This window comes from Phodopus roborovskii, unplaced genomic scaffold (assembly GCF_943737965.1).
Source record: "Phodopus roborovskii unplaced genomic scaffold, PHOROB, whole genome shotgun sequence".
NCBI classification, from domain to species: Eukaryota; Metazoa; Chordata; class Mammalia; order Rodentia; family Cricetidae; genus Phodopus; species Phodopus roborovskii.
The window spans coordinates 2775744-2919922 of record NW_026126461.1 but is presented as its reverse complement, the minus strand read 5'-3'; the positions used below and the strand labels follow the sequence as shown (position 1 = coordinate 2919922).

At 48.1% G+C, this 144179-nt stretch overlaps 1 protein-coding gene across 2 annotated transcripts; it reads right to left on the bottom strand.

Moving 5' to 3' along the window:
- Positions 1-27453: 27453 nt before the first annotated feature.
- On the bottom strand, positions 27454-103353 carry Sh3bp4 (SH3 domain binding protein 4). Of its 2 annotated transcripts, XM_051190759.1 has the most exons (6): positions 103246-103319; positions 73151-73226; positions 41813-42060; positions 34018-36371; positions 28533-28721; positions 27454-27759 (listed from the first exon to the last, which is right to left on the bottom strand). In XM_051190759.1, the coding sequence occupies exons 3-6, from the start codon at positions 41928-41930 to the stop codon at positions 27535-27537; spliced, it is 2886 nt and encodes a 961-aa protein (XP_051046716.1). In that variant the 5' UTR covers positions 41931-42060; positions 73151-73226; positions 103246-103319; the 3' UTR covers positions 27454-27534. The 2 variants fall into 2 exon arrangements, with proteins under 2 accessions (XP_051046716.1, XP_051046717.1); XM_051190760.1 differs by lacking the exon at positions 73151-73226 and having other exon boundaries at positions 103246-103353.
- Between the last annotated feature and the right edge of the window lie 40826 nt (positions 103354-144179).

Sequence of the window (144179 nt, the reverse complement as noted above, 5' to 3'; positions counted from 1 at the left end):
CTGAGAAAGTAAAAACGTTGACTGGTTAAGGGCTGGTGGAACACATTGTGAGTTCAATAGATCAAAATACAAAGGGAGTGCTGAGTGTCCCGATTGGCTTGTGTGTTGGTGGAGTCTTGGGGAAGTGAATCATTACAGAGGCTTCATGTGTGTGTGTGTGTGTGTGTGTGTGTGTGTGTGTGTGTGTGTGTGTAAGAGAAAGGGAGAGAGACAGGGTCAGGGAGGGGAAGAGAGATCATGTATGTGCACATCTGTGAAGGCCAGATGACAACCTTTGTTACAAGCACTTTCCTGCCAGCCTGGTCCCACAGCTGCATCAGCCCCAAATAACACACTGAGGCTCTGTATTATGAAACTGTTGGCTGGTTACTAGCGTTTCTTATTGGCTAGCTCTGTCTAAATTATTAACCCATAATTACTAATATATGGACTTCTACATGGTCTTATCTTACTGAGTACTCCAGACCCACATGTCCTCTCCTCAAGAGATCACATCTTGACTCTGTCCCACATTTCCCAGAATCCTCCACCTCTCCTAGTCCCACCTATCTTACTTCCTTATTGGCCAACAGTGCTTTATTCATTAACCAATAAGAGAAACATATTTACAGAATGACATCTCCCATCATCTCCTCTTTTCTGTCTAAATAAAAAGAAGAGCTTTAACTTTAACATAGTAAATATATAACAAAACAGTTATTAAATAAGAACTTTAACCATGACTATCTGTCTTCAACTCCATCAAAGACCACAGAAGGATAATATATAAACTCTAGAATTGACAGAGACAGCTCGCTGCCTGGTCAGTCACTTGAAGTTTTTCTGTACTGTACCATCTTCTACCTATAGGCCATAGTGTATCTGGCAGATGCCTCAGCAAAGCAGGAAATTTAAAACTGTCCATCTGTATTGGCAGTTTGTCAGTCACTTTTCTCTGTGTCTTGCAGAATTTCTGGCAGACTCTTCCATGAAGCAGGAACACTTCTGGACTGTCCATCTTGTTTTGCAAGTTCATCTGTCATTTTCCTGTGGGTCCTGCATGTCCAGTTTATACAGCATACAGCCAAACAGCCCAGACAAGAGCAGTTTCTTGACCAAATGGCTAGTCTCACTATGTTGAAAGCAAACTCCATCACGAGTCTCTTCAATGCCCATCTTCCTCTCAGACATAATTGGTGTGCCAGGAGCAGTTATGTATCACTGTCAAGAAAAACCCTAAGCCATTTTAAATGCCATATTCTGTAGGTCTTTGAAAGGTTTGAAGAATATCTATCCACCTCAAATACATCTCTGTATATCATGAAATTAACCTTAAATTTATATCAATAAGTGAAAATCCATTTCAAAACAAAGTATCCATTTCTATCCCATCAGTGCTGTGTGTGGTGTTCGGTGTGGTGTGGTGTGTGGTGTGTGTGGTGTATGGTATGAGGTGTGCTGTATGGTGTGTGGTGTGTGCTGTGTGGTGTGATGTAGTGTGTGTGTGGTGTGTGGTGTGGTGTGTGCTGTGTGGTGTGGTGTGGTGTAGTGTGTGTGTGGTGTGTGCTGTGTGGTGTGGTGTGTGGTGTGGTGTGGTGTGTGCTGTGTGGTGTGGTGTGTGCTGTGTGGTGTGGTGTGGTGTGGTGTGTGTGTGGTGTGGTGTGATGTAGTGTGTGTGTGGTGTGTGTGGTGTATGGTATGAGGTGTGCTGTGTGGTGTGCTGTGTGGTGTGGTGTGATGTAGTGTGTGTGTGTGTGTGTGGTGTGGTGTGTGCTGTGTGGTGTGGTGTAGTGTGTGTGTGGTGTGTGCTGTGTGCTGTGTGCTGTGGTGTGTGCTGTGTGGTGTGGTATGTTCTGTGTGGTGTGGTGTATGCTGTGTGGTGTGCTGTGTGGTGTGGTGTGATGTAGTGTGTGTGTGGTGTGTGCTGTGTGGTACTGATGCATATGTGGGCACATATCTGGCCTCGGGTTGATGTTGAGTCTCCTTCCATCAGTCTCCATCTTATTCTCTGAGACAAGTCTCTGAAATGAGCCCAGAGTTTGGCTCTCCACCCACTGTAGCTAGCTAACTCCTACAGGGATCCCTGACTTACAAGTTCTGGAGTTACAAGTGGCCACCAAGCCCACTGGGCATTTACGTGAGATTCTGGGGATCCAAGCTCCATTCTTTACGCTATGAGACAAGTACCCTATTCACTGAGCCATTTCCCAGGCTCCACTTTCTTTTTCTTCAGTCTCCTACAGGCCTAGAGTTCACCCAGGAGCTGAGTGAGGCCAGTTGGCCAACAAGCCCCTGGGGACTGCCTGTCTCTACCTCTCCAGTCTGGGGATCTCTAGTCTCTGGGTCCTGGGGCCCTAACTTCTTCAGTGGGTTGTCCCTTTGTGGACTTATGACTTGACACAAAACTTTGTTAATGATTCTCTCTCTCTCTCTCTCTCTCTCTCTCTCTCTCTCTCTCTCTCTCTCTCTCTCTGTGTGTGTGTGTGTGTGTGTATGTGTGTGTGTGTGTGTGTGTGATATGTGAGTGCAGGTACCCTCAGAAGCCAGAAGATGGAGTTAGATCACACTTGAACAGAAATTACGGGTGAGCCATCCAATGTGGGTGCTGAGTTACAAATTTGGGTCTTCTCATGGATTGATGGAAATGAGGAGGTGACTTTGGTCGGAGAAACTGTTTCACTGGGATATGCACTAGGGGTATACCTTACCATGACCCCTTCCTGTAACTCCCTGTCTCCAGTCCTCCACAAGCAGTTTCTTTGCTCTACCACGAACCCTAGGCCATGGAGCTCTGCCTCACCATGGTGGGTCTGGAAGCAACAGAGCAAGAGACCATGAATTGAAACCTTAGAGACCATGAATTGAAACCTTAGAGACCATGAATCAAAATGAATCCTTCCACCCTTAAGTTGTTCTCAGATCATAGTGATGGAAAGTACTCTACCCCTGGTATGTTTTCTGTGGCTATAGCAAAGGCCCTGAAGCTACATACTTTAAATAGAAAACAAGTTTATTTGGCTCACTGTTCTTTAAGTTTGAAGAGCACAGTGACAGCATCTGGTTGGCTACAGCAGGGTCATAGCAGATGGCCTCATGACAAATGGTCTTATGGTTGTGGAAATGCGTTTGGAAAAGGGATTCGGGGCAGGTGCCAAACTTGATTACATCAACCCATTTTCTCCAGAACTAATCCAGTCCAACAGACAGACTTAATCCATTCATGAAGCTTGAGAGGCCATGACCTAATTACTTTTCACTGGTCCCCATGTCTTATGTATCACCACTGCAGCCACACACCAGAACAAGCCTGAAGCACCTAGCCTCTTAGGGACATATATCCAAATGATGGCAAAGCCAGTGTCCACTGGGTGTCCAGACTTACCACACATTTTAAACTGGTGACTATACAACAGTGCCTATTGAGGGGGGCTGGCAGAAGCTTCCAGACTTTGGCAATTTCTCTCTGGGATGACGGTCATTATCCCATGAGGACTCCGAAGCTGTGTTTGGTTGACAAACTATTGTGACCAAAGGTTGGCAGCCGAGTTGCCATTTTAATATTTATTTTCCCTAAATGTAATAACACACAAGATCAATTAGCATTATGCAAATCCCACTACTGTAAAAAGATTTTATTTTAAATTTTGTGAGTGTGTTAGTGTGTGTGTGTGTGTGTGTGTATGTAAGTGCACTTGAGTGCTAGTGTCCTTGGAGGTCAGATGCATAGGCTCCCCTGGAGCTGGAGTTATAGGTGATCATGAGACACCTGACCCAGTACTGGAAACCCAACCCAGGTCCTCTGTTAGAATGATACATGCTCTTAACTGCTGATGAGCCATCTTTCCAGACCCAAGTTCCATCATGTTCAAACCCTATAAGAGTTCTTTAATTGAGATGTTAGCGATGCTACCTTCTCTCGAGGAGTGACTGTGTGGAAAGCTGAATGGGCCACAGAAGTAAAACATCCAAGCTAAAGCATCTCCCCAGCTCTGTAAGCGGCCAGCTGCCTGTGTCCCGTGAATTCAGCTTGTTGCCCCCGCACCCCGCTGCTTCCTGAACCTTCCTAGCAAGGGCGTTATTCATCATCTTGTGTTTCCTTGGAAACCATTGATAAGATTTCAAAACACTTCAAAACAGTATAACTGTTCTCTGGAGATGTTTCCATGGTGGCAGAGGAAACACCGTTCTCTTTTTGGCTGCAGGAGGCGTAAGAGTGAAGACTCTCATGCTACAAACCAGACTGAATCTCCAAGACCAGCTCACCTCAGGGCATACAACCCTCAGGCAGGTCCAGCCCTGCAAGGTGGAGTCCAGTTTCTGCCTTCTTGTTGTTTACTGTGCAGGACCAGAGGCTGTGAAATCATTCCCCACCTCCTCCAAGAGAGAAACTCTGGGGAAACATGTGGCCTCGCAGCGTGTAGAACTTGGGTATCTGTCTCTGCCTCCCTCTGCCCCCATCCCAGTCTATCCAAGTTTGTATCTTATAATTATCCAAGATCAAGGAGAGAATGAGCAAAGCTTCGAAGAACTCCAGACCCAAGACCTTGAATCTGGCTCCCCAAATCCCTCTGTCTCAGTTAGGGTAGCTATTGCTGTGATGAAACACCATGACCAAAAAAGCAAGCAAGCTGGGGAGAAAGGGATCTATTTGGTTCACACTTCTGCCTTATAGTCTATTATTGAAGGAAGTCAGGACAGGAACTAACACAGGGCAGGAACCTGGAGGCAGGAGCTGATGCAGAGGCTAGGGAGTGCTGCTTGCTGGTTTGCACCCATGGCTTGCTCAGCCTGCTTTCTTCCAGGACCACCAACCCAGGATGGCACTGCCCACAATGGACTGGGCCTTCCCCATCAATCACTGATCATAAAAACACTCCATAGGCTTCACTACAGCCAACCTTATGGAGACATTTTCTTATTGAGGTTCTTTCCTCTCAGATAACTTTGGCTTGTCTCGAGTTGACACAAAACTAGCCAGCACACCCTCCGAATGAAAAGGTGCACCCTGTGTACACATGGGTGGGTTTGAAAGATGAGCAGCTACAGGGCCAGTGTCAGTTCATGCCTGGACCCCATGTGTCTCTTGTTTGATAAGTTGTCTTGTTTGATAAGTTGTCTCTTTAGATCCAACCCTCTGCCACAGGACCTGAAGTCACCCACAGCCACTCAGCCAGCCATATACAGTAGTGAGAAGGACCTGGAAACCACCAGGCTGTTTCCAGCAAATGACTGTCACAGAAAAGCCAGAGGTGGGGTGGGACCCAACTGTCACTGTCACAGCAGAATTAGGAGCGCTGACAGCTGAGAACAGAGTAAATGGGGACAATTAGGAAAATATGAACAGAAGTGGGTTATTAGAGAGTGTTAAGGAATTCCTGCTAATCGTTTAGCTGTGACAATAGTGTGTGTGTGAACTTAAATCACTTACGGTTAGAAGTGAGTCCTTAGATCATTTTTTAAAGATGAACTGACATCATTTGTTTTAAATGCTTCAAACAAAAATCAGTTTTAGGAAAGCGGATGAGATAGAGCAGAATATGGGGATTGTTGGAGTACTAGGATACTGCAGGGTAGTGGGAACTCTTTACATTCTATACTTTTGAGTACATTTCTATTCTCTTTTCCTACTGAAAGGTAAAAAGTCCTCCTGAGCAAAGTCCAGCTTTTCCTCCTGAGCATTTCCACCAGCCCAGACTTTTTACTTCTGATGTAATCTTTCCCTTAGTTTATTCCTGGTGGGTTTTTTTTTTCCTCCTTTAAGATTGATTTATTGTATACACAGTGTCCTGCCTGCACGTATGCCTACAGGCTAGAAGAGGAAACCAGATCTCATTACAGATGGTTGTGAGCCACCATATGGTTGCTAGGAATTGAATTCAGGACCTCTGGAAGAGCAGCCAGTGCTCTTAACCTGTGAGCCAGCTCTCCAATCCTTATTCCTAGTGTTTTATGGTGTTTGTGGTGCCATACATAGGATCTGTTTTTAACTCTCTAACTGCTTGCCACTGCCCGTAGATGACAGGACTCCCCGCAAATTAACCTGATACAGAGTGGCCTGGCTAAACTCACACATGAGGTCTATTAATTGATTTAATAAATCCCTTGGGATTTGCCACGAGGAGGAGTCTCATCTGAGGATAAGAGCAGCATGCCCAATGCCTACCTGCTTCCTCCCCCTCTCTGATTTTCCTTTTTATAAAGTTTTTAAAATGTATTTATTTATTTTGGTTTTTCGAGACAGGGTTTCTCTGTGGCTTTGGATCCTGTCCTAAACCTTGTAGACCAGGCTGGTCTCAAACTTACAGACATCCTCTTTCCTCTGCCTCCTGAGTGCTGGGATTAAAGGCACCTGGCCAGTTTTTTAATTGTTTAATTTTGTTATTATTATTATTATTATTTGTGCATACATGTGCGTGATGTGTGTGTATATATATGTATATATATATGCTCATACCATGGCATGTGTTTTGTGGTGTGTATGTGTGTGTGTGCTCATGCCATGGCATGTGTATGTGTGCAGTGTGTGTGTTCATGCCGTGGCATGTGTGTGAAGGTCAGAGGACAGCTTTGTGGAGCTGCCTCTCTCCTCTACTATGAGTTCTGGGGATTGAACTCAGTCCATCAAGCTTGTGCGGTAAATACACACACACACACACACACACACACACACACACACACACACACATATCCTTGCCTCATTTCCAGTCCTAGGAGGGCAACTCGGTCTTTTCTTTAAGTTTAACCCTCATCTTCTCAGGGACTTTTCCATTGATTTGAAGAGTTTTCCATTGTTCCCAGTACTGAGCATTCTCCTTGGCAATTGATGTCAGATTTTGTCAGATTCTTTTGTTGTGGCTGTTGGCATTCTCCCTTATTTTGCAAATCAGATCCTTTATTCTGCAGATCTCCAAACAACATGGTGTATTCCTTTTAAAATAGTTGTAACTTTTTTTTATACATATGAGTGTTTTGCCTGCATGTATGCCTATGTACCATGTGCATACCTGGTGCCCAAGGAGGCCAGAAGAGGGCTTCATGTCCCCTGTTAGTGGAGCGAGAGACCCCCCATGTGGGTGCTGGACATGAACTCAGATCCTCTGTAAGAGCAGCAAGTGCTTTTAACCTCTGGGCCACCTCTCCAGCCCCAGCTGAACGTTCTAGACATAACTGCTCCCTGAGTGGTGGTTGTCTTAATTTCACTGCTCAATTTTAAGCCCCCCCCACTTGTTTTGGTCTCACTATGTAGCCCTGACTGGCCTGGAACTCACAGAGATCTGCCCACTTCTACCACCTGATTATGTGGATTAAAAGCATATGCCCACCATATCTAGATGTTTTTAAGTTTTCTTTTTAGATCACCCGTTCTCAGTAATGTCATATGAACATAGACAGAGGCACACTGGTTTGATATAAGTGTAGCTACAGAGGCAAGAATGGCCCAGATGCATTTGTGCGCTTTGATACTCTTTTTATTTTATTGAGATTGAGAGAGTCATTGTATTTCTTGGCTGTGTTGTCCATTTGAGAGCATCTCAGCCAGTATTCCCTTAGAGAGGTCCCTGCCCAGCTCCCACAGAGTGCTTTTGCTGGGGCTGTTGTTTGTACACTGGATTGCTTGGTCCTGTTCTATAGCTCACTAAAACTGTTTCCCCCACAGGCTCTCCATTGAGTCAGTCCTCTCTATCTTCAAACTCATTAGTCTCTTCTTCCTGGCATCTACTCTGACTTGAATCACCAATTTCTGTTTCAAGCATTGTATTTTCTAGCTTGCACAATTCCCTTGGGTCTGTTTTCTGTTCTAATTCTACCCTCCCCTCTCCCACTTTTCAATTCATTTCTCAATATGTTGCTGTCCTCCAAGGAATTCTTTTTTAAAAGATTTATTTACTTTATGTATATATGGGCTTTTTTGTATGCATACATGTGTATGTACCGAGTGACTGCAATGACAGGAAATTTATTTACTTTATGGTGTGTGTGTGTGTTGTGTGAATGTAGTGCCAGAGGAGGCCAGAAGGTGTCTTATCCTCTGCAACTGGACTTACAGACAATTGTGAGCCTGATGTGGGTGTTGAGAAATGAACCCGGTCCTTTAGAAGAACAAGTGCTCTTAACCATTGAGCCATCTCTCCAGCCCCATAGCAGCTGTTTTTAAAATCTATCTTTGCTAAATTCATGCTTGCACCACCATTTAATTCTTCCTAGGTACATGTGATGCTTAGTGTTAAATGCCACCATGACAGACTCAAATAACCTGGGAGACAGGCATCAGGGCATGCCTATGGAACATCTTCTGGATCACATTTATTGAGGTGGGAAGACCTGCCCACTGTGGGTGGCACCACCATTCCCTAGGCTTGGAATCCTCCACTGTATAACGCAAAGAAACCAAGGTGGGCGGTAGCAAGAGTTTATTACTCTCCTCTAATAGTAAACTTAATGTGACCAGCTGCTTCAATTCCTAACACCTTAACCTCTCTCAAATTCCCTTTAGACAGTGAGGTAACATAAGCTCTTTCTCAGGTTGCTTGTGACTGGTCAGTTTCATTCCTGTGACTCTGCATCACCTTATCTCCCCTCCTCAGATTGGGTGCTGGGCATAGTGAATTCAACATTGTTGAGGGTTGAGGGTCTACCTTCTGTTGTCTTCCTTTAGGTAGTGACTCTGCATCTGGCTGGCATGAATTTATTTATCTATTATTTTTGAGATCTAGTTGAGACTGGTCTTAACATTTTTCAGGGCAGATGCAGCACAGCCTTGGCTCCTGGCATGGCTCTTGCCTGGGTCTAAGGTAGCACCTTTTGAACTGTCTACTGAATGCCCTGCTTGCTTGGTGAGGTCTTCTGCCTGGCTGGGCAGATTTTGTGTTCTAGCAACTGTCTAATGGACTGACTGCCACAGTTCTCTCCCCACTTAGATCTGGGCTGTCCTGCGCAGTGACAGTGTGGCCCAAGTACCAGTGGGTCCACACACTTCACTTTGACAAAGCTGGGCCTTAAAGCTGCAGGTAATGATGTCAGACTCCTGCATTCAGTGCCAGGGTACGAGACGGTTTATTTTTAATAATATGATGGCAGTTTTGTTCCTTTGGGCAGCTCTAGGCATTGCTCTTGCTCCTGCTTTAAGGGATGTTAATAGGTAAACAGAGGGCTGAAGTGACAGCTCCATAGTTAAGAACTCTTCCAGGCTCAGGTGCCACAAGGCAGCCCACAACCATCTTTAACTCCAGTTCCAGGGGCTCAGACGCCCTCTTCTGGCCTCTACAGACAATGCACACGTGTGGTGCCTAGACAGGCATGCAGGCAAAACATCCATAGGCATAACAATTTAAATGACGAAAGAAATGAAGAGGCAGCAGAGGCTGGCTGCCTTCTCCAGAAGAAGAAACTCTGTCCAGACAGCACTGGCTGTGGCCAGCTCTTTGCATTAGAACAGTGATTCTCAACCCTCGGTTTGAGACACTGTTGGGAGAGGGGGCAGGCATTGATCCTTTCACTGGGGCCAGGAAATACAGATATTTACATTAAGATTATAACGGCAGCAAAATTACAGTTATGAAATAGCAATGAAAATTATTGAAAGTCTGGGGGGGGGGTCATCACAATATGAGGAACTGTTGTACTAAAGACTTGCAGCGTTAGGAAGGTTGAGAACCGCTGCAGTGTAACCTCAGTATAGACCTCTCAGGGTAGATGGCCCGCCATATGTTCTCTCCATCTTCTCTCACTCCCCTCTCCTTTCTTTCTATTCACCCTGCCCAAGGCCATGAGCAGTGTGCCCACCCCTGCCCCTTCAATGGCCACGAGGAATGTGATGGGTAGCAGAACCAGACAGAGCCCCACCCAGAGTCTCCTGGGGAGACAATTTAAGGTGACAGTCCTTGTGAAAAGACTGTTGTGGAATAATCTTTTTGTACACCATGAAGACATGTCTGATTGGTTTAATAAAAAGCAAAATGGCCATTAGATAGGCAGGAGTTATAGGAGGGACAACCAGACACAGAGGACACCGGGAAGAAGAAAGGCAGGGTTGCCAGGAGACAAGAGGGAGCAAGACATGCTGGAGGACAGGTAAAGCCATGAGAGATGTGGCAATATGTAGATTAACAGGAGTGGGTCCGCCTAAGTCGTGAGAGCTAGTTAGCAACAAGCCTGAGCAATGGCCAAGATTCTTCTGGGTTTTGCCTTCTCAGCTCTCAAATGTGACCCCTGTGCCTTCACCTGGTCCCCAGGGAGGCCCTGCCTTAGATAACAGACATGCCTTTGATTCCTGTGTTATTTGGTAATAGATTAGGGCCACTTCTTACTGAGTGGCTGGAGTGAGTCCAGGCACCATTCAGGACCGTAGGTCAGTGTCCACAGAGGTGCTAGGATTTCTCACACAGCTCATCTAACTTTTGATGCAGCCTCCACCAGATACCTTTTCACAAGTCATTGGTAGAAAGCCTAGCATATTCTAAAGACTCACATTACATGAAATATACCTCCTTTAAGATAGGTTAGAGTTGCTAAAAAAAACAAAGGCGATTTATGTGAAAGAGACCTGGATTCCAGTTCACCCTCAGAGCCTTAATGAAAGGGCTGACAAGCCCCAGAATTACAGCTCTTCAGAAGTGCACAGCTATTCCCTGGGGGTGTGTAGAAGATGTAGATCAAAGGTACTTTGGATGATTTAAAAAATACTATCTTGTGCAGTCATGAAAGGGATGTTGGGCCTGAACTATTAATAATTTTTAATGAAAATTTGAGCCAGGAGTTGTGTGTTTTGAGTTTCTTTTCTCAGAAACAGAGGGAATTTTACGCTTTCGTAGCCTGTATTTTTTTAATGATAGATTCAATGATGTTTTCCCTCATACATTCTAGCCTGGCCTAGATGATCTCTGGCATGCTCAGGACAGCCATTATATCATAATAAGAGGACATGAAGGCTGCAGTTTCCAGCTGTATCTCTTTAAGACCAAATTTTTCCAATTAAGATACCATAGTTACTGTAAAGATCATGGAAAGGAGCTGGGGAGAATGCTTTTAAGTTTATGTTTTAAATAGTTCAGAAGGACCGGGTGGCACATGACTGTAATCCCAGCCCTCGAGAGGCTGAGGCAGAAGGATGGCTGTGAGCTCAAGGATACCTAGGGGCTATAAAAATAGAAAATCAAATTCAGTTGAAATGTCTACTAGTTAATGGGTTCTTGGCCTTTGGAAAACTGTCACATTAGACACATTTCCCGGGAAAATATCCCTTAATTCTTCCTCAGGGAGTGGCCCAACAAAGAGGTGTAAGGAGTAAGGTTTTTTTCTGCCCGCCGCTTGTCTTATCCTCGCCACCGCTCCAGCCCCAATTAACACAGAGACGCTGTATTTGATACAATGCTGTTGGCCAGTTACTTGTTTCTTATCGGCTAGCTCTGTCTTAACTATTAACCCATTTTCTATTAATCTCCACGTGGTCTTATCTGACAGGAGAGAGAGCCCGCCAGCGTTCTGCTTTCTCCGTCTTCCATCTTTCCTCCTTTTTACTACTTCCTCTTTCCTCCTTCTCTCCTAGTCCCACCTATCTTCCTTTCCTATTGGCCAACAGTGCTTTATTCATTAACCAGTATGAGAAACATATTTACAGAATGACATCTCCCATCAAAGAGGTTCACTGGCAGCTTGATGGGTGCAGCAGGACCCTGGGCTGCTGGGTCTGAAGGGCCATGACAGGCCAGCTGCTGTCAAACAGGGGGGGAGGGAGGGTCCTGTATGGGACTTGAGAACATCCTAGGGACAGGAGCAGCCTACCTCAGGGACTTGGAGTGTTTGTTATGGAGGACAGTCCTTCCTGCGTGCCCTGGACACCTGTTTCGATGTTCCCCCTGGCTGTTCCTCCTGCCCTTCCAGCTGCCCTTCTGCTGGTGCGAGCACTTCCTCCTCACTTGAGCACCCAGTCAGGACACAATGCGTTCTTGGAATCTGAGGGTACCCAGCAAAGGACTCCATGAAAGACCTCCCGGCTCTCTAAGCCATAAAGAACAGGAACAGGGTAACAGGGTGAGGCCGGGCTCATTGAGCTGTTTGTTGATAACAAAGTCAGGCTGTGCCCAAAATTGGAAGCTTGGCTGTGCCTGCAAATAAATCGAGAACATTTGGTTATTTTATATATTCTTTTCCCCTGTTTTAGGTTTGTTTGTTTGTTTCAATACAGTTTGGGGCTTGCAAGATGTAAGGTAAAGTCACTTGTCACCAAACCTGACAACCTGGGCTTGATCCCCGGAATCCACACGGCAGCAGGAGAGAACAGACTAGTGGAAATTGTTCTGTGACCTCCACACGTGTGATGTAAGCTCTCTAAATAAATAAACAAGTAAATTTAGAAATTTAAAATACATAGTTATGTATAAAAGTCTTCTTTCTCCCCATATGTGTACTAGGCATGGTGGAGCTTGCCTATAAGATGCAGCACTCAGAGAAGCTGAGGCAGGAGGATTGCTTAAGCCCAGAAGATGGAGACCAGGCTGGGTAACAGAGTGACATGACATCTCAGATATATGGATGAACAAAGAAACAAGTTAATAGATAAGGGAAAAGTAAGAGGAAACACATTTTTGCCTTGGTTAGGAGTCCTTCAGGATGCCCCAGATACATCTCTCATATTTGTGTTATCTGGACAGCAACAGTTAAGTCACATATTTTTCTAAACAGTCCTGAAACTGTGAACTCTGACCTCTGGCCACACTTATTGATTCTCAGGCCTACTTCATCTTCTCGCTCATGATTCCCAAACATGTGAACTCTTTCTCTCCTGGTTGGCCGGGGAAGCCCATTTGTCCTGCTGCCCGCCCTGGGCCTTCCCTTCCATACACGCAGTTTTGGTTACACTCTGAACCTACATACACTCTTGCCTGAGAGATGCCCTGATAGCTGAGATGCCACGGGGCCTTGGCAGAGCCTCTGTGGCAGAGCCCTTGCCTCCTTGGGAAGGACAGATGGGGCTCTAAGCCCAGCCACCTCCACCATGGAAGGTGCCATACCCTGTGGGTGAATGAGCATGTGAGGAGAAACAAGAGGCTGGTCCCTTAACCCAGACCACTCATGCACAGAGACAACCAGTTAGCTGAGAAAAATGAGTCCTTTCATTCACACAGCTGCTCTGGGTACCAATGCCATCCCGGAAGTTGGTAGAGGGTGCTCTCCACTGTCTGGGCACACAGATGTATTGCTGGCAAGTCAGAGGTGCAGGTGGCCTCAGCCATCGTGAACCCTAGATACTTCCAGCTGCTCCTACTTTAGCTTGCAAGCTCCCCTCTAGCTGGCAGTACAACCAGGGAGAACATAGTCTTTCTCCCAACATCTCTTCCTCTTTTCCATGGCCCTCTGCTAGCGGTTAAGTTTTTGTGGCTGGGGAATCTGTTTGAGTCTCTAAAAAAGCTGTGAGTATCCTCAGAAGACAGACCAACTTAACACAAAACGTATGTACCGTGTGGGGTTTCGCAGACCCCTAAAGGCCATGTGTGGGCCCTGGATGGAGGAATAAAGATTCCTGTTCTAGGCATATACACTTGATTTTGATTATCTGTGGATAGCTAGCTGTCCACTTGGTTGATTAACGGCATGTAAATTAGATACCTTGATTTTTAATTTTGCAAATTGGAGTGTTAGTTCTATTTCTTGGGCACTTACAGCCAATTCCAAATTGCTGTCATTTCATAAATCACTACCTGTCATATCTGTAGCAAAACAGCATTGACCCAGAGAAGAAGCTAAAGAGCGCTGCGGAGGTACAATGAAAGCTGGCTCCCCTCAAGATGCTAGTCTTCCACCAGGCCAAGTATCTCAGGGGTCTAGCTAGGGCCCATGTGTGTTCCTTTTAGTGTAAGCACCAGTCCTATAATTGCCGTTGGATTTGCTCCTCTGCTTTATCTTGGAGAACATTTACCCTGCTCCCTTTCCCTGGTCATGGCCAAACTGTTCTGTTTCGCAAATGTGCTACAGTCGACCTGGGTTAACTCTGCCCCACCAAAGGAAATTAAAGCCAGGGGCCTGCAGAGATGGCTGAGCGGTTAAGAGTGCTTGCTGCTCTTGCAGTGCGCTGATGCTTGAGTCTCAGCACCCACAGCTGTCTGTAACTCTGGTTCCAGGGCATCCGATGCCTTCTGACCTCCCTTGGCACCAGGCATGCATGTGGTGCAGACACGCATGCAGGCAAAACACATTAAAATTATATATAACAAAAGTTAAAGCTGCTGGCTCATGCCTTTACTCCCAGCACCCAGAGGCAGGTGAATCTCTGTGAGTCCCAGGCCAACCTGGTCTACAGAGTGAGTGACAGGACAGGCTCCAAAGCTACACAGAGAAACCCTGTCTTGGAAAAACAAAAAAACAAACAACACAATGTTAAAGCCAAAAAAGCCTATGGTAAACCCTTCTTTTGGGGTGAGCCAGATGGTGATTCAGTAAGTAAATGTGATTACTGTATAAGTCTGGAAACCCGGGTTTGATTCTCAGGAGCCCACACAATAGTGATGCATGCATGCACACAGACATATACACCCAAAAATAAATAAAAAACCTAAAAACCTTTCTCTGCTTATTTCTTTGCATAAATCATTCCGAAGATGGATATTGCCATTTGCTGTTTACCTTGCCAGTATCTTTGCACAAAGTACTTTTTTGTTTGGTTTTGTGACTCTGTGTGTGTGTGTGTGTGTGTGTGTGTGTGTGTGTGTGTGTGTGTGTTGAGACTCATATCAGGTGCTCTCCTCTGTCCACCTTCCACATTGAGTCTTTCAGTTGAACCCAGGGCTCGCTGCTTCAGCCAGTCCTGCTAGCCAGCTTGCTCCAGCCATTCCCTGTCTCCCCATCCTTTGAATTTAGCCAACAGGTAGGCAGCCGTGCCCTCCTATGTGTCCTGGAGAGGCAAACTCCAGCCTTCCTGCTTGTGTGGCAAGCATTTTGCTCAGCAGATAATCTCTCCTCCAGGGTCTCCACCACCTGGGCATGGTGGGTGTGGTGGTTTAAAGAAGAATGACCCTTGCAGGCTCATCTATTCGAATACCTAGTTACCAGGGAATAGTACTGTTTGAAAGGATTAGAAGAATTAGGAGGCGTGGCCTTGCTGGAGGAAGCTGACCTGGGGTCAGCTTTGAGGTTTCAAGAGCCTGAGCTGGGGCCAGTGTCTCTCTCTCTCTCTGCCTGCTGCTCAGGATGTGGAACTCTCAGCATCTTCACCAGCGCCATGTCTACCTGTGTGCCACCACTGATGGCAATGGACTAAGCCTCTGAACTGCAAGCAAGCTCCCAATTAAATGCTTCCTCTTATAAGAGCTGCCGTGGCCATGGTGTCTCTTCACAACGGTAGAACAGTGACTGAGACACTGAGAAAGGGACACAGCATGTGTGGGAGACAAGCTGTCCATGTTTGAACTTCGATGCCTTATTTTCTAGCTGTGTGAGCTTGGGAAAATTGCTTTGCCTCTCTGATTCCCTTCTTATTTACGAAACATGGACAATAGTTGTGCCTACCACAGAGGACACTGCTGGGATCCACTAAGCGAATGTCTCTGAAATGCCATGGCCAGGGTTTTTATTAGTTTGGGTGCCTGTGAATAAAACTCAGCGGGATAGGGGAGGATGCAGGAAAAAATGCAGTCATGGCCTGGCAACTGGCCTACTCGGCACACTCACTGCATACCTAAATAAGAAGCCTAGCACACCACGCTCCTGAAGTCCAAACACTGAACTCTGAAGCCATGTGAGTAGCTAGTAACTACTGGTGACCAGTGTGCACTCTCTGTAATAATCCAGGCAGACCCAGCCCTGCCCATTGTGAGCCTGGTACAGTGCCTCTGCACATGGCTAGCTAAGCTCTGTACACAGGTGCGGCGGTCTCTTCAGCTAGGCAGTGGTGGTGCTCCCCTTTAATACCACTTGAGAGGCAGAGGCAGGAGGATCTCTGTGAGTTCCAGGCCAGCCTGGTCTACAAAGTGAGTTCCAGGACAGGCTCCAAAGCTACAGAGAAACCCTGTCTTGAAAAACCCAAAACCCAAACCAAAACAAACCAACCAGAGAGAGAGAGAGAGAGAGAGAGAGAGAGAGAGAGAGAGAGAGAGAGAGAGACTCTGCCCACTTTCTCTGCTTTCTCTCTTTTCTTTGAGGAGGTAGCTTCCTGTCTCTCTCTGTCTCTGTCTATCTCTTTCTCTCTCTTCCTTTTCCTTATCACCTGGCCTTTCCCAATAAACTTTCCACATACGTTACATCTGTAGGTCTCTCTCTGTATCTTTCTCCTGCCGTGGGACCTGACACAGCCATACCTCCACTCTTCATTAGAACACTCTCCACATAATCTTTAATGTGCTTCCTCCACACAGAGCCTGGTGGTGTGAGCACTGTCCCATCCAAGGTGATGCGCTAACCAATCGCGGTTGATAGGCGTCCACCATGTAAGTGGTTGCTCACGTGAAATAAAGAAGATGCTGTCCCTGAAACCATGTCTGAAGTGAGTGGCTCATCTCCTTGCTCTTTACCAAGCCATGGGCATTGCTGTCTTGTCAGGGGACGTCCTTGTCCTTCTGAAGCAAGTGTGTGTTGCCCACAGTAAGGAGCCAGCTTGCCTTGATACATCCTGCAGAGATGCATAGCCTGGTTCTTTCTCAAAACTGCAGGCCTGCTGAGGCTCCCCCCCACCCCCTCCCCGGCCACCGTGGGAATTCCTTTCACAAAGTCCCAACTATAGACTGGTCCACATCCATACCTAGACCTGCACAGCTGCTCACACTGGGAGTCTACTGAGAGGCCGCTGTTCCCGGAAAATAGCCTGTCTGTCAGTCCTGTGTTCACACCCCCCCCCCAGGTGGCCTCTCTCCTCCCCTGGCCTGGCTGGGAGCTCACAGTGTTACTGGGAGTCACCAACAAAGGCGATAAAGGCCCTGTTGCCAAGAATTGGGGCCATCTCTCCCTCGCATGGGGGGGGGGGGAACGGCCCTGAGTCACAGTTAAGTAGTTTGTATCAGAGAAGACTCCCAGAAAACAATGCCCTGGGTTTAATTAAAGCTCAAAAGGCAGGGGCTGTAAGTAGGACATGGGAAGGGGTGGGGGCAGGGGATGGGGGTCTGCAATGGCTGTGGTTGAAGCAGGACTCACCACAGAGTGCATTCCCCATTCCCGCCTAGAAATGCACTCTCTAGCCTGCATTTCCACTTAGCACTGCGTTAAAGCCAAACCTGTCCTGACACCTCAGTGCTCCTAAGAATGTGTGAGAAAGCTTGCTGAGTGCAGATCCCCCCACACCCTCACCTCTATCCCCGAATCCACCATTGCTTTTTCTTATGTACCTCCTTCCTAGTGGGTCTAGTGGGGATGCATGATCGACATTGCTCCATTCAAAAGAAAGATAACGGTCTTGGTTGAAGTCCCTTTGTCTTCTCCAGGTCACCAGGCTGGTGCTCCAATCTGAACCCCTGCCCAAGCTGATTAAACATTTTACCCTTAACCAGAGATCTTTTGCCATCTAAATGTTTGGCCAAACAAGACCAGATGTTGTAAGTGGTTTGTTCATTTTTGAGACAGGAGCTCTGGATGTAGCCCTGGCTTCCCTAGAACTCCTAGCACACTGGCCTTGAACTCACAGGTGTGCCAGCTTCTGCCTTCCAGAGTGCTGGTATTAAGCACTAGTGCTGCCACGTCTGGCCTTTGGTAAGCATTTAAATAAAGCAAAGAGAGGCAGTGTACGCTGAATCCATCTTGAAAACAATCCCATCAATAACTACGGGGAGAGGCTGCCTGTTTGAATTAGCACAGTGAGAGCAAGGCAAAGCTCACCACTAAGGGAGGAGGAGTTGCTGACCTCAAAGCTCGCCAGTAGTATCGCACGCAGAATTCTGGAATACACTACATGTGTGACAAAACTTTGATCAGTGTCAATTTCTGGTTTTGATTTTGGGACCTTATATATCTGAAGTATTCATCCTCCTCTTCCTGCTAAGGGGGCATCTCTGCTCTGTGCATTCTCTAGATTTTCTTGAAACACAGTGGAACCAGAAGAACAGCTGCCTGCACACACACGGCCTGTGGTCTCCCCTGTCCCTAAGGCTTCATGGCCATGGCCACCATCATGCCTCATTTGGCACCAGAGAAAAACAGCTCTGATTAATGTACCGGCTACTTTTATGCCAGCCTAAACACAAGCTAGAGTGGCGTTTGGAAGAAGGAAACTGGCGTGAGAAAATGTTTCTACCAGATGGGCCTGTGGGGAATTTTCTTGATTGATGATTGTTGTGGGAGGGCCCAGTGTCTTAAAAAGCTGGGTGGACAAGCCGTGAGGAGCAATCTAGTACATTGCACCCCTCCATGGCCCATGTGCCAGCTCCCGCCTCTGGGTCCCTGTGCTGCTGGAGTCCCTCTTTTGACTTTGGAAGTCATTCTTCATCAACAGGCACCTCTAAGAGCTAAATAGACATCTGTGCTGGAGACCCTCCCTCTCTCAAGCTTCCATCCTCTGTAAACTATCCATTCTCTTGATTTTCTTGAGAAACAAAGGAACCCGAACAGCAGCTGCCTGCACACACGATGTCTTTAATCTCCATTGTTCCTGCCCTGATTTCCCTCAGTGCTGAACTAATACCTGAATGTGTAAACAGAACACTTTCCTCCCCAACTTGCCCTTGGTCACGGTGTTTCATTACAGCAATAGGAACCCCACCTAAACAAAGAACAAGGGAAGCAGTAACAAAAAGCCTGACTCAGTTCTGCAAAGATGCTAGAGGCACAACACATTTACTCTCGTTTTTTGGTAGCATATGACTTGCATGTACCATAGCGACACCAGCCATCAGACCATCTCTATGTATTTTGTACAAATCTAATATTTGAAAGACGACAGTGTCTCCCACATCCTGGGAATGGTACACAAATCCCCAGGCTTGTGCGAGCTATTTTTAACTAGGTCAACTACTCTGGAGTCTCTGGCACACATTCATCACCTCTTCTGTCTTCATTTTCTCAACTCATCTGCCACATGGAGAATGTGATAATTAGGGTTATATATACGGGTGCTGTGAAAATGCCTCAGAGAAGGACAATCTTAAGTTTTTAATGCATACTTACACTCCTAGGAATTCAGTGGCTGCACACACACACAAAAAAAAAAACTTCACAAAGCACTTGATTCTAAGCACAGGGGTTCGAGTGTAGGCAACAATGTCACACATCGCTATGCCAACTTCTCATTGTGGACTTCACCACAAACTCATCCTGCATCTGTTTTCTTCCAACTATGCTGGTAACCAAACAGGAAAGAGACTAAATTCTCTCTAGCTCTCTTTTTTCTTGTAGACAAGAAGGCAGGCTGCCTTTGCACTAGGAGTGCAGAAAAATATGTGGGTGTGTGAAAACTAAAGCTAGCACTTGCTATCCTAATGAAAGATCCTCAGCTGCACCGAACATATGCAATATTACAGCAGAAAGACCAGGGAACCAAGACCAGCAGACACAGAACTTTCTAGAAACTGTCTAGTTATCTCCCACCCCACAAAAATTACACCTGTTTAACAAAGGATAAAGCACCATCAGGTGCACCCAAAGGACTCTGGCTATGAATACCTAGTCTCACTTTTTTCAGAGCAGTTGCCTGGCATGGCTGTCAATCATCCAATAACTGACCATGTGTGTGTTTAGATGCTCTGGCTGTCCCACTCACAATGTGGGTCACACCAAGTCTCTGTGAAACAGAGGCAGAAGGCTGTGAAAAACAAAGGAAGGGGCTTTAATCTGGAAAGGGCACCAGGGAAGATGCCCTCAGAGGAGACTGACCAGCAGGGTTGAGCCAGAAGGCAACAAAGCAAGGGCTGACTCACATTGGAGCTCCTGAAAGGACATCCTCCCATCCAATGTTAAATAGCCAGGAAATGCCTATAATTGTCCTTGTGAGGAAGGTACTTCTGCAGCAAGCCTGCCAAGCACTGGGGAAAACTGTAAATTGCCAGTCTTGTGTGACACTGTGTCGGAGTCACCTTATTCCTGTTGGGAAGTCAGACACTTCTGCCAATTCACTCACCTGTTCCTACAGTTGCTGGCTTCCAAATCAGAGCTCCACACAGTGGAAGCCGGTCAAGAGTGTGTATTTAGCTGCAAGGGAAGCTGAGAATCTGTTTTGAGGGTTCCAGATATAAGAAGCTTGTTTGTAAGATGCAAAGCACACAACAGGCATGATCCAGACCACAGGGAGCCACGCAAAACCAGCTGTGCCATAACATCCCTCCTGATGTCAACTGATACTCAACCAATGTCAGTCCCCAGATAAAAGGCATGCCATCACCCAAAAGTAACAAAAGGCTGTATCTTGGGATTAGGGCCAATTTGCCAAAATATATTTCCGTGCAAATTACATCGTGATGTCCCAACTCTCTCACTTTACGTATACAGGTGGAAGTCACATCGTGTTTTCAATAACCTTCGGGAGCTTCTCTGCTGGAGACAAGGGAGCAAAAGGAGGCAGGTTAAACAGAGGAACACAGGCTAATTTCCAGAAGGACTATTCTGTTTGAGAATGAGCAGAGGGGACAAGGCTAGGGTGACAGCCCCCCCCCACACACACAGTGTTTATATTGCTGTGAAGAGACACTATGACCATGGCAACTCTTAAAAACTTTTAATTGGGGTAGCTCACTTACAGTTTCAGAGGTTCAGTCCATTATCATCATGACAGGGAGCATGACAGCATGCAAGTAGATGCAGTGCTGGAGCTAAGAATGTACATCTTGCAGGCAACAGGAAGTAGACTATCACACTGAGAGAAGCTTGAGCAAGAGACCTCAAAGCCCGCCCCCACAGTAACACACTTCCTCCAACAAGACCACACCTCCTAATAATGCCACTCCTTTGGGGGCCATTTTCTTTCAAACCAACACACACACACACACACACACACACACACACACACACACACACACACACACGCTGGAAGGACTTGGAGACTTTTCTCCATAACATGATTTGAGTGAAAGCTGGGTGTGGTGGTGCAAATCCTACCACCTAGATGGTAGAGGCAAGAGGGTCAGGTGAGCCCAGGTATTTCTTGACTACAGAGTGAGTTTGAGGCCAGCCTGAGGGTACATGAGAGCTTATCTCAAAAGACAAATGTTTGAAGTAGGCACTTAACTGGATCTAACCATTATGTAGTATAGATATGTATCAAAACTACATGGTATTCTATTCCTTTTTAATTTTTAAAGTTACACTTATCTATTTTGTCATGTGTTCCTTTGTGTATGTTGGGGGCCAGTATCTAGAGCCATCTATAATCACTGGCCCTCACACAGCACTAAGGCTACCCCATTTATTCTTGCCCTGGGTTGTGGTCTCTCTCTTCAAAGCTGGCTTCTTTCTGACCTGACCCTGGATATTAATCTGGTAGGTTACTGGCTCCCTACCAGCTTGTGGGTTCCTTAGGGACAGCACACCCCTTGGGTCTAGAGCAATACCTAGCAAATGGCAGAAGTTACTCAGTGCCCATCACCAAAGTACCTCTCCCTTTTAGACCACTCCCCGCATCTCCCCAGCCCTCTGCCTTATGGCCCCTCCCTGGGCTCTTCCATAGCTCCCACTGTTAGCAGAGGCACCTCCTCGATGGGAGCCCCTTCCCTGCTACTCTGTGCAGAGGCCCTCTCCATAGGCTCCTCCTCTCCTTTCCTGTCCACTCTGCTGACAGTATGCCAAGCCCCTTGAACTTTGCTCCTGTGTAAGGCCTTCCCCAAAAGAACTGACTGTCCCCTGTGGGGATGCCCTTGAATCCTCATGTTGGTGACAGATACTGTTCAACATACATGGGCTTCATCTACCCTTAGCACACAGGATCATATGATACACTCTCTGAAGTCTGTGGTTGCCTTCTGAGATGAAAACCACACTCAACACTACACACACACACACACACACACACACACACACACACACACACACAAGAATGTATAGATATTTTAAAAACAAACCAATTAAAATGGAAAATTAAGAAAAATGACTTCAGATACTTAAAATGTCACCTCATACACCAATTAATTTCTTTAGGTCCCTCTCTCCCATCAGGCAGAATATTAGATTAGAGAATCAGAAAATTAAAGACACTACCCTTCCTAGCCTAAAGCAAAAAATTTACTAATATAAGAACTTTTTAAAATAATGTGGATAGCTGGATAGCTAATGTATGGGAGACTGGTTTCTTTAGAATAGGTACTGCTTTTTTTGTTTTTTTAATGAGGGGTAAATTGTATTTTTATTTTCCTTATCTTCTTCATTTCCATAAAGAGTGTATATAGGCAAAGGACTACTGTTTTAGACATGCCAGAGACTTCTCAGGCATGTTTTTTTGTAGATGTCTAAATGCTCATCAGTATGTTCAGAGTCTGATGGGAAGAGACCTGCGTTATTTTGTGTCTGATTGGATAAAGCCTCCACCAGTGTGTTATCTAGTGTGGATGAGTCCTTCCATTACTGTTTTGAATGTGTGGTTAGGTGAGACTTTCATCAGCGTGTTGAGTGTTGCTGGCGAGACTTCCATCATTGTGTCTGGTTGGGTAAGACTGTCCATTGTGTGAGGCTGGGTGCGGTGCTGAGGCTTCCAGTCTCTGTGGTTAGTGTCTGGTGTAGATGCAGGCTCACACTAGGTGGTGCTATTTAACGGGTAAAGATGAATGCCTAAACTCTTCAATCGTAATCTTGGGTACTTATGTGTAAAGAATGCCTTTCCTTGTTCTTCCAGGCTTTATTTTATGCATTTATATAATTCCGAGGTGTCTCTTGGCTTCATCAAATCATCAATGGTTCCATGGCACAAAGAGCTAATTGAGTTCCTTTCAAGCTAGTTTACAAAATATCAAATTTTGTGATACCTTCGGGTACCAATTGAAATGTTTCCTTTGTGCAACTGTTCTTGGAATGTACTTCGCTGAATTTCACTCCTGCAAGGTTCTTTGGCCTCTTCGGATCTGAACCAGTTTTGACTCATTCATGATTCAAGTTTCCACTTGCTTTTATGCTGGTGGTAAATATACCTCGAAGCCCCTATTACCCACTCCAATAGCCACATCCATCTCACAGTTCTTAATGCATTTCTATTGTGGATAGCAATGACTCCGTCATGCAGGAAACAACTTTGAGTTTAGAGACACACAGGTCTGCTTCCATCAACAGCTCAGTGCGTAACCTGGCTAGGTGGAAGGGAAGGGTTAGACTGCACAGCAAGGAACCCTGGAGCCAGTCCTGGATTCCCAGCTGCTTTCCATGCTGAAGCGGAGCGAGGCAGGAGATGCAATGCCTTGGCTCCATAAGGCAGGTTAGACTGACTCTATCTTAAAAAGTGAAGAGAGCGGAAATGTTAGGTCAGTAGTGGAGTGCTTTGCCTAGCATGGGTAAGGGTCTAGGTTTGAACTCCAGTAACTGCCCCCAAACAAGGTATACTGCTGTGTTCCAACCGGGGAGGACAGAGGTAGTAGGAATTGTACAGGAAGCAGGGTTTCAAGCACTTGGAGGAGAGGGGAGGGCAGAGATCTCACTTCTAGCCACACTGCTTGGCTGGTAAGGCCTGGCGAGAACTGCCCGGGGTTGGGGGTGGGGTTTCTATGACCAAGTTTGAGTCTGGGTGTTGAGAAAAGATTCACAAAAGAAATTACTCAGTGCATATCCCACTGGGGTGACAGGGTGACAGACAGGTGGAGGTCAAGGCAAGAATTACCAGGAGCTCATAGTGGCATACACATTTAATCCCAGCATCCGGGAGACAGAAGCAGGTAGACCTCTGTGGGTTCAAGGCCAGCCTCGTCTACAGAGTGAGTTCCAGGACAGCCAGAGTTGTCACACAGTGAAACACTCCCCCACCTCCACCACCACAAAAAAAAAAATCTACCACAAGTAAAACTCATTTCTCCCCCTTGGCATCAGAGCCTAGATTTTTAAAAGCCTTATTATTTTATTTGTAATTGTGCATGTGTGTGGATGTGACACACACAGAGAGAGACAGAGACAGAGAGAGAGAGAGAGAGAGAGAGAGAGAGAGAGAGAGAGAGAGAGAGAATGAGGGCCTGTAAAGGCCAGAAGTGTTAGCTTCCCTACAGCTGGAGTTACAGGTTGTTGTGAGCTGCTGGGTTGGGTGCTGGGAAGTGAACTCTTGTGCTCTGCTCTTGTGCAAGAACAGTATGCACTTTTAAGCACGGAGCCATCTCTCCAGCAACCCCCCCACACACAAATACACACTGCTTTGTTGTTGTTGTTAGTTATTTTGAGACAGGTTCTTACCAAGTAGACCAAGCTGGCCTTGAGCTCAAGAGTTCCACCTGTCTCTGCCTCCCGAGTGCCGTAATTAAAGTCCTGTGCCATCATGCCTGGTGCCTAGTTTTTTTCTTTTTTTCTTTTTTCTAAACATCTTCTCTGCTTAGTATTTGATCCCAAAGGGCACCGATTCCCAAACTGTGTGTCAACAGCTGAAGTAAAACACCGCTTTTCTCGAAGCAGCTTGGAAGGAGGGAGATGGCAGGCTGGCTTGTGTGGTGTGTAAAAGCTAACCTGAGCTGAAGTCCTGCTACCTGGGAGTTATTTGAATTAAAGTCAGTACAGATGAATCTGTTACATTAGATCATGATGGGACCCAAATCCAGCGATCAGTGTCCTAATAATGAGCAAATGAACTAATTAGGTCACCAGGAACCTTCATTTTAGACTTCTGGTCTCCATAACAGTGAGAGGATGCATTTCTCAAGTAAGGGCTGCTCTGGGGTAAAACCCTTGCCTCTGGGCTGGGGGGAGGGGACTGTTATGTGGCACAGCACTTGCCTGGCATTAAGAAGGCTCTGGTAATTTCCATGCTTATCTCTGGGAGAAAAATCCATTTTCCTATTAGCCACCTGTAACGGGTAAGTTATGAGGCCACATGGAACTATGTCTTTAATTACAAAGTGAGCAGTCAGCAAATCACCCTAAAGTAGGAACAGGTTTATCTGACCTCACGAATTGGGATTGATGTCCGGGACTGATTGGCCCTGCTGCTATGGAGCCTGTTGAAGCAAACTGACATAGTAGGGGATTGCGTTCATCTCATGGCCAGGTCCCCCAGGAACCTAGCCTCCTCCCATCAGGCCCTACCTCTTAAAAGGTCCCACTTCCACCCTCAACAGTGTCCTACTTTAACTGCAGGGCCTGTGGGAAATACTTAAGATGCAACAGAGTTGACAGAATTAACATAGGTGTAGAAGGGGGGGCCGAGCTCATAGGGGGCTCTGGCCCATTTGAGGAGCCCAGGCTGGGCAGACCCCGCCTCCTATCTCATCTATGCTGCGCATGTGTCAATGCTACAGACGCGTTCCCAGGCCTGGCCTGGCCGGCCTTGGTCCAGCTGCTTCCTATTCAGTCTCCTGATGGATTGCACTCTCTCAAGCCCCGTCCCTCCCCATCACCTCCAGCTGGAGTTGGTCCCAGAGCGGACATGTCTTGCTCCATTGCTCATGACAACAGGAAGGGGGACACCCAGAGGAGGCCTCCACTGCTCGGTGCCACCAATAGTCCCAGGAAGATGCCTAGCACACTCAGAAACTGCTGGGTCTTGAACTTGAACGAAGTGCTAAAGGATGGTGGGTACTAGTTCCAGGTGGTAGAGACCAGGAGCAAGGAGAGATACAGACACCTACCTGCTTCGTTTGGGTGCCATGGGTGATACTGACTCCTATTTGGTTGTAATGAAAGATCTATAGCAATTAGCAGCAAGAGAAAAAGTCCCCTACACGGCTGCCATGCTGTCACTCAGGGTGAATGACAGGAACCTATTCATGGACTGATCTTTATGCTGAATTTATTTAAAGTCTGGCTAGGCACAGAAACAAACACACACACACACACACACACACACACACACACACACACACACACACACAAACCAGTTAAAACATTCAAATAAAATTTACTGCAACTTCTGTAGGATTTAACTTGTGTGCTACAAGACTTCTTGCATAGGAAACTATTCAAAGCCCCTGAGGAAAAATATCCGTGGTTTAAGGTTTTCTTTCTTCTTTGGGGAAAAAGGTAGAGATGGTCTCTGGGTAAACGAAGCGGCAGAATGACACACCTGTCTGTGTCGATAAGGGATTCGTGCGATTTGGTTCTTGCAGCATTAACACCTACTGTTTACTTTAAGCCTGTTGGTTTGAAGTGTCTGAATCAGAAGCTACAGAACATTTCAACTCAACTCGGAGTTGTACACTGGTCAGATGGAGGGCAGCCCCCAGGGTCTGGACCTGCCCCTGGAGACAGTCAGCCAGCGTCCTACCCATTGCCAGGATCACTTAACTGCTCATCTTTCTGGTATCTACTTCCTGTTTCCTCGGCAAATGCCACAGCTACTGTGTGACCCACCTCACTGAAGTTGAATACAATCCTCTGCAAGCTCCCAACTTTCCACAGAACATCACTTAGGGAAACTGTTCCCTGTGCTAATATTTAATCTGTTGGATAGCCAGCTGCTCCCCTTGTACTATTATTCCTAAGGAGATATGGATGCGCCAGGAAGGAGAAGATTAAATGTGGGCGATGGAGTGTGGAGTTTGGCAACGGTAGTTGGCACCTCTGCACACCAGCATGTGACACTGCCTGAAAGGTGACCGCGACTGACTCAGGAAGAGTCATGGGCCACCAGGGTCTGGCTGGATGCTGGGCTTTCCCCCCACCTACAGCAGAGGCAGAGCCACCATGAGGGAGTCAGCATCCAATGCCCAGCAGCAGGGACCACCTTGTCCTCAAGGGGGCATTGTTGCTCTGAATGCAAACTGCATATACCAGGGCCCCGAATCCAGCTGATTTCTTATTTGTTGGCAGAATCTCAAGCTGCCACATGGAGGCTTTGCAGTTGACCAAACCACACAGACCAACACGTCCTGCGGATGGCCACTGAGGACAGCAAGGTAGGAGAAGAAAGGAAGGGCACGACTGTGGGCATCCTTAGGGCCCATCTACTGAAAGCCACCAGGCCCGTGGACTTGCCTTCTCACAGGTGACGCGTGGAGAATGTCCGCACCGAGCAAATTCCTTTCCACTCTGAGTGTCAAAACGCAAAGTATGCCTGGGACTGAGAAACACCCGTGGCCTTTAAATATCTATATACACCCGGAACATAATTTAAAAAGGCCTTTGAAGAACATAAACACCTCAACAGCGTTCGCCTTTACTAAAGTGATGTTTTTTTTTAAATAACTTTTACAGTCCATTAAAAAAATTAGATACCACCTTTCTTATGTCCTCTCTAGACTTTTGTTAAAAAAAAAAAAAGTGATTTTCAAATTTAAACATACATTTCAACAAATAGAAAGCAACACAGTTGGCAACAACCAGAAGTAGAAGCCCCCAGGACCTGCCCTGGATGGAGGGGAGGGGCAGAGAGTCAAAGGTCCTCGGTCCCTCCTGGGCATGCGTGGCAGATGGGGCTCTACCTGAGCAGCCACCCACCCACCCACCCACCCACACACTTGGTGAAGGCTCGGCCCCCACTGTGGGCAGATGATGATCAGAGGGTTCCAGCTCTGGTGAGCAGTAGGGCAGGGGCTCCACTCAGATCACGAAGTCATCGTGGTCCGCGGGGCTGAAGGCTGCTGCCCTCAGGATGTCCAATGAGTTCACCAGGATCAGAGTCCCCGTGAGGTGCTTCCATCGCCTCGTGATGGGGTTCTTCATCTTGTCCAGACCTATGTGCAGCTCCTGGATGACATCTCGGTAGCTGTCTCCAATCTGGTGGCTCCAGGTGAGTAAGAAGTCATAGGCAGGTTTCCACATGGCCTGGGGGGGGGGATGGGAGTTACCAAAAATATTTTTAAAAAGGAGAGATAGTAAGGTCAGAGGATAGTGAGCTACATTCAGGCAGGCACTCCTATGACATTCTCTGGGCTTTAAAGTCACAGTGGACAGCTTACAGTGGGGAAACGGTAATGTCCTTGTGTCCCTGAGGCACTGGACAGAGCCTCTCCTTCCCCACAGTGCCCACTTTCCCCTGCGCCGTGTATTAGAAATTGATCATGCAGAGAAAGCACACCCTCAGGGTTGGGCCTTCCTGCTTCCCTGTCTTGTGAGTCTGAATCAGCTTCCAGGAACACACTAGAGTCACCCTCCACAAATGAGCAGTCAGTCTTTGGGCACGACTCCACCATACCCACCTTTGCCTAAGTTAGGCAGACATTCAGCTAAGGCACTGGGACAACCACTCCCATCACCCCCCACTTCCCTGCCCATTCACTTAGCCAGGGAGGGCAGTCTACCCTTGCTGGCTTGTGACAGAGCAGCCCTGATGCCTTCTACACCAAGTTCTCAGGACAAGATCCCGAGGACAGCTTGATGGCTCCCACCTCCCCAGGGCCACACTCACTTCACCTCATCTTGCCCCCCTTGAGTGCTAGGACGCGTATCATCTATTATTGCACCCCAAGAGTCCCAGAAATGAGCGCGGCGCCCCCCTTGAGTGCTAGGACGCGTATCATCTATTATTGCACCCCAAGAGTCCCAGAAATGAGCGCGGCGAAGTAATTGAGTAATCTCAGGGCTGGGATCCTGCTCACCTCACTGTCCACCACGCCGTTCCTGTCTCGGTGGGGAGATTCGTAGGCATCCATCTGTTGCTTGGAGACCTTGGCCAGCTTCTCGGCCAGTTCCCTCCAGCGCTGTGCCACCTCAACGGCTGTGGTCAGGAGCACAAAGTCCTGGATGAGTCTGACCACCAGGCCCTGGCAATCCATTTTCAGCAAAGCCTGGGGAGATGAAGTACAGTGTGAGGACATACTAGGATTGGCTTTTGGGGAAGGTCAACTTGCAGATGATGCACTTTACCTGAAGAGTTCAAGGCCTAGCACCCTAGTACTACCCATACGCAAGAGGAAAGAGGTGGCTCGCACGGTGTATGGGTTGGCACTGTCCCCAAAACTCATTTCCAGGACCCCAGAAAGTGACCTAGCTTGGAAAAGAGGCCTTTGCAGACGTAACATGACAAATAAGACCACAGAGGGAAGACCACCATGGCTGATGTCCTTGCAAGCGCTCCCCCGCTAAGGAAGCAGGACTGGGCTGACTCTCTCTCTCTTCCCAGTCACGGGAAGGCCCGGTCCAAGTTGGCCAAGCAAGCACATCTGATGTGTAGACACCAAGACAGGCTGGCAGACGCTAAGCAGCTGAGTGCAGAGCCCCTCAGCCAGGGATGACAGAGGCAAGGCAGGCCCCAGTTTCCGGAGGCTCTTCCCATGTTGCTGGGCACATGGCACCAGGACTTGAACCAAACATGGTGTCAGAGTGGAAGGGTTTTACCCCATTTCAACTACTTTGGTATTTCACACAGTGGCTGTGTGAAATTTGGATTTTGATAACCAGAAAGAAATTGTTTCTCAGAAAACTAAGTGTATTTATGTTCCTGAAGAAGAAGGCATGATCGTGTATACAGTCACGTGTGTGGGAGTGGATGTGTGACATACTTATGTTCGGGTGTCAGGTTTAAGTTGTGTCTGATGTGTTTGATAAATTGGGGCAGGAAGGGTCCCCTCAGCCCTGTGTTGTCCTGGAAGAAAATGCAAATGAACACAGGGCTTGGCAGCCAGTCACTCAATCATACCACACAAACCCGAGTGTGTGTACACTTGGCTGCCTGGCTCTGGAGGTGGCCTCATGTTCCGGGTAACAGAGTGCGTCAAAATCACCTGCTTTGGATTCAAGTCACTCTTGGCAGGAGTCGGCAAACCGGCTCTCTCCCCAGGGGCACCACACATAGACTACAGAGGTCCTGGGAAATTCAGGTCACTCTCTGGCCTCTGAGCGGTCACTGCTGACCAGAAGAGCCCTGGCCAGGTCCAGGGCAGCTGAGGCTCCATGTCTGGGAGTAGCTGATGACTAACAGGCTAGTGATAATGTCAGGGATGAAGGTGTCTCATCGCTCCTGCGTGCCACTCAGGGTTTCTCACACCACTCTACTGAGCCCAGCTCTGGCTCTATCTGTCACCCAGCCGCTCCACCACACCGTGTGTTTGGACGACTTCCCCAAAAGGGTGAACTTTGGATACACGTTAGTCCTAGCAATGGGAAGCACACATCAGGATTCCGGCTCGGGATTCCCAACCCCCTTACAGCTTACTCAAGTATACACAGGCATACTGGAAAACGCCGAAGGAATTAAAGCACAATATGGATTTCATATAGAATTTTGCTAATATGAGTGAAGGGACAGAAAGATATTGCCTAAAGGCAGCTCTCTGTTTTTATTTCTGTTGCTATGATAAACACCCGATCAAAAGCAACATGGGAGAAAGGGTTTATCTGGCTTACAATTTCGGGTTATAATCCATCACTGATCAGGAAGTCAAGGGAGGAACTCAACTGGCTAGTCACATCACACTCACAATCAAGAGCCGAGAGAGAAACAAGCATGCTCATCTTGTCTGCTTATTGCTTTCTACTGTTGTTTTACACGTTTGGGGTCCCAAGTCTAGAGAATGGTGCCACCCACAATGGGCTAGGTCTCCCTACATCAATTATCAGTCAAGATGGTCCCCTGCAGACAGGACCACAGGCCAATCCGATCTAAACAATCCTTCAGCTGAAATTTTCTTTATAGACAATTTTAGGTTGTGGTAAGCTGACTTTAAAATTAAACACCGTGGCAACTGTAGATACCCAGGAGGTGAAGGGACATGGCTGTGTGGCTGCTAACCTGTTTTTACAAGCTCTTGGGAAAACTCAGTAAGCTAGCATTTGAGCTTTTGCTGTTGTGTTTGTTCTTGAGAGGCCCTGGTCTGGACATGGCTGATGGGGTTATTACCCTCTTCACCCGGTTACCACACAGCCAACAGCTCCATCTCTACAGTCTCCTGGTTTGTGGGATAAGGTGGGTTTTTCTCCTGATCCATCTGGAAGCCCTTGCAGTCTAGACTCCTGTTTCTTGCTAGCCACCCACCTTGGTGTCTTGGGGCACCTCAATCCACTCCCCTCCTTGAGACAACTGCCTTCCTAGCTTGCGCCCTATGAACTCATTCCCTTCTGTCTCACACAAACTCCCCCAAAGGGCCCACTGTAGTCCCCTCTCCCCCACTCTGTAAGTCCCACTGGAGGCTTTCTTCTTGCTGGTGGATCAAGCACCAGATGAGGCAGCTGACCCTGGGCCCCTGGGTGGTGGGGCTTTCATAGTCCTTCTAGGGTTTTAGTGAGGCCACCATGGGTTGTTTCTGAAATTTCTTTTCCTCTTTCATTTCCAGCCAATGACTTCTCCCTCCCCACAAGAACAGAGACCACAGGGCCCATTCAGGGTGGTGTCCTCACAATGGCAAACAGTGTCTTACACCAAAGGCATGCTGTCCAGGACTGGCTATCTATGTATTCGATGGTGCCTTTTGCTCTCCGGAAAGAGCCCATGACTTAGAACATGACAGAGTGGTTTTACAGAGGGTCTCGAACCATCATCAAAACCATCAACGCTGCCAATCAAATATGTCAAGGTCCCCAAGGGCAGGCTGCCCCAGAAAAGTCAACTGTGGAACATCCACCATAACATCGGGATACAAGACGCCCTGAATGGCACAGACTGTGTGCCCTTGCTACACACAGGGAGAGGACAGTGTGACCCACAAGAGCACAGAAGGCTCAGACACTTCTGAGATCAGGCATGCATTCATTCATTCATTCATTCATTCATTCACTTCCCCCCTTCCTGGGTCATGCCCTCCTTCCTCTGTGAAGTGTAGGTCTAATGGAGGTTAGTAACAAGAAACAAGAATACACCAGGAGCACAAGCTTGCTTCATCAAGGACCGGAAGTGACCCTGGAATGAGCATCTGAGAGAATACATCACCAGGAGCTCCAGGCAGGAGGGACATCAGCTGTGGGGCACAGCAAGGGGGACAGCTGGTGCATGCAGGGCACAGAGAAAAGCCCACAAGCAGAGGCATGGGCTGCCGCAGGCCTGAGGTGCAGGGGAGGAGCCTGGTAGCCATGGAGAGGAGCCTCCAGACCTAAGCCAGAACTTTCCTTCCAATCCGCAGTGACCACCCCAAAACTTCCTACTTTCTACTTCCCAAAGCTTCCTACTTCCTCTAGTACTATTTGCCAGAGCAGGGATGTTGATGATGCAAAGGCAGCTTATACACAGAAGGGGGCGCTGGTCTAGCTGTGGGGCTGGTCTGTTAGATGGGGCAGGGGAAACCTGGGGCCAAGGCTGCTGCAAACTCATGAATCCACAGAAACAAAGCAGGTTGCAGATGTTGGGGTTAGCTAGTTGTGGGTTTTTGAAGTTTGGCCAGCCGTTAAGATTCAGCTATTCGGGAGGCAATGTCCGAGATAGCTGGAGGGAGCAGAATATGAAGGAACCTGCTTTCTTTTTTATTACCAAACTGCCCTTGCCCCAGGGCCAAGTTTCAGTTGCATGTCCTCTAGGCAGGAAGGCTGAGGGGCCTCAGAAGCATACCTGACCCTCCTCTCCAAACCTGCCACACTGAGTAAGACCCTGACCATGAAAAGTAAATAGGAAATGGCCATAAAGCCCCTATCTCCATGGTGTTTGCCCACAGAAGGAACCAGGACTACTCCAGGTAAGCATCCTTCAGCTGTGGTAGCGACAATCAATCAGTGATGTTTATGTTCCACAGAAGCACCAGGTTCTTCAGTCAATGAAGGATGCGGGCAGAGGACTCTCGGGGAACACACTCCTGCCCTGGGGAACTCTAGTCAGCCTGGAAGGCCAAGGCAAGGGGGCTCTCCATTACCTTCAGGGGATTTGTTCCACATGGTGATAGCTGGTGGGAAAGACCTGTTTGGCCTCAGTGACCTACATACAGAGTCCACATTGCCCCATTCACTTCTGGCTTCTTTCCCAGTGCACAGCCATCAAGGCCTTCCGGGGCCTGTCGAGGGCTCTCTTAACTGCAATTCACACTGCCATCTCCCTTTCCGGGGAGTCTGGGGGGGGAGGGGGGCGGGCTGGGATGCGGAGCAGGCGAGCAGCCAAAAAGCTGGGGACAGCAGGAGCAGAAGGGTCAGGAGGAGGTCAGCAAGGGTGTCTACCCACAACAGTGCCCATGAGAGCTACACAACTGGATGGGCCGCCCGTGGGAAACCATGGGGCTGCCCCACTGCCCCGTGCTCCAAAGCCGGACGACCTGGGAAGGCCGCAGAAAGTGCTGCTGGCTGGCCTGAGGTGAGTGTGCCTCAGACCCAAACACGAAACTTCTCTTTCCCAAGCAGTTCTTGGGAAACAGTCCCCCATGGATTCACGTGAGCCCCAGGCAGGGAGAAGGTGTCACAGTAGAGACAGATCCTGCAGGCACCAGGTACTACAAAGCAAGAACACACATCGAGGCCAGGCCAGGCCTTGGGGCAAAGGCTTTTGCCACTAAGTCACAGAGCCTGCTGCAGACCTAATGACACACAGATACCCTCCAACGACCCAAACAGAGGCTTCTGGATCACAGCCCTGATGCCTTCTTCCTGGTGTCCCAGTTAGCTTTCTGTTGCTGTGATAAACGTCATGACAAAAGCAACCAGGGGGAAGAAGGGGTTTCTTTGGCTTACACACCCTGATCTCAGCTCATCACGGAAGGAGGTCAGGGCAGGAGCTCAAGCAGGAGCAGAGGAGGGACCCATGGGCGTGGCTTATTGACTTGCTTCCCGTGGCTTGCTCAGTGGGCCTTCTTATACAACCCAGGGGAAATGGACAGGAGTGGCCCTCCCCACAGAGGGCTGGCTCTCCCACATCAATCACTAATCAAGGAAATGCTCCCCCAGATTTGCCCTTAAGCCAATCTTGATGGAGGCAGTTTCTCAGTGGAAGCTCCCTCTTCCTGGGGGACTCTAGTTTTGTGTCAAGTTGAAAAAACTCATCAGTGAACACAAGTCCACTCAAGACCACAGAGAGGCTGATAAATGTAGCAGAAGAGGGGAGAGACACCTTCCTTGGGAATACTTAAGGGTCCTGTGACTACACTTCCAACACTGTGCCCTCTGAGTGGGACCAATGGCCCATGCTCGTCTGCCTCAGGAAGCTCACCCCAAGGTCTGGACCGGCCGAACACTCACCATCACCAGCTCCTTCTGGAAGGACTTCCGGTCCTTGTTGTCAGGGTTGTTACAGTCTTCCTTCAGCTTTTCCAGAACCGAGGCCACCCGCTCCGCCTCGCTGTCCAGCTCCGCCCGGCAGAAGAAGGTGAGCGGCAGGTTCCCGTAACCCAGGGCGTCGGCGAATGCCCGCCAGCTGCTGATGTTCTCCATCAGCAGGGTCCGCACAGAAGCATAGATGTAGGTGAGGAACTTGCAGGGCCGGAGGATCTGCTCCAGCAGCACCGAAGTGCTCAGCTCAGGCCCCGAGAACAGGCTGGGCCGGGCCTTGCCGACCACCAACACGTTCTTGGTGTGCACCAAGCCCACCTTGCCCTGATAGTAGCCGATGTACCACTCCTTGGTCCACAGTTGTCCCTTGAGGCGGATGCGCTCCTCGCTGAGCAGGGCCACTGCGTCACCCTTCTTGTACTCCAGCAGGTAGTGGCTCTTGCTCTGCCGCACCACTGTCTTCAGTAGCTTGCCGAACTTGAGACTAGACACGGGGCGGTCCTGAAACGTTGGGTACTTGGTGGTGACGACAAATGGGGATAGGATGATCTTCCCAACCTCGTTCTTCTTAAGGAACCTCCTCTGCCCGGATGGCTTAATGGCACTTTTGGGGGGTGGCTGAGGAGTCTGGACACAGAACTGGGTGAGGATGGTATCCTGATCGTCCTTGACCTGCACCCTCAGGGTGAAGTCAGACAGCTCATTGGGGTTCTGGGAGATGATGGAGTAGATCAGACGGCTAACCTTACCCAGTTTCATCTGGAAGCCTCTGACCACTTTGGCTTGCTCGTTGGCCTTGACCTCATAGTTGGTCATATTGGAGAACATACACACTTTGAGATCCTGGGGTCTGGACAAGACGAACTGGTGCTTGCCCCATAGCTGTAGGGCCACTGGGGCAGGACCGGGAGCCTGCCGAGTAACCTCACTGACCAGGAGGGTCTTGGGGGCACAATCATGTCCAAAAATGGTGACCACGGTCTTGAAGGACGGATGGATGTGTTTGGGACCGTAAAGACCCACGGTAACTCTCTTACTGATGAAATCCCACACGGTGGAAGGGTAGAGGATGTTAGGGCCCTGGGCAACAATAGCTAGGTACATGCAAGGTTCCAGGTTGTCCAGTTGTACCTGTACCGTGTCCCCATAGCTGTAGGTGAGGGGGATGGGCACGTAAGGCCCCTCCTTGGAGTCACTTCTCAGGCACTGTAGGACCACTGTGCTTTTGCTAAAGATGTCGCCCTTTATCTCTGCAGAGACCTTCATCTCCAAGATGATGAAAGTACTCACCTCCAGGTTGCTCAGCTTCACCTCCACCACGGGGCTGATGCTGCTGGATCTGTCACTGTTGAGCTCCAATGGAGGGTCCAGCAGGGCTTTCATGGAGATCTGCTGTGTCTCTCCAGGGGCTACATGGCCCTCGGGCACGTGGATGCTGATGTTGGTGTCAGGAAGCTGCACGGAGCCCCCGGAACTATCCAGCTTGCACACGATATTGGTTTCCACTGCTTGGGTCTGTCCCCAACCTGGGCTTTGACCGAGCAGGTCCAAGTCATGACAGGATCGGGCCAGCTTCCGGTGATTCAGCCAGGCCGTTCGGAAATCTTCTCGGCTTTGGAACTGTTCTGGGGCAGGTGACTTCAAGCCTGTGAAGAAACTGGATGTCTCGGGAGCATCCGACTTGGCTTGCAGGACGGAGAGTTCCGAGAGGCTGTAGGAACGCTTACTTCTGAAGAAGGGGTTGTCCCGCTTGACTGGCTGCTCCATGTGGGGCCCATTGGTGGCTGGGAGTTCATCGAAGATGTTGCCGGTGCTGTTGGTGGTCGCTGAGCTGGACTCAGTGAAGGAAGCTGTGCCCGTGTCAAAGAGGAGCAGATCCACAGTACTCTTGGGGTTCGGCTCATCCACACTGGGCTGTGCGTTCCCATTCAGAAAAGGGTTTGTCCGGACTCCGTTCCAGAAAGGATTGTTACTATAGGGTCTGCCAGATTCTTTCTGGTCATCTGTCCAGCCCCCTAGCAGATCCAGCTCCTTGGCGACTTCATCAGGGCTATCTGGGAGATTGTCAATCATGCCACTGTCACTCAGGGTAGAATTCCGGTAGTTCAGTGGCTGCACATAGGAGGAAGGGATGTAGCCCATCTCAGTAGTGTTGTGGGCATACCACCATTCCCCACCAGATGTGTCCAGGACGTAGAGGTGGTCGCCCTTGGAGAACTTCAGGGTGGTGAAGTTGTTTGGGCAATAGTCTTTGATCGCAATCACTTCTTTTGCATTTCCAAAAGGCGTGGGGTTGTCTACTAGCAAGGCACTAGGGGAAGGCACTGCACAAAACAGAAGAGAGAGAGAGAGAGTGAGGCCAGGCCTACGGGCACAGGAGACACTTCCAAACTGGGGGTAGGGTGGGTGAATAAGGAGAGGGGTGGTCTAGAAATGGACGGTGCCATGCATGATGTTGTCAACAACCCTGCCGGAAACAACAGAAACCACCCAGGGTAACGATTCATGTAAGCCCTTGCATGGCCCAGGTAATGTGATTCAGGAATGCTCTGGTGCTCTGCCCCTCAGCCACTTTCCAATTCAACTTTCTAATTGAGGCAGAGGACCCAGAAGAATGTCCCTCAACTACCCTAGAAAGGCAGACCCCATGATAGGTAAAGGGCACATCTCTGTGTTCTCAACACCTCATTTTGATAACAATTTTATCTAATTTCTGACCAGGACTGTCACTATTATGAAAGAAAGGACTACTGTGAAATGCTGGAGAATACACTGACACTATAGACTAAACAGTGTCTCAGTCATGCTATGGGCTAGGCACTTTCCCAGTGATGCTATGCATGGACAGTGGCATGCTGCATGTATGGACTTGGAATGAGGAGCCCTCAGATTCCAGCAACAGGTCACTGGGTCCTGTTCTCCTCTGTTATGGAAGACAGAAAAGGAGGGGCAGGTCCCTGACAACCAGGACTAGTTTGGTTTCAAAGTCCAACCCATTTCTCCTTCAGGTGACAATGATTTTTGTGGGTTAAAAAAACAAAACAAAACAACATTTAAAATGACTGTTTGAAGCATCAAACCCCCATACCCTGAGAATGGGAGGTTTGTCTAGCCACACACTGTGCTACTATCCAATAACTACTTCAGCACAGCCTGAAAAGCCATCACTTTAAAACCAGCTCAGGGAATTAATCCATGGTCTTCCCGATCACACCATGTCTGTGAGTGCCACAGACAGCATCTGGGACAGACCAAGCGAGTCACCTAAGTGGAGTGTGTGTCTGGAAAAATAACCGATGTATTCAACTCCCACGTGTGACAGACCCAGGAGAGACGATTTTCAGGGGACAGAAAAAGCTCTTTCTGATGGAAGCAGACATAGAGCACTCCCCCCCCCTCCATCCCCGGAAAGCCCTCCATCGTGTCCTTACTTAGCTGGAGCAACCCCAGGGGCAGGCCCTCCATCGTGACTGAGTCTAGAGACATCTGCTCTTTACAGCAAACAGAAAAAAAAAATTCTTTCCTTTTAAAATTAAATTATTTATGTGAGCCTGAGTGCGCGCGCACACACACACACACACTGGTGTGTGGCAAACAGACAAGAACTTTTAGGACTGGGTTTTCTCTCCTTCCATTGTGAGATCCCCAGAAACTGATCTCGTGTCCTCCGGCTTAAGCGACAAGCTCTTATCTCACCAGTCCAAACAAAACTTTCTCTAGAACTAACTGTATGCAGAAACAAGGAAAAGGACTGAAGTCCCAGCTAAATGATCCTGACAGCTACTCGATACAGGAAGAAGTCCATGGTCACTGGGTCATCATCTATTACACTGGCTGCCCAGACACCATTTCCTGCCAGGTTCCTTTCTCTTTGAAAGGGGACACAACAAATCAAATTCTGTCTCCTTGGCCGAGCTTGGGAAGCGTACAAGGGATCACTCCGCTTACATTCGCAGCTGGCAGAGGTGACTGGGCCCTGGCACCTGTCCTCCCGCTCATGGAAAAGGATGCAGAGCCCTGTTTCGGTCCCGCTGCTGCCAGCTCACCAGACCTGCTACCCTGAATCACCTTATGGAGCCACATAACCATGGGGCCCACCCATTGTTTTCCCTGATGAAGAAAAGGAATCTTTTCTCGGGCCGTGGTGAGGCCTGATGGTGTATACCCCAAAGTTGGGGCATACATAATCCATCAGAAACCCATTCACTCCCTTCTAATGGGCAAGGGGAGATTTCTCCTTTACTCTCCAAGTTCAGCAGAACAAACAGGTCAATATTGCATTGAAGCAAAAGTATAAAATGTCATTAGTGTGAGCCGGACATTGGTGGCTCACACCTTTAATCCCAGCACTTGGGAGGCAGAGGCAGAGGCAGAGGCAGGTGGATCTCTGTGAGTTCGAGGCCAGCCTGGTCTACAGAGCGAATTCCAGGACAGGCTCCAAAGCAAAACAGAGCAACCCTGTCTCGAAAAACAAACAAACAAACAAAACAAAAGGTCATTAGTGTACAAAAAGGGAAGTCAAGGAATTCCCCCTTTCTAAAGGGAAGTGGTGCAAAATGAAGCCAGAAACTTCTGAGGAAAGTAGTGTGTGACTTTTAGGGGAAACCGGTGTGCCTGGAGACCATGCCATGCCTGGGACAAGGCTCATAAACGACTCTCGTTAACATGACAGCAGAGGTACTGCCTGACAAAGGAGTCACAAATCCCCTGGTCGGTGCCCTTCTGGCACCAAATCACAACAGTGACAAACTGGATTAGTTCCTTTTTCCTGTTGCATAAAAAAACACCCGACAAGGGCACCTAAACAAAGGAAGGGCTTGTTTTGGCTCCCAGCTTGGGGGTATCAAGACAGACAAGGCCTGGAGAGCAGAAGTGTGAGGTGCCTGGTCTACAGTAAGGAAGCAGAGAGAGATGATTGTTGGGGATCAGCTGGCTTCCTCAGTTTCTCCTTTCTTATACAGTCCATGGGACGTTGCCACTCACACCGAGGCTGGGTCTTCACACTCAGTTAACACAGTCTGGGAACTGCCTCAGTGGCTACATTTGCCTCCCAGGGTGAGTCTCAGTTCTATCGAGCTGAAAATGTCACAGGAATCCTGCCTCTGAAAGGGTGGAAATGAATACAGACCCTGCAGGGGCAGGCCAGCTTCCTCTTGGATGGGTGCTATGTGACTGCTGCAGGTAACCGGTAAAGGGCAGGCGAACAGGATGCCAGTGCAGACAGTCTACACAAGGATGCACAATCCCACAGCGCTTTCAGTCTGAAGAACCTCCACCTCAGGGAGACAATAACTGCATAACCCTAAGTGGCCGTGCAGGGAGCTACCTCTGGGTGAGGAGAGTGTGAGCCATGGGAAAGCCTGAGAGGGCTAGGCCCTAGCAAGGCCTGTCTACTCCTATTCTTAATGCCTGGCTCTGTCATCCCTCCCGAGGTGTGGGGCAAGGCTCCTCTGGACTAGGCATCTTGATTTCCTCACTGACTACAATCAAAGGCTTGGGACAGTTAGGTGGAACTGTTGGCTGGATGGCTGGCTCAGAGCTTTCCCTGACCATCTGGGAGGAATTCTTTCCTTGCTATGTCAAAAAGGGGTAGAAACAGGAGGGCAGGTCATGATGTGCTTCCGAGGCCTCATTCTGAACCCCAAGAAGCTCTGGAAGAAAAATTCGGAAAAGAAAGTGAGCCGGGCAAGGTTAGAGGTCACAGACGCCCTTCTCTTCCACATCTGTGGTCAATCACATCCTCTAGTCATAAAACACTAATTCTCTTCCCTGATGCATATACTAGAAATAAAAGACAAAAACCAAATAAACAAAAACCCAAACAAACGAACCCACAAGTGAAAATTAAACAGCACATGCCAGCCATAAAAACCCTGTCAGAATCCCTCCAAAGTTATTTCCTGTTCTGCTTCCTTCAAATAATCAATTTCCTTATAGCATTATTTTCAAAATTAAAAAAAAAAAAAAAAAAAAAAAAAAGACCAATGCACTAAAGCATGCATTGCACACAGTCTGAAACACATCCGTACCAATTATCATTTTAGGTTTACCAGCCCAAAGAATAAGGATGGTTTTACTTAGAATTCTAAGCATTCTCCTTCTAGAAGACACAAGAGCATATTTCACTTGAAGACCTGGCTCCTCCAAGGGGGAACAGTCTTCCCATCCCTTGGGGACCCATGTGGTGGACTGCACCATCAATTCCCTTCTAGAGGACAAGTCAACATTAGCTCCATCAAGTGTTGACACCAAGCACCGGGAATAAGACAGATTGGGGCCACAGGGTCTGCCTCACCCAATCTTCATCCAATCTCATCCCAATGAGATATGGCGGGGGGGGGGGGGGACTGCCCAGCTGAGAACCACCGTGGTTACAATACAAAGAAAAACATTCCCTGGGTGTCTGCAACTTCAGGGCTCTGAATAAGACATTTTCTACCCCCTGGCCTAAGTGTTTATGCAAGCAAAACATGAATCAGTGTAGAAGAATCTGCAGTGGGTATTGTGACAAGGATCTGCTTGCCCTTCAATGTACACATAAGAGAAATGAACAAGATGCTGCCAGCATGGAGGCCCAGGGATCGTCTGTGCAGACCAGACTAAGGCTTCTCAGGCCTGAGCGACCTCGGGTTCTCAGATGCCCTCTCTGAACCACACTGGTTCTGCACACTTGGTCAAGGTTGTTTGCTTTGGGGTCATTACTGTTATTCTTAAACACTCAGCTCTCAAGTCTGTGGTTTCAGCACAAACCATGCAGGTTCTGCTCACCTTTTCAAGCCCCTCCCACTCCCAAAGCTAGAAATAAGAACATGTGGCCCCTTACCCATTACTGGAAAAAAAAAAAAAAAAAACCAAATGTTCCGTTCCGTTATTTATAGCAACGCCCACTAATTCTGTTGCTGTAACACCTTCCAGTTTGTTCCCTTTCTTTCAAAGAACATGTGTAGCAGTGCTGAGGACTGCATGAATAAGCCAGGACAGAGGAGCAGGTAACAGACAAGGGGATGGTGGCCTCAGTCCAGCATCACTTAGTTCTGAGTTTGCCAAAGGAGAAGGACCAGAGATAGAGCTCTGAGAACCCAGTATGAGAGGGAGGGCAAGGAGTGACTTCAGAGAAAGCTGTCATTGTTACTGCCCCTCTCCAAGGTCTCCAAGGACGGTGTGTGTGTGTGTGGGTGAGTGTGTGGTGTGTGTGTGAATGTGAGTGTGTGTGTGTGTGAGTGTGGTGTGTGTGTGTGTGTACTGCCAATACTGTAAGAAGGCTGACCATAGTGACATGGGTGACCAGGATGCTACCAGTGCACCCCAAGGCACAAGTGATTAGACATGATTCAGCAAGACAATAATAGACTTTTCAGGAGTCAATGACCTGGAATCCATGTGTGTATCTGAAAGACAGGTTTGTTCAACAGACTGATTTTTAAGCTAGCCAGCTAGCCTGGTGCATTTGGTAAGTTCCAGGTTCAGTAAGATACCCTGTCTCAAAAACCAAGGTGGGGGGCATCTGAGCGACATGTGGCCTCCAGAAGAACTTGTGTCCATGTGTACCCCCATCCGTGTGCATCCCTGCCCACAAGATGTAAGTGCATCTGTGTGCACACAACCTTCTCCCTACACACCCAATGCTTCAGGGAGAAACTGAGAGCGTGGTAAGGGTTAGAGCGCTGAATACAAAACCGGCTGCCTGTACACCCACGCAGCTCCAGGGTTAGGGAGCCGTCAATATCCCAGTGTCCATTCAGCCAGGGGTTAGCTAGGACCTTACCTTTGACATCATTAAAGCTGGTCTCTGAGAAGCCCTCGCTCAGGTCAATCAGAGTCCCCTCTGACTTGCACCGAGGGAGGCCACTGGAGTTGGCCGCCCGGATGCGCTGGGCCGCCATGTTGAAACTCTTGGGTGAATGAGGCGCTATGGTCTCATGTCTTCTCCCCCAGATGCAGCAGGGACAGCAGCTGCTGTCTCATAGAGCAGTCACGCCGCACGGCAGGGTCAACTTGGCAGTGTGCTTCTTCCTGAAGGGAGAGAAGAAATAATTTCCTCTATCAAGTGGAGCATGGCTTTGAGGGTAATCGTACAGGAGGAGGGAATCCTCTTTCTTCCAGATCATTCCAGTGAAGAGAGGAGCAATTCATTGCTCTGGCCTGGAAGCAGAGGCGGCACGCTGCCCAGACTCAGTGCCCAGTGAGCACTCAGACACTCTTCCAAGGCACAATGGGGTCTGTGAATTGTGTCCCAGCACCTGGATGGCTATTCAATGCAGTCACAGAGGACAGCCTGGGTCTGTGTAGTATCGTGCTACTTCCAGGACTCGAGAAGAAAACAGCCCCTGTCTGCCCAGAGTGGTGGGGTCCTGTTAGAGGAACAGCGTGGGAGGCCTGGCACAGGCTATAGTGAGCTAGCAGCACCATCTGCTCTTGAGGCCTCACCACGGGGGTTTAGGGGGCTGCTCCCTGCCCATGCGTACCCACAGTCCACACCAGACCTCAGACATCATAAACCCAGTCCTCAGGGGCCCCCAGGTATTCGATGTGTAGCTAATACATGTGAAATTGGACCCACCACTGAACTATTACCGGGTAGGTGTGGAGGACATTGCTATGAGTGAGGTTTGCTCTGAGTTGGGGAAGAAACAGTCAGGGCTTAAGCACCTGTGGCGAGATGCGTGTGTGTTTCATTGGTTTGGAGCAGACCCTAACCCAGGACTGATAGGCAAGAAATAGCAACAGAGAAGAGCTGATTTCAACGTGTCAATTTTGGAGCCTCTCTAACAGAAACCAACAGACACGGCTTTAGCTGGCAACCATCAGCCACATTGGACGAGGAGACAGACAAATTTCATCCCCAAACAGCTGGGCTCTATGACATGACCTGAGCTCTTTATGGCTCAACACTCCATGTAGAACGTAGCTGGAAATGGGCCTGTGATGCAGGTGTGAGGTCCTCACACGGCTCTCTATGACAAGACTTCATGCTTATCAACCCCAGCTCAAAGGCCACACACAGTAAATGAGCAGGCTCTGCACCCATCCTCTGCTAACAGGGTGACCTGTACACAACCTAACTCCTATACAGCGCTAGTGTTCATGTTTATCACCTGAGGTTAAAACTCCATTAACTAGACTCAGTTTCTTTTCTAAAGGAATACACACGCTGCTCACATGGAATGATATAGAACTCAGGGAAAGGTCTCAATGAACACAAGTCACCACCGCCAAGCATCAGGGGCCAGTCCCAGCTCCAGAGACCAGTGAGCAGGGTCCAAGAAAGGCATCCGGCTTCCTGTACACCTTAAGACTCCTGCATACAGGATCTCGATGCCAAAGACTCAGTGTCACGGACAATGGGGAAAATCACCACAGAGGAAACTAAGGCTCCAGAGTAGGAGGGGGAAATGTCACTTCAGACATGGAGCCCATGCATAACGTGAGCTTGCTGGGGGAACTTTCCAAATCCACAATGCCAAGTGCTCCCCGAGACTCTAAGGCTGGGGTGCCTAAGGAGAGGCAGCAGACTGTGCAGCCAATATAGGAGGGAAGGTGAGTTCAGGGGATGTCTACTGGCTGCGACACGGATTGCAGACTTAGCTTGTCCTATAGATGCTAGTATAGCCCAGAGCTGCTCTGAGGGCTCCATGCAAAGAGGGTTTTGATCTGGCTCTTAATCTGCTCTAGGGATGCAGGTGCCTGCTCTCCTCTTGTGTCTAACGTGTCCTCCCAACAACAGAAATGAATGGGTCACATTTGCTAACCCTCCTCCCTTACTCCTGTAAGGAAGGGGTCTTATGGACTGTTCCATTCTTAGCCACAAGAACTGACTTTATAGAGAGGGTTAAAGAACCAAGACCCAAGTGAAATGAAAAAGGGGATATTAGTGCAGAGCTCCGAGGGAGCCTCTTGGCTTTGGAAAGCTCTGGGCAGAACCTTGTAAGGGCTCCCATGTAAACTGCCTGGGGTATGATGGGCCACAGGAGCTAGAGTTCAATATAGCCCTGCTCAAAGGTACCTGAGCCTGGTACTGGAACAGGGCTAGGTCCTGGAGTGCCTAGTCAAGAACAGAAGGCAAAGTGAGCGGGGTCCGGGGCTGGATGGGACAGTTCCATCTTGCCCTGGGGGCTTTTGGGGTTTGAATGAGAAATGTCTCCAATAGGCTCTGGTATCTGAATACTTGGTCCTAAGTTGGTGGCGCTGTTTGGGGAGATTTAGCTTTGCTGAAGGAAGGAAGTACATCATCAAGGGTGGCTTTGACACTAAAAGGCTCACGATATCTCCAGTTCACACGCTTTTGTGCTTGTGGTTCGGTATGTGAGCTCTCACCTTCCAGTGCTTGCCACTGTGTCTGATGCTTGCTTGTTGTCCTGCCTCCCTGCCATGACGAACTCTTATCCCTCTGGAACCGTAAGTCAAAATACGTCATTTCTTCCATACGTTGCTTTCGGTCGTGGTGTTTTTTTTCACAGCCACAGAAAAGTAACTAACACTCCTGGCTGGGGACCGTCATGACACAGTTGGGAAAACACTTCCTTTGAGAATGGTGGCTGCCGTGTTAGGGAAGCTGAGTGCTGCTGCCAGGTGCAGGCGCAGATGACAATACTGAGGGACCCACTGGATGGCCTTGCCTCCCCCAAAGCCTTGCACAGAGGGCCAGCTTACACAGGTACTGGGATATTTCTGAGTGGGCAGCTTTATGGGGGCGGGCTGAGGCCCTGCCATTTCCCCACAGTCACCACGGAGGACTCAAAGAGGTCAGTGGCAAACACAAGCGATCAACACAGAAGAGCGGTCTCAGACCGTCTCAGGACCATGAGGGCCGGGAGTCGGAGCCAGGCTTCAGGAGTGGGCACAGTAGTCCAAGAAGATGAATCAACAGTTGTCTTTTATGGAGGGGACACATCTAGTGCCCTGAGCCAGAGAGAGACAAAATGGGTGGCAGCTGTTACACAGAGACCAGCAGGAATATATATATGAATATATATATATATATATATATATATATATATATATATACACATACACACACACACACATACATACACACATACATACATACATACATACATACATATAGAGAAACATGATACCTTCAGAGGCAACACCCAAGAGACAGATTAGTCACCACCTATGGATGCTCCATCAGGTGGAGTGGCCAAGCTCTGGTGTAACCCTGACATGTCTTATATTCAAACCAAGCACCAATGCACTCACTCACACATAGCCCCCACCCCTGCCATGGAGTAGGGGACTCTTGTCCAGTGGTAAAAAAAATCCTAAGAATGGCAGTTTTCCCCCCTCCAGTGACAGCCCATCCTTGAATTGGATCCTGGCACTGTCAATAGCACACTGAGTGCCAACAGGGGCAGTGACCACCCCATCCTTTGAGGACATATCCTTCCAGCCAAGAGAGGGCGGTCGGTCCCTCTGGACCTGCCTGGAGGGTTCCCAACTCCCTCCTGAGGCGCAGTCCAGGCAGGCGGAACGTGAAGCACTTTGCTACGGACTCCATGGCTCCTGGCCTGACCCTGCAACTGTGCTGACAAGGCATGGGTACCAACCCTCCGTCTCCCACTCACCTTGCAGAAGCAACTGAGCTCAGGAGGCCTTGTGACGGCCTCGAGGCTGGTAAGAGAGCCAAGCAGCCCTCCAGACATGAAGTCACTTAGAAGCCATGGCCTGGCTAGCCACTTCTTCCGTAGCCTCGCAGCAAGGGCTTCCCAGTTCTACCATCTGCTCTTGTGGGCGCCTAATTTTCTTCAAGGTCACACCATCTCATTCCCCCAAAGCTCTGGGGGTAATTTCTGGTCTCTAAGGAAGCCAAGTCAGCTTTCCCAGCCAGGCACACTGAGCCCTCTTAGCTTCGTTACCTTGGCTTCCCTCCCTCTCCTGCTCACCCATCCCAGTGACTTTAGACCTGCGGTTTCTCAGGTCTGCCTAGCAGCCACACATGCGGTTTTCATTCCAGGCCCAATGAAAACCATAATGGCTTACCTGGGCTTCCGAGAAGTCAGGATTCTCTGCATCCCCTTCCCCCTTGGCTCCACCCACTTCCCCAGGGTTCTGCAAGTTCTAGGTGAGTCATAGGCACTGGCTCTCATCAGATCAACTGTTAACCCATGTCCCCAGGCCTCTCATCCCTAGTTAATACCATGTTTTTGAATTGTTTATTGTACTCTGGGCCCCTCAAGGCTCAAGAGGACATGGCTAGGCTCCCATTCAACACCCACCTATCTTGGATACAGGACCACAAAGGTGTCTAGGGTTTCCTAGGTCTAAGTCCAGCCCAAAGCTGGCCTCACACCTTCCCCAGCTCTTACCTGCCACTGGTAGCTCCATTCGACCAGTCAAATAGCCAGAGGACCCCTTATAATCCCTCAGTTACACACACACACACACACACACACACACACACACACACACACACCACATACACACACATATACCACGCACACACACCACATACACCACACACACCGCGCACACACACCACACACATACCGCGCGCGCGCGCACACACACACACACACACACACACACACACACACACACACGGGGAGTAACCTCCACCTGACCTTTCTCAGCACAGGCACCTTAGCTCAGCTCAATTACAGAAATTGGCTCCTTCCCGCCAGGCTGCCTATATCCTGTAGTCCACACCTCAGTCAGCAGTGGGAGGCCCCACCCACCCTTCTGCATTCTCAAGAGTGCTTACACCATCTCCAGGCACCACACTACCTGCTCTGCTGTCTCTCAGTCAGTTTCCTTTGCGTCTTACTCTCCCCCTACCGACCTGCCTCCATAGCCTTGGCAAAGTTTCCTCCCCACAGCAGGGCCTAGCATGCCAGCACGTGCTGTTCTGGAGGCCTGGAAGGTTCTCTCCAGGCATTCACTAGACTCTGTCCCTCATTCATCTGTCTGTCCATCCATCCGTGTATCACATCTGACCCATAGCAAGAGGAAGAAATTCACCCCACACTCGTCCTGTAGTTTTCTCACCACGGCTAAAGTTCTACAGCAAGATGCCCATGGGATGCAGGCCCGCAGTCTCTTTCTGTTCCTACCGTGCAAGCTCAAAGGCATGAAGTGAGGAACTGCCAAGACGATGGGGCAGAGGAATTTTGTAGGTGTCCTGCATGATCTTTATAGAGCCAAGAGGCTGGTGTGACTTAATGACACACAGCATGTTGGACTTGGGGAACCCACCCTTTCCCCTCAAACGCTGACAGCCTGCCTGAGCAAAAGATGACACCTGCATCTCTCCAAAGAAAGATGCCTCTGTTTCTCAGCCTCTAGTTATCCTTCTCCAGGGCAGTCTATGGCTGCCTACCTTCTAGGTCAGTCTCAGGACACTGGGGGTGGGGTGGGGTGGGGTAGGTAATAGCGCCGCTCCAACCTTCCAGGTGGTGCCTGGGCACGGAGGCAACCCTCTGTGAGTCTCTTAACTACTGAGTTTTCCTTTTCTGTGTGTCAAGGCTGACTTGTTTAGAGACAAGACCCCGGGAGCTAGGAGGTTGGCAGGCACTCTCCACAGACAGACTGCTGACAGATCCTGCTGGCAGCCTCAGGCGCTCTGTGCCCTCCCTGCAGCTGCCAGCTTGCTTCCCTGCGCCTCCCAGTCACGGGATTTGCATGCGGTGCTTTTTCTGCCAACACCCTGGCTCCAGGAACAATGAAACAACCCAATCCAGAAAAGGCACCAAGATGGGGAGTGTCCGGGGCTCACAGGACTGTGTGTGACTTGGGCAGAAACCAGGAGTTGGAGAGAGAGCCAAGGCGGCAGGAGATCCGGGCATGATGCTTGCGGCACCTCCCTCACGGATTCCGGTTGGATTAAGGTGACCCACCTTTGACATCTACTTGCAGTCTGTGGAGTACTGGGCTGATTTCATCAGATTTCTTCCCGGTTTAAACAACAACAAAAGTATGAGTTTTTACCCGTTCCTGTGACTTCCATCCCCAGCCTCTATAGAGTCTCATTATTGGCCCCTTTCTGGCGCCCCAAGAAGCCGTTGTACTGGGAGGCTGCTTGGTTTCCCAGGAGTCACCCTGAGATTAGAAGACTACCATGGCCTTAGTATCCTAGGACCTGTTCTCACAAGGAAAGTAAAGCTATGGGAACTTGCCTCCAAGCCTCGACCAGACTGGCCTAGACACTGTCCCAAATGGGGACAGCATGGCTTCAAGGTAGTGCTTCCCTGAGGAGACCATGCTCACGTCTCCTCCTGAGGGGCCACCTCTGCCCAGGAGGACGGAAACCCGGCCCACAGCTTTGCAGACAGGCTTCTATTCCCACCTGCCACCTGTAGATAAGCAGAGCTCTGCCCTGTGGCTTCCAAAGGGGATCTGAGAACCAGACTCTTGTGGCAGCCAGCACCTGTGTGTTGTGTTTGAGTCAGTGTGGTAGGCAGTAGTGGTTTGCAGCTACAGGAAGCCTGTGCTCTGGCACTGAGGGAGTGGGGGGCGGGACAGACCTGGTCTCAAGAGCTAAAGAAGGGATGTCTTTCTCATGTCCACCTCAACCATGGCATCAAGACACCACTCAGCATCAGCTTCTAGGAAAAAGTGTCCCAAGACTCAGAGGAGAAGAACTGTGTCCCTTGGGGATGAGATAGTAACTCGCCCACACTCAAGGACTGTAGTTGGTTGTTTTTACTCTTTTGGCTCTTTAGGGGGCCCGACACCCAGCTCCCAAATCACACAGGGAGATTTAATTCTATCTTATAAATGCCCAGCCTTAGCTTGGCTCGATTTCTTTTTTTTTTCTTTTTGGCTAGCTTTTCTTAACCTACTCTGCATACCTTTTGCCTCTGCACTTTTACCTTTCTGTATTTCTTTCTTACTCCTGGCTGTGTGGCTGCGTGGCTGAACCCTGGAGTCCTCCTCTTCTCCTTCTTTTCTTCCCAGGTTTCTCCTATTTATTCTCTCTGCCTGGCAGCACCTCTTATTCTTTTTCTCCTGCCTTGCTGTTGGCCGTTCAGCTCTTTATTAGACCAACCAGGTGTTTTAGACAGGCACAGTAACACAGCTTCACAGAGTTAGACAAATGCAACATAAAAGAATGTAACACATCTTTGCATCATGAAAGCAAATGTTCCACATCACAAACAAATGTAACACACCTTAAAGTAATATTCCACTACACAGGACCACCCCTACAATGCTATAGAATTCACCAGAGACGGGAAGGGGAGCCCAGGGGCCAGTGACAGCTGGGAAATCTGGCTCACTTGCAGCAATGGATACCAAGCAGCCGAGAATGAGCTGGGTCAGTGACAAAAATGCAGAAAATTGAGTGTGAGGGGCGGTCACAGGGCTGTGGTGGGGATCAAGAGTGCTTTCTAGTCACATTGATTGTGCCATCATGGACAAAGCACCCCCTGTGCCCCACGATGCTGGAAACCTCAAGGAGTTGGGAGGCCAGCCAATGAGAGTACGGCACTGCCTGTCTCCTAGAACCTCAGAGCCACTCATCATAGCCAAGTCTGTGGTCTGCTCCTCTGTTCCACGTGGGAGACCAAGCCAGTGTGTGGTGTAGCTGACGGCAGACAGGGGATGAGGAAGGTCTTGTGACCAGCCCAGACTGCATACACTTCCAAGTTCTGTTCTCCATTCAATGACCAGGAAGAAGAGGCACAATTATCTCCAAAGTGTGGTTACAGCATCAAGAAAGAGAGAGAGAGGTTCATTCATCTAACTTTGAGTCCAGACTCCATCTGACACGTTACTGATGACCGCAAGCCAGCAGGATGTACGATTTCCAACACTAGTCACTGATTTCCATATTGAAAACAAACAAGAAGCCAACCAATCAACTGACCAAATAAGTAAAATAGCTAGAAGTGGCGACACTCGCTTACAATCGGAGAAACTGGGAGGCTGTGGCAGGATTCCAAGTTCAAGGCCAACCTTAGCTACATAGTAAGACCCTGTCTCAAAAACCAAAACCAGATGTGCCACAAATATGTATAATTTAATTGCACTCTCTAAATACACTTGGGCTAGAGGAATGGCTCCGTACTTAAGAGGGCTTGCTGATCTTCCAGAGGACCCAGGTTCAGTTCATAGTATCTGACCTGGATGACCAGTAAACACTTGTAACACCAGCTTTAACCCGTAACACCTTCTTCAGACCTCTGAGGGCAACCATACACATGTGGTATTCTCTCACAGACCAGACACATGCACATACATAAAAATGTTAAAATGTTTTTTAAAAAAATTTTTTAAAGCAGCCCACCAGACAGCTGGCGTTGTTTTCAAGAGCTTTCGGGGTCTATCCAGGCGGATTGAAAGCATCTCTTCTATGGCCCGCTGCTCACGGGACTCTTAAGATGGTCTTGGGTATTTGTCTGGGAAGCTCGGCGATGGCCAGTCTGTCCACCTCACAAGTAAGGGAGCCCAGGCTTGGACATATTGGAAGGGATGCCCCTGCAGCTAACAGGGAGACAGCTACATTCTGCAGGCCTCACACGGTCCACACGGGCCATGTCTGTCTCAAGAGTGGTCCACGTGTGCATTCTTGAGACTCCAGTTCAGGACAGACATTTAATTCCAGAGGCACAAAGCAGAAGTCACCACAACCCAAGTGGATCCACGCAGCACCTCACTGCCCAGTGCTTAACAGCATGCACACGGAGAGGCTGCTCTGGAAGGTCAGACAGGATGCCCAAGGGCTCCCTCCTTAGCCTTACTTTATTACTCAAGTGTCTGCCTCCCGGCCAGAAGGCCTCCAGCTAGTGTGTCATCACCTACTAGCTTTATTAAGTAGCTAACATCGAGCTAGGTCTATGTGGCCTATGAGGTATATGCCTGCATTCACAGCGACAGGGAGGCTGAGGCAGGAGAATTACCTCAAGTGCAGAGGTCAGCCTGGGATGCAGGGTAAGATCCTGTCTCATAAAGAAAGAAAATGAAGGACCGTTTAGCATATCAAGCAACTGATAAAATTCCCGGGATGAAAACATATTTCTTTCCCGGAGAACAAGTGCCCGTGAATCGTTGATCAGATATCTAGAGCAATGAACCAATTAGAAACCCAAGCTTTGCCAAGGCTTATGTGGGGAAATGGAGGAACATGGAGCTCTTGTCCCTCCTGTCTATTTGTCCTCAGGAAATTAAGGATGGAGATAAAGTGTCCATGATGCTGTGGAAATGGGGTCCTCTAAGTGCCCAGCGTGAGTGGAGGGGGGGTGTGAAATGGGGTGGGAGTGTTGCATTTCTCTTTAAAGGCACCCTTAACATGCATCTCCTAAGGATTGTTCAAAAAACATAAAGTCCATACAATGTAACATGGGAATGAACTAAATCAGTAAATTTAATGGTAAGATCCTACTCTACTTTGTTTCCAGCGGTGTTCATTTGACAGAAAAGGGAAATGTTGACCTTTGGCAGGAAGGGGGCTTTTCTTTTACAACGTTAACTGACTTTTGTTTTCTTTTGATTATTTAAAGATGCTCTTTATTAAGTCTCATTCCCAGCGCCTGTATCAAGTCCTGGCTTCTACAGGTCCTCTGTAACTCGGAGAAGCCACTTTCCCTGCCTGGAGATGGGCTGTCTAACCAGTGAGTGGGCTCCCAGCATCTCGAACTCTCCCATGACACCTGCGGAGGGGACTGACCTCAGTGGGCAGAACCTGGGTACTCAATTCTGTGTGTGACCCAGGGTGAGTCAGTATGATGCTTTGTTTACACTCTCTTTCCTTGCAAGCCCACTGCTTATATGACAGGCTAGCTTCCTCAAGAGGGCAACAGTATAGCCAACACTTAAAAACACACACAAAAAAATAAGCCGGGCTGACCAAGCCAACAACCTCATCTTCAGGTCTTCAGAGGCCTGACAGTGGCCCCCGATACCTAATCTTACTGTATTCTTAAGTATTTTCTTCCCTCTGTGTGCATGTGTGTGTGTGGGGGGGGCAGGACCTCATTCTTTGCCCAGGCTGTCCTTGAACACAGGACAGTCCTCCGGCCTCTACTTCCCAATTGCCAGGGTGACAGTCATGGGCCACCATGCCTGGCTTTTAAATTACTTTCTTACGACAATTTTCTAGATCTAGATCTAGGAAGATTTTCCAAATGCTTTGCTGGAAGGTTCTAGAAATTCAACCTCTTAAGGGCAGTGGGAGTTCATTTCCCATCCTTCTGTAGCAGTTGAAGAAAAGCTCCCACTTACCAAGTAAAAACAAAACATTCAAGTTTGAGTTACATCCTCACTACCACCCAGAACTCAGTGTCATGACCTGTGACAATGGCATCTAGTGACACTATAGCATCAAGTTTCTGTTTGAATGGTGACAAGATGGCCTTGTGTTGCGTCTCAGAACATACCTTGTCACAGGGCAGGCTCCCTCCTTCCTCCCTCCCAGTCCTCCTTTATTTCTAAGATTTATTTGTGTTTGAGTGTATGTATGTATCTATGCATGCATGCATGCATATATGTATACATGTACATCCATGCATGCAATACCCAAGGAGTCCAGAAGAGAATGTCAGATGCCCAGAACTGGAATTACAGATGCTCTTGAGCTGCCACATTGGTGCTGGGAACTGAACCTAGGACCTCTACAAGAGCACTGCCCTCAGCCTGTGAGCCATCTCTCTGTCCCTATTCCCACCCAGGGCTCTCCCCCTGAGTCCTTTGCTCAGTCAGTTGCCAATATCTTTCCCACCCTACTTCTTGAGCTTCAGCCACCCGCTGGCTTGAAGTCTGAATTATGCAAACATATCAATCTTTCCTGTCTGGCTTTCCCCGGATGCACAGCACAGCCCCTCTTAATGAAAAATTTGATGAGCATCTCCATCTATTTCCTTTTACTTAAAAAATTGGTTTGTGTCCTGACATTAATGTACATAGAATTTATTTGCTTCTCGGTGAGGAATGTCACAAAATTAATTAGCAAAGAACTGAGTAATTACTTCTACATGGTGTCCCTGAACAACATGTCCCCTCCTGACAAACTCAGTGTTGCCGACACACACTTTAATGCACACAGACATGAGGGTCTGCTCCGGGGTTGTCCTGTATCAGCAGCCTGCCATGTTTTGTGATAACACTTTGTTGTCTAAGTAGCTGTGACAGTGCCTCCATAGGCATAATCCTATGCTCTGTTTTGTTTGCTTGCTTGTTTGTTTTTACCTATGTTCCCCTCTCATGAACTTTTGAATTATTAGTGTTTCCTCACCACTGAATTCCCTCCAAAGAGTAACCCCACTAGGATTTTCTTGACAGTACATTGAGGAGAATGGACATCTTCATGCTTTTTTATGTAAAGGTGTGGTGGGTCTCCATTTATTTAATTTCCTGTAAAGGGGCAGAGAATAAATTGAACCTTGAGGACCAAATATTGTTACAAAGACTTAATTCTGTTCTTTGGGTCCAAAAAGAATCACAAACAGCACAAAGCAAACGTTTATGACTATGTTCCAATAAAGGCTCATTAGTAACACATAAATGGTGGGCCATGGTTTGCTCTCTCCCAAAGTCAAGCTTAAGAGCCTGGTACTCACCAAGCACCAGTTCTTAAAAGATCTGGAAATCAAGGCCAGGCTGGACTAACCAGCAAGTCTGGGGCCATACATGAGACCTGTCTCCAAGAGCCTACTCGCTCACTGTCCAGAAAACATTGCATGAACAGTTTAAACTGGGTTTTGATGTGTTTGCCACTGCTGAGTTTTTTCCCTTGCACTTTCAGGGGAGGATTTCTGGACAAGGGACATCACTGACTTCTGTATCTACCCACTTTAAATGCATTAGCCAAAACCCTGCTCTAGAGAAACCGATGAACAGTAACCAGTTGTGCAGACCCAGGCTTGGTGCCCTGGCCTGCTGGCATATCCCACATGGCCATCATCCTTTACTTCCTCATCCACCATAAATCAGCCTCTTCACCGGCACACTGACTCACCCTAGCTTTCTTTCTCATAGTCAATAACTGACTTAAAATATCACCCTCGAAGCTGGGTATGGTGACTCATGAATGCAATGCTAGCACTCAGAAGGTGAAGCTGGGCAAGTCTGATACCAGCTTGGGCTATACAGTGGGTTCTAGTTGCCCCGTGTCAAAACCCAAACCAACCAAACAAAATATATGCATGTACGTATATCATATTGCACAGTTCCAAACAGAAATTTAAATTTTGCATTCTTTAAAAAGTCTTCTCTTGGGTTGCAGGAATGACTTAGAGTTGCAGAGTGCTTACTGCTCTCTGCTCTTCCAGAGGACATGGGTTTGGGTGTGGCGCCAGCACCCACATGGCAGCTCACAATCACTGTGACTCTAGTTTCAAAGAACATGTTGCCCTCTCTGGCCTCATGGCCACCACACACGCATGTTGCCCATGTACACACACAGGTTCATGCTTACATATTAAGACAACAGCAACCCCCAGAACTGTGAAACTCTCCTCTTAGGCCAGTGTGATGTCTCAGTGGACAACCTGTGATTGATTGATCCCGGGTTCATTTGGTGACGGACAGAACCAACTCCTGCACCTTGTCCTCTGACCCCCACCTGAGCACTGTCTGAGTGGAGGTGGGGGCCAGGCTTTTCTCTTCTGAACCATACATCTTTAGAACCAGTGCAGCCCCTCAACCTTACAGAGAAGGACGGCAGCCCAGGAACTCGGCCTCAGACCATGCACCTGGAACACAAGACTCCAGGCACACTTTAGGGACCAGCCTCTTCCTGAAGAGGTGGCCACAGCAGGACGGGGACAGTAAGTTCTGCCCCCTCTGCCAGCACTGCCACCTGCTCCAGCAATTGCCCACTTCCCTCCCTGCCCTGGGCCTCAGATACCGCCCTGGTCAGGCTGAGACCTCCACCTGGCCTTGTTTCTATTGGTCCTTGGCCCTGACAAAGTACCCACACCACCTGGGCTGGCACAAGCCCCCCTCATCTGCTCTCTCTCAGCCAATCATCTGCCCTCGGACAAACCATTGTCCTGTGAGCACAGGGGCACCTCCAAGTGCTTTTAATGAATGCCTGCTTCTAGAAAGGAGACTGCTATCCCTCCCCCACCCCGCCACAATACCCTGCTTATTTACTTATTTCTGCCCCGGAGAACTATGAGCTGGCAGTTCCCTCTGGCTGGCAAGCTCTGCCCCATACCACCTAACTTGCGTCAGTTTGTGTTTGAACCTCATTTCGGTGTCCATCTAGGAAGATCCCTCAACCTCCCAGCCAGGCAGTTCACTCTCCTTTGGGGTTTTCTTTCTACCTTCTGTCTATCACTTTCTTCAGGTCTGGCTTGTTTCCTTCCTTGTTCCCTCAGAGTGCTTGGCGCAAACCCTGCCACATAGGAGAACAAGTTAAAGAAGGTGAATGAGGACGGGGGAGCAGAGGACTGATAACATGGGGTCCCACGCCTTCCTAATTTAGTGGAGCACAAGCTCTGACTTCCCAGGTCCTTCAGATGGAAGGACCTGGGACTCCAGAGCCTCGCTGTAGAAACCGAAAAGGTACCTGAGCCACTCCCATTAAAAGCATGGCTCACAAACTCCAATAGCTTTTCCTTGCCAAGACCATGAGGGGTTGGAGGAGGAAATTCCTGTCAAGTAATGGTTCAGGAGAGCAACAGGCTCTGGAAGTGTTCCCGCCAGCCCTGAGGAGGAACCTGGGAGGGTACAGCTTGTTCTCTGATAACATCAGGAGGGCGTGGGGCTGCATGTGGTCAATTCTGCATCCCCTGCCCTCGCCCCTAGGTACATGCCTCGGTCATGAAAGACCCCATGGCTTCTTGTAGAACACACTCGCTACACCAGTATCCTTTATGCACTCCCATCCTTACCTCTAGGGTTTGGTACAAAAGCACCTAGACAGCTTGATGCAGATGGCCCCAGGCCCAAAATCCCGAGTTCTCTCTCCCCCTTCCCCACATGAGACATGCTAAAAACTTAGATGCTGGGTGTCTCAATATTCTAAGATGGTCTGTATTTCTTTCTTGTGCATGGGATGGAAAGAAACATCATTGTATCCAAAGGAAGACAGAAAGGACCACAGAAATGGGCTCAGGGTGATTTAGGTACTTGTCATTTTCGTTGTGTCCCCCAAATCCATACCCTTGTGCTCTACTGTAGGAAGAGGTCACATGTGCCCCACCCCAGAATCACAAGGGCTTTCTGTGGTGTAGCTGAAGTGGGAATGCAGGGGCCAGACCCTCACCCAGGCCCCAGCTTTAGCAGTCATGACAGGCTGTAGAGAAGACCCAGCAACATGTGCTTGCCTGACCTTGTAGGACCTACTCTAGTCACTAGGAGGTCAGATACCCTCCACGCACACACACACACACACACACACACACACACACACAAATGGTTTTCTCCTCATGGAATGACCTGCATATCTTATTTTCCATTCTCAAGACATATCAGGGTATGCGCATCCCTCCTTACCCACTTCTTCCCAGCCCTGCAACCTCTAGGGTCCAGGCTGCTCTGCTTTACACCTACCCACACATATAGGGATTCTGTGCCAGGGGTTATGCTCAGCATCTAGGGAGATCTGCCACACCTTCTCCCCTCCTTCTCCCCTCACGACTTGGTGTGATGACACCAATGTTGCAAAACTAAACTCCAAGACTGACAAGTGTCCTTAATTTGACTATAACTGATGCGTGCCAGTGTGAGAAACCCATGAAGCTGCCCGCCTGCATTTCCCACAGCCCCGGGCTGTGCCAAAATGACATCTTGAGGTACTCTGGAAATGGCCCCTCCCTGAAGCGCCATTCAGGAGGGCTGCCTGGGCCCAGGGACTCAGAGAGGTTCACGGAACATTCTGATGAGGACCCCCAGGATGCATCATGTTTACTACGTACTCTGGCCAAGTTCTTGTTCTTTAACTCTTAGCCTGTGTGGCCCGAGAGGCAGGCAGACCTCAGTGTCCCACAGTCTCAGATGAGCCATGGGTGGAACAAGAGAAGTCAAGGTACAACACCTGAAAACGCAGCCTGGTGTTAAGCTTGGGCCAGGACAGTGTGCCTCTATAGAAGGCCGGGCTGTGCCATTCAGTGTGACAAAGCTCATGGATGGGCCTTCTGCTCTTCCCTACGTCCAGATGCTGTAGACTGCTTACAGGGTAGCCCCGGATGCTGTAGACTGCTTACAGGGTAGCCCCGGGTGCTGTAGACTGCTTACAGGGTAGCCCCGGGTGCTGTAGACTGCTTACAGGGTAGCCCCGGGTGCTGTAGACTGCTTACAGGGTAGCCCCGGGTGCTGTAGACTGCTTACAGGGTAGCCCCGGGTGCTGTAGACTGCTTACAGGGTAGCCCCGGATGCTGTAGACTGCTTACAGGGTAGCCCCGGATGCTGTAGACTGCTTACAGGGTAGCCCCGGGTGCTGTAGACTGCTTACAGGGTAGTCCCAGATGCTGTAGACTGCTTACAGGGTAGTCCCGGGTGCTGTAGACTGCTTACAGGGTAGCCCAGGTGCTGTACATGGCTCCTGCTACCTCCTAACAGCCCCACCCCACCATGGTTTGAACACAAAGGATTTTAACTGACTGGGGATTCTGGGTGTTTCATTAAACAGGCAGACTGACTTCATCAAGCATTAGTCACTTTCTAGGTGTGACCTCCTTTGGCCTTTGTGCCAGGGCGGGCTGTGTGCACTGGCGGTGAAAAGACACTCAGTGTGCCCGCCCCTTCTCAGTTGTTTGAGAAGGTTAAGAACTGGCCAAAGGCTCTGATTTAAGAGGAATGCAGCATGGTGGTGCAAACAGCGCTCTGGCCAAAACTCCAGAGAAAGAGCAACTGCACGTTGCTCTGAGGCATGCGACAACCTTTCTTGTGGATGACCAAGTGACAATGTCATTACGGTGGCCCTATCCCAGTGTTTTGGGCAATCCTTGTTTATAAAAACTATAACAACAACGACAAAACAGATGGCTGTGGACACAGACCCAGAGGAAGAGAAAAAAAATCCAGTTGAGTCAGGAAACCTTCTTCCATTTGCCAATGACACCGAGACGCCTGAGCGGGAGAGGTGGGAAGGCTCCCTTCCACAGCTGCCAGGCAACCAACTTTGCTGGCCCTGGGCTGTGAACTTCTCAGGTCTCTGAGATTCAGAGAACACCTTGTACTGGTTAAAAGCCATCCTGTGCTGTGGTCACACGTCATGCAACACTTTGGGGTCAATGAAGAACTGTACATGTTTGATGGTGATCTCACAAGGGCTGGTGAGAGGGCGCAGTGTTTAAAAGCACCGACTGTTCTTCCAGAGGTCCTGAGTTCAATTCGCAGTAATCACATGGTGGCTCACAACCATCTATAATGGGATCTGATGCCCTCTTCCGGTATGCAGGTGCATATACAGAGTGCTTACACATAAAAAAGTAATAATAATAAAATAAAAAAGAGAAAGCACAATAATCCATACATAAATGGCCTAACTTAAGAACACACACTCTATAACATGCACGTAACAAGTCACACTCCACATAACCAACATCCTCATTAAGCAACACATGCTGTGCCTGGCTATACCCTGTGCAGCTCAGGAAGCCAACACAGCCTGCTCCGAGACTAAAACTGTAATTTGTCTGCAGAACTACATTCCATTTCTAGGATCCTGGGTGGCCCTGCTCCCAGCAAGCCTCTCTCCATCTGTCACAATTAATTCAACAGTGTCTCCCAGACACGTAACCCCACGTGGAGGATAAAACTTCTCTTGCCCCTACTTTCTGAGTGTATTTTCCAAAACCACCAGCCACTGCCTGGTCCTGCTTGGCACATTCTTGAGGGATGAGTCTGACACTGGAAGGGATCCAGTAATTACACTTCTAGACCTGGAGTGGGATTTAAAATATCTTGCTATGTTACCTCAAGAGTCAGAGAGAGGCATTTGACGGTAAGCAAGTAACTGGGCCTCTGAGGATGGCTATGGGAAGATGCTGGCTGTGTACTGTGATTCATTAGGGACACACCACTCCACCAGAAATTAGAATGGGGTGTGGGTGGAGTAACAGGACCAAGGAATGAGGGCCCCAAAGCCCTGCAGGCATAGTTAGAGGCGGTTCTTGTACTACAAGTCCTGTTGGGTTCAGCCGGCTGTAGCAGGACAGACATTGACCAACAAAGCAATGCAAAGGGACACCCACATAGTTCCCGCACCAGAGCGTGCACAGACAGACCCACAAAAGGAACCAATGGCACAGGCTGGAGAAAAAAAGCCACATGGACGAAGAGCCATGAAAAACCTATCTCTTTTTCCATACTGGCTAGTTGTGTCCTGCAGCGGGCATTCAGGGTCTTAACAACTGTCTTCTGGAACAAACTGACTCTCACCACTATTCAAGAAACAGAAATCCTGGGAGAGCAGAGACTTGGAGAGCTGGCTACGAAGATACACCTCCTGCCTTGTTAACGGGCTGGTTGTCTCTGAAGCCTGTGTGATAAGCGGTGTGTCAGCACCGCTCTGAGGAAAAGGCAAGGCCCTGTACACTCAGCCCGGCCCCCAGCATCATGGCCCAGACCCAGCAGGGTCCATTCTGTTCCAAAGCCAGCACGGTCTTCTTGCATGGTCCTTGACTTCTTCACCTGACCATCAGTGAAATATTAAGCGACCACTAGGGTCTTCCTGAGACTATAGTGGGGACTAAGCTGGGGAGGTGGCACGGCAAGAAAAAAAGAAACGTGGGATTTGGAGTCACCTTGCGTGTGAACACACTCATATGAGCCAGGTGGACGGGGGAGGCTGGCAAGAGCAAGGGCTGTAGACTCTGGTTCCCCCTCAACATGCTCAGGAACATGGTCTCCTCTCACACACTGAGGTGTGTACTCTCCCAGACTTTCTTTCGCTAGACATGAGTGCATGAGAAAATGAGCATGAGGAGGGAAGTGCCAGGTGGCTCTGCTCCTGCTCAAAGCACTTCACAGAACAGCCCAGTTATCCCTGCCTCCTCCATGGTGCACGCAGAGCCTGCTCAGCATCACTGTGTGTCACTGACCAATGCTGAATAGCAGAGGAACCCTGGGAACCTGTCCAAGGGTCCAGGGCCATTCGTATCTCCTCTCAGGCAGCTGTCCCCAGGGAGCTGACAGCAGTCAGCATCCCATGACACTCTCACTGTAGCAGAGAGGAAACTGCCAGGGTTCATGGGAGATCTTTCAAGCTGCTCTGGTTGACACTGAGGTTGTAGTCAACTGCCCCGGTGCCCTGTGTTTTACTGTAAAGGACCTCATTGGAACTGCTGGGTTCACCCCGTGTCTCTGGCCACTGCAGGTGCTATGTCTGCTCTTAGGTCTCCAGCACCCACCATAGCACCTGGGACTCAGCATTAATCACCACCACAAACATGCAAATCTACGGGTGGTGGGTGACTGTAACACCTCCCCACATCAGGAGCGCCTGTGTGCCCAGCTGACCGGTTCCTGTGTGGTACAGGCTCCTGCCTAAAGATGCAAAGGTGGTCGAAGCAGAGGCTCACTGAAATCACAGCAGTTGGAGTGGGCCTCTACCAGACAGAGAGAAAAGCATGTGTCTTCTCCCCACCTGGCAGAAGCCACAATACGATGTCACCAAGGAGTAGAGCCATGCTCGTGAGCTGTACTATGCCCTCTCACCAATAGGTCCGAGTCCTCACTCTGTGGGCTGTGCATGTGAGCCTACTTGGAAACTTGTCTTGGTCAAATTCAGGCAAGCTCATACTGATGGGTCCTCCACCCACTCATGGGTTTAGATGCAGAGAGAGACGGGGAATCACAATGTGAGGATGGAGACAGGAATCACAAGGATACAGCCATAAGCCCTGGAGGCCACCGGGGGCCATCACCTGCTACTACTGGAGGCCAAGAAGAGGCAAAGGCTCCCCAGGATTTGTGAGAGGGAGGGGGGCCAGGTTGACATTTCCAATGTGAATGCCTAGACACCAGGTTATGAGAGAATGCGTTTCTGACATGGTTTAGTCTTCCCTTGGCATCTTAGGGTACTGCTGGTCCCAGGACCTGGCAGACACTCAAGGCCCCTATATAAAGGGGCATACTGTTTACATACAACCCATACATGCCTTCAAAGTGCCCTTTAAATGTTATGTTGTATTATTCAGGGAATAATGACCAGGAAAAAACTCAGCACCGTATAATTCCCCCCTCCCCCCGAATATCTACTCTGGGGTCAACTGGATCTACAGACCAGAATATAACAGGACACTAATTTTTTTTTTTTTTTTTTTTTTTTTTTGAAAACTAGAGATGGAACCTAGAACCTTGCACATACTAACTCAAGCATCCTCCAATTGATCTGCATCCCAACTACACCCAAATACTAGAGCAACTGCCTGTGGGGTAGGTGTGCTAACCCACGCAAACACCATGGCCACCCCATGCTACAGCTGCAAACATCCACGTGTAAGAAAGTGGAGATGCTGAAGAACCAGGCCACCCGACCAGGCTCTGCCAGCCTCAGGGAGGCTGGGACCAGCAACTGCAGGACCCACTACTAGGCCTTTCTCCCCTATCCCAAACACACACAAGCAGGCCAAGATGAGCGATAGGGGGCAAGGAGCCGGGACTGGTGGCTGCCTGCACAGGAAGGGCTGCCTGCAGAAGCATTCCAAGCTGTCTGGCTGAAGAAGGGCCAGGCAAACCTCTAAGGGTCCATCTGCCCGGGCCCCTCCCTTTCCCCCAAGTAACAGGCCTTCAAGTGCTCAGGTCTTAAAATGCTCTGGAGATTGATGGATTCTAAAGGAACCGTTTCTATTTAAACAAACACAGCAAAAGGTCAGTTGTAAAAACTTGAGCTCTCAGCTAAGGAAACACAAATCTTATGCAAATCAGCTGGCTTCTAGTCCTGGAAGATAAATTCAAGCTGGTCCCTCCAGCGGTCCCTGATCCTTTGAACCTACCACAAACCCTTCACCCAGTAAGGTAGGTAGGTATCCCTGGGCTGAGGCTGTGTTGGTACAGTGGTGCTAACAGAATACTTGGTAAGCAGACAAGCATCTTCCTGCTTTATCTTCTCTCCATAGAGTCAAGGCACAAAGTGATCCCTGTGGGAACCTGCCTGCTTTTTCAGGGGAACCTCTGCCACAGGCTGGAACCTAGCAGAGGTAAGCGAAGGGGGAAACCTATCAGACAGGTTTGCCTGGGACAATGGGCCCAGCCAGGCCTGGGGCCTTCTGGGAATCCTGACTTGTTTTCTTACAACTCTTATGGAAAGGAACATGGGGAGAGGTTCCCGGGACTGGGGCCAGGATGACCTAGAGCCAGAGGGCACAGGGTAGTTTCTCGAAGCTTCTTTGCTTATAGCTTTAAAGTGCCTAAGGAACGGGGCTATACACGATAGTGTGGCAATGGGTCCAGCAGAGATGCAGCCACCAAAGGAGCGGCTCCACCTCTGCCAGCTGCTCCTTGGTCCTCTCAGACCTCTGGCTGGCTCCTCTGGACCCTCCCCTTGGGTCCTTCAGCTCCTGCAGCAGCAGAGCCTCCCTCACACAGACTGGCTGGCCCAACCCTGCAGTCTAGCATAATGACTGGATATCTCCTTCCTCCAGGCTCACAAACATCCTCTTTCCTGTCCTTCTGAACCAAGTGTCCACCTCAGGCCTCATGAGACTGGAGAGGAGGATCAGGGGACATTTGGAGGTTCAAGGACATCTTCCTGGGACCCACATGACCTCCAAGCCATATTAGCAGCCTCCCTCTCGCTGCTGTTGAGAGTTCATCTCACAAGTGTCTCCCAGCACCCTAGCTGGGGTCGCCTTATCTTCCTTTGGTGATTTCCCTCTCCTGCTTGCCTTCAGGAGTTCCAAGTCCCATGTCCATCCTGGTTCGGTCTGTCTCCTCACAGGGGGATGGATCACAGCTGGGAGGCAAAGAGCCCTAAGACATCCTGAATACAGGCCTCCCTGCAGGTTAGGCAGGACACCAGTTGGCTCCATACCTGTCTGCCCTAGGTGTCTCTTTTGCACCATAAACAAGATAGGCTGAGGCCAGCACATGCTCTGGACACATTCAGATTTCCTATGCACCATGCACCAGCCTGCCAGGGCCGGGACAGCTGGCTACAGCCAGGATTAGCAATGGCGGCAGGAAGGCTGGAGCTAAGCAGCTGCAAAGGCTAAGGGTGGCTTCTCACCCTGGAAGCTCCTCTGTGACCAGGAGCACAGTCGACAGACAGGGGGATTGCAACAATGGAAGCTACAGAGGACCCTGTCAGGGGGTCCTAGGTGCCCTGCGCTGACGGGTGTCAGAGATGGGCTCATCTTCCCTTTCATAACACACCTGTCCTCTTTCTTCCCCGATGCAAGAAGGTGTGTCAACCTTTGAAGTCTCCGTACTTAAGGCAGAAGGCTGACCTAGGCTGCTGAGGAGACCGGGTGCCAGACAGACTCAGAATGCAGCTCTTAGTCCCACCTTGGAGGACTTCACCCAGTAAGGACAAGAGCAGCCATCATTAAGGCCCAGCAGGGAAGGACCGATTTATAAGCTGTAGGTGGGGTGGAAGGCACTATGGGGGTGGAGTGGGGTTGATGGAGGGGACAGGGAGAAGGGGAATTAGCCACAAATACAGGGGTCCCCAGGAGAGAAACTGGGTAGCCCAGGTGTGGTTGAAGGGAGGCCACCATGATTCCTTCCTCTCCCAATTCCTGCCTCTACCCACTGAGCAGAGGACCAGCAGCCTGGGAAGTCTTGTCAAAAAAATGACCCCAGCAGGAGCTGAGGTACCAGGGTACACTCGGATGTCACAGCTCAAGGGATGTCCGGGAAGTTGTTCCTCACTTCCTGTGTGATTCACCTTGAGAATGCATACCTGGTCTCGGGTGACAACCCTGAGGCTCTAGGAGATAGCTGTTGGATGCTACTCTGACGCACACAGTACACTGGGGATGTGTGACTGACCCACATGGGTCAAAGGACAGCTGGAGTTCAACAGCAGACCAAGCCTTAGGGCTTGGGGATTCATGAGAGTCTAGGGTGAGGCGTGGGGAGGGAGCAAGCGTCAATGGCCAAGGACCTCAGAGAACTCGGACGTGAGAAGTCAGCTCTTCAAAAATAAAGTGAAAGAACATATTCCTCATCATTCACAACTGCCAAGAGGTGAAAACAACCACGGAAGAATAACAGACCAACAAAACTCTATTATACAGCCATAGAAAGAAATGGAACACAATATAACCGAACTGTGAGAAGTCATGAGAAGTGGAAGAATCCACTCACCGAAAGTTTCAGACTGTTGCAGAACATATTCTCCAGTGTTCTTTGGCTTGGGCTGTTCTGGAACACCCAGTGTAAACTGAGAACACTGGCGAACCATTCTAACTCTATACACTTTTAGCATCCGATAAACATATCCCGGAGCTGAGAAATCCCCAGGCAAACATGATATGAGGTCAGCAGAGCAGTGTCCTGAGCAGAGCGGGAGTGCCTAGGGCATCACCTTCAGGAGTGCATGTAAAATGTGTTGCAGGAAAACTGAGGCAGTCGTTACTTTGTGACTGCCCTGACTGTCACTTTCAGATGGTTAACCGAGAGAATCTCAGGAGGTGCGGTGCCGCCAGGACCATGTTGGGTTAGCGACTTGACTGTCCACGGATGCACACACATGAAGAACGGTCTGAAAAGTCGCCTGGACTGAGAAGTGTGTGCAGTGACACAATGATTCTGCTCTCAGGGTCGAGGCACAGATGGGCAGTTAGAATACCTGTGGCCAGATACAGAGGTGAGCCTACAAAGAGAAAATGCTGAATGTGTGAGGTCAAGGCAAGCATCCCTAGGGTGTCACCAGCAAGCAGCAGCTGGTTAGAGGTACTGATGGCAAGCCATAGTGTCTGGTGGTATCCCTGATGAACACTATGAACAGGGGCAGATTCCTGCAGCCTTTGTACATGTTTTCCAGGATCCCATAAAACCAACTCAAAGGCAACATGAACCCTGACCCCAGCCAAGAGAAGGGCGGGAGTCTGGCCCAGAGCCCCTGGACACAGACATTTAAGAGGGGCAGCCTCTGGCATCTTGTTACCCCACTGTGGGTTCAATGTCTTTTTACTCGAGGTTCATCTCTCCTGGGTGTGGGTCCATTCCCAGCTGAGCTTTCATTCCTGTCTTAGAGCTGTAAGCTAAGGCATGTCAACTCAGGGGGGCCATTCAGTGCCAGAGGCCAAGATCTGAGTTCAGATCTAGGCTTTATCCCCAGAGCCACTTGAGAAGTGGGGCACAGATTCCCATAAAATAGTTGTAGCAAGTGGGGTTGGAGGGGAGGGATCGTTCTGAGAAGACAAAGTGAGCAGCTCATCTTTTCTATACCACACGTGCGGCTGCTCAGTGGGGACGCTGCCCCACCCATCAAGTAATACTCTGGCATCCAAGGCCCAGCCTGTAGAATCCCAAGCCTCAAAGGCTCTAGCCAAGAGCACAGTTCTGCTAATCAGTTGTCCTTGGCCCTTGGGTGCTTCCTGGACCACTTCTGAAGGCAGAGCAAGCCCACAGGGCAGCCATGGGCTATTCAGAGGGAGGTGGGTATTCAAAAGACCCTTGAAGTACTAGATTTGAAGCCTACTCACATGTAGTACCTGAATTTCCAGGTGTTATCTGGAGTAAGAGCAAGTTCAACAAGCCACTGAAACTTAGTGCCCAGGCTGGGACAAGGGTTCCACAGTGACTTGTAAGTACACTAACTCCAGAGGACAACCAAGCTCCTCTGAAACAGAGATCAGAGCCAAAAAGGAATGAGATGCTCAGCATCCCACCAGAGCCAGAGGCTCTTGCACACCCTCTCTGCATTCTGCTACAGCCAGACAATTTTTTTTTTCTTGTGCTGGGTCATTCTAGAACCTTCTTTGGCTTTGCAACATCTGAGCTCATGGATATCCAGAGATCCTGGGTAATGGTGCCGAGCTCTGATGACTCAGTTTAGATGGATCTCACCCAGCCGCTGACCTTGGTTTAACTGCTGTTCAACATGAAGACACAAGTTCCTCCTATGTAAAATGCAGCTGGAATAAATGCTTGGCCCAAGCCACCTGGCCTTGAGATCACGGGAGACAAACCTACTGGAAAGCAAGTGGCAAGCTTAATCATAAACCTGCTGCAGAGGAGTTTGCCAACACTGAACAGGACCGGGGCTGTCTTTCCATGTTCCCCTCATCAAGTCTGAAGACAGCATCACTTAAAGCCTACCTCCTTGGCAAGTCCCCTTACAACTCTTCAAATGACACCCCAGCACCAAGAGTTCAGTCAGCTCAGGGGAACCTGAGCTGGGCTTGCATTCACCACTGGACATCGCCTCCACATTCTAGCACAAACAAGTTCAACAGCTATCCACAGGGATTCACAAGGCAAGTGGTTTCCAAAGTGAGCAAATTAACATACGGACTTTAAAATGCCAAAGAAACAAATCTATCAAGGACACAGCCTGATGATGGCTTCTGAGAGGCATTCAATCGCTTCGCCGGGACTGGGTCATTCTCAGCTAAGTTCTACTGGGGGGGGGGAGGGAGGCTTCTTCCAAGACCAGGATTTTAGCTACCTTTACAGCCAATCCTTCAAGAATCTGGTAAAGGGGGCTGGAGAGATGACTCTGTAGTTAAGTGCAGTGGCTGTTCTTCCAGAGCACCCAGGTTTAGCTTCCAACACCACATGGCAGCTCACAACCAGTCCAAGGAGATCTGTTTGCTCTTTTGGCCATGCAGGGAAAACAGCCACACACACACACACAAATAAATAAAATATAACTATCTTTAAAAAAAGAGAGAAAGAGAGAGAATCTGATAAATCCGATAAAGGTGTGTAGGAAATCCCCATACATGTGAAAATTTGCAGAAACAGCAAGAGTTTCGAACCCTCTGTGAACCTGAGCCTAGGGGTTCCTGAGCCTAGGAGACAGACACCACACATTCTTCTCTGTGTGGACAATGCAGGCAATGTCAAGGGAGAGGGAACAGAGCTAAGATGTTTCAGGGCTGCTGGCAACCCTCGACAGGGACACTGGACAGGGACAGGAGAGGTGACCCCTCAATGAGACTTGAACAAGCCACCAATCTTCAAATCTCTGGTCCTTCCATTGCCAAGTGCAGTGTGGCTCTGTGGCGTTTTTAGTACATCTCAGGCCAGGCTCCAGGAGCTGACTCTGCCCAAGGGGAAATAACAGTCACAGCTGGGTGTCCCATACCAAGACAGCAGGCCATATCGCAGAAGGAGAAGGTCCAAGTTTGTCCCTTACTCATAAGCCCCAGCAGTTTCCTGGGGGAACTGAGAAGTCCCCAGTGGCCAGGGCTGGCACACATCCCTGGGTCAGGTGCTCCCTGAGTGAGAAGCAGAGACCTGGTGACAGGGCAGAATGCACAGGCAAGAGTGAACATGTGATTCTTCCTGAAGGGCGGACGACCTCACTCCTCAAGGCCTGGTTTCCAGGCCCCACTGTGTTAAGACCCTGGATCTTATCACTGTCCCTTTCTTCTCCATCAAGTCTGAGCACACCTCCAGCTCCCCTGTAGTCCCTGAGACCCTGGGACCCTGAGTCCCTGAGAACCTGAGATGGGGGAACAACTGCCCAAGGAAACTAGTCTATACAAATGCCAGATTCATCTATGTAAATCCACACTAATTTATGCAAATGCTATTGTGGCTAGAACCAAGAAATAAATGTCTATGCTTAGAGGACAGTGGGTTGTTTTTGAAACAGAATCTCCCTCTGTAACCCGACTTGGCCCGAGCTTGCAGAGATCCTCCTGCCCCTGTCTATTAAGTGCTTAGATTACAGGTATGTGCCATCACACTCAGCTTTGAGAAGATCAGTTATCAACTCTTTTTGTTTGTTTTTGTTTGTTTTTTTTTGAGAGAAGAGTTTTTCTGTGGCTCTAGAGGCTGCCCTGGAACTCGCTCTGTAGACCAGGCTGGCCTCGAACTCACAGAGATCTGCCTGCCTCTGCCTCCCAAGTGCTGGGATAAAAGGTGTGCACCACCAACGCCAGTTAAACTCTTTACATTAATAATTTTAAGAATTCAAGAATGAAATACAGGGCAGAGTATGTATCTCAGGTGATAAGAGTGTTTGCCTAGCATGCACAATCACTAATTCCCAGTTCTGCATAAACCAGTCTTGGTGGTGTGCAGGGCTACAAACACAGTTCTCTGGAGGCAGAGAAGGAGAACCTGAACTATGTGAGGACCCATCTAAATAAATAAATAGTCTGTCTGGGGCAGAGATTAATTCAGAGACTTACGACCGTTCAATGTGCTGAGAACTGGCTGTGAGAACTGGGCCATTCATCAGTCTTCCCTAAGGTCCGGGGAACAGCACCACTGAGAGGGGCAGGAAGAAAGATGAGCAGGAGAATGGGGAGGGGTACCGTCTTCAAGGCATCACTTAGTGCGCCCATGGAGTCACAGAAGTTGTGGTACCTCTACTGGCACATAGGACATGCCCCAGAGGCTGGTCTCACACTCATGTGCATACAGGCAGCACTAAATGGACTCAGTAAATTATATTTAAAAAAAAAAAACAAAAACAAAAACAGAAGACATGAAGTTGGAAAGAGGATGTCGTAGTGGTGGTCCAAGGAGACCTGGAAGGAGTAGATATGATCAAAATATGCTATATAGTACATACATGCATGCAGTTCTCAAAGAACAAATAAAATATTTTAAAAGTATGTGAGAGGCTAGAGAGTGATTAGGAGCCCATAAGACCTGAATTCAGTTCCCAGCACATAGGTCGATGACTCATAGCCTCTTACAGCTGCAGTGCCCGTCCGTCCGTCCGTGTGAGTGAGTGTGTGTGTGTGTGTGTGTGTGTGTGTGTGATGAACACTGGGATAACCCAGCATCCTCTTCTGGATTCCAAAGGTACCAGTACTCACATTTGTATATACCTACACATACACGTAATGAAAACTAAAATAAATCATTTTTTAAAATATGTCTGTACCAAACACGTACAGACTTTTTCTTCACTGTTACTCCCTCAAGAATACACTGTGTAAACTAGACAGCACTCACCCTGCACCAGGCACTAAGAGCCACATGGGGAGGGTTGTGTATGTAGTGGAGTATGTAGGAAGATGGGGATAGGTTTCACATGGGGACGGTTGTGTATGTAGTGGAGTATGTAGGAAGATGCGGATAGGTTTCAGTAAATACGACACTGAGGTACAGGACTGGATAGCCTGAGGGGGTCCTGGGTCTCACGTCCCCACCCCTGTGACTACAAGGGGAGCTGTGCATATTGTTTATTTGCCTTCCTTAAATGTCAGTCTCTAGGCCTGGGGCTCGGGAGTGAGTGAACTTCTCTGATTGGACCCAAGGGTCTTCCAAATCCAAGAGTATTTTATCAAGACATTCCAAAGGCCTCAACATAAACAACACTGAAATTTTTCTTCCTTTGCAACCTGCCCACCCCCACCAAAAGCCTCAAGTATGACGAGAATGTCTTACCTGTCCCCAGGGCCATATCTGATTAAAGGAAGGTGAAGAGGCCACCAGGAGCCACTTAAATCCCATGAGCAAGCTTAGGTTCCTTTCTCTGTCCTGGCTCCCCAGGCCCCTTCACTGCTGATTCTTGCCCACCTTCAGCTGAAGACCTTTCTTGAATGAAGACCCACAGACACCATGGCTATTTCCAGGCAGAGATTTTGGAAGATTCCAAGAACAGCCTCCGGTAGTCACTGTGGGCCATGGGCCTACTTAATCACCTGCCAGAAACTATGAGATCACACTTGACCCCAGACAGGCCCACAGGCACCCAGGCTAGTCAAGCAGTGGGCATCAGTTACTATGACTCAGTCTGAAAGCCAGTGTCTCCTGTCCTGTGTGTGACTTAAGCCTAATTCACAGCTCAATAGTGAGCCCATGACTTCCTCCCATAAAGCCATACCCCCCTAACGGTTCTGTTGCCTTTTGGTGGCACCACAGGCTGATGGCCAAGCCTTCAACATATGAGCCTCTGAGGGGCATTCAAGATCTAAGGTAAACACAGTCAAAATGTACTAGTGACTCTTACAATGTCCAGACAGGAGGTAGCTGCACCAAGTGGCTTCAGCTGGCCCTAAAGGAAAAGTTGAGCCAGAATGGATTGATGGAACCCTCCTTTTAGACCATTTGATTTCTTAATAGTATATCTGACTTTTAAAGACACTTAACCATCCTAACATGAAGGTCGCCCATTAATTTCTACTCTGGCTCATGTCTGCGGTTCTCCCTACAGGTCAGTAAAGGGATCAGGGACATGGCACATGGCCAATGGCTCATGTGGCCTCCCAGGTAGTAGCTAAGGAGTGAGTCAGCAGGAGATGGCTTGGAGGGCACATAAACCTGTTGGAATTCTAGGCCTGGGCTTTGCTATCCCATAATAAGCCTTTGGGCTAAACCTGAATGAGGCCCTCTCAGAGACATCTTTTCTCTGTAAAATGGGTTGCACATACAGAGTGCTCCTGGGCCTAAAACTGGCTGCTGCAGGCTCTGGAGGTCACAGGCTTGGAGCATGTGCAGAGAGGACAACAAAGGGTCAGGCGCTCCATGACCTCAGGCTCCCTGCTTACCTGCAGGGCTGTTAACTGAGAGCCAGAGCTAGACTCCCTGGTAGATAGACAGGGAGAGGGGCCAGTTAGGTAATAAAGGTGGGAGTCTCCTGCTCCTCCCTCACAAAAGCCTAATTGAGACAAAAGCTAGGCAGCCTAAAACAAACATCTCGATTGTCTCCCAACAGTAGGCCCCTGCCATAGGCTGGCTCAACAAGTTCAAAGCAGGATCAGGATGTGTTACTCAACAGTTGTGGGTCTGTCAACCATGCTATCTTTCTTCAAACTGACTAACCTGAAATTAGGGGAGGAAAAACTGCAGAGACTTAAACAAAAACAACAACAAAAGACCCAGCCCCTAGGCTGGGCATTGGTGGCACACACCTTTAATCCCAGCACTCAGGGAGACAGGGGCAGGCAGAGCCTCTGTGAGTTTGAGACCAGCATGATCTACAGAGCCAGTCCCAGGACAGGCTCCAAAGCAATACAGAGAGACCCTGGTGAGGGTGGGGGTGGGGGGAGCCAGTCCTAAAGAGACTCGCCACAGCTTTGCAGAGGGCCCTTTTCTGTGTCTGCAGCATGCCCATGTTCAAACCCCCAACAAAAGCCTTTCTTCAACTGTAGGTTCTGTCTGCTCCAGTTTTCTGTGTTTGAGGTTTCCCCCATGGTGCTCAAGATTCTTCCTGCCTTTTACTTTTCTTTCATTGGCAGAGAACCTATCAAGCCAGATCCCTAGACTGAACCAAAGGTACACTGGCCAGTCACACTGGTCTCCAAGATGACCAGACCACACCCTCATATGGTCCATCACTTTGAATAGCAACACACATGGGCATAAGGTAAAAATTTCCAGGCCAAGCTTTTGAACCTATATTGCAGATGCTCCATATAAACCACAGAAATGGCACTAGCAGAACTCTGGGCATAGAGACCCTGGGAAGCTCTCCATCACAGTGACCTCCAGGCCGATCAAGCTGTGAATTCAAAGACCAAGAACATTTGTTTTTCTGGAATAAAAATCACAGGAACAGACCCCGAGGTATCATGGGTACTGGGCTCTTTGAGTGCTATGACCACTGGCATCTAGTCCCCACACTTCACCCAAAGACCTATGACCTCAGGGTGAGGCTGCCTCACTTCACTGAGTTCTTAGGTGGGAGACACCAAGTCCTGCTGGTTCATCTGAGATGACAAAGCCACCCCAGGGCACCTCTCCTCCTATTTCCTTTCCCCTGACTGACATCTTGCTGGCCCAGTGAATCTGGCACAGTGCCCAAAAAAGCAAACCACACAAATGCCACCAAGGGAAGTGCTGGGTGTTATGGTGTCAGCCTCTAGCACAGGGACCACAGAGCAGTCTCTTTAGTTTCCTCAAACACAGACCAGGGTGGGGCCTGCTCAACCTAGCTCCACCCTGTAGCCAAGACTAGTAATGGAGGCGGAGGAGGGGAGAAGCAGCCCCTCCCTCTGCCTGCTGTACAACCCCCTGGAATCCCCTGAATTCATCCAGACTGACAGTAATTTCAAGCCCTGGCCCCCCTCTGGCCAATGCCAAGCCAAAAGAACGTGAGGAATGTGGATGGCTCTCAGCTTGTTTCCACAACCTAAACAGATCAACGCCTGCAGGGCAAGGAACTGCACTTATAAGGGAAAGCCCTGCTGCTGGCCACTTCCTGGGCATTAAAACCTCAGACCTCGGGAGCCTGAACACTGACCCCAGGACTGACAGCGCCTGCACACTTCCAGGTATCCCCAGGACACCCAGGCACCCTCCCTACCCTAGTGCTCCAACAAAGATAAGACAAAGAAGATGGGGAGAGGCATAGAAACAAACAAGCAGCTTACTTGGCTTCACAGAAGGCTCCGTGGGTTTAAAGAAAACCCCTAATCAAGCCGTGTGGCCAGCGGCAGGCTTTATTTAAACTCATACATGCTCCAGAATGGAAGATGGCATGACCCTGCAGCTGTTCCTCAAACCCCCTTTCCACCCTCCAGAGCAGGAGCCCTGCGCTCAGGGGTAGCCAGTGTTTTCCACCGGGCAGGGAAAGACACAGGTACCTCCATATCATGTGGAGGTTCCTCCCTCACTGACTCTACTGGGGACAGTGGTCCTACTGGCAGCCAGAAGGGAAAGGTCAGGACAAACAGGAACTAATCTGAGCACCCACAAATCCTCTTCCTCCTGATGTCCCCCACCCCGAAATGGGAGCAGGAGGTGAGCTATCACCTCAGGGCCAATGGAACCAACCACACTCAACGCTGGACTTGGGAAAGTCATGTTAGAATAACAGTCTCTTTGTGCACACGCAGGACAGGCGACTGGCTCTGCCCCATGCTGTCACCAGAGGAAAAGCTGTCCCACTGGTTTGTCCACAGGACATGAATGGGGATTCACAGAAAGAAAATGGGAATGTGGCCATCCTGGAAATACACAGATGCCAGCTTCGGACAACTGACCTTCCTCGGCTGAGCACACTGTGAGGACGTAAGGGGGTGGGGGTAAAAAGGAGATGCAGACAGCAACTTCTGGAAGTCGTTGCTCCCTGCTCTGGTGGGGCCTTGTGGGTTGGGAGCCTTCCCTCCTCTCTGCCCAAACATACACTCACTGGTCTGTGCATCTCAGGCACCAAATGCTGCTGCTGGGCAGTGGGTGAGGCAGTGCTTACCTGCTGGGGGATGTTGGCCTCCTGCTGTCAGAGGAAGAACTCCAAGACCGGGCCTTCCATCCAGAAGAGGGATGCCCTAGGAGACAGACAGGGCAGTGTGAGAAGATTCTGAGAGTGGGCTCTGTTGTAAGGTTCTTTTCAGGGGTGAGATGGGGGGGGGCACACTCAGATGACAGCAGATCACAGAAGCCCCCTCTGGGCTAGGCTGCCTCGGGGCTAGCCTGCTCTTGCTTTCTGCTCTAGCCACTACCTATTTATTATCAGAGCAGCAGCCGAACCCAGGCAGATTCCAGCCCAATGGAGCAGTGGGTCCCCTCCTGACATGCTGGGGAGGAGAGGGTATCTTGGTGACACAGCGAGACAGTCACAGAACAACACTAGCAAGGGTAGACTTGACTACCATACACGATATGGTGGGGTTCAAGGTCCCTGGTGGCATCCACCCCAGGTCAACTTTCAAGAACTGGGGTGGCTGTACTGTTGGGGGCATTTATAGGAAAGCAACCCTGGGCAGGGAGGAAAGCCACTCCACCTGCAACAGCCCTCATGCACACAGACACATATCCATGTCCCATACCTTCACAGATCAGCATCTGTGTCTCTGACCCACATCCATCTAACATCCTCCTCCCTGGGTAGTCAGGGCACATGCTGAGATTTCAGAGCCCAGGTCTCACCCATTAGAGCTTCAATGGAAACACAAACCTCGGATGTACTAAAAGGTGGGAAGCAGAGGGCTCCAGGAACGATGCCACCTGGGAAAACAGATGGGCCTTGTAAACACAGGCAGTGTCTGACATCATGGGCACCAGGAAAACATCACTCAACTTGATGTATACCACCCAAAAGGACTGGGTGATGTAAGAAGTGTTCACAAACAAGAGAGATCTCAGTCCCAAAGGAGACCAAGCAGACACCAGAGTCCAGCCATTAGACTTGCTGGAGAATAGCCAGCCATGCCATTCTTGGGTCAAAACAAGTCCTCAGTACTGGGGAATCCCTGTCAAAATACTTACAGGACCTCACAATCAGGAAGCTCATGTCTACAAAGGAAAGACCCGGAGCACAGCAAAACCAGGCCAGCTGAGGTACCCCACTAACCACCCGCCCTTGCAGTGCTGAGAAACGGGAGGGAGAGGTAGCTGGGAGTTGCTGTGCTGGAATGCCCATCTGACCCCTGTTCCTGCTCTAACTCTCTGGAAACCCAAGGTCTCTGCATAATGAAAGGCATGACTAGGGAGCCAGGGCCCATCAGTAGTCATGACTCCAAGGATAACCATATGGCTAGATGTGATTGATGGTGTCATTATAACGTCCAGAAGAAGATGCCACGTCTCCAGTTGCTCCAAGAAACACCATTGCCACCAGAGGGAAGAATCTGAGGAACTCCCTAGAAACCCAGTGCTGAGAGGACACTTGCCTTGTTTTCAGAACTCTCAAGGCACCAGTATCTTTTCATGCTGCCCAACAAGAGGGTGCCCAGGCCAGCTTAGTCATCTCTCATGGTCATGGAGGACATGAAATTTCAGAGGTTGACCCTAGCTGAGGGCTAGAAGGCTGGGGAAGGCTCATGGCCACCACCCCACCAAATTGAAACAGTAAACTAGAGAGACACCACACCCCCCTCCCCGATTCCAGAATGGTTAGTTATCAGGTCCCTCTGTTTCCATTCTCAGATGACCTCCCAACAAATTCATAGGCCACAGTATCTCAGAATATGATTTCATCTGGAGAGAGAACCTCTAAGGAGGGAAAATGAGATTAAGGTTCTAATTAAGTAAAACCAGGTGATTTACTAAAATGGAAAATGTGAAGATCTTCATAACAAATGGATGTGATGCTGGCAATAGCCTAAGGCCTCCAGGTGCCACCAGAGCTGGGCCTGGGCCAGGGGCAGTTCCTTAAAGTGGCCTCTGAGGGAGCCTCCTCTGCCTCCACTCAACACCCATGCTGAATGGACTCCAGGTATCAGAACTGCAAGAAATGTAACTGTGGTTCTGTGTTAAAACCATCCATCAAATAACCCACCACATCCCACACGGTCATCTACATAACAAGGAGAGAGGATCTCAGGGCCCTGCCATTCTGCATGCTGCTGAACTTGAGACCTCTCCAGTTAAGTCTTCAGGACAGGCCCCACATGGCTCTCTATTCCAGCCAACACCTCAAGGTCTGCACTCTGTCTCAACACCCTGAAACAATGCTCCAGCAGACATCTAAGATCCAAGTAAACCTCATGTCCGCATCCCCAGCCCTCCCATGGGCAAGTGCTGAGATTCCACAACAAATCCACGAGACAAAAGCAGGCGAATCCTTGCCCTCCTCCAGAGGCCAGTGATGAGGGCCTGTGGTCTGAACCCAATGTGGTCATCTGCCTCTGTAGGGCCCACGGGGGATGGGTGGAGTGAATCAAAAGACAAGTATTTCATGAGGTGGCCGCGACATGAAATTTAAATCTTACCCTGATGTCTTACTGAATAAGCCAACGTGTCAGCTAATGTCTCCTGTAGGGCTTCTGTGCTAAACCAGGAGGCAGCTTCAGAGACCTTCTGGCCCACAAAGCTGAAAGACCTGTTTCCTGGCTTTCCAGAGATGTTTACAAGCCCCTGTTCCATGCCAGGCTACTTACGCAATGGGCACAGGGCCAGGCGGCTGCGGGCTCAAGCCAGAGGCAAGTGGGCACCCACCCACAGGTACGGGCCGGAGGCCAGGAATGGTGCCAAGGGCAACCAGCACAGTGGGGGCAGGGGACGCGCAAAGACGTGGCGTCCCAACCCAACTTCAAAGTTATCTTGAGCTGGTTCCAACCTGGAAAGGGCAAAATCACTCCAGGGTTCCTTCACAAAGGAGAGGGGCAGCCTTGGCCCCTTCAGTGGCTCGGTGCCTCCCAAAGCCTTCCAAGGGCAAGTCAGCTCCATCGGCCCCTGTGACGTCCAAGAGTGAGCTGACACTCCTGGGTCTGGCTGTGCACTTAGCCCCTAGCGTGCTCTCAGGAAGGCCTGCGCCAAGAGTGGGTGAACTGCCTGTGCTTGAGTTTCAGGAGTTCTTGAAAAGCTGTCCGTCCAGGTTTAACTACCTTCTTCACCTCACTGGTCAGTTCCCTCAGAGCCCTCACAGTCCGACCCACTTCACACTTCTGGACGCTCCTAGCAGAAGAGTTCTTATTTTATCTTTGGTTTCCCCAGACAGGGTCTCCTGTAGCCCTGTAGCCTGGCGTGGTCTATGCAACCAAGGATGGTCTTGAACCGCCCCCATCTTCCTGCCTTCCCCTGGGGCTGAAGTCTGGAACCTGCCACATCTGTGACCACCATGTAAAAGCTAGTGATGCAGGGTGTAGCCTGTGCTCTGATGATGACCTGGGAGGCTTCCTGGGGAGCCAGTAAAGAAGAACCACACATGGGGACCATGGGAGTGAGCAGTTCATCTGCAGGACCTGTGTGTGTGTATGTGTGTGTGTGTGTGCCAACAACCCAGAACAGAGGACTGGTGACTGCAGTCACACACGTACGTGTGCATTCAGATAAGCCCGATGGGTCTGGCATCACCTCCCTCTCAGAACCTCCATTCCCCTGCCTGTTAAAACAAGGCTCTCCAAAGCATGTGAAGAACTCCAGTGTGAGGTATTTCCTTCCGTCTTTCCAACAAGCCCACTTAGGAGAATGGACCTTGTCTTTTCTGTCTTTGAAGGAAGATACCCAACACTTAGCACCAAGTACACAGCAGACACTCACCCAAGTGCTTAGATCTGGGTAAGGCTGGGGTTCCCAAACACTGGCCTGTATCAGAGAACTGGTTACCACAGACACGTGCCCGTCCCCATCCCACCCAGGTCCCTGACCCTAAAGACAAGGGCAGCCTGAGAATGAACGCTACTCACAGGGTCCCAGGCAACACTTTGGAAGTCACTGATACAGTGAATCTGAAATGTGTTTTCCCATCTGTCGTCTCCATCCATTACTGTCCTCTGCAAGCCTGAGAGGTGGCTTGACAGGTGTCGGAACAGAAAAGGACTGGAGGCAGGGGTGGGGGAGGACAGGGCTTCAGTGACCTCATCCTCTCGTGGAAGAAGGGGGAGAGCAGAGCTGGGATAGTGACCCAAGGCAGTATACAGCAAGCATCTGCAACCTTGATAATTAGAGGAGCAGTAGGTAAGGCAACCGCCTTAGACAAAGCAGGCTGCAGAGACCGGATGTCTGCAAGCAGGGACATAATGCAGTCCCATGTTGTACTTCCTTCCTTCTCTGTCCCTCACAGGTGACAAAACCTCCCAAGTCTAAAAGCTGGACAAAGTTATAAATATCCTGCCTAGAGCAGCTGACGGCAGCCGTGGCTGGGTCTTGAGAGAGTTCCTGCCTCCACAAAACATGGAGGGGGCTGCAGAGACCAAGAAAAGGCGAAGGCGCTATAAAGACTTGGGTTTTCCATGAGCAGGGACTCAAATCCCAGCTCTGCCTTGGAATACAGTGAAAGCCTCCCTCCCGGACGCTGGACGTGATACTAAGATAAGAACTTATTATTACTTGGGGTCCCTGCACTTTTCAGTTTTCACAGAGCTCTGGCCTCACCTCCCACAACTCTTACCAGCCAAGTCTCATCCAGCAGCATAGCAGGGCAACCGGGGAGAGCCGTCCCCTGCTCCCCGGGACGGGACGGGGCTGCCGGCTGACCTCTCAAGTGCTCCTTCCCACAGGTCAGATCTACTCCTTGGCAACCTCTCACCTTGGCAACAGTGTAAGAGGCAAAGGAGAGAGAAATGCAGCCAGAAGCCTGGGCCTTTCAATGAGACCCAAATTCTTTCCATACTTGACTCATTGTGGACCAAGAGCCCTCTTCCCTCTTCAGCTTTGCAAGGGGGGCAGGGAGGGGGGAGTAGAGAGCAGGGGTGACTGTCACAGTTGAGAAAGCCCAGCCAGACATCGGAGCAACACGGGAAGAGGGGGCTTACTTTATAAGGACTTGTGGTTCACTGATCTGATAGATTATCTCAGACTATTCCTTTCAAACACACCACACCCACAAACAGATATGGAGCAAAGAGAAAAACCAGTGTGTGTGTGTGTGGGGGGGGGGCTGTTTGCTGCAGCTCCAAACCTGCAACAGGTTTCAGCACCAGTCTGTGTTTTAAACATTTCACATGAATGATGCTTTGGTGTCTAAATCCCTCAAAGATGACCACAGCGTTATACGGAACATGAAGCAACAGCCCCATCGCCAAGAAAATACCTTTCATGTATTTCTTTTATCGTGTGCCTGTGTGTGTGGAGGTCAGAGGTCAACCTTAGGTATCATCCTCAGGAGCTGCCCTGGCTTTAGAGATAGGGTTTCTCACTAGAACCTGAGGTTTATCAACGAGGCCAGGCCGACTGGCCATTGACCCTCCAGAAACCTGCCCATCTCCCTCTCCCCAGCACTGGGATTACAATCACACACTACACCCACCTTTTCAACATGGTTGCTGTGGACTAAACTCAGGTTTACAGAATAAGCATCTTACAGACCAAACTACCTCTCCAGTCTGTAGGAAATACCTTGTTTTCATTTGCATTTTTTAAACCTCATATTTGAAGTCTTCCTTACCTCAGCCTCTGGAGTGTCAGGATGATTAGAGGTGTGTGCCGCCACCACATCAGGCAACGTCTTATTTTTAAGCACACATTTTTAAATTAAAAATAATTTAAACTTGAAAAACAGGCAATATGCTTGTGGCTCTGTCGGACTGCAATGCATTCTGGGAGGCTGAGTGACCACCCAACCTGCCAGCTTTGCCTTGATCCCACAGCCCCCTGGCTTTGGTCAAGCTGAAGCAAGCAGACAGGGCCGAGAGATCCAGTACACACCTGCCCAGAGAGGCAGTGTAGACATGAAGGTGGGCTCTGCCTTAGTCTCTCTATCCTATGACTGTTTTCCACATCTGTTTACTCCTGCCTCCCTTCCTTCCTCACGAGCCACATTAATTAGGCATGAAAGGTTAGCACGCTATAAAGCCAGTTCCCGCCCTACATGGCTAAGGCTCATTTGGCTCCTAGGGATGTGAAGTTACAGGATGTCATCAGCTCGCTCTGTCACCGTGTGGTCCTCATCAGCTAGCTTTCCTTCTTGCCTCTGTGAAGCAACATTTTGGCAAGATTAACAAGCGAGCTAGAAATCAGAGGGAGATGAGGTTGCAAGACGGTAGTTGCCCGCATGCTTCAGCACAGGACAGAATGGCACGCTAGCTTGGCATGACAAGGACTGTGTGACCATCAGGAGGACAGACTCCCATGAATCTCAGCATACTTTAACTCTCCTCATGTTCTTCTCAACATTGTCACAGTCTGGAGTCATCTCTCTCCAAGCCTATTGGATGGAGCAGAAATAGTTCCTGTGAAACCCCAGCACCTGGCCACACCTGTGAGAGATTCTCCAGGACTGAACTGTTTGAAGTGGGAAGACTCACCCCAAAGCTGGATCCTTTGAGGTGGGAAGATCCACCTTTAATCTGGGCCACACCTTCTGCTGGCAGTCTATAGAAAGAACGGGGAAGAAGACTACCTTTGCTTGCTTGCCCTCAATCTCTTAACAGCAAGTCCATTAGAGCCTGCTTCTGTGGCATTCCAGAATACACAGACCAGCTGAGACATCCAGCCTCGTAGAATGAATACTTACTGGATTCTTGGACTTTCCACCAGGAGACAGCCATTGTTGCAAAGGTCGGACTATAACCTACAAGGCTCTCTAACAAATCCCGTATATATTCATTCCTTCAGTTCTGTTTCTCTAGGGGATACTCTCCTTTCTTGTAGCTCCCAGGGCTCACAAAGAAACCTTTACAAAAGTCCACACTACAGGAGACATCATACCATAATGAATATCACGCCATAACAGACAGACCCTTTTCAGGGAGCTGCCGGGATAATTCCAGATGTTGCAAGCTCTTTATAGAGGCTACTCCCACTGCGACACACCAGCTCTTGGTAGATACCTCAAGGCAACCCCAGGATCCATGCTTCCTGTCCCCACGGACAATTCCAAGGCATACTCTCATAGTTCTTCAACAAGGTCCCAGCACCGTGCAGTCTCAGGAGACTATAATGCCATTCTTTCGACAATTCATCCATTGCTGTAGCCCAAATCCTGCTCCTAAGAGCAGACACCATCTAAAATAAAGGCTCTGCCTTTGGAGGGGTCACTGTTCAGAACAGATGGGAAATGTACAGCTGGCTCTAGGTCACTGGGTTGGCTTTTTGCCAAGATACAAACACGAGGCTAAATGACAGAAAGGGACACTCCACTCCTGGTTGGTTCTGGTCAAAGCTGGAGGGTGACTTTGTATTTCTGGTACAGAAAAATCCCAATATAGAAAGCCAAGCAAATATTGTGTTCCATTATCATGATGCATTTACACCCAGCTAACTCTGAAGGGGAAAGCAAGGGGCATTTATACTCCGATAGATGGTTTTTCATAAATAATACATAAAGTCACAATGGATCACTTCCAGGCTGAGGATCACCAGAAGTCATGGGGTTGGGGCTCTCAGCTGGGCTTGGGCACTAATGCAGGAGCCCAGGTCTCAGGCCAGTCAGTCATGTCTACCTGTGCCACCTCTTATAAAGAAAGACGTGTGTGTTTGCATATAAGACAGAGGTAGGAACCCCACACGCTATGGTGTGGACAGATTGAGTCCTGAAACCTTAGTCTCCAGACTGGGGATGCTGAGAAATGGTGAAAACTTTAAGACTGAGGCCTGACAGAAGGTCATCGAGTGGGAATGGCACCCCTAAAAAGAATTCATATAGCCTTCCCTTGGAGTGAATCAAAAAAAGAACAAGTCTCACCCTATCCTAGACTCCCTAGATTCCTGTCTCTCCCAGTGATCTCACCACCCCACAAGGTCCTTAGCACCGTGCCACACCCCAAACTGTGTGCTCCAGATGCTGGCTGGAGGCTCTTGAACCTCTTCTTCATCAAATAAAACACGAAGAAATCTTGACACCTCAAGCTCCTTCAAAAATCCGCAAAGGTCCCTTTGCCCCATCAGGGAACAATCATGTACACCAAGGTTTGGGGATCTTTCGGGACACGCATGATCAGTCAAACACTGCATACTTTGCTTGCCCAACCCCCACTCGGCTCCATCTGCCTCCCCTTCTGGTAAACACACCCTTGTCCTCACTACCCCCCTTTTCCAGAAAGCTCTATGAAGACAAGAACTTTGTCCTATTCGATCGAGCACTGGGAAGCCCCTGGGTCCTGGCAGGCACTCAGTAACTCTGTGTCACATGGATGATTTTTAGAATATCCACAACGCACATGTATGGACACCGACTGAGAAGTCCTCCACTCCACCTGAGAATTCTTGCTGATGAGTGTGTTGGGAGTAATCCCTTCCAGAGTAGGCAGAAAGTAGAGGTCAGTAGTCAAACTTCAAAAGGGTCATTTTAAAAGAGAGGTGCTCTGCTACACTCACTTCCCTTTACAGCCTTCTGGAAAAAAAAAAAAAAGCAATTAAATTAAACTTTTCTCGTGACCTATCAAAAGGAGTTGTTTGACAGCATTTTTCCATTCCAGTATCACTCTGTGAGGACTCAAATCGGGTGATGCCCACAGCAAAGGGCGCCATGGAAACTGCTCACCTCCCTCCTGAAAATCATGACTTCACCTCTCATTCCTCCCAAACCCACTCCAGATTGTTACCGAAGAACCTTTGTGCAAACAAACACCAGTGACTGTGCCTGAATGGCAGGAAATGTGGCAGCTTTTTTTTCTAATTTTAACTCGCTCCAGGAATGTGTGTGTTCTGAACACTCAGCCAGGGGCCCACATTCCTTTGCAGCCAAGCTCCAGGGAGCCAGGAGGAAAAGCAGAGCTCGAGCAGGGCTTTCTTGGGGGAGGGTGTGCCACAAACCCACACCACCTCGAAGGACCTATGCTCAAAGAGCAGAGCCCAGGGCCTGGGCACTCAGGGCATGGCTGAGAAAGCCTGGAAAACAATCCTGCCAACTGTCGACTAGGACAGGATTCCAATGAGCCTCCGTCTGTTTTTTTGATGCCTTCTAAAGGAGGGGGTGGGGGTGGGGTCTCTGCAGGGAAAGACAGATGAAGAGCCAGTATTTGCCATGTTCTAGAAGACTGGAAGGCTTTGTATGTTTCAATGAGGAAAGTGAACCAAAAGACATGCAAAGAATCTCCTGGTTGGAACAAACCCGAACAATAACATGAGTTTGAGGGGGGGGGGGGTGGCAGGCATACATGCACAGAAAGCCTATCAGCTATACATGGCCTTGGACAGACCAGCTCTAGTATCACAAGGTGGAGCTTGGTGCAGAGGGCTTCCTGGGCCTGGGGGTGGGGTGCAGAGGGTTCGATTTGATTTCCAGCGGTAGCTTGCACGCTGCAGCCGAAGATGCAACAAACCCCTCCCCTGTAATGGTCGATCGTTCTTCAGGAGAAGGGAGTGGTCCATCAGGGAATGGGCATGCCACAGAAACCCCCCCCCACAGTGAAGGTGGGGCAAGGTCAGTTATGCACCTTACAGGTGAGCCCAAGGGCAGGCTGGTGGGCCAGAAGGAACCTAACACAGCAAACGACCACAGGCAACAGAGGCTGACCATCTATTTCATGGTTCAGGAATCAGGGTTGGTTTAGCTGAGTGAAGAGAGCCTTTTCCTTTGGGGTCTCAGCCTCTCAAACAGAGCCAAGGTCTCATCAAGGTTCAACAGGGAGGAATTAACTTCCCAGATCACCTGGCTGGAGTGGACAGTGGCTTGTGGCTTCTCTGCTGGCTGAGGCCACCCTCATCAAAACCACAGGGCAGTTTGTGAACAAAGCATTCTTACTCAATCACAGAAGGGACATTGACCTTTTATTGTGCTTTGTTTTGATTTGAGACAGAGATTCCTACAGCCCAGGCTGGCTTCGAAACGCATTACATAGTTTAGGATGGACTTGAACTTCTACTCCCCTGATATCCAGAGTGCTGGGATTACAGGCATGCACCACCAAGCCTGGCCTAAGAGCGCTGAAGGTGGAACCCAGGTCTTATCTGCGCTGAAGGTGGAACCCAGGTCTTGTCTGTGCTGAGCAAGCACTGAAGCCTTGCTTCAGACTTGAACATAGTTACCCTGGTGAACTTATTAGAGGGAGAATGTAGGCCAGTCAGAGGCAGGAGGGAAGAGCAGGAGGGAACTCTTGTGCGATACAACTGCACAGCCAGGACAGGGACAGTTCTCCATCCAGGACGCTCACTTAGGGCCCACCAGGCTAAAGGCCGACCGGGGAGGTGACTCAGCAGTTAAGAGCACTTGCCTCTGTTCCAAAGGACCAGAGTTCAACTCCCAGGACCTACACGGTAACCCACAACCATCTGTAACTCTCACTCCAGGTAATCTGACGCCTTCCTTTGGCCTCCATGGACAACAGGCACACACATGGCGTACATACATGCAGGCAAAAACACTCATGGGCATAATGTTTTCTTATTATAAATCTTTTAAAAATAAATAAAAGAGCTAAGACAGGGAAGACAACGGGGCCCGTCAAAGCTAGGGCTGACGTTCTCCGTCCGGCCTGGCAGCTCTTCCTGTGGCTCTTCAACGACCTTGGCAATATTTTGCATGGGAATCCTCTTTGCCAAACCTCAACAGTGGCCTCAGATTCGACTCTGTGAGGTGAGGTTGCTCCTCCCAGGCGGGATTGGGGTATTCAAAGAGCACCCCAGCTCTTGACCTTCTACTCAATGCAGGTGCCTTGGCTATGACACTAAGATTTTCATTAGGTCAGGGCTCCCCTGAAGCACCCTACTGCTGAGGAATCTGTACCTCCCTGGCAACTAAAAACACCAGTTGACTGTAGGAAGCAGGGGTCACACAAAGCTGAATTCTGTTTGGAAGAGTGTGGGATTGATCATTCCAGCACCTGCCTCCCAAAACAGGCTTGAGGGGAGTCACCAGTCTGCACCCAGGAAGGAGAGCAGGAGGCTTCTCCAGTGGGTGCCCTATGAACCAGGTGACGGGCTTGGACTCTACAGTGGAAGGATGTAGGTCTGGTCCCGGCAGTGAGGGCATTTGTGCCTGCCCCTCACACATCAGCATCATCAGATACCCCCTGAGCTAACAAAGAGATGAAGGGCTCTTCTCTGGGTGGCTGAAGAAGGGTGGTGAATTCACAGACCAGAGGAGGGACTGCCGCCCTGCTGGACCAAGGTGCATGGCAGCTCAGGGAGAGCACCTTCAAGTCCCCCCATCCCAACACACTCTAAAAAGGTGTTCCACAAACCTCCGGCTCTTCCTGGAGGGCATACCGGGTAAGTGGCGTAGGACTGGGGATTGTATCTAACTGATAGAACCTCAAATGTAAATGTAAGCTCAGAGAGCAGTGTGTGGGCTCTGAAGGAAGCCTGGGTAGGGGGTGGGGCAGGGAGTGAATGTGAAGTCAGGATGCAGCCAGCACAACAGAGTGGTCTCAGGACACAATGCCTGGGGCCCCAGCCTGGGGTTGACAAGTCTGGCTGCACATCTGTCACAGTGCTTCTGAGGAGCACAAGGACAGACCTGTAGTCAGCTCCCCTTTGTGTGACATTCTGTTCTGTGGCTCTCCTCTAACGAGGCCAACGCCCAGTGTACACAGAGGTGTCAAAGGAAGGCCACTTGGGTGTCTACCCACTGATCTCACCCCCAACGGCAACATCTGAGAGGCCCGAGACAGGCGGCTAACACCCCGACTTGTCCTACCTCACACAGCAAAAATGTCAGCGTGACGTGGAAGCCAGTGGCTATGTTTATCCCACCTGAGAAGCTTCAGCTGTGGAGGTCAGAACAGACCTGTCCACGGTCAGAACCCAGTACCACTCTCCCTTCCTAGGGAACCTTCCATAAGCCACAGGCCTGCCCATCAACATTCTTCAGCTCCTAAAAGCGCAGACACTCTCACCTTGGAAGGTTACCGGGACACCTGAGAGGTACTCAGAACTGCAGAGTCCACAGTCAGTGCAACTAAGTGTTTCTGTTGTCCCCCATCCCAGACCTGCTGGGCTAGATACTGCATTTTTATAATACCAGTAGGTCATTTCTGGGCAGGCAAGAGAAATGTGAGAAGTGCTGGGCTGGAGGATTCCAGCATGTGTGAGCTGGGTCCTGGTAAGAAAGCAGTCTTCCTAAGACTAGGACCTTAAATGCAAGGTCCTCTGACACACACACACACACACACACACACACACACACACACACACACACACACACATGCTCACAAATACTCCTAAGACCTGGGCTCAAGCTATACACTGACTAACCCCATTTAACTCAACAGGTGCCTTGATGTGACTCAGTATGTAGGTAAAGTTTAGCCAGTCAACTTTGCAGGAGAGCCAATCCCACCCACTTTCCATCCTCCCACCCCTAAGTCACTAGCAGGATTAGTGAGAACCTTGACAGATTCCCAATACACCTGCCACTTCACTCCCCGGCCTGGTGCCCTGGGCTCTGAACTTCCAAGCGGTTTATTAACGGCCCATCGTCTTCACCACTTCTCTCTCTTTCTCCAGTTCACTTTGCAAAGAGATAACCATGCACTGCTTTAGAGACTCCATGGCTGCGGAGGAGTGCTCACCTCTAAAGGTCCAGGGCAGGGCAAAGAGGCTGCCTTCAGTGGGAAGAGGATGTAGGCCCAGCATGGAGAGGCCCTGCCAGGATGCTCTGCAGAGAAGGGAGATGCTGGACAGACACACACAGACACATACAGACACACACAGACACACACACAGACACAGACACACACACAGTCACACACAGACACACACAGTCACACACAGACACACACAGACACACGCACACACACACAGACATGCACACACAGACACACACACACAGAGACACACACACACACACACAAGACACACACAGTCATACACAGACACACACACACACAGAGACATACACAGACACACACAAACATACACAGACACACACACATATACACAGACACAAACACACACACACACACACGCACGCACACAGACACACACGCACGCACACAGACACACACGCACGCACACAGACACACGCACACGCACACACACATAGACACACGCACACACACACAGACACACACGCACACACACACAGACACACACGCACACACACAGACACACATGCACACACACACAGACACACACGCACACACACAGACACACACGCACACACACACAGACACACACGCATACACAGACACACACGCACACACACAGACACACGCATGCACACACAGACACACACGCACATACACACACACAGACACACGCGCGCGCACACACGCGCGCACACACACGTGCCTCCCACTGTCCTTTTGTCTGCTCCTGGGTCTCATCCAGGGTACCACACATCACCTTGCCCCATGTCTTTGTTTTAGGCTCCTCTTGACTGTGTAATTTCTTCGCACACTGCTATTAGGTGACTCTGACAGGTCTCAGGACCAGCAGGTGCTTTAGAAGCCACTTTGCAGCTGGGGACTTGTCTTGTGTTTTCTTCACTAGTCCTATGGGGTTATGTGTCATTGGCAGGATGATCTCACTGGGGGGGGGGTGGGGGTGACACACATGTCCCTTGTCATCACAGCAGACCGTCAGCAGGATTTAGCCCTGCTAGGCAAAACTGTGGGCACCTGTCCAACATCTCTCAACCCCTTTCCTTCTCCAAGCTCCGTCCCCTCTCTGGCTCCTACTCCTTTTTGCTCATAGATGTTCCTATGCCACTGCCAGCCAGAGGGGTCCAAGACCCAGCTCCCACATGGATTATGCAACTGGAAACACAAATCCAGGGGATGGAAGCGCTGGCTTAACTGCAGGCAGTAACATGTGTGAGACCTTCAGGTCCCTTGCACCTGCCCTGGCATCTGGATACACTCGTGGGAACTACTGCTAGTACTGGAGTGTGCTGTAAGCTCACAGCTGCCTCAGTGGGAATGGTGGAAAAAATGACTAAGGGTGGTGATCTGACCTGTGCTTATCGCAAGAGAACTTCTGGAAGGGGGTGAATACAAGCGCCTTCCACAGACCCTCTACACCAACCTAACCAAGTGTGTAATATGGGGGTGTGCTCACTTCATTTCTGTTGCTGTGGTCACTATGCCCTGACAACATGCAGCTTAAGGTCAAGGAGTTTATTTTAACTCTCAGTTCCAGATTACGGCCCAGCCTGGCAGTGAGGTCGAAGCAGCCGGGACCTTGAGGCGTCGAGTCACATCACATCCACAATCAAGAGCAGAGGGTAATCCAGGTATGTGTGCTTGGTGACTACCTAGCTTTCTCTATTACAGTGGAGTCCCAAACCAGGGTAAACTACCTGTGCCCAGCTGCAGACTTTCAAGGCTTGGGCAAACTGCCAGTGTCTCAGTTTCTCCGCATGCTGAGTGACGTGACTGCCTTGCAGGTCAGGTGCTAGAATTAGGAGAGTCCCCAGGCAGCCAATGAAAGAGCAGTGACAACAGATTCCAAGTGGGGAGGGAAGGGACAACCCATGCAGGTGCAGCCAGGGTTCTGGGTTCAAGTCCCACCACCGTGACCTCGATGGGGCCTGAAAGGTCCTGGGGCTTGCAGAAGGATGATAGCAGCAGTGAGACAGAGCCCAGAGGCCTTCAAGTCGCCTGGCAGCTGCCACTGGCATTTTAGAGGCAAGGAAGCAATTCCATTCCATTATAACAATCCAACCCACGGTAACACCTGCCTTCCACGGAGCTCTCGCGTGCACACGCTCACTCAGGAGTACTCCACTCCCACACACAAAGGACTCCTAAGCCTCACTGCCCACAACCTTCTCTTTACAGTTCCTGAACCCCCTGAAAAAAAAAAAAAAAAAAAAAAAAAAAAAAAAAAAAAGCAGCTGCTTGCAGCACTGGGCACAGCCGGCTCCAAGGAGCAGGACCATGGCTCGTGCCAGGCACACTCCACGCCGCTTCTAATCAGGGTGTTTTCTTATGATCCCCATCACAAATCACCATCCCCATTACAAATTGCCCTATGTCATGAACAGCAGTGTGAGATGCAGATCGGTTCAGATTCCTCCCTCTCCACAGTACTAGTCAGGGAACAGTCTAAGGAAGGAACGACCCCACGTTTTCCCCATGTTAAGAAGCTTGCCACCTGCCTGGGCTGTGGGCAGCAGCTAAGTGACACTGCAAAATATAGCAAGGGATAGAGCCCCCCCTTCACCCCAGATCACCAAATCATAAAATAAGTCCCTGTGGCTGCATTAGCCCACCTCTAACGCAAAAGCTAAAACTCCCATAGTTCCCTGGGCTTCCACAAGGGTCCCACACAACCGGGGATGGGACCTTGACTGTTCTTCATCCTATGGCTATGTTCTGGGCTGATGAGAAGCCACTTAAATCTGAAGCCCCAGCTGACCTGGAATACCACTCATGGATGCGGTCCTGTCTACAATGGTCCCCAGACCCCAGACTGGAGAAAGGAGAATAGGGCAGCAAGAAGACATAAAGAGTCTTCCTCTTCAATCAAGGGCAGGCAGTGTCCATCTTCCCCAGAAATTCAATGCAGTGGCTTAGGTCATGTCTCTGTAAAAGCAGCCAGGTAGCAGGAATGATGAAGCTCTGTGGCCATTCCAACCTTGAAGAGGAAGGATGGGCTGAAATTGTCACTACCCAGAGTGCACAGGGGCAGGCAACCTTGTGTTCTAAGCCAATGAAGAGTCTTGGCGACGCTCAAAAGATGAGTCCCCCAGAACAGCTGCACAGCTGGATGGCCTACAGGTGACCTGAGTACCCACTAGTGAATGTTGTCCCTGTACCCTGGCCAGAAAAAAATAGCAGACTGTAAAGCTGACCACAAAGGACTCCATTTGAAAATCATGCCTGTGTGATTTATCTCGCAGCAATAGTTACAGATTTTCACTTTCTTCTGCCAGCTTACGTTTCCTAAATCTTCTATAGATCACTCAAACAAACACAGCAGTCTCATTGTGCTTCACGCCACTGAGAGCCTGATGTTCTCAGATCTCAGGTCTGAGTCTTCATGTCTACATATTCAACATGCCGTCCGCTGTCACACCATTCATGTTGACGCTTTAAAATAGCGGCTCAGGTCTGAAATTCCAGCACTTGGGAAGTAGATGCGGAAGGATCAAGAGTTCAAAGTCATCCATGGCTACACGGTGAGTTGAGCTACATGAGATCCTGTATCAACCAACAACAAAAGCCCTAATCGCAAGGGTTCCAGGTGGCTTTAGACAGCAACAGTGAAAGGAAGCTTGCTTGTGTCTAGATGGAGGCTGCAGGGAAGGCAGGCTAGAGGTGAATGCTGGGAAGCCAGCTGTAGACTCTGCATGCCATCCTAGAAGTCTGGGCCCACTCTGTGACACTAAGAGTGTCCATATGTGGGGTACTGAGTGTGTCTGCTGGGTGAATCGAAAGCAGAACAGCTGGGGTTGGGGCTCAAAGACACCCGACTAACTCACTGGCCACACTGTGGTTCACAGGTTGTGGCAGGGCTGCAGAGCCTCAGGAAACCCATCAGTATCCGTGCTAACACGCCAGCTCCAAGCTTCAGTGAAAACGGGGTGCACATCAGAGTAGAGAGACGTGTCGTACTCCAAAGCCACTCACAGATCAAGATGAGGCACACAAAAACATACACAAAACACCATAAAACCAACAAAGGAGGCATTAGAAACTAGAAAACACCTCACAACACCAGCAGACACAGCAACATCGAATGAAAACTACCCGCAGGGGCCACTGGGAAGAGAAGAGGTCCAGGGTGTAACCCTGGTCTGCAGTAATCTTCACAGCCTGTCCTGGTGAGTTTTTATTGTCGGTCTGGGGAGATGCAACCTCAATTAACCACCCAGATTAGATAGGACTGTGTGTGGCCTTGTCTGGGAGAGATTGTCTTGATAACTGATTGATGTGGGAGTGCCCAGCCCACTGTGGGCATCACAATCCCTATGAGGTGGGGGGGGGGGGCAGCAGGGCGGTGAGAAATGGCAAGGCCAAGCACGGAGGTGAAGATGGAGGCCCCTCTAATACCTCCATACCCACTCAGTTCACATGGATATTTTCCCCGCCATTCACATCTCGCTTGAGACCCCAGGTTCCTGCCTCCCACTGTGCCTGTGGTGGTTTGAAAGAAAATGGCCCCCAAAGGGCGTAGCACTATTAGGAGGTGTGTCCTCGTTGGAGGAAGTGCCTCACTGAGAGGGCGGGCTTTCAAGTCTCTTTTCTCAAGCTTCCCTCAGTGTGACAGCTGACTTCCTGTTGCCTATAAGATGTAAGACACTTGCTTTCCTGCAACATGCTTTCCTGCGTGCAGCCATACTCCCCTCCATAACGATAATGGACTGAACCTCTGATCTGTAAGTGAGCCACCACAATTAAATGTTTCCTTTGTAGTTATGCGGTCATGGTGTCTCTTCACAGCAATAGTAAGCCTAACTAAAACAGTGCTCCTCAGATTGCTTCCAGCATGGGCCTGTTCACCCTGGGATATGGTGGGCTGGTGCCCAGACTGGCCAGAACAACAATATGAAGGCAGCCTGGCCTTCACTGCTGGCATCTGCAGCTCTCAGCTCTAAAGGCTCCGTCAACCCCATGACTTACTTTCTCTGTTACATGACTGCACTGAGAGTTCCCACTCCCTCAACTGGGTCAGAAAAATAGTTTCAGGCAAAACACTGAAGACACTGGACAGCCTGTCAAAAATGTTAGCGGCCCTGTCTATCAGTACAGTTGTCCTGGCATAACAGAGATGGGTAGGGCATGGACATCCAAGAACTGGCCTCTCAGCACAGTGGGACCACAGTTTCCAGTGGCTCCACTCTCATGTATAAAGCAAAGAAGGAAAGCTTCGTATTCTCTGCCAGACCGGCGGGGCTCACATTGGTCAGTATCAAAGAACCTGCCATCCACGAAAATGACTTAACTTTGGAGATTTCTGTTGAACCTTAAAATCCAAAGGAAGACAAGAAATTCAAACAGTAGCCACAGCTCGGGGACGCTCAGAAGCCGGGTGGGAGAGGCAGAGCACCTCAGGGAGTTACAGATGCAGGCGCCTAGGTTAGCCATGTTTGCCTGGTGTTTCAGGCACAGCCCTCTAGGTCTTTCAATAAACCAGGGTCAGGACCAGTTAGCCCTGCGAGTGTCCCTGGAGACTGCATAAAGCAAAAGATCCTGCTGTAGTAATTGCCTGGGAAGACCTTGCAAACACCAGCCACTGCTTCTCTGACCACTTCTCTGACCCTCTTTGCTCCCATTTCAAAGGCACACTTGGCTTTGTTTCTGTAAGTAGCAGGAATGACCCAGTGTCTCCATGTCAAAGCATGTTCCTTTCCGGGCCATGTTTGTGAGATCTGTGGAACGATTTCCAGCAGCACCAGCTGAAGGCAAAAGGCAACCACAAACAAATGAGCAATCTCAAAGTCTCAGGCACCCGAGATTTTCCCATGATGCCTCGTTTCCCATCATCTGCTAAGCAGTCGATAGGTATTTTGCTCTGACTGTGTCAGTCACCTGTTACTCGGCCTCCAGGCACAGCATTGACTGCAGAAATAATCGCTACCATTCCCTCTCTTCCAGCTCAGAGGAAATCATTTCTTCACTCCACTGTAAGAATCAAACTCACGCTTAGCAAGCAGTCAATTTCCAGATGAGTTCTTTAAAAGGCATTTATGACATCTTTCTTCTGTTTCACGGCAGCAGCCTCAGAACCCTTGGGACCTTACAATCTTACCCCGGGGATGCTTAGAACCATAGCTTTCTTCTTGGAGCAGGCTGTATTCGAGGTTCCCAAACAAGACTCAAGAGTATCTAGGTGCATGTATGTTAAACAGACATTACTCTGGTGGTTGGTGAACTACAAGTTACAGGTAATAAAGGATGGCTTCGTAGGGGATGTGCCATCTGCCTGATCAACTTCCGAGAAGCCAGTACACGCAGACTCAACACAGTTACTCCTATCAGCAGAGGCAATCGGGCTATAAAATGTGGAAGAGCTGTAGGGAAAGCCCTTCAATAGGGGGTAATTTGATGAAAATTGCACAACAGGACTGAAGGGAAATGTACCATTTGTGTGGCATCCATGTGAGGTTGCCGGCAGGGAGCCAAACTCCTCTGTACACTGAGACTGTGATGAAGGGACCCAAGCTGAGAAGGGACCCAGGGGCTCAGTCCTTTTGCCAGGTCACCTCCCAAGCAATATCACCCCCTGGACTGGTCACCCCCTAGGCAGTTTGCCCTCTGACCTTTCAAATCATGCTCACACACCTAATCAAATCTCCCCAGTGTCCTCAAATAAAGTTCAAAGTTGACGAAAGCCCCAAAGGGCCTGTGGGACCAGGTACTTTCCTCTGGCATCCTTCCTAGGTTGTGTAGATGGGGACATCTCCCGTCAAGGTATTCTGGTAATTCTGTCACCACTGTGTCCCTTTTGGTTCTTTGGATTCCCTGAGTCTGGAAACTGACTATCCACCGCCCTCCCAAACGCCTACTGTATCCTCCTGGCCTATTTGTTCCTTCATGTCATAAATGTTCTTTGGAAATCTTCTCCTGCCCCAGCTTTAACCTGTGAGCCCTGTCCTCCTCCCCTGTATACTTTAACATCTCTCCAATGATGGGTAGACACCCCGTAAGAGCTGTCTCTGGCGTCCTGACACGTCCTGTACCTACCTAGTCAGGCAGTGAGTGAGTTCATGTCAAACCCAGCAGTGGTGGGGGCATCTGGCACTCAGCACCAAATAACAAAGCTAATGAGCCCTGAGCGTTCCGGAATGCCAGCCAAGTCAGTCCGTGACCCTCCTTAGGGTTTTACAAGGCCCCCAAAATGCTGCCTCATGTTACCAATAGGTAGATGAGTCAGATAGACAGGCAGTGCCAAAACCACTCTCCAGAGACAGGCCAAAAAAATATTCCACCTATAAATTGGTTTTCCTCTCTTGCCAGACTGGAGCAGTCCTGTGACACCAGACTGCAGTCTGGAGGCAGAACTGTGTGGCCTGGCCATCAGCGGCCTGGACTGGGAACTTGTCTCAATGAACTCAGAGTTTCCCAAAGTCATGTCAACCCCATTCACCATGGCATGACCTGAAGAACTCAGGGCCTCAGTTCTTGAAGCTGAACGCATGGAGGTACAATCCATCCCAAGGGTCCCACCAGAAGCACAACTTCCAAAAGCAACCACCTTGGAGAATTAGCCCCCAAGAGAGGTGAGGAAGAGAGAGAGTGTGCTTTTAGAGTAATCAGAAACTGCCCCAGTGGCCTTGCCTGCTGAGTTGCTTATCTGTATAGGGGTGAGAGTCACTAATAGTCAATATGACTGAGGAGTGCTTTATAGACTTTCATCCTAAAAGGAAAACTCATCCATACTGAAAGACACAGGCTTGTGTTCATGAGATGGTCCCTGAAATGCAGCTTACAAATCAGGCCAACTACGAACTGTGTGGCCACATGGGAAGCATGCCTTTAATGCCAGCACTCAGCACTCTGGAGACAGTGGCAAGAGGCTCTCCCATGAGTTCAAGACCAACTTGGTCAATTCAGCAAAATTTAGGCTAGCCCTGTCTCAATAAAATAAAATGAAATGTACACAGTGAACCCCAGCAGGAATACAACTCCTGTTTATCAACCTGAAAACACTAACTTCGAGCAAGCATTTTTTTTTTTTTAATGTATTTGTTTAAAAAAAAAATCCCCATGTGCCAGGAGCACCAGCACTCACACAAAAATATGAAAATGTAAATGCTCCCTCATCCGGTGTGGGGGCCACTGCTGGTATGAACTTCCTCCCCTTTAACACTTTTCCTTTATTCTAAAAGGAGCCTGTAATTATTGAGTAATAATGTGAATTCAATGCAGAAACAGGTTTTGGTTTTTTTGTGATAATTTTTAAAAAAGAAAAGCATCTATTTTGTCAACAACTCATGCATCTATATTCACAGTGGTCAAGGAATACTTCCCAACCCCCTAGCCAAGCAAGGCACAGAAGACTCTAGCTACTTGCTTCCATCTTCCCAGGGTGTTTCTATACAGAGCCCAGCAACCTATGTCTGGGGCCTGGAGAGCAAACCTCAGTATCTCATCTCTCTTCTTCCTCTTCCTAGCCAACCCCTCTACCATGTTCCTCCTCTTCCTCCTCCTCCAGAACACGGAGCAAAGGGCAAGGTAAACACGCTTGCTCTTTAAAGGTCAGGTGGAATGTCCAAAGAATAAACATCCAGCACTCTGTTCAGATGCTGAGACATCTCCAACCAAGTCATCGTTGGACCAGGTCTCTTCGCTGGCCATAAAACACTGCATTCACTCAGTATTTATGAACAAATTCCAGTGTGCACACAAGACACCGCTCCCCCAAGCCAGAAGCCACCTCAGACAGGGTGTGACATTTCTCAGATCTCATTTGAGAATCCCAACAGCAGGAGGTCAATACTGAGGTCACCACTTACAGACCCAATGTCCAAAAGGAAGCCTGCAGGCTTGTGACTGGCGAAGCCCAGGTTCTTCTGTACGGTGAGTGACACTCTTCAAAACCAAACAGGCCCAGCATAAGGCTAATGGAGAGGCCCCTCGGGAAAGGGAACTTCTCAAATTCTAGCTCACCAATGTCTCCTTTCAGCTATTGTTTGCCACAAAGGCCTGGTGCAAATGCAGTGTGCACGGGGAACCTGATAGGTAGTCAGTTATCTAATTCCCAGTCGGATCTTCCTGGATGACTTCCGGGCTGTGCAAACTAGCCTGTTTTCAGAGCTGACTGACCACAGAGAAACAGCTACTGACCAATGTCTGCTAGAGGGAAAAACCCAATAAATTCAGAAGAATCTGAAACCACATAAACACATAGTTATTTCAAGTGGGTGTCATGGGTGTCGCCAAACAATGGCATATCCTCCGTCTGTACCTGGACAATTCTGATAAAAACACAAGAGAAACTAGGTGTGCAGGAGTGAACAGCAACTGCTGCCGGCTGTCGGGGATGGGTGCTGATGTCGCTCACAGTCTTGCCTCCACTATGGGCTTGAAGAAGTACCAAATTCCAAGGCCATTTCCTGGCACCACCCCCATAAAGGTATGGCTCCCCAGTACCTGCCAGGAATAGAACTGTTTGTTCTTCATTTCTGAAGTAAACACAACAAGAAAACACTGGTTTTGTGAGAGGATGCCCCGAGGGAAACGAAGCTAAGCAGCAAGCTGTGACAGCCAGGACCACAGGACTGCTCTCTGCTCACCCTCTAAGCACACAGGGACTCTGTGGGCTGGCACGACACATGAATTTTTTATGTGCCCTACATGGGCACCCATGGATTGTTTTCTGTTACATCGCACCTTGACTCTCTATTTATGCATGGGCCACATGTAAACTCTTGACACCGCTGCCGTAATTCTCAGTGAATTTCAAATGCTCAAATGCACTTGAATTTTTTTTAAGGCATTCCATAGACCACTTTGGTATCCTAATGGGACTGAACGGTTAAGCCACTTTACAAAGAGCAATAACATAGCACAGGTAAACAAAGGCAGGCAGGGTACATCTGTCTGGATTAAGAATTAAACTGCATACAACTCTGGGATGGCTACTTGACAACATTTAGAAGTAAGCAGAGTAATATTCATAGGCTGGGATACTAAAGCCAGAAATCACTCTGGTCATATATTCTAAGTGTTAGTTAGAATGCCAAGGTGCCTAAGAAGAGAAAATTAAGCTTGTCACTGTGAGGTGGGACAAAATCACCACTATGTTTCACTTGGCCAGTATACATCACACTCACACCCCTCACCCCCACACAAACTCACACCCACCTGGCTTGCTGAGCCTGGAAGCCTACTGTACACGGAAGATGCATGGATTATAAGATGTAAGGACTGCAGGGAAGAAGCTCAGTCAGTAAACAACCTAATTCCTGGAACCCAGTAAGACTAAAAGCAAGTATGTCCACACATACTTATGATTGAAGTACTGGGCAGCCGGAGACAGAGCGAGCCCTGGAGCTCACTGCTGAGTTGCAGACTGCTGAGAGGTAATGTCTCAGAAAACTAAAACCAAGGAGATGGCGTCTCAGGAATAACACCCAAGACCATCCTCTGGCTTCCACATACACTTGCACATACATGCATGGTCACCTGTACAGATATGTGCACCCACACATAGATATGTTACTCCTCCCACCCCCAACACATAACACATAAAGGCAAAAAGACCCTGGACAGAGACAGATAAAGGGTACAGGGCAGCTCTTGACCTTGGAAAGCCAGGGGAGCTCTGTTCAGGGAGGCTTGACGTGGGGATAAAGTTATCCCATGAATGACGTTCTTAGAACAAGAGTCACCATTAGTCCTCCCCAAAAAATTACGCAAAAGGCATGTGGGGGTTGTTCTTAGCCCACTGGTCCTAAAGAGCCTCTCTCCTTCCTGGAGCCCTCAGTCCTGGCCCCTGTGATGCCAGCCCCTGAGCTTCTGAGAGCCCTTTGGCCCACGCCTGGCTCCTGCCATTCTGTCCACCCGCTCACCCTCAAGGGATGGTCCTGCTCCTCTCTCCATCTTTTTTTAATTTTTCAAGAGAGGGTTTCTCTGTGTAACAAACAGTCTTAGCTGTCCTGGAACTCGCTTCGTAGACCAAGTTGGCCTTGAACTCACAGAGGTCCTCCTGCTTCTGCCTCCAAAGTAATGGAATTAAAGGCATGTGCCACCACCACCCGGCCCTGCTTCTCTCTTATTGCTAGAGATTGTTCTCCTCTGTCCTAGAAGTTTCCCCTCTCTCTTACTAACACAGCTCCTTCAGGCCTAACCCAGATGCTTCCAGGCCTTCATGCTGGGGCTCTCAATCCCCTTTTCCCACACAGCACCTGACCCCCACCCGCTTCTGCTTCGGCACACCCTTAGCCCCCCTGTTTGTGACCCAAGTCACCAGTGACTTCCTGAGCCTTTCCTCCCACAAAGCAGATAACAACCCAGGACTGTCCCCTTTCCTGTGGTCCTACCCCCCTGCCTGTGACCTGGTGTCTCCTTCACTACTACACCCAGAGGACTCCAATGCTTCTTTCTAACCAGACCTGCTAAGCACAGCTGGCTGGGGCTGAAGATGTCTTGGTAACCAAGCTGGCTGGGGCTGACAATGTCTTGCTAACCAACATGGGCCCCAGGAAGGCTGCTGGGCCTCCCTACCTCTCTGCTTTATCATGCAAGATATCCTCTCATCACACACACACAAGGACCAAATCCATCCTACCCAGGATTCTTCCAAACCAAACCATTACCCTATGACAAAAAATTGTTCACTACAGCCAGGTGTGGTAGTACTTAGCTATAATCCCTGTGCTGGGGAGGTATAAGCAGAAGGATCAGGGCCACACAAGACATCAAGAGGTAGCTGGGACAACTGGCCTCTGCCTGCCTCCCCCAAGAACACAGCACTTCCCTGAATAATCAATCTACTATACCAGAGAAAACAACTTTTCATGCAAATTCCTCATTGTATATATCAGAGGTATACAGCCTGGGTTCATGTGAGCATTACCTGGGCACTTTTGAAAGTTCCAGATGGGCTGGGAAGAGGGCTCAGTAGTAGGTAAAGTGCTTGCCAGAGACAACAGGGGAACCTGAATTCAATCGCCACAGCCCACTAAAAAAAGCTCATCCTGGTGGTACACACTTGGAATCCCAGTGCCAGGGAGGCTCGCTGGTCAACCAACCCAGCCTCCCTGGTGAGTGTGAGGCCAGCGAGAGACCTTGTCTTAAAAGGAAAGGCGGAGAACTGGAGAGATGGCTCAGTGGTCACGAGCACTTGTTCCCTTGCACAGGACCTGGCTTCACTTCCCAGCACTGACATGGTGTTACCACCTGTAGCTCCAATCTTAGAGGACCTACCGGCCACCCTTTCTGACATCCTTGGGAACCAGGCACACATGTGATGCACATACATACATGCAGGCAAAATAAATAAATAGATCTAAATTTTTTAAAAAGTGGGTAACTCCTTAGAATAACAGCAAGACTAATCTCTGTCTGGCCTCCACCTGTATAACACTCATATATGCACACATGTTTCTATACATACACACACGCTAAACTCTGTAGAACTGGAGGCCTACACTCACAGAAATACTGGATTTAGCGATGGGAATGGAAAGCACATTTGTAAGCTCCCTAGTGACTTTAAAACAGCCTGGATTTTGAAGCCCCCTTTGCTGGTCGAATTAGGTTGCACAGTGTCCTGGAAACCCTTTGCAACATTTGCTTCCAGGCGGCCTCTGCCCAAGCTAGGCAACTATGTCATCTCACTGAAAGGGTTGGTGCAGGGGCTCAGCACAAGCAAGGTGAGCTGGAAACAGGTTTTTCTTACTACCCCCTCCTCCCGCTGGCTCCCACAAATAGTTAAACGTGCAGGAGTTTTGCCAGCCCACGCTGGGAGCTTAAAATCAGCCAGGGTGGGAGTGTTTACACCACAGAAATTGGCAGATGGTGCCATCCAGGCTCTTTGTTTTTCTCCCCTGGAGCAGGTTCCCAGTACACACCTGGCTCCTAGACTCCTACACCGGAGGCTGGGTAAACAGGCCCTCCGATTTCAGGAGGGTCCTGAGACCTGAGTTCTTCAAGGTGGCCAGAAGACTGAAAGAATTTGGAGCCATTAAAAAAAAAAAAATCTGCTCAGGAGAGTTGAGCTAACAGGCATCCACAAAGTTCTCCTGGGACAAGTCTCCACTGAGCAGATAAGAATAACTCATTAGCGTGTCATTTACTTGGTTGTAAAAAGGAAGGTGGAATCCTTATCTTGGGTTTACTTAACAGCCTTCCTATAATCTTACTTCTTGTGATGTCATCAGGCCAGAACACCTCTCTCAGTGGTACAAGGGCAGGCTTCTTGGTGGATTCTGCCTGACTTCTTCCTGCTGCAGAACCTCAGATCTTCCAGACACACCAAGCTCTGCCCTGCAGACCAGGCAGGCTAGGGATGTCTGATGCAGGAGTGAAGGTGCACACTGGCTGTCTTCCACGAGGCTGAGGTTTTCGTCACCTTCATTGTGTGAGCTAGTTTCTAACTGTAAGAAAGACAGCATCCAGCTATTTCCATGCCTGTTTCCTAACACCCCCAGAATGCATGACTGAAAGCGCTTTGCTTCTTTAGTTTTAGCACTCTGTGAGGAGTGACGGAGGCTTCTGGAATACACGGATTCCGGTTCAAATCCCAGCTCACAAATGCTGGAAGAGTTAGTAAGATCCCGCCACCTTCCTGCCAACAACAGTTATATTGCAGACTCCCCAAAGTGCATGCAGGAAGACGCCAAAAGACACAGAAAAGTGTCACCGGAGATCTCAGTGTGTTGTTGTGCAGCAAAGCTTTTCCTGGGGGAGACACTACATATGTCTACTCACCCCAGATAGGGAGCTCACGACACACCAAAATACAAATACCACCAAAGCCCATCTTGGTGAACCAATGAGTCTCACTAGGGTTACTTTACAGAAGCATGGGTGAGCAGAAATGACTCAAAGGCAGCTGCAACATCAAAGGGCCACCCCAGCATGGCATGGATGGCAGCTCCACGGGGACCTGGAGCACACTGCACAGCCTGCAGGCAGCTCAGTAAGTTGAAGGGAGTCCTTTCTAAGTAGTTCAGTTGGTCTAAACCTCTTCCAGGCAGCAAAGATGGTTTCTGTTTTCTTCCAGGCAGCTGTTCTGACCTCAGAGTCTTCTTTGCAGCTGGGCTTGCCTGAGAGCAACTCTCAGCTTTTATTGCTTACTCTGGACCGGGGCCTAGTGAATCTGGTCAGTTTCAGGGACTTCCTGAAGCTACCTTGAGTTTCTTACCTTCCTGTTGAAGAAGTTTCCCTGCAGGATGTAACAGAACTGTTACGCAACGGAAGTCTAGCTCTCATGAGCGGCGTCATTGCTTGCTGACAGTTGAAAGTGCAGCGTACCTGGCAGGTGCACAAGAGCCTAGATGGTCTATGCAGGATGTCACCTCTCCCTCCTTAGACGCAACCCTAAAACGCTCCATTTCTGAAACTCTGTGCAATCTCTGCCCTCTAGAGGCTCACATCTCCTCCTGGGAGCTGGCCTCTATGCCTGGGGTGTGGAGTTATGCAATTCACATGCCCTGGGGCGCTGGCCAAGCCTTCTTGGAGGACACTGAATGTATATGCATTGTTCCCTGAGTGTCTTAGGGTTTGGTCAATAATTTTCCTGTCACTGCTCAAAGAGGGGCAGCTGTAGAGCTTGTGCTGCTGTACAAGTTCCTCCAGAGCCAGGAGCTATCTGGAGCCAGCAGAAGCTGTGTGTTGGAAATGGGGCTAGCCCAGGGCTGCGGGAGCCAGTGCACTTGTATAGCTATCTGCTGGTTATCCCCTTCCTGGTTGTCAGATTGCAACCTTGGGGCAAAGAATATTTGGTGTTGATCTCTAGGGCCCTGGGAAATGTCCCAGGGATCTGATTCCAAGTCTCTGGAGAAAGACGGTAACGCAACCCCACACAGGTGTCAAACGTGAAAATAACAAAGCAATGCGAAGGCTGTCCATTTGCTGATTCCAACAGTGAGTTACGACGTTGTGCCGAGCCAGGACTGCAAGTTAGGAACACAATGGCTCTGGCCTCCTTCTGGTCAAGGGCTCTCAGAGAAACACCAATGGACTTCTCCCAGAGGAGGTGTGTGTGTGTGTGTGTGTGTGTGTGTGTGTGTGTGTGTGTGTGTGTGCGCGCGCGCGCGTGCGCTCACACACACACCCCCACAAGGTCTCAGAGAGCCAAGGGCTCTTAATTGGCTGGGAACAGAGAACTCAAACCCAAGAGGCCTCACAGGATTCGAGGGCGTAAACCCCATTCATCATTCATTCTCCTATCTCATTATCAGACTAGAAACCAACATGAGAATAAAAAGAAAGTCTATGCAAACAGCCCAGAGGGGAACAATTCCAGCCTGCTGCTGGATTAGCAAACAGCAAAGGAGAAATTCCAGGAAGACAACCCCCCTAACACACACACACACACACACACACACACACACACACACACACACACTTACTTCTACCTCCACCCAGAAAATTAAAAGCACAACTTCTATTAACAATGGCAAGGATGAAGGACGTCTTATCAACAATTTATCCAGGCAGGTTTCTGGACCCTTCCAAGCCCCTGCGCCTGAGCTCACATCTGCAACCAGACCCAGGCCACATCAAAGTGCTAGTGGGAGCAACAATTAAAACGAAACCATCAGAGGGTCACCAGTGACTTAAAGAGAATCTTCCAGCCTGGCTCTTGGCGGGGAGACAGGGTGAGGACAAAAGGCAGGCTGTGTGCCTCACCTCTCTGTCTGGGTCCCTATTAATTGTTCTTTAAGAACATTAAAGCCTGGTGCCAGGACATGGGAACAACAGGAAAGAAAGGAAAGTCCACAGAGACTTCGCTGGCCTTGCTGCAGCGGGCCTCGGAGCCGGTCATTGTTCAGTCGGTAAACACGTGAGACATAAAACAAATCTCTGGGAAACCAGGTTGTTCACTTCATTCGTCCTCCTAGAACCAACTGTTCTCTCTTGGAGGATGACCCAGGCAACATTTTACAGGACATTCTACTGCTTTTCATGTACCAGGCACCAATGCCCCCTGACTTCAGGACACCCACCCACCCCCAAGTTCAGAAAGTGCTGGAAGGAAGCAGCCTTGAGAACTCCAGCTACTCCCAAGCTTTGAAGGACATGGCCTACACCAACAGGAAAATAGGAGTGTGTTCTGGGATCCCTGGGGCCTGCCTGGATCTTGCTTCCAGGGCAGGGTAGCCAAGCTCTAGGAAGCCTGTTTTACTGGATGACACCGTAGAACAGCTAAATGCTCCCCAGCACACTGAAATACAGCCGCTGTCCATCCAAGGATGCCAAAACGCTCCGCAAACCACCCATTATTTTTTATGGTGGCCTAGGAAGCAGATTGAGAATCATTACTGTCATTTTTTTTTTTACAAGGCTCGGCACCAAAACCACGGACAGGGATGAAGTACCAGGTCTCTCCTATCCATCAGGACCCACCATCTCATGGAAAACCCCAGCACATCAAAAGGGGGGGACTCATGACTATCAGAAACAGCCTTTGAGGGGAGGCATGTCAAAAACCCCGAAGTTTGGACACTGGAGACAACCAGAAGGGTGAGGAGAGGATGGTTTCATGCAAGGGTTTTTTTTTTTTTTCAGGATTATGCAAGAAGGTGCCGGGTATAATTCAATAATTACATCTACAAGGCTGTGACATCCCCCCCGCCCCAATGTAGGATCAGCGTGGGTCTCCTGTGTTGTTTATTTCGGCTCTGGACACACATTTTTTATAATCAGAGCAAAGTTATGTGAACTTTATTTCTGCTGCTAAATCATATAACACCAAAGAACACCAATCAGTTAGCCGAGCTAACAAGGGAAGAATAAACATGAATAAAACCCAGCACGGTATACCTTTTCAAATCTCATTGATCCACAAGGCTCTACAACCTTCTGTTCAAGCAGAGCGGCCAGTCACTGTTCCTCCCGTGCAGCATCTGGCTGCGTCCCATACCAGGGAAGGACCAGCGCCAGCCAGCCCCTAGTCCGCACCGCTAAGACCCCTCCAACCTGCACATTGCACCTCCAGATTCCTGCTAGGAGCCTCCCGTCCCCAAAACTGGGACCCTCTAACAAGACACACTCGGGGGCGCAGGGCAGCTTCCTGGTAAACAGTACTTGTAGAACAACGCTCCTCTATCCCAGCCGCTCCCACCCGCGCACTCTGGAGCTGTCACCTCGAGGGTGCTTGGTCACTCGATCTCCAACACAGAAACCGGAGTTTTCAATTTCATTCTCCGGGAGGGCTCTCCGAAGAAGTTGAAATGTGCATTGTCACCAAGTTTAACCGAGCCGCGCGCCCTTTGCTCCTCCCCAGGACTGAGCGGGTGGCGCCGCGACCCCTCTCAGCCTTCCCTGCGCCCCAGGCCCTAGAGACCACGATCGGCAGCCCGGGCCGCGCCGTGACCACAGAGGGCAGGGCACACGGAGCTCTAGGGGTTTGGAGCTGCTCGGGGCTGGCCGCACCCCTGCGCTCGGGATGCAGCCCGAAGCCACCCGCGCGCGGGGGTAGGGTGCGCCGGTCCGGCCCCGGGCTTCTCGCCGCGCCTACCTGGCTCGCATGGCGCCCGGTGGGTCCTGCGGTTCCCTCGTCGTGCGGGGTTAGCCCGGCCGGGCGCGTGCACAGCTCCGGGAACCACGGCGGAGGAGATCGAGAGGCAGAGGTGGTGAGGTGCCCGGACCCCGTCTACAGCTCAAAGCGCTCGGCCTCCGCCGGCGGGGACAGAGGTGGTCTGGGCCGGGGCGGGGCGGGGCGCGAGTGCGGGCGGGTCCCGGGCGCAGACAGCGGGCGCGAGGAGGGCGGAGCGCAAGCAGAGGGTTGGGGCCAGGGCTGGGGGCGGAGCGGGAGCGAGAGGCGGGGTCAAGCCCAGGCAGGGGCGTAGAAGACCCGGGGCGGAACTTCACGCTAGGGGCGAGTCTCAGGCGGAGAGGCGGGGTCTAGTTGAGGCTGGGGCTAACGTGGGTGGGGCGTGATCGGAGGGGCGTGGCCAATGAGAGGCTGGAGCGAGTAGGAGCTGAGCCTCGAGCTGGGGGAGGGCAGTGCTTAGCAAAGGTGGGACCTAGCTGCAGGGGGCGGGGCGTCCTACATGGGCCGGGCCAAGCGAGCCGCTGATCTTTTGAGAGAAGCCGCTTGGCGGACTGGCGCCTCCACGCCCGGGTGCGATTCCCGCCAATGCTCTTCCTTGTCTTTCTCCTTAACTACTCCAGCTGAGGAAGCAGGGTTGGAGCCTTATAGGACTTTGCCCCCCGGACCCAGAGGATGCTCAAATGGCTGTCCAATGGGAGACCTCCTATGCTAGATTTGGGGGAGCCTCCAGTCTTCCCGCCCAGAATCACGTTTATTGAAGGCAGTGGTTGAACGGTTAAGACGAAGAAAAAACACTCGGCTAGGGAACAACTACAAAGGAATCAAAGTTGCCCTCTAGGTAAACTGCAAACTCAATACGTGTCAGCATATTTACACTTCCTCCACTGGCACAGAATTCGACGCACGGTGCAAGCTCAGTAAATGAACGCACTGCCAGACAACGGAGCAAATGCCCACGCTTAGCTGCTCTCATAAGTCATCTCACGGGACTGAACAGAGGTTTTTGTAGGGTTGATTGCCTCAGTGAGGTCGAACCAGCCTTTGGTCGTGGTGATGAGAGGCAGGGAATGGAAGCTCCATGCAACTTGGAGGCCAGAACAAACATATCTTTAATGTTGTCACAGATTTATATCCAGAAATCGGTTGAGTCCATCCTCACTGTCACTGCCGGAGACGGACACCGTTTTTATTTTCAAAGTGACTTCAGATGTTAACGCAGATTGTCGTATCTGTCGGATCACATGGGGTGCATTGGCGTTGCAATTCCAGCCAGGAGTTTCGCATCTTATCCATGTTCTGTATGCCCCTCCTGACAACACTTGCCCTCGGATCGGGAGCCTCCCTTGAGAGGAATTATGTTTTCTATTACAGGTACAATCCTGGTGGATTCGGGTAGACAGACAGGTCAACCTAGGGCTCAGAGGGTGGGATTAATATTCTCTTAGAACATGGAAATGATTACAATTACTGCTAAAATGTAGCCGTAAACCTGAAGGGCAGCAGTCTCCTGGTTCAGGTAAAGCCTAGCTTAACTTGGGTGGAGGGGGAGGGGACAAAAGCATCCAGACTGCGGAGGGCATGGCAGGAACCAGGCTGCTGTGCTGGGAAGGGTAGGCCTCCCCATGGCTCTCTTACCTGTGAATATGAAAATTAAACACAGAGCATAAGTCTCAGCAGAGTGTCTAGCACAAAGTGGCCATCACTAAATATGAGCCATTTGTCTCACTGCTACTCCAAAAAGACTAACGCCCAGCAGAGAGAGGGAGAATAGGAATGAGAATGGGCTGGGGACAAAGCTCAGTTAAAGTGCTTGCCCAACAGGCACACAGGCCTGCCTGCGTTCATCCTCAGCACTAAGTAAACTGGGATGGGACAAGGCTGCTCTCCAGGACTGAAGTTCAAGGAAGGTGGAGGACCAAAAGTGGAACATAGGAAAGTCAGGGTCAGCCTGGGATGCGTAAGACCCTGGCGTGGGAACTGGAGAGATGGAGCAGAGGCTTAAGTGCAGGGGTTGCTCCTCCAGAGAGCTGAGCTTCAAGTCCCAGCTCCCTAGAGGCAGCTTATGTCTAACTGGAGTTCCAGGGTATCTGATGCCCTCTTCTGGTACCCATGGACAACCAGACATAGCCAGACATAAGAGTGGTACACAGACATAGATTCGGGCAAAACACTCATTTACATGAAATGAAAATAATTAAAACTTTTTTTTTCTGAGACAGGGTTTATCTTTGTAACAGCTCTGGCTGTCCTGGAACTCTCTGTGTAGACCAGGCTGGCCTTGAACTCACAGAGACCTGCCTGCCTCTGCCTCCCGAGGCCTGTGCCACTACCGCCTGGCAAATCTTATAAAAAGACCCTGTCCTGGGGGTGGGGGAAGACCTATTATTGGGTTAGGTGTCACATACCATAATCCCAGTATTTGAAAAAGATAAGGCAGGGCTGTGAATTCAAAGACAGCTTAGGATCTATAGCAGAGCTGACTCTGTCTCAAAAGAAGAAATACGTATTAAACATTGAAAACTACAAGAGGGCTGTAAATGGTCAAAGCTTTAAAAATAAAAAAAATTGACTAAATGAAAACATAATGGAGTCCTGAAACCCTGCAAATGGGCCAGCACCAGCTTCACTGATGAAAAAGCTCAGGGGATACAAAGGAGCTGTGAGGTGAGAACGCCCAAGTGTGACCTAGGCGATGCCCTGGCCACGGGGAAGCAAAGGTCAGAGACACACCACAAATCAGAGGCTGGAGCTGGGCAGAAATTCAGACTGTAACACGGATGAGCTAAACACTGCAGAGTGCATGCATGGGCTCCGGTGTCCACCGGGCCAGGCAGAGTATGTTATACAGACTTCAAGCCTTCTGGCCTCCTGGGTGAGGAGTGGTCCTAATCCAGGGTCTTGAAGCAAAATGATGGAAAGAAAGAGAAATCAGTTTCTTCGTGCCTTAAGTCAGATTTGACTTCGGGAGAGCTAAACCAGGGAGAGAGAACACTGTGTTTAGGTTAAGCCATCTGTGAAGCATTGTCTGTTCTGGAAGGAATGAGGTCTCTAGATATGCTTCCTGCTGAACTCATGCTTTGTGGTTCCTCCAGTTTCTTTGACTTGCCCTTATTTTAAGATCTCTAACATGAAAGGAAGGGAAGAATGAGCTACCCGAGCAGTCAATATGTTCAAGTATTCTTTGAGCGTTACTGGAGCAAATGGGACAGCAAAAGTCAAAACTTGGAATCTCGGTATAATAGTGCTCCTTTGTCTCATGGACTAAAGAATTCCAAGAGCTGGGCTCAATGTCAAAGACCTATAATCCCATCAATTGGGAGATAGAGGCAGGAGGATCAGGAGATCAAGGTCAGCTTCTCTGGGAGAGTGTGTTCCAGGTCAGCCTAGACTCCATGAGACATTGTCTTACAACACAAACAAAAGCAAAAATCCTCAGAGAGGAGTGTGATATAAATGTAAACATTGATCCTAAATGAAACCTTCTCTTAAAGTCTCGAAGCTCACTGTAAGACTATGGTCATGCGTATACATATGCATATATATTAATTTGAGATATATATATATATACTTAATATATATATATATATATATATATATATATATATATATATACTTATATTTGTAGATTATGTAGGCGGAGTTTCTGTCAGGGCCACTGGCTCCAAAATAAATGAACACAGACTTAACATTAATTATAAGTGCTCGGCTGATAGCTTAGGCTTATTACTACCTAGCTCTTACAACTTAAATTAACCTATCTATATTAACCTACATTTTGCTACATGGTGTTACCTCTCTTTTATCTTACACTTCTGTTTCCTCTCTGCCTCTTGCTGGTGACTCCTCTAACTCCGCCCTTCTTCTTCCCAGTGTCCTTAGTCTGGTTCTTCTACCTAACCATATCCTGTCCAACTATTGACCAGTCAGTTTCTTTATTAAACCAATCACAGTGACATATACTCACACAGTGTACAGGAATATTCCACAGATATACACATAAAACGTGGACTGAAAGACAGAGTGGTGGGCTGCAAAGTCTGATAGTCCTGGCTCAAATGCCAACTTGACCACCTGATGGCTGGGTAACATGAAGCCATGCCATCCTGTGCCTGTTTTCTCATCTTAGGATAGGTACCGTTGGGCAGGTGAAATGACTCAGGGTGCATTCAATCCCAGGAACCCAAATGGCTGAAGAAATTGACATCTGACCTCTGACCTCTATACCTATACTATGACACAGGCATAGTCCTCTTCCCATAAATAAGTAAATGTAAAAACAAAACAAAAATAACAAAAAAGAAAAGCTGAGATAGAGGTGATGTTTAGAAGGATTAATTGAGATAATATGTAGATGTGGCTTAGCCTAGTGCTGGGCCCATGGTATATATACCACTTCCAGATACAACCCATCATTTGCATACACATATGCTCTGACAAATGATTCTTTGGTTCACATTAAATCCAAGTGAGTTGGGTTCTTAAACTCAAAATAGAAATGTCCTTTTCAAAGGGATGTCCGTGTTGCTTTTAGGAAACAAGTTATCGACACTGTCCAAGTCAGTGAGTAAGAACTATGGCCTAGCTGGCAGAAGTAGACCAGTAAGGATGGGACTTTCCCTGTGAGAGCCTGGCCCAAGGTTCTTGTCTCCTGCTCTGCTTCCTGACCACCTTCTATATTAACCAGCCTCTCCCACATTCCCTGTACTTGAGCAAAGCTCCACCACCTTTCTGAACTGAATTCCTCTGAAGCAGTGAGACAAAATTAACCTCCCCCCTTCCACTCATTCTCCCTAGTAAGTATTTTGGTTTTGTCTGTTGTTTTTCTAAGATTTATGTGTTTATTTTATGTGTATGAGTGCCCTACCTTCATGTATAACTTTATGCCAGAGGGCATCAGATCCCACTAAATAGATGTTGTGAGCCACCGTGTGGTTGCTGGGAATTGAACTCAGGACCTCTGGAAGAGCAGCCAGTGCTCTTACCCACTGAACCATCCCCTATTAGGTATTTTGTTGCATGGATGAGGAAGTAACTGGCTTCTGACTTCTGGATGCAGGGAAGTGAGATACAGAGAAAAAGCACTCACACAGAATGCCTATTATTACCCCAGCAGTGTCCCATCTACTCTAAACACTGCTGCCTGTGCTCCATGATGAGTACGCAGCCATCAGCAAAACCACTAACTGATGCACTCCTGGGAATGTCAGCTCAGACAAGAGCAATGCCAAGTGGCTCTTAACTGTCCTGAGCTCTGCAGACACTCTCTGCTATGTCATCATGCGCTGGGCACCTGTAAAACACAAAGGGGATGGCTACTCAGGAATCAGAAGCAGGCCCATCAGTAAAACATCTCTCCATCTACTAGGAGATGTGCTCAGTCATGAAATAAAAGGGATAATATTTCTTTAGAGGAATGGAATCAATAAGGACCAAAACAGCGGTGTGGAGGGCAAAACCGGGTAAGTTAAGAACTGCTAGGGAAGGAAGAGGGAAGAGTCATTTGGGGGGGTGTTACCTAACCGCTGGTAGGTTGCCCCTTTCTCACTGGATGGCCCCACACCCATGAAGAAGTAGGCAATGCTCACTGGCTTAGTGAGTTAGTAAAAACGCTAAAGCAGAGGGTATGAACTTAGGAGGGAAGCCTGGGGGAGAGTTAACAGGGGGTGGAAGATGGGCATGATCATATTTTCTTATATGCATTATTAGGTCCTCAAAGAATAAATACAAATGCATATGTAACCTAGCTAAAGAAGGGCTGAAGGCACATAGTATCTGATGCTTTTCCAGAGGAAAATACAAGTCATAGAACAACACCTAGGGAGAAAGTTATATGTATAACAGCCTACAGTTGTTCTCCATCATATAAAAGAAACTGATTCACCTAAATGAACAAAAAGAACTGTAAACTGGGAGCTGAAGAGATGGCTCAACAATTATGAGCAGGTACTACTCTCCCAGAGGACTAGAGTTCAGTTCCCAGTACTCTCACATCAGGCAGATCACAACCCCTACAACTCCAGCTCCAAAGGGATATAACACTGTGACCTCCATGTACAATCCCACAAACGTGCACAAACATGCATACATAATTAAAAATAAGAAATGTTTCTGTTATTTATTTTAAAGAAAGAAATTTGAAGCCGTTGTCTCTGGCTTCAAGTGTGAAGAGGGATTGCCTGTCCTCGAACACCCAGAATGCCAAGCACAGCCCTAAACCCATTTCACAGCTGGCATGGGGAAGGAAGACTGAAGATAACATTGTTTTCTTCTTAAAAACTCCGGCTGCCCATTGGTAACAAATGTCCCTTTGCCTAAAATTCACAGTCAGAGACTGTCTATTTAATCGAATCTGTTTGTTTTAAACTGAAAATGCATCTACATGACTCTTAAGTAGAAAGTTAGATTTCTAACAGCCTAATGTTGTAGTATCCTTTGTTAGTTACTGTTAGAAAAGCCAGCTGTGGGCTCATATGTAATCTGAACACTCAGATTAGGGTTTGAGACCAGCCTGGGCCACACAGCAAGTCCTTGCCTTAAAAATCCAACAACAAAATAAGCATGTAGACACACAAGGTGATGGAGCTCAGCTCGTAAAGTGCTGGCATGCCCAAAGCCATAGGTTCAATTCCCAGCACCACATAAACTAGGTGCCTGCAATCTCAGGCAGGGATCAAGAAATGACAAAATCAAAACATTACTATTTTAAACTGGGCACGGTGGCTCCTGCTTTTAATCCCAGCACTCATGAGGCAGAGGCAAGAGAATCTCTGAGTTTGAGGCCTGCATGGTCTACAGAACAAAATCCAAGACAGACAGGGCTGTACAGAGAAATCCTATATCAAAGAACAACAACAAAAAATAAAAAGTAAAAACCTTTGAAAAGCAGTTCTCTCTGAACACCCACGCTTAAATCTGTGTTAAACTTTTTCTTAATAAACTCTAACTTCACTTCCAAAAATACAACAATGAAAGTCAGCTGTAATCTTAAAAAAAGCACTAGCCATGGAAGTGAGGTTAACCATACATGTGACCCCAAGGGACATAGCCGAGGTCTCAGATTCAGAACTGAGGTTGTACTACCCTACATGCCTTAACCTTTCTTGCTTTGAAAGCAAATTTTATAAATATTTTAAGCATGGATCCAATATGAAATTTGGCGTAGAATGCTATCTATTTTATTGTCACTGGATGAAAGACTAGGACATACTGCTTGCAGTAAGTTGTGATGACTACATGTTTATTTCTTTAATCTCTCCCTGTTACTTTGTGTGTGCATTGGGGATCGAACCAGGACCTCTAATGTGCTAAGAAATCCCTCTACCACTGAGCTACATCTAGATTCTTTGAATATTCACGCTCAGATTAAATAGTGAGACACAGATCCATAATTTAGATTTTAGCATCTCCTCGTTTACATTTCATTCCAGGTATGCAAGGGAAAATTGCATATTTCAGAATCGAGTAAATATATCCTTTCTTAAAAAAAAAAAAAAAAAAAAAAAAATCCACAAAACCAGAAATGTCTCCTTGGGCTGCTGAATACTGCCCTCTAAAGAGCACCAAGGGTTACTGAGGAAGTATTTATTTATCCCCTACCATGCTGACCCCTGGGCACAGCCCTGAGAGAGGACAAGCCCCAGAGAGATGGGCAGGTCTGCTCATGCCACTGGGGTTTTAGGATGGAGAAGGAAAGAGCCACAAGCCCGTGATGGTGCCTTAAAGAAAACCCAAGGACCTGTGACCAACAGAGCCGCTCTGGGCATCGGGGCTGGAGCAGGTCCTAGAGAAGGGAGGTCAAGCACAGTGGGGGGGGGAGTAGCAGCAAGGGCAGAGCCCCAGAGGCTGGAAAGAACTAGAACTGTGCATGGCTATAGAACGAACAAGAAACCAGCCAGGTGGGAGTGGATGGGGTGAAGCTGGAGAGGGTCTAAGGGGACATGCAGGGAACCAAGAGTCGTGGGGCCTCCAGACAGTTTCATTCTTTGTCAATTCCTTACCAGCTCAGAGGACCCTGTTTCATCAAGAATGTAAGAGGACACTCCTCTAGGAAGGGACACCTGATTCAGTCAGAAAACAATGGGTGACCTGTTTGCCATTCTGGGACATGTTTATTCTTCATACTCTAAAATGTAGGGCCCATTCATCCTGGTGGCTGTCCTTACACACACACACACACACACACACACACACACACACACACACATATACCACTCAGGCATGGAAACATTAGACTCTTGAGAAACAATCCAGAAGGTCCATGCAGAATCTGGAAAGGATGAAGGCTTTAAGGACGGTTCTGGAAATGACTTTAAGCATTCATTACATCTTTCCTTTATTCACTTACCAATGCAATGACTGTGTCTGGAGTGCTTATTGTGTGCCAAGCAGTGTGCTAAGAGCCTAAGTTCTCATTGGCAAGTGAATGGAGCAAAGGAGAGGCATATGGACAGTTCCAACGCTACCCAGCTGTAGCAGAGAAGGAAATTCTGCCATTTCTGGCAATCTGGACGAAACTGGAGAACGATTATGCTAACTGAAAGAAAGCAGGTACAGAAAGACAAATGCCACATGTGCTCACTCATCTATGGAATGTCAAACAACAGTCGCAGAGATGAAAATGGTAGTTAGGGAATCCGAGTGGGGATCCCAGGATAGAGAAACCTCACCTCACACCGGAGGGATACGCCGAGCTGCTTTTCTTTCTTAAGGTCTGTTGCTGCACAGTGTGGCAAATATAGCCCAGGCGATGCTAGTGCTGATGGTCAACTTGGGAGGATCCTGAATCACCCAGGAAATAATTAATTCGTTAGCTTCTTAATTAGGTTAACCTCTGGCCATGCCCTGTTGGATTTATCTTGATTAAGTTAGAGGTGAAAAGACCCACTCTAAAAGTAGACAGCATGATTACCTGGCCTAGGATCTTGTTCTGTGAAAAAAGGAGAAAAGTAGCTGAACAGAAACTGTTCACTTCTCTCTGCTTCCTTAGTGTAGGTTCGATATGAACCAGCTGCCTCCTCAAGCTCCTGCACCAGGATTTCCCCACCATGCTGGACTGTACCTTAAAGTGCGAACCAATAAAAACCCTTTCTACCTTAGGTTACTTCTGCCAAGTGTTCCATCAATGCAACAGGAAAAGTAATTTCAAAATCACTAAGTATATTCAGATTTCAAATATTCTTAACACACACACACACACACAAGAGGAGCATTTGGGATGGACATGATAACTAGTTTAATTACATATGTATTTATATATCACACCAGCAATATATATAATTTATTTGTCAATTTATATTAAAATGGTAATCATCTGTGGCTAGAAGACAACTATTTTGAATTTTTAAGTACTACCTATGGATATAATTTCTTTAGAAAATTCACTTGGTGTATTACTTTTTTTCTCTCTCTGCAAATTAAAAAAAAAAGTGTTATGTATATTGTGGGTATATTAATGTGGATGCAGTACCTGCAGAGATCAGTGGAGGGCGTTAGATCCCCTGGAGCTGGAGATATATATTTGTGAACTTTCCAATGTGGGTGCTGAGAATTGAACTTGAGTCTTCTGCAGAAGTGCTCATAATCATTGAGCCATCTCTCCCGCCCTCACTGGTTGAATTACTTTTCCTGGAGGGAAATAAATGTCTGTTCACCCTAGATAGAGCATCAATTATAGGCCAAAGGAACAATTCAACCAAGTCTAGCTTGGTGAACCATAGAATTTACTGGAATTAAATCCAGGAGCATGGGCGACTCAAAGGCAGCTCATCTCTGAAAATTCCCCCCCCCCCCCCAGCATGAGTGACCACTCCCAAAAGCTGCGTCCCTGCAGTTTCCTGCCCAGCTTCATACAGCTACACCGGAAAATGTGTCCCCACAGGAAACTGTTTATTGCTTACCTGCCTAGAGGAGCCTGGGAACTTGGAGGCTTTGTAGACTTCTCTAGCCTTGCATTTCCTTTACTTCCCCAGTTGTAAGAACCTCCCGTCTCCCCCAGGAGAGAATGTTTCAATTCAGAGGAAATAGCTGCACAACACCATCTGTAGGTTTTCTGTTTTGCTGTTCCACCTACTGGTGGGCGGAGCTCTTCTCTCGAGCGTGCTGCTCAAGATGCTGAAAAGGGCATATTCATAATTCCTGGCTCCCTCTCTCCTCCCCACTGTCCTCAGTCCTCCCTTCCTCTTTTGCTCTCATGTGATAAGAGCTCTCTCTACATTTCAGCCACCTAAACCACAATTATATCTTCATTGCCCATTCTGGGAAGAGTCCGGGGGAGACAGATTTGAGATTAGTGTTAAATGGACTGTTTCTTGCAGGTGATTCTGGACCATATGTGGATTTTACTGTTGTTCCTTTGGTTCAATGTGTGTGTGTGAGTGTGGACATGTGTGTGTGTGTGTGTGTGTGTGGACATGTGTGCATGTGTAGGTCCATGTTTGCATGCATGTTTAGAAACCTGTATATTTGAGACAGGTCTCTAACTCTATGCAGCCAAAGACTACCTTGAATTAACCATCCTCTTAACCTCCATTTCCCAAGTGTTAGGATTATAGCCATCACACAAATGGCACCTCATGTGGTTTTAAACATGTAAAAAGTTAAGAGTGCTGTGCATGCCTGGTTTCTGGTGTGTGGGTGTCTCACCCTTGATGGAAACCTTTTTTTTTTTTTTTTTTTTTTTTTAATGTTATTACTCCCATTACCATTAAGCACTTTGGTGGGTGTGCTTCTTAGGGGTTGACAGCACCCAACTCTAGGCAAGGGGATGGACATCCCAGAACTTAGAATCTCTTAGTGTAGGGGAGGGTGCAGCTAACATGTGAAGGGATCCTTTAGACACCAACAGAAATCTACATTCCCAATGTATGAATTAAAAGCATGTAATTACATACTGTGTATTTTTAAAGGTTAATCTTTCTTGCCTTCTCCTTTTGGCGGTTTCAATGTAGCACGAGCTGGGATCGAACTTGCTATGAAGTCCAGGCTGGCCTCAAACTCACCATTCTCCTATCTTGAAATTTGCGTGCTGAGATTTCAAGCACGTATCGCTGTGCCTAGCAAAGGGTTAAAATGTCTGCTGTGGGTTTGCAGTCCTCCATGATAGAGGCCATGGGTTGGACCTATAGGAAGCTAGTTTCTGGGCATCTTCTTCTCCTGGGTAACCTGCACCTCTCAGAGGAGAGCTCCCCGGGCCCCACTGACAAGCAGGCACTTTAAGTTTAGACACTTATTTCAAATGCTTGGTGCCTCTGCATTCCAAGTCTTTATTAGTGGCTTCTACAGAAACATCTTCCTGAAACTGTACCCAGTACCTTGAGGCTGGACCACTTAGCCTGAGCTACCTGGCTGTTTATCCACTCTGGATCTAGCTTCTCAAGCCCCTGTGGGCAGAATCGTTACAGTCAGAGTCCTTATAGTCATTATGTTCAGGCTGTCCCCAGTTTTTAAAAAATGACTTTTAAAACGACTTATTATTTTTGTTAAATCTCTCTCTCTCTCTCTCTCTCTCTCTCTTTCTCTCTCTCTCTCTCTCTCTCTGTGTGTGTGTGTGTGTGTGTGTGTGTGTGTACTTGGGTTGGGTGCTGGTGCCTGGAGGCCTCAGATCCTGGAGCTGGAGTTACAGATGGTCCCGGACTGCCTGCTGAAGAAACTGGGAATCAACCTCCAGTTCTCTACAGGAGCAGTATATGCTCTTAACTCCCTCTTTCCAGCCCCACTGTCTTAGGAACGTTTCACAATAGCACTCCTAGCTATTGTGACCTTAGGCAAATGTGTTTTCTCACCAAGAACAAATCTCTGGGGGAATCATGCGCTACATAACTGCACATTCTCTGCAAACCCTATGGCCAGTCTCACAGCTCCACGGGGCTTCTCATGAGCAGGGGTCCTGTACATGAATTGACCACACCATTCTCAAATTTCCAGAGATTGCCCTGGCTGACTACACTGCCTCTGTGACATTAACTGCACAGGGTTCAGTGCTGCATAAACCGGAAGTGAGGGTGGAATGAAGGGAGACTATTCTTTTAGCTCAGTTAAATTCTTTATTACATTAGTTTATTTATGTGTGTGCACACATGCATGTGTGGGTAGAGGTCAGAGGACAAGTTTCAGGAATATGTCCTCTCCTTCTGCCACGTGGATACAGACACAGAACGCTGGTCATCAGACAAGGTACCAGGTGCTGTTACCCACTGAGCCTTTTGTACAAAGAAGAAAAATAAAATGTCCCTTTAGCTCATTTTAGGTGCATGCATTTGGTTGTCAATTATTAACACTGGGTCATAAAGCCATTTTAAAAAGCTCGATTATTTAAAAACCCTAAAACAACAAAATCCGATTTGTATCCTAACAATATCTCACTGGGAAGAATGTCCACTCTTTTTCACCCTGAGACCACTGGCAATTCAGTTTGTCCAGAAGACAGAGTCCATCTATGGAGATAATACCTTTCTCTTCTTGTTCTTAGAAATTTCTCTTTGTTCCTGTTTTTGTGGCCTTGATTCTCTGGATGTAAAGCACAGAAAGAAAACAAAACATGGCAAGATCTGTCATTCAAAAGTCCCTTTATCCAGAATAAGGAAGACAGACTAGAAGGAACCAAGTCGTGCCAGGAGACACTGAGTTGCTTCTTGCCAACACGAAAGCAAGATGAAGCCTGTGGCTGCGGAATCAAGCAAAGGACACAATTAATGTCACTGAGGCAGAAACTGCCCATTCGGAGTTTGTGAGGGGACAAGTGTGAAGAGATCTAGAACAAGGTTCCAGCTTGGCTGTGGATGACCTAAGGGGTGATGATGGCTTCTTCTCAGGACGGAGCCAGAACTGGGGAAGTGCTGTGCAGTTTCCTCCAAGATTGTAACATTCCATCAGGCAGGGAATTTCCTTAAATGTAAACAACTCAAAATAGCTTCAGGAAGTCCCTGAAACTGACCAGATTCTTTGGCCTCTTCTTGCCAAAGTAAACAAGAAAAGCTGCAAAGATGACTTAGAAAAAACAAGTTGCAAAGACGACTCTGGGACCAAACAGCTGCCTAGAAGAGGTTTAGACCAAGTAGGGCCCTTGCAAAGCCTCAATCTGTTGAGCTGCCTTGGTGATATGCAGTGTGCTCCAAGTTCTCAATCTTGAGCTGTCACCCATTCTGGGGTGGGCTTTGGTGATTCAGCGGTCTTTGAGTTATTTCTGCTCCTATAAGTCACCCCAATAAAACTCGTTGGTTCATCAAGTTAGTATACAGATTTTGGACTGTAGTGGGATCTTTATGGGGGTGAGTATGGTCTCCCCAGGAAAAGTTCTGCTACACAATAAGAAACAATAAGGTCATGCGTAGACACTTGAGTCTGAAATGTTTATGTGACATCTAGCTGTGGTGATTTTAAAGATCATGCCCCCTAGGCTCACGGAGTGGCATTATCAGGAGGTGTGGACTTGCTGGAGTGGCTTTGTTAGAGGAAGTACATCACTAGGGGCTGGGCTTTGAGGTGTCAAATGCTCAAGCCAGGCCCTGTGTGACACTGGCATTCCCTCTGCCAGCTGATCCAGATGTAGGACTCTCAGCTACCACTCCAGCGCCACGTCTGCCTGCATGCCGCCATGCTTTCTACCATGTAATGCATCCCCCTTACATGTTTTCCTTTATAAGAGTTGCCATGGTCCTGGTGTCCCTCCATAGCAATAAGACACTATCTAAGACACTAGCCAAAGCCAGTGTGTTCTCTGCAGAGTCTTGATTCTTTTCAAGGTGGGGGTCTCGTGTAGCCCTGGCTGGCCTGGAACTCAGAGACATATATCTGCCTCTTCATGCCATAATGAAAGTCCACCCGTGACCCATTCAGAGTCCGATTCTTCAAAAGAATAGCCTGAGTTGAATTTCTAGTCTTGGGTCATTCAGGAAGAAAGCCGTCATTTGTCCCTAGGCACCTTATCTTTCCCCTTGCCCTATGTGTCCTCTCCCACCACCTTGAAAATGCCCCTTGAATACAGTCACCTGCCTTGGTGCTTAGGGACCCACTCCTCATAGGTTTGGCTAACCTATGGCGTTTACATTCTGAAAGCCATCTCCTCTCCTCACTGAAGTTTCTTAGGCTTGATCTACTGCTACAGGCTGTCAGCTTCATCTTGCTGTGTCTCAAGCTTGGAGTGTACAGTCTATCAATTATTTAAGACCCTGGGCATGTCTGTGAGGGAATTTCTGGTACGGGTTCACTGAGGTAGGCAGACTTATCCTAACTGGGAGCAATCTCATGGTAACACACACATGCTGGTGGCTATAGATTAGATTATCTTGAGCACTTGTGGGGCAGAGGAAGGACTCTCCGAACGCAATTCTTCCCTTACAGAAGGCGATTTATCGCCAAGCGTATTTCTTGTTGACTAAGATGGTGAATCTCCTTTAAAAATGGACCTTTAAATCTTTACTGCAGCCACTATTAGCATTAAAAGATTGAAATCCAGACAAGGATAGAAAAAAAGGGGCAAGGATGCCGCTCGGATAGAAAATAGAACAACCGGCAGATGAGCAAGGGAGTGTGGCTGGAAATGAAATGGCGCCATCCTCCAAGACAAAGGAGAAAGATTGAGTTAACAAAATTAAAGTCAGATGGCCCATAAGTCATACTTCCCAGGCGACACAGCAAGGGAAAGGTCACAGGAAGTCAGGGAGGCTACCTGAGCCTTAGGGACTAAGGTGAAAGCGGCACCTGGAAAGGAAGTCCCGCCCATTCTGATTGACACACAGGCTATCAGCACCTTCTCAATGGGTAGCTCCCTGCTTAACCTTACCTTCTATATGCTAATGAGCTCCTGTTCACACATCAGGGCAGAAGCAGTATGCCCTCACTAGATCATTGTGACAGCTGTCAACCAGCCCTTCCTAGCTGGCCTCTCCTTCCTGCCAGTGACCAAGCTGGCCCTGTTGGTCCAAGACTGAGGGGTTTTGAGGTAAATGGGAATCCCGGGAGTGCCAGGGAGAATCGGGACAGCTCCAGGAAAACTAGTAATCTAACATGAGCTCCAGTTCCCTTGTTCAGGACAAGAGAACATCCTGTTGTCTTGATCCATGACACACAGCACAGACTGGAATTTCGCCCCAGTGCTCTATCTCCCTCACGAGTACATGCAGAGCAAACCCGGGCTTGGGGGCCCTCTCTACCTAGGTGCTTCCTCTGTGGTGTGTCTGGCACACAGCAAGTGGAGTGCAAATGAATGATGAGGTCATAGCCAAGCCCCTGCCGGTGGCTTGGTGTATGTAAGGCAACTTCCCAGTATTTGATTCATTTAAATACAGTTTTCCAAAAGCAACTTAAAATAGCAACACGCAAGTGCATGGTGTCACTGTGTTTCAATCAGGCCTTCCTTTCTATAGCAGTCAGCTGTAATGGAACATTGGGGCACAGACACGGTTCCCTCCTGTCACCCTCGGCTACCTACCCGTAGAGTTCTAGGGACCTCAGCTCAGGCCGGATCTTGTTTGTGACTTGGATGCAGAAAGGAATTTCAGGGCCAGGTGGAATGGAGTAGAGATGGGAGTTGAGGAAGATATTTGAATATGGGCTTAAGCATGAGGTTAGAGAGGAGACATTCAGAGGACACACCAGAGGGGGTGGCTACGGGCTTCTCAAAGGAGAGTCCCAGAAAGTGAGTTATTCCCTAGTGTAGGTACAAACTCCCCAGGGAGTCACAGCTCGCAGCATGTCGCTGTTTTGTTTTTTGCAAATGTGTGGTTTGTAGCTACCTGTCATCAAAAAGTTGCTAAGAAAGCGAATGAAGTCACTGGTGGAACCTAAGGGGGCACCCGACAGGATTAGCTGGTAAGGGCACAGCAAGGAAGGCTGTTTTCACCTAACGCTTGTGTTTGAGATTTCCAGATGTCTTGGGGAAGGAACAAGGCAAAATCCAAGGCCATATATATCCAGGCCATAAGCCTGGGTCACTTTTTGTTGTTTGTTTGTTTTTAGCATAAGTATCTTATATGAAAAGACTAATTACTCTATGCTTGCAACCTTCACAGCAAACGTTAAGAGTGTTGGGATTGCTCATCAGCTGGTGAGAGGCTCCAATTAGACTCCAGGGCGAGGGGCTGCTTTTCCTTCCCAGGTGCTGACAATTTCTCTTTCTATCCTGACTCAAAAATGCCTTCACCACCTCAAGCCCCTCCCATCGCCTTTCTGTTGTCTATTTCCATCTGTTTGAGTTGTAGTAGGTTTCAGTTCACTAAGAGTCTAGAGTTCCCTCACCTTCTTTGAATTAAGTTTAGATTCCTGAATATACTAGCAACATTCTCTACAGGAACAGAACTGATAGAATGCATTTGTATTTAGAGGGGATTTGTTGATTGGCTCACAGAATGTGAGCAATGGCTGTCTCTGAAGCTGGGAATCTAATTGTCAGTGCACAAGGCTGGATGTCTCAGCAGTCCTGGCCCTGGAGGCTGGAAGGATTCCTGGAGAACTGCTGATCTTCAATCTGCATTGGAACCCTGAAGAAGTCGATTCTGATGTCTGAAGGGATGCTGCCCCTGCAGGATAGATGAACTTGCCAGCGAGAGTGAGGGCAAGCAGGCAGAAAGCAGAGTTCCCTTCTTCCATGTTCTTTATGTGGACTGTCACCAGAAGACACCACACATTTAGGGTGGGTCTTCCTGCTTCAAATAAATTCAAGAAAATCCCTCACAGGAATGCCCAATAGTTTGGGTTTTAGTTGATTCCAGATGCAGCCAAGTTGACAACCTTGATTAGCCATCATGTTGAAACAACAAATTAAAATAGATTTAGCTGTTTATAGCTTATTACCATGCCTGTTAATAAATGTTTACTCAACATTTATAATTAGAAAGATTTTGTTTGTTTGTTTTGAAGTTCAGGGGATGGGCCCAGGCCTCACACATGCCAAGCCAGCACCCCAGCTGAGCCCCAACACCCACCCTCCATTTCTCCCTTTCTCCAGGCCTCGATCATTGTGATGCTATATACAGAAACACTTTACTTTCCCCAAATATTTATTAATGGACTATTTTTATAGCCAGATATGCCTTTAAACATTTACTTCATAGACATCCTCTTACGAAGTTTTGTTTATAAAACCGCTCAGAGAAAATGAGAGCTCCTCTGACCTCACAGGACTGGAGCGATTTTTAACAGCAGTGGTGCAAGGTTATTTGGGTTTGGGATTTGCTACAAGATGATGGTAGGGTTCTGTAGTGTCTTGAGTGGCTCTGATATGCACTCTAGTTATCTAGGAATAGATATACACAGATTAGCTACAAAAAGGGATCTAGCTAGAAGAGCCCAAGACAGAAGTTTGAGACTGGAGCTTATGAAGTGAGATTTCTCATTTCTTGGTTCATAGTAAGTGAGAGCTGATGGGCACATCCAATGCACACAAAACTGATGCTGGGATACACACCCATGCATCCACGCTTCATCAGACAACCCCGTGGGTGCCTTTCTGGCGTTTGAGAGGTTTGTCTATTCCTATTGTCTACTCTGGTCCTCATTTTGGCTGAAGAACATATAGCTTGTGCACTAGAAATATAGCCACACCCTTTTACTTCCCCGAGGCTGTCCATTTAGAATTTAAATATGTAGGCAGTTTTTTTTTTTTCTTCAGACAGCTAACTTAGCCAGTTATCGACTGAAAAAGTGTGATCCAGCATAACAGGGCATTATCCAGCACTTCCTTTGCCAGGGGAAATGGATTTGCTGGAGTGAGCTATGCACAAATCTCTTTAGAGAGTTAGGACTTAAATTTTGGGTATACTGCTGGTGAGCAAAATAAATGCCATTTGTTATTTTATCATTATTATTATTGTTGTTGTTATTTTAGGTAAGCATCTTTTCTTAGATGCTGTAGGTCAGTCATTCCCAGTTGCGATACATAATAGAGACAGTAATTTGAGGGTAGAGTGACACCCAGCAGGCACAGTTTGCTCCCCGGCCCTGGTGAGCCTCCAGGGACTGGCACACCTGTGGATGTCCTCTGGTCACGAGTGACTCCAGGGAATTCAACTTAACTCTACCTGCCTTACGTCACTTGTTTTCCAGACAAGCTTTCTGCTCTTTTCTTCTCTGTAAGACTAGCAAGGCCATTCCAGGAGAGGCTTGAATGCATGTCAAGCTTGGCAGACCTAAAGAAAAGGCTTTTCTTACTCAATACCTGTATATGTAATATTCTCATTGTACTTCATAAAACTGAATGATTTATGCTAATGGACCAAAACCCAGTGGCCTTTACTTTAAGCCATAGAGTGTATCTCTGTGTCCCCAACCACCTACCCTGCCCAGTACTACCTACTCAGTGTAACTGCAGCGAGCACACATGCCTTGTATATGGCTAGCAAGCCTCAGCCCATCATTGGATGTGTTCCCAAATTCCTAAGGAGAAAACCTGGCACTTGATATTTATTGTTGAAAGCTATGACTTGGGAAATCTGCTTGCCCTTTGTGAAGTGCTGGTCAAGAATGAAAAGCAAAGACCAACATGGTCACCGAGCACACAGAAGCTATTTAGCTACTACTAATAAGGGATGTTCTCCTACCACACAGGACTGACCTCTGATGAATTGGTCCTCATTACTCATCCAGCTGGAGGCTATGTTCTCAAAACGTCTGTGGGAGTTTGTCTAAAATCCAGGGTTCTTTGAATAGCAATTTGCACCCTTTAAAACTATTTATTCCTAAGTGGCCATCTGGTATCCACCTACCCAATTGTCACCTTGCAATGGCTATTGAGAAGTTTTGTTATTCACGTTTTTTGGCACACGTATTTTCAATTACAGGAACCCGCCTTTCACTACTAGAATTTTTTTGGTATGCCAAAGGTGGAGAACACAGAGGAGAGCTTGATTTGCTGCTTTTCTATCCAAAAGAGCCACAAAATAGATTTTAGGGTCACATGTTCAGAGAAATGTCAAGGTCATCCTAGGGTCAATGTCATCTGGCACAAAGTTCCTTTTCCTACCTCCCACATCAGCTGGCTCTTCCTCCCTGAGGGTGCATGGGCTCCTTGGCAGAGTGGAGGAGGCTTTGGTTCCCTGCTGCCTTGTAGGGAGGACCTTTTAGGTTCCAAGGGAGCACTTATTTCTTCTTGAAGTCATCTGTGTCCTGGGCTCACCAGAGACCACGTCTGCTTTTCTACCCTGTTTAATATCACCCCGATACACACTCTCTGTAGATAGAAAGGGAAGGGGGCCAAGATGAAAACTTACTGCAGTGAGAATAGAAGCTGGGTTTAAAAAGGTAGGGCGTATGAGTTACTCTCCTGTTGCTGTGACGAAACACCCCAAACCAAGGCAACTTACTGATGAAAGCGCTGGTTTAGGCTCAGGGTTCTGGAGGGAAGGATAAGGTTCTGTTATGGTGGGGAATCGTGGCAATAGGAACAGGATGCTGGGAGCTCACTCCCTCAACCACAGCACAAGGCAGACGGAGGGAGGAGGGTGAGGGTAGAAACTCTCAAAGCTTACCTTGGGTGATGCACTTCCTCCAGCATGGCTGGATCAACCACACCTCCCCAACAGTGCCATCCACCAGGTACCTAGTATTCAAATAGCCAAGCCTATGGGGGACATTTCTCATTCTAACTACCAGGAATGATTAACAAGACAAGATTTAGAACTCTGAGGAATATGACTATGGAAGCTTATAATTGGACATGAGAGGACCAAGCTGGATAGGGAAGAGGAGAGGCAGGGCTCTGGGACAGTGAAGGCCTGCCAGATACACGGCACACTGAAGCTCTTGAGGGGCATATGCAAGGTGCCACTGTCTTTCATATATACTTGCTTCTAATGCAACTAATTGAAATGAACCAAATCATAAGAAGCTTTAATGTAGCAGGCCACCCCAGATCACCTCCCAGACAAAGAGCTAAGTGAGGTAACCAAGAAAGACCACAGCTATATCTTGTCAGCTGGGATAGAGTTAGCCTCTGCCATGATAAAACTATAAGCTGATCACGTAAATCTGAGAACAAAGAGGATGAAGCCTAATTAACAGATGGCAAGACACCTGCAAGATGGCTATGGTAACAGCAGCCAGCCCTAACAGTACCAGACAGTCAACATCAGCAGCAAGCATAACACAGATTAGAAATGGACAGGGTGGGGCTTCAACCACCCCTAACTGGGTGGGGAGCATATGCACAGGCTGTGATCATTTCTTTGGTTGAACCAGAGGTGTAACGAGTACGGTTTTTCCCTGCCGCCACGCCAGCCCCAAATAATACACAGAGACTCTGTATTTGATACAATGCTGTTGGCCCGGTTACTTGTTTCTTATCGGCTAGCTCTGTCTTAATTATTAACCCATTTCTATGTATTTCCACGTGGTCTTACCGAGAGTGGAGGAATGGCGGTTCTGTTCTCTCCAGGCTCTCCATGCTGACTGGGACTAGGAGACAAGGAGGAAAGAGGAAGTAGTAAGGAGGAGTCAGGATGGAGAGCCTGGAGAGAACAGAACCACTATTCCTCCGCTCTCGGTAAGACCACGTGGAAATACATAGAAATGGGTTAATAATTAAGACAGAGCTAGCCGATAAGAAACTAGCACCTGGTCAACAGCATAATATCAAATACAGAGTCTCTGTGTGTTAATTGGGGCTGGCGCGACGGCAGGACAAGACCAGGCGGCGGGTGGAAAAACCGTACTCCTTACACAGAGGGGGTAGGCATCAAATGTGTGGTCCCTCCATTAGCTGGTGACTCTCCTATGGTAGCTCCAGAGAACCAACCAGTACCACAGCAATGACCTCATCCTTTGTCCAGGTCCTGACATACCCCTATAACAACTCTAGACAAGGATGGTGATGGCTTTGAAACCCCTCCCACACTCCAGAGTTTAAGTGAGCCATGGAGGGCAAGCCAGTAAGCATCACCACTTCATGGCCTCTGCCTTGGTTTCTGCATCTGGATTCCTAACTTGGGTTCTCACCCCGAGTTTCCTTTATGATGAACTATCAGTCACAAGATGAAAGAAACCTCTCCCTAAGTTGCTTTCAGGCATGGTTTTTATTACAGAAATAGATAGCAAACTAGAACGATGCCTGGCACCCTGAGTCCTTGGATCACGCATAACTGGGCTATGGAAGATGCCATTGCACCCAAAATTCCTGCATCAGTCCCAGGCCCAGGGCTCTACGGCTGCACCGTGCAGGAAAATTTCCAAAGACAGTTCCCTCTTTGTTAAGACATTCCAAGCAAAGAAACAAATACAAGACACAATTATTTAACAAATTGACTTAGTTAATTATCGCGGTAAATAAGGATCAGGATAAACAAATAGGCCGAATAGATGTTTATTTAGGGAGAAATAACTTACAACCTAGACAGATGAACACCAGGAAATTCAACCCGATCCTCTCCTGTCCGAGTCACGCCAGAAAGAGAGCGCCTTTCCTGGCCCCCTCCGACCTCCTTCCACAGGTCACTCCGCCCATGGCTCCACCCCAATGGGCGTGGTCAGTGCCACAGAACTATCTCACTACAGTTAATGGAGATTTCCGTTGACTAGAAATACAGAAATTGGCACTGGAATCTGTTCCCAAGTATTCAGGGACTATTCCGTGTTCTGAGCTTGTTGGGAGAATAAGCCCATATCCCACTCCAGAAGCTGTATCCAGGCCAATGGGGCAGCTTCCAACCATCTAAGCAGATGCTTACTCTCTATTCCACCTTCTTTCCTCCCTATACCAGTGCCTGGGCACACGATGGCAGCTCCTTCTCCAGCTGAACCAGTCTGGGGTGCTGAGCTGAGATCTACCTGAGGCCCAGCAGGATGCTCCTCCCAGCAGTGAGAGTAGAGATCATTGCAGGTACGAGGGGCCTAGGACAAGGGGTGGTGGCAGCCTTCCTATCCATCCCAGGTGTGTGGCCACCAGCCTTGCTTGTGCAGCCCTCCCAGTGGTCCTGCACACTGTATCTCAAATGCCTGTTCCACTTAAAGCAGGCGAAGACAGCTTCTGTTGGCGGTGGCCAAGAGACAGCTTCTGTTGGCGGTGGCCAAGAATTTGTCTGATTATACACAGCATAGTGCATGCGTAGGCATTCTGTTTTAAAGCTTGATTTGGGGGTTCCTCAGATTTTGAGATGTCTCGTCTCCTGGTTCTTCGCCTATGTGACCTCAGCTATCAGCTGCCTTTCTGGAAAATGGTACCACAGAGTGGTCCTGGCTCTGTAGACATTTCTATTACCTAAGTCAGTTTATTCAACAATTATATCTTATATTTGTTTGTAACGTCTTAATAAATGACCAGAGCTCAGGTAGATTATACAACAGAGATCTGTATTGTCACAATTTTTGAGGCTAGGAATCTGAAATCAAGATGTTGGCAGGCTTGGTTTATGTTTAGGCGTTTCTGCGAGGTATTTTTCCTGCTATGGTCTTCTCTGTTGTCTTCCCAGTGTTTCTAATCTCGTCTTGCAAGGTCCTTAGTTCTATTGGTTTAGATCAGAGGGCTTCATTTTGACTCACTGACAATTTTAAAGGCCCCATCTCCAAATGCAATTATATTATTCTAAAGAACTGGAAGTTAGGAATTTTCAGGGGACAAAAATTTTGTTCATAACAAATGTCACAACAAATGCTGCTGAGGAAGAGGCTCTTCTCCCAATGCCCCTAGTAATTGTTCACTGCTACAGACCTCAGGTGGGGTCTGCTGAGTCTTGTTTCTTGTGAGTCCGTGAGTCTCCAGGAGGGAATGCTCCTATGGGAATAGCTACAGAGTAATTCTGCAGAGACTAGCAAGGAATGCTGGGCAGGCCTTTTGTGCCTTCCTGGTCTGGCTGGAGCTTCTGATCTCATTCTGTCTCTTTGTCTCGACCCTGGAGGACTAGCTTGAGAAATGGTGAGGCTTCTTGGTGGTGCTTGAGACAGATGGGGCAATCTGTATTTCTTTTTCTTCTTTTCAGTCTTCTAGTGATGAAAAAAAAATCCGCATACAAGCACATTCCCTAGACACAGAAGGCAAATCAAGAGCAAATTATGAAGTACTTGTGATTCCTCATTCCTTGTTTCTCAAAACAGGCTGAGTGTACAGTACGCTCACTGCAGTCTTGCTGTTCTGTATGGTGATCAGAGATCATGCTTAAAGGCAGGTTTTAAATGTGAGTTGCTCTGGTATTTCCAGGATTCTGCCCTCTGGGTGGACTTGGAGGTAGATGCTCCCCATACCCACTTACATCCAGCCCTGCTCTGAGTAGTTATACCAGATGATAGCACTGTCACTCCTTTCAGAATTCTTAACATACTCCAAACGTGCTTGACGTGCCGTCTGAATGCATAGCTGTTTGCGCTTCACCGTAAAACACACTGTCAAAATGATGAGAAGTTCACTCAGTTTCATACTGGGGATTTGAAATCAAATGTCACAGTCCAATTATGAGGGAATCTCGGAACATCACGTATGGCTGGAGGTGGTACATTACCATAGAAACTGGAAGCTTCTGAACCACACAAAGTAAAATAATTAGGATCCTATTATCCCAGAATCCTGAAAATACAGTGTTCAAAGAAATCTATCTGTCTGTCTGTCTGTCTATCTATCTATCCATCATCTCTAACTCACATATCTCTCCATCAGTCATCTATCAATCACCTACCCATCTCATCTTTCTACCAACCATCTATCTGTCTGTCTTTCTACCTATTATATATCTTCTATAAGAAAGTATACATTTGAAAATACTGTTATAAGTTTTTAGATAAAACCTAAAATCTTAAGGCTATTGGAGGGGAATAAAACAAAACAAAACAAAACAAAACTGTTTCATTGCAAATAAACTCATGGGGAAATAAATGGGTGAAAAGGATATGGGGGATGGGGTGGGAATGATGTTATATTTTAAAAATAATAATTATTATTAATACTATTTTTATTCTTTTGGCTTTTTAAGACAGGGTTTCTCTGTGTAACCCTGGCTGTCCTAGAACTCACTCTGTAGACCAGACTGGCCTTGAACTCACAGAGATCCACCCGCCTCAGTGCTGAGATTAAAGGCTTGTGCCACCACCATCCAGCTCTTAAAATTTATTGTATCATGTTTAAATTGACATGCATAAAAGTGCGAATGAATGTTTTTAATAAGTAATTATGAGCCACTAGTCTTGCTAAGGCTGAACATGAAAGTGTTACAGGCTCCAAAGCACACATGTGTCATTTTTTAGTCACAAATCTGCCTCCTTTGTAACATGCAATCGTCCTTATTTTATGGAAGTTACTCTGGTTGTTTTGACTTTTGTTTATCAAAACCATTGTGTAGAAATCTTATAGAAAGTTGTTAAAGCAAAGATTCTTTCTTTCTTTAAATATTTTATTACTTAACTTAAAAAAAGAGTTCTTATTTTTATTTTGTGTGTACCTGTGTGGGCTTGACTGTGTGCACCATGTGTGTGCTGCTACCTCTGAAGGCCAGAACAAGGTGCTGGATCCCTTAGAACTGGAGTTACAGTGCTGTGAGCCATTGGGTGTGGGTGCTGGGAACTATACTCAGCTCCTCTGTAGGAGCAGTGAGTGCTCTTAACCACTTAGCTGACCATCATTATGTTATTTACTTATGACTTGGGGAACCACAGTGCACTTGTGGGGGTCAGAGGACAATTTTCAGGAGTCACTTCTCTCCTCTTTATCAAACTCAGGTGGTCATGAGGGCTGGCAAGGGACTTTACCTGCTGAGCCATCTCACTGGCCCTAGAGATATTTTTGCACATATAAAGTTCAAATAATCAGCATTCAGTCTGGTGAGTTTTGACAAATGGAGACCCAGCTATGTAAAACATCTCAATCATTCTAGAATGTTACTTCTTGCCCTCCTTTGGTCAGTCTCCACAAGATGGCCACTAGCACAGCTCTGACTTCCGTAACTATTGTCTGCCATTGTCTAACTGCAGTGGGTTAATCTGGTAATGTGGACTCTTCTGATACCTGAGGAGACACAGCAACTATGGACTGATGCTGAGTAGGAGTTATCTCCCTGTGTGTGGTAATGGGACAGACACACAGTAGAGATTGTAGGCTGGCCATACAGAGAGTCTCACCAGAAAGACACCCACTAGAGCAATTGGAGCCAGCAACATTTACTTGCAAGGTTGGCGAGTAGATCATGGTCAGGGTTAATGGCCAGCAGATGGTCAAGGATAGCAGCTATTGAAATAGAAGTTAGAGGTGGACAGCCATGCCCTAAGCGAGCAGCATGTGAAGATCACATGATTATCCCCCTGGGTGGGTCAGAATAAAGTATACAGTGTAGAACTCCTAATTGGCTTGGCTTATGATATACACAGAGATTTTTAAATTTGCAATTGATTTATCCTATTTTTATGTTAATCTGTATTATGGGTGTTTTACTTGCATGTATGTCTGTGCGCCACATGTGTGTCTGGTGCCCACAGAGGCCAGAAAAGGGTCTTGGATCCTCTGAAACTGAAGGTATGGAAAGCTGTAAACTGCTATGTGTTTGCTGGGAATGGAGCCAAGGTCTTCTGCAAACACAATTGCTCTTAGCCTTTGCGCCATCGCTTCAGCCCCAAGCTCTGAGGTTTAGGCAGTCTCCATAGGAATTGTCCCAAAACTTTCAGTTTCTGCCTTAAGTCCCATTAAAAAAGGCCTAGCCTAGCAGCTTAGCTGTTTTCTTCTCTCTGGACCCTCCTGCTGTCCAGAGTTTTTAATATTTCCTTCATTTCTTAGTAAACCTTGTTTTCACATCACGTATTCCTATGGTTTTAATCATAAGCATAAAGGATGCATGGCAACTGGAGCAGGAAGGAAGTTGAGGGCTCATATCCTCAACAGTAAGCATGAAGCAAAGAGAGGGAACCGGAAGTAGTGTGAGGCTGTATACTCTCAAAGCCCGCCCCCCCAGTGACCTACTTCCTCCAGCAAGGCCATACTTCCTAAGCCTTCCACAGCACCACCAATAGTAGGGGGAAATCCAATGCCTGGGGTTGGGGGGATGCATTTCTCATTTGAACCCAGATCCACATGCAGGATAGCCCATAGATACCTACTCTTTTTTGTTTGTTTGTTTTTGTTTTGTTTTTCAAGACACATGGCTGTCCTGGAAAGTGCTTTGTAGACCAGGCTGGTCTTGAACTCACTGAGATCTGCCTGCCTCTGCCTTCCAAGTGCTGGGATTAAAGGCGTGCGCCACCACCACCACCACCACCACCTGGCTAGATACCTGATCTTGCATCTGGGTCAAACTTGTCTCTGAGAGTCATCTGTGTTGCTGTCTGAATCAGGCTTTTGTCTCTCCTTGTGGTTGAGTGTAACAGTCACTGCATAGCTAGCTACATTGCTGATTTTTTTTTTCTTCTCTCAATTCTCCCGATAATGGATAATTGAATTGTTTTCTATTTTCCTGCTTGGGCTGTTATGATTAAGATGTTATGAACACTTTTCTATGTGTCCTTTTGTGAATATGACTCTTTTGTTTGTTGTAGGTAGACTTAGCTAGGAGTAGACCTAAACTACTAAGAAAGAAACTCCTGAACAATGTGCCAAGGAAGTAAGATGGCTCACAATTCTGCCAGGGTTCTACTTCGTCCCCAAAATTGCTGTCTCTAGTCTTTGTGATAGGTGTGGAGTGGTGACATGACTGAGCAACGCTTTATACATTGTTTTGTCCCTGTCTCCTCTTTTGTGGAGCATTTACTAACATGTTAAAAGTACACACACCCCACTCCCCATCATATGAAGTAGAGATCATAATAATAAAGCTAAAACTACTGCACCAAGTGAGGCAGAATGGGGGTGGGGAGCAACGAAGAAGTGTTCTTTCAACACATCCGTTGAGGAGGATGTTCTCTCTAGGGAGCCCCCCCCCCATCCCGCCTTCTGTGCAGACATACAAGAATGAAGTACAGCTATGAACAATGTAAACATCTGAAGGGAGAGAACCACTTCAGACAGCATAGCTGCTGCAGGGCACAGGGGTGAGTTGGGGTGTGTTGCCTAGTCAGGGAAGGACCCGGGAAGTGAGTCTGATTTCACTTATGCTGTTATTGGACAGATGTTGCCTTGTTCCATTGGCTTGTATCTGGAGATGGGCTTTGGAGGGATGGATCGTTGGTATACTCAACTTGACGGGTTCTTCCACCAAGGAAAAGCATGGCTTGGTTACTGCAGACTCTCAAAACACTGTCAGAAGAAGGAAGATCAAGCGGCCAGTTAAGGCTATTTCATGGTGGTAGGCATGCCTGTGCTGATTTAAATTTTCCTTCATATTTTGTTGCTGGGAGCTGAACACAGGGTCTCATATATACAGCAGTCATGCTTTGCCACTGAGGTATGACACCAGCTCCACACAGACTTCTGAATGGAGGAGTGTGGCTGTTTTAGGAAGGAAGTGTCCCCTCCTTGGACTGCTCAGATGTCTTTGGGAGAAGATGTAGTGACATCTCTCACCCTCAACTCAGAGCTCTCTGGGGCAAAGAACAAAGGACACAGAACATATGGACAGGGTGCCCAACCCAGGAATGTAACCGGTATGCTAGTTCTCAAACACATCACTGACAAATCAGGACGAGCCGCTCACACTGGGAAGAGTGAAGACGAAGATGGAGGTCTGAATCTCCCAATCTTCCTGAGGCTTAGTCTCCTTCCAGGGAGGCTTGCACCTACTGGCCACTCAGGTTTGATACAGCCAACTCCAAGATTGAGGTTCTTTGCTCCTAGAGCCGAGATCTAGAGGGGGAAAAAGTACATAAAACCCTCCCAGTTTTGTTTGGAAGCCTGCAAGCATGGAAGTCTCAGCTGGGATTTGAGCTTTGTCCATCCTGTCTGGACACTAAGTCCCAAATCACCACAGGAAACTGGAAACTGTACATGATCTCACCGGCTTCCCTGGGGGAATTCCCAGCTGTGGCTGGGGACGAGGAGTGTGGGAGGAAGCTTGCTCTCTTGCAGATGTCAGACACAGTAGAACAAAGAGGTAGGTGAAGCACTACTGTGCTCATAGCTTTATTTGCAGAGCAACACTATCCAAACCATTCCCTCTACAGTTCTTAAACGTTACAAGCTTTGCCAACGGCAGTTCTTAAAAGCAAAGTGGTTTCCTCTTTGTTATTGGTGTTTTGGGTCAGATGTTTACAAAACAAATAACATGCTGTTGGATATATTCAGAGAAATGGTTACTATTGCCTTCTCCATGTGTAACAACCTTGCTCACATGTGTTCTAAGTGCATTTAAGTTCAGGTCTCTCAGTGGATTTCCAGTATCCATACAAGGTTGTAACATGGTCCTTGAGCTGAACCTGTGATGTGCATACTAATTCCTGCCACTGCAGGCAGCTCTGCCTGTACCTCATATCTCCCTCTTTTATCCTTTCCTTTCCTTGTTCCTGGTAATCACATTTTAAACAATTTATTGTTTGTTTATCTATTTTTGTGGGAGGAGTCCAGAGCATACCTTGCAGGAGTTGGTTCTCTCCTTCCAGGGATCAAACTCAGTCATCAGTCAGGCTTGGTGACAAATGCCTTTTCACTGAGCCTTGATAACCATAGCCTTAGTCTTTAAGTATTAGATTTTGCTTACTTCTACCCGCAAGTGGGAGTATGTGTTATTTTTCTTTTTTCTGGCTTATTTTACTTAACATACTGTCTGCGGTCTGTTTTTAATCTATGTTGGATGCAAAGTCTCTTCTGTAAAGATTGTTACACAGATATGAAGACAATCTGTCATCTATTTTTATATCATTTTATCAGTCATCTATTATCTATCTGTTATCTGTCATCTGTCTAGCTACATACCTATCATCTACATATTTTTATCATCTATCATCACCATCTATGTATCTATTTATATATATATATATATATATATATATATATATATATTATCTTCATCACCATCATTATCCATTTATCTATCTACCTTCTCCCAGCAGAAGTATTTCTGTGTACAAAATTCTGTTCATATCTCTTGCAGGTAGAAATGAACATGTTTTAGGAAGCTGTCCTTTGGTTTTCAACATGTGTTTTGAATGCGAGACAAGTGCTATTATCAGTGACATCTGAATTACAGAATGACCTCACATTGAAGAAGTAGGGAGGAAATGAAGTTGAGGACAGGTTCTCTTGGCCTCAACTGAAAACTCCGGTTGACAGCTGAATCAGGGAGCTGAATGTGTCAATCCCAGGAGAGACTTGAACTCTGCAAGACTTTGAGAAAGAGACCCATCGGTTGGAAAGCATTCCTCTGCTTAATGACTACTCCTTCACAGAGGATGTAGGGCCTGTTAGCAGGAAGTGGGTCATAAAAATATATACAGCTTTGAGGACCAGGGGTTTAATGACTCCAAGGACAACTTAAATGATGACTGGACTTTCCGAGATAAAATGTGATCTTTCTTTGGTTAGGGGCGATGCGGAAAATGTGGCCTCCAGAAAGGAGTTGTTTCAAATCGTACTTCATGGTGATTGATAGTGTGAAGCGAAAGAAATAAGAAACTCAGTGTGAATAATGAGTATGCAGATGACTAGGCATTGTCTTCCAGGGAAACAGAAATGGGAGACAGAGCAAAGCCAGGAAGAAAGAGTGTATAAAGATTGCTAGGACATCGCTTCTGAGCCTTTTGGCTAAGATCAAGTGAAGATGGCTGGGATTTTTGTGTTTGGGACTCACCTGTGTGCAGCCCCTTCTGAGTAATTAGCTAGCTTTCTGTGGTCCCTGCCAGAGGAGGACCCAAGTGACGACTTGCCTAAAAGCAAATTCAACAGACCCCCATGGCACACCCACACTGCAGACTTGGTAGAACGTATGAAATGTGTGTATTTAATGACAGGAGGCTTATTAGATTGGTTTGCCTGATATGGGTTGGGTACTCCAACATCCTGGAGATGCCTCAGAAGTCCCAATCTGGTGCTTCCAGCCTGGAAGTTGGAGAATTGCTGTCATTTAATCCCCATGGGGAAGCTGAGGAAACTAAAGATGGACATCCGGGGAGGATGGTAGCAGGCTTGACAAGTGTGCCCACTAGGGCAAACGGGGGTCCCTGCTTTTTCTTTGGACCATAAATAGTCACTTTCCTCATTGCTGTGGGAAATACTTGGTAAGAACAACTTAGGGATAGGATAATTGGCCGGTAGTTTGACAGTTCATCTACCATTGCAAGGAAGGCATGGCTGCAGGGGTGTGAGGCAGCCAGCCGGTCACATTGCATCTGCTGCCAAGAAGCAGAGATGAACACAGGTGCACAGCTCACTTTATCCATTTTATTCTGTCCAGGACCCCAGACCAAGGGATGGTGTCACCCACACTTAAGGTGGTGTCACCCACATCACTGAGCCTAATCTAAAAAATCCCTCACCGATGTGTTCAGAGACTTGTCTACATCTCATCAAGTTGATACTCGAGGTTAACAGTTCAAACACCAATTGGAAGGTGCTGCCCACGTTTCTGGAAAGGTCCTCACAGACATGGTACTGTGTCTCCAAGGCAGATTCGAAACCCAGTCAAGTTGGCAGTTGAGATGAACCATCACGAGGTGGAACCTAGAGCATTAGCTCTTCCCATCTCTGCTCTGTAGACACTTCTTAGACCCTCCTTAAAGATACCCCATGACATGAGCAATCGGCTTATTCCAAAGCTGTGTCCACGGAGTGGAGCCTTTCCATCCCCTGCCCTCCCTGACAGGTAAATCTAGGCCAGTGAAGCTTGCTCCTGAAGTTTCTTGCTGTTTGTGAGATTTTCACTTTTGGCAGTTAAGAGGAAGAATATGTATATTCTGGATATATACATATGTATTTATGTAGAACTCATGGACTTTGGTGTTGTATCAATTCACTTATTTCTTTTTTCTTTGAAAAATTCAAATTGACAAAGTCTGCCAGATTTGTTTGCTATAGTGTTTGATTCATTAGTGATAATTTGGGGTTGGGATGGTAGTTTCCACTGTAGGGTAATTTCCTGCAAATCTCCTTGGGAATCCCAGTGCATCTGACAGTAGTTGCAACCAGCCTGGGCATGTAGGCATTGCTCACACAGTCTGCCTGCCTCACTGATCCATTGTCCCTTAAAAGAGGTTCAAGTCTTGGTATTCCCTCCAATCTTGAACTGTGCGGTAGATCTTTCTCACAGAGTCTGGAGTCTGGCTGTTGGGTGCATCCTGCATTCACAGGGCAGGATGGGTCAGCAGAGATTTTACTTTTTAAGAGTTATTTATTATGTATACAGTGTTCTGCCTACATATATGACTGCACATCAGAAGGGGGCACCATATCTCATTACAGATGGTTGTGAGCCTCCATGTGGTTGCTAGGAATTGGACTCAGCAGCCAGTGCTGCTCTCTCTCCAGTCCTGAGATTTTTTTTTTCCGTTTGGAAACTGTGTCTTAACTCAATTTGGAGGCTTTGGATCTGCCCCATGCTTTATAATAGAACAGAGATTTACATTAGTGCTTCACCTTAAGTCTTTTGTTCAAAGATGAAGCCAGATTAGTTTGACTGTGTAGAAACATAGAAAGCAGAGATGTTAGGGACCACTGTCATTGTTTCAGAGAGGGGAAACTTAGTCTGAGAGTAGGACATGGAGCTTCATAGCCAGTGGCAACTCGCAGACAGTAGCACAGTCTCCCAACAACCAGTTCACAATCCAGTTGCAAATGGTGTCCCTTGCAAGTTTAATGATGTTCTAGGATGCAGAAGCTTGGCTTTGTAGTTTCCAATCGGCTGAGCATTCATAGTCCTCCTGTGATGCTAAAGGAATCCTTGAAGAAAGCTCAGTCATGATTCTCGTGGTGACAAAAACTGAACATTAACCCTCGACTGACGAGGACATCAGTAGGGTGTCCCTTGGTCCATAAAGTCAGACCTGGGATGGAGGGACAAATCTTTAAAGGGATCAGCAACCAACTGCATTCAGCCAGACACAGCTTTTTGCATTTCTGTGTGCAGAAGTCACCCATATTGGTAACAGCTTTCTTCTTGCAGAACTGTGGGGGGAAAATACCTTGAAGACTGAAGAGATACTCTGTATTTTGGTACGCAGACAGAGTTGTTTCTATCCCATTGCTATGACTAAAATGCCTGATATAGCTGAAGGGTGATCCATTTTGGCTCACGGTTCAGAGGGCACTCCACTTGCAATCTTTTGCTCCCAGGTGTTTGGGCAGGACATTTCAACAGCAGTGCATGGTAAAAGAAAATGGCCACTTTCTGGCTGGGCAGGAGGAAGAAGGGAGGCCTTTATCCTCCTGTTCCCTTTTATTCTGCCAAGGCCTTCAGCCTGTGCCACCCTGTTACCCCCATTGGGAGTAAACTGTTCTCTCTTTAGAAACATCATCACAGACACACCCAGAGCTGTGTGCTACTGTCTTCTAGGTGATTCTAAATTCTATTAGGCTGACAGTGAAGATGAACCATCACCACAGCCCTGGACCCAGTCCCCTGAGGGTTCTGAGGAGTGGCTGGAAATCTGCAGTATGGTGACGGATGGGGTCATTTGTGAAGGTTGGCTCTGGAAATATTTCCTTATTATGGTGATTTATAAAGTCTTTCATTACATAGAAAGGTGCTTAGCACAGTTAATAGGGAATAAAAATAAATTATTTTAGGGCTCATTGGCTATTTGTCCTGAAATGTTAGTTCTGTATTTATCACTGTTTTAAGTTAGTGGTAAGAGAAAACTTTCAAGCGGCATGTTACATAAAAGAATAAATGATGTCTTAGATGTGAATTTAATTGATTTTGGTTTTGTGTGCTGGGGGGAAGAGCTGTGTTTGGTCAAGGTGCTATTTCGAGGAACACCTGAGAATGTGCAGAATCCTGTGCAGGAACCAGCATGTCCTGCATACTTTCTCAGAGCAGCCATGATGATCATGGTTGGCTCACCCTCTGCTATCATGGTTGACCTGTTCTTCCTCTCCTGACTTTAGAGGTGTATGAGAATGTTCCCTCCCTTAGTGGGGGGACAGAGACAGTGACTCCCCAACCCTGCATCCTCAGATTAGGGGTCCTGGTGCTCTCACAGCTCTTCACAGAGCACTGTCCCTGTGGGCTTCCTTCTTGTCTCTTCCTTAAGTCAGGTGTTCTGAGCTGAACAGTGCTGGGCCATTGGCGCACCCAAGATGTCTGCAGTGAGCCCTTTATTGTGGAAGGCCAAGGTGTGAATATGGTTGGTGTGTGTGTGTGTGTGTGTGTGTGTGTGTGTGTGTGTTTACTATTTGGTGTGATCATTCTGCATCTTCCTCTGGGGATACTTTTACAGTTGATTTTAGCTCAAACACCAAGAAGCTATTGGAGGTACTTTTTTAAAGTCTTTAGAAACAAAAACAAATAATAAATGTGGCAATGGTCTGGTGGTTTGTATCTCCTCTTGCCACAGATGTTGCAAATATATTTTTTAGTCTGCTCTTATTTATGAATTTTTTTGTTATTTTTTTTTATTAAGCAGTGATTTTTTTTGAGCTAGACTTGGTGACACACATCTATAATACTAGCCAGCATTTCCATGTCTGAGGCAGAAGGGTGATGAGTTTGAGGCCACTCTGGCTATGTAGTATGTTTTAGGCTAGCCTGGGCTACACAGTGAGACCCTGTTTCAAAAAAAAAATTATATTTTAAATGCTGTCAAAGTCAATGCCTTCTTCAAGGCTAGGGTTGCCCAGTAGGAATACAGTGGGTTGCACACACTAAAAAACACCACTAAGGTTTCTGGAAAATCTCTTACCTCTGGGCTCTGTCCTTGAAACCAAAGTTGACCTTGTCCCAATACCAGAGTGGTGTCTTGTCGCTGCTGAACTGCTGAAGCTGAGGAGGGCTTGTCTGTTGACTGCCAGCCTGCTGAGTGGAAAGGCTTCGATGGGAAGCCCACCCTCAGAGTTCAAAGTAGGAATTCAGTATGTTTTGGCACGAGCATCTCCCCCACTTTTTTTGGCTTCTTTTAGTGTTAAAATTCGTGAATCTGGAGAGTTTTCCAGATTGGTGACATTCGTGATTGCATTTGGCAGCCAAGGAACATGTTGCACTATGGATAATGCATGGTTTTTCTCTTTCCATAAGTAGGTGTACGCCTCCCTCTCTAGAAGGATTAGAGTATATATAATATTTTATGTGTGTAGATGCCATTCTCTTTGTAAGATTAAAATGATTTCTGTACATGTATAGAATTTTATACACATATACACATATTACTTTCTACAGGAATGCTATTATTTTAATATATTGTATGTAGCATTTTACATATGTGTGTGTGCCCCCCACACACAATTCCATTGCCTTATGTCAGCAACAGGCACAGTAGAAGCTAGGTTTGGAATACTGTTCTTTTTATTAAAATTCTTAATATGATTTAATTACTGAACACAGCTTTAAAATTTCACTTTTGTGTAAGTAATTTAAATTTTTAAGTTCTTTTACTCCCCTTCCTTCTTTCCTCCTTTCTTCTCTCTCTCTCTCTCTCTCATATTCTGAGGCAAGGTCTCACTCTGCAGTGAGCCTTGCAATCCATCTGCCCCTACTTCCTGAATTATGTAATTTGAAATTCTGATAGTCATTTATTAAAATTATGTCTTTTAAATTATGTTGGCTATCTTAGAAGAAGAAGATGTTTGTAAATGCATGAATGATTATATATTTTTAAGTTTAATTCTATTTTTATTTTTGAAAAAAATTTTATTCACTTAGCATTCCACAGGTTGGAAGAAGAGGAAGTGGCTCTTGTAAGTTTTTGTAAATATACACACACATACATCATGCACATACACACACACATACACACATACATGCACACACACATGTACATACACATGCATGCACACACATGCACATACATACACATACATGCACACACCACACACATACGTGCACATACACCTACATGCATGTACACACAATACACACATACACATACATGTACATATACATTCACATATGCATACACACATACACACACAAGCATACACGTGCATGCAACACATACTACCTCTCTCTCTCTCAATAAAAAAATAAATAAATGTAAGAAAAAATCCAGTGTGTGTTCTGGAATGGTGGCACAAACCATTAATTCCAGCACTTGGGAGTGAGGGCAGGTGGAATTCAGAGTTCAAGGCCAGCCTGGTCTACAACGTGAGTTCCAGGCCAGCCAGGGCTCGGATACATAGAGAAACTCTGCCTTGAAAAACAAACAAACAAACAAATCCAATGTGTCAACGAAATAAACTTACATAGAAAGAATTAAAGTAATATGATTTTGTGCTGAAGTGAAGGCAAGAAAACAAGACTCATGGGTGAAACACATTTTATTTCTTCTGTGTGTATCGTGTGTATTATATGTGTCATGTGTGCAGTATGTATGTTTTATGCCCTTCCCAAATATTGTTGACTCAGCAGTGTCTCAGGGATGTGGTGCAGTGGCTCTCTACTTGAACCTTTGATATTTTGCTTATATTCACTCATAATTTTCAATCAATAGCTCTACATGTTTTTGTCTTTATAACAACATCCAGAAGGGCGAAACATTTAACATTCCTCTAGCTTGATTTGTGACTGTCATTTGAACTCTGTTCTTGGACTTACCAGTGTCCTAGTCACAACCATCTTTACACAGTGACTCTCCTCAGTGTCATTGTAGAAGGCCCTGTTCTCTGCTGCCATATAGCTCTTCACTCATATTTTTTTTTATCATTTTTATGGCTTTGTTCTATGCATTTGAGTTTTGGATCCATCTGGAACTTATTTCTATTCATGAGGGAAAGCAAAGACTTTACTCTGTGTCCCAGCTCTCAGCCAACTCTACACCTACAAAATCTCATTGTTCACTATAGTATACTTCTCCCTTTATAAGTTTCATGTGTGCATGCACACACATACATGCTTGCTATACTATGTTCAGTGTATGCACACCTGTGTGCATTGTGCATGCGTACTGAGTTCAAAGGAGGACATTGAGTCTTCTGCTTCCTCCCCCCTTATTCTCCATACATAGGGCCTTTCACTGCATCTCGCTCCAGCCATGAACTCACTGGATTCCAGCCTGCCTGAGCCGTTTCTCCTAGAAAAGCAAGCAGAACAGAACTCATAAGCACACACATTTCATTTTAATGATCTTCAAAGCCCGAAAGGAAGATTTTTGAAAAATAAAATAATGAGCAAATGACTCCCCTGACCCCAAATTTCATAAGAAAGAAAACCTTGTTTTTAAACCATCTGTGTTTACCTTGACAATTAAAAGTACCTCTGGGAAAGAACCCTAACATTCCTGTGGCTATCTAATAAATGTTTGAAAAGGGGGACAGTGAGTTGGTGTATACACTGAGGAATATTATAAATCAAAGCAAAACAACAATAGCTATAAAACCTCTAACAATCAAAAGAGAAGAAAGCGGGGAGGGGGTGGTGGTGGTGGTGGTGAGTGTTAGCCAGCAGACAATGCTTGATCACAGAGCCCTCCAACCAACCCCCCAGGCTTCTTTATCAGGCACCTGAGATGTTGAATACATCTTTTTACATACTGATGAGTCCCAGCCCTGCTGCCAACACCATGTTTGAGGCAAACTGCCCCGGAAACACTTTGGCAGAGCCTTGGCTGGGCTTCCTCCAATAGACACCAAGAAGGAAAAATAGCTTCTACCCAAGTCCTGCAGGCAGAGTCCTTGGTCTTTTCTGGGCAGAAATGCCAGTGCACAGTGTTTGGTTGGAACCTCTAGCTCACCACTTGTGATCCAGAACAAGCCCTATCCCTGTCTCTCTCTTCAAACCCCACCCACTCAGAGAGTCTGTGACCAAAGGGAAGGAACCAAACAGTCCAGTTCTGAACTCTTGGAAGGTGCTGCAGCTTCCTTCCTTGAAGTTGCCAGCTGCCCGAGTCCCCTCATAAAGCATTCAGCCTTTGACAACACTTGGGTTCAACCACAGCTTGTTGTGGACACATTATCACCTGTCACCTACACCTGCAACGTATATAATTTCCTTGCTTTAGTTCAGGTGTGTGGCTTCTCCAGCCTCAGTATCTGGGACTGGAGACTCTTCCTGAGAGGAGTTGCTTTGTTCAAATAAACTTGTTGTTATACTCTTTCAATTTGGCTTGATCTGGCTTACTGCATCGACAGAGAATCCTATTATCAGGGGACAGAAAACCTATTACACAGTGCGGAGTGTGTGCAATGTCCCTGATGTTTGGTGGGTGAGGAGGACACAAAAGAGTGGTTCTTTGAAAATTCTGCTGTCTGGATGGAGCTCATGTTGCTAGCAGGGCCAGTACAGATGCTCCAAGGAAGGGCAAGATGGTGACTCTGGAGCACTGGCCAGCCCAAACTCATGAGGTGTCTTTGTCCTTGAAAGGGACTAGATAATGTATGACACATCAAAGTGACCCTTGCCAATAAGCTTATGTTTTGTCTATACAAGGAAAACTAAGTAGAAAACCCAGATGTAAGCATGGTAGGAGGTAAGGATGAAGAGAAAGGGGGGAGGGAGGTGCTCCCACCTGGTGTTTGGGGTGTGTGTGTGTGTGTGTGTGTGTGTGTGTGTGTGTGTGTGCATGTTTAATCCTTCAGCACAGTGGCTGTGCCTTAATCTATTTCTATTTCAGCCAACAATTGCAACTCTTCAGTGACCAGCCTGTTTCTCTAGCAGTGGCCTGGCTGCTCAGGCTGCAGCCTGGCGGGAATTCTGTTCCCACAGGTACTGGCCCTGTCTTTGCCAATAAAGGTAGCTTTAACTAAATTTCTTTAGTTTTATTTATAAGTAATACTCAAAATGCAAAGTTTGGGGTAAAAACCTGCTAGTTCAAAGAGGCTGGGTTGAAATTAGCTAACCTTCCCTCCTTGCTGGCATCTGAGAAAGACCTGTGCTTCTGCTCCACCAAACCAAACAAACAAACAAACAAACAAAAAAGCCTATGCCACTTCCTCTGTCTTTCTACCTCTCCCTGGCATTCTCTGAGGCTCTATGATAACTTTCATTTAACTAGTTGTTAACACAGCCTCCTGACTCAGGTTAATTTTATTTAATAAATACAAATGCAAACTTCTAACAGGGAGTAGGACCAGCCCAAGAGAAAGGAGTTGGAGATGGGAAGAGTGTTTTGACATCAGTCATAGACATGAAGATGCAGAGTTTGCATTTTACCCAGCTGGTTTTGGGTCTTGCTTGGGTCCAGTATTTCCCCACTATGCTCTCTTTCCTACATTTTGGAATGGTAATGCATATCCTGTGCCATTATATGTTGGAAGTATGGGATCTGTTTTTTTGACTTTAATTTTACAGGGTTTACAGTGAATTGATGGCCTTGAGTCTCTGAAGGGACTTTGGAATTTGAACTTCGAAACAAATTTGAGACTACGATAGCCTATAGGGACTTTTGAAGTTGGACTTGCATTTTTGCATTACGATAGGAGTGGAATGTGGTGATTTGAAAGAAAATGGCTTCCGAAGCAAGAGGTACTATTAGGAGGTGTGGCTTTGTTGGGGTGGGTATGGCCTTGTTGGAGGAACCTATCACTGTGTGGGTGGGCTTTGAGGTCTCCTATGCGCAAGTTACTTCTAGTGTCTCAGTCCATGTACTGTTGCCTTCTGATCAACATGTAGTCCGCACTGTATTTGCCTGCACGCTGCCGTGTCCCAGGAGAGATGGAGTTGAGATAGCAGAAGGAAAGAATCAAAGAACCAAGTGGATGAAATCATACTATGAGTAGCAGAAGAGAGGGCTGGTCGCCTGTACATGAAACCTTGGGTTCCATCCTCAGCATTGCATGAACCAGGCATAGGCAATATAGTGAGTTCAAGGCCAGCCTGGTATACATGTGAGAGATCCTGTCTCAAAGGAACAAAACTAATGACAAGAAACCAAAAAGGTAGAAGTGAGAGGATATGACAGGCTATGTATTTGGGTAAAATAAAGTAAAAGGAAGGATGGCTGCTCTGTAAAATGTTTTAGCGTTGTTTTGGTTTCTCAGGACTGCATGCCACAAAGACCCCTTAGCTAGGGCTGAAGAAGCAGAAGTGTTTCCAGTTCTGGAGGGTGAAGAAGGGGTTGAGGTGTGGTTAGGGGTATGAGGGCAGCTGCTCCAGGCTTCTCTCAAGCTTTGTTGGCTTGAGAGTCCTTAGCTTGCAGACCCACCTGTATGACTTCTCCCCTCATGCCTGTAGCAAGTGTTTTTCTGTATTGCAAGCTCTCGAATAATGACATAGAAACTTATTAATTATGAAAGCTTGACCTTAGCTTAGGCTTGTCCCACTAGTTCTTATAACTTAAATTAACCCATTCCTTTTAATCTGTATCTGTCCCTTTATCTTATCTCTCCATACTGCTCATGCTGTTTTCCTGGAGTCTGGCTAGCAATCCTCCTTTCCTGAGTCCTCTCTGTCCCCAGAAGTCCTGCCTAACCTCTTTCTGCCTAACTATTGGCAATTCAGTTCCTTATTACACCAATCACAGTGACGTGTCTTCACACACTATAAAGGAATATTCTGCAATACATGCCTCTCTTTGTCCAAAATTTCCACTTTTCATACAGATGCCAGGGAGCCCACCCTTCTCTAGTACTTGACTTCTCTTAGTGAATTATGTGGGCACCACCTGTTTCCAAACCAGCTCCCACTCTGAGGCCCCAGGGCTTAGAACTTTTGGATTGGAGGGGACACAATTTAACCTATAGCAGTAAATAGCATCCATGTAAAGTACAAAGTATATCCATATTTCAAAAATATAGGAGATGCCTGTTGACACTAGTGGTATGTTTGTGTGTGTGTGTATGTGTGTGCGTGTGTGTGCATGTGTGAGTGTACATGTGTGCATGTGTGTGTGCATGCATGTGTGTGTGTTCATGTGGGCATGTGTGTGTGTGTGTGTGTGCATACTTGTGATGTATATGAATGTGGTATGTGTACCTCACATGTGGTGTTCTGAGGACAACTTGTAGAAGTAGCCATATCTCTGGCTACTAAACATCTTTGGTGGCAAGTGCCTCTGTGGATGGGACCACTTTGTCTGCCCAACATTAGAATTTTAAACAGGAATTTTTACAAGAAGAAAACAAAACAAAACAATAAAGTTTCTGGAAACCAAGACAAGAACAAAACAACTGGTATTGTGTGGAACAGCAGACTCTTCAGGCTGAGCTCCAGGCTCAGTATTCAGGCAGTGAGCCAGAGAGTCAGGCCAGGGCCACTGGTAGCAGTCGCCAGTCTTCGGGGCACAGGCTGGCTTCTCAGGAGGGGGAAGAAGAGCTCCTCAGCAGCCACCTGATAGTCCCACCCAGACAGGTCTCAAAGTTCTGTCCTTGTTCCTTTTTAGATCACATGCTGGAAATAAAAATCATATACAAGGTTATACAAGGTACAAATCCGTCCCCCTGTGTTCTACCTGGGAAAACTCACCAAAACTATCAGTTTCCTCTATCCAACCTGTTAACTCTCTCTCTCTCTCTCTCTCTCTCTCTCTCTCTCTCTCTCTCTCTCTCTCTCTCTGTGTGTGTGTGTGTGTGTGTGTGTGTGTGTAGGCCAGAGGACAGCTTCCCAGGGGTCAGTTCCTCCCTCTCATTGCTGGTTCTGGAGATGGAATTCAGGTAGGCAGACTTGTGCTTTGACCAGCAGAGCCATCTTGATGGCTCATGTGTAGCATTTCTGAGACACAGAAGCAATGGTTATTACCTTGCATATCACTCCATGCAGCCTTGAATTTGTGAAACTGCCTCTGCCTCCTGAGTGCTGGAACTAAAAGTACTCACCACCACAATGTCCAACCCAGATGTCCTGTACCCAACACAGGACACAGACCCATGCCCCTGAGTTCAAGAGTCTTTGTGTTCCTACTGACTGGGCTAGCAGGGCACTAGTGCTGTTTTCAAAACTTAAATGATCCAACTCAAGAATGACCAACGGAAGGGCTGTGAAGGGCAGGGGGTGGGATGACTTTCCTGCACAGGGGTCTCCTGACATCTCCAGCATGCCACTTTCAGTCCACGATGT

Excerpts from the sequence above, each read along its gene's own strand:
- Sh3bp4 (XM_051190760.1), bottom strand. The coding sequence starts at position 41,930 with ATGGCGGCCCAGCGCATCCGGGCGGCCAACTCCAGTGGCCTCCCTCGG. Across the intron at positions 36,372-41,812 it reads CAGCTTTAATGATGTCAAAG|TGCCTTCCCCTAGTGCCTTG; the intron begins GTAAGGTCCTAG and ends TGTTTTGTGCAG. Across the intron at positions 27,760-28,532 it reads ACGGCGTGGTGGACAGTGAG|GCCATGTGGAAACCTGCCTA; the intron begins GTGAGCAGGATC and ends CCCCCCCCCCAG.